This window comes from Bombyx mandarina, chromosome 23 (assembly GCF_030267445.1).
Source record: "Bombyx mandarina strain Sakado chromosome 23, ASM3026744v2".
Taxonomy (NCBI): domain Eukaryota; kingdom Metazoa; phylum Arthropoda; class Insecta; order Lepidoptera; family Bombycidae; genus Bombyx; species Bombyx mandarina.
In genome coordinates, this window is record NC_143229.1 from 16,985,757 (window position 1) to 17,116,650 (window position 130,894).

General features: G+C 40.0%; 3 protein-coding genes across 8 annotated transcripts; 2 read left to right on the forward strand and 1 right to left on the reverse strand.

Moving 5' to 3' along the window:
• The first annotated feature begins 2,675 nt into the window (after positions 1-2,675).
• On the forward strand, positions 2,676-70,699 carry hoe1 (OCA2 melanosomal transmembrane protein hoepel1). Of its 4 annotated transcripts, XM_089737791.1 has the most exons (18): positions 2,676-3,153; positions 5,745-5,956; positions 47,025-47,179; positions 54,668-54,836; positions 55,686-55,722; positions 56,183-56,318; positions 57,570-57,733; positions 57,996-58,250; positions 59,621-59,824; positions 59,984-60,099; positions 60,972-61,110; positions 61,520-61,655; positions 64,062-64,264; positions 65,208-65,301; positions 65,583-65,725; positions 66,107-66,217; positions 67,705-67,852; positions 68,434-70,699. In XM_089737791.1, the coding sequence occupies exons 2-18, from the start codon at positions 5,754-5,756 to the stop codon at positions 68,610-68,612; spliced, it is 2,592 nt and encodes an 863-aa protein (XP_089593917.1). In that variant the 5' UTR covers positions 2,676-3,153; positions 5,745-5,753; the 3' UTR covers positions 68,613-70,699. The 4 variants fall into 4 exon arrangements, with proteins under 4 accessions (XP_089593917.1, XP_089593919.1, XP_089593918.1 ...); XM_089737793.1 differs by lacking the exons at positions 2,676-3,153; positions 5,745-5,956 and adding an exon at positions 21,521-21,847 and having other exon boundaries at positions 46,925-47,179; XM_089737792.1 differs by lacking the exons at positions 2,676-3,153; positions 5,745-5,956 and adding an exon at positions 21,521-21,843 and having other exon boundaries at positions 46,925-47,179.
• Positions 70,700-78,749: 8,050 nt separating this feature from the next.
• On the forward strand, positions 78,750-121,808 carry LOC114244172 (P protein). 2 transcript variants are annotated; one of them, XM_089737795.1, is made up of 17 exons: positions 78,750-78,918; positions 94,225-94,436; positions 96,811-96,964; positions 97,969-98,011; positions 98,486-98,621; positions 105,416-105,591; positions 106,890-107,147; positions 108,828-109,031; positions 109,705-109,820; positions 110,834-110,972; positions 112,291-112,426; positions 114,450-114,652; positions 115,494-115,587; positions 116,385-116,527; positions 116,958-117,068; positions 117,613-117,760; positions 118,942-121,808. In XM_089737795.1, exons 2-17 carry the CDS (start codon positions 94,241-94,243, stop codon positions 119,118-119,120), a joined length of 2,436 nt encoding a protein of 811 aa, XP_089593921.1. In that variant the 5' UTR covers positions 78,750-78,918; positions 94,225-94,240; the 3' UTR covers positions 119,121-121,808. The 2 variants fall into 2 exon arrangements, with proteins under 2 accessions (XP_089593921.1, XP_089593922.1); XM_089737796.1 differs by having other exon boundaries at positions 78,767-78,918; positions 96,820-96,964.
• A 335-nt stretch (positions 121,809-122,143) lies between these two features.
• On the reverse strand, positions 122,144-126,155 carry LOC114245939 (uncharacterized). 2 transcript variants are annotated; one of them, XM_028178262.2, is made up of 2 exons: positions 125,249-126,155; positions 122,144-125,143 (listed from the first exon to the last, which is right to left on the reverse strand). In XM_028178262.2, the coding sequence occupies exon 2, from the start codon at positions 123,638-123,640 to the stop codon at positions 122,456-122,458; it is 1,185 nt and encodes a 394-aa protein (XP_028034063.2). In that variant the 5' UTR covers positions 123,641-125,143; positions 125,249-126,155; the 3' UTR covers positions 122,144-122,455. The 2 variants fall into 2 exon arrangements, with proteins under 2 accessions (XP_028034063.2, XP_089593935.1); XM_089737809.1 differs by having other exon boundaries at positions 122,144-123,045; positions 123,433-126,155.
• Between the last annotated feature and the right edge of the window lie 4,739 nt (positions 126,156-130,894).

A 130,894-nucleotide genomic window follows, 5' to 3' on the forward strand; every position in this document is an offset into this window, starting at 1 on the left:
CTTTTTTTAAAAAAATTTAATTATTTTTTTTGGTTTCATGTGTGTTTTAATGTTTCCGAAGCGAAGCGAGGGCGGGTCGCTAGTAATAATATTATAAAGAGGAAAGATTTGTTTGTTTGTTTGTTTCGAATAGGCTCCGAAACTACTGGACCGATTTGAAAAATTCTTTTTTCATTAGAAGCCGACATTGTCCCTGATGAACATAGGCTACTTTTTTAATTTTTTTTTTATTATTTTTTTTTGGTTTCATGTGTGTTTTAATGTTTCCGAAGCGAAGCGAGGGCGGGTCGCTAGTACTAAATATATGCGGTTTCGGTTTGAAGGGTGGGGCAACCGTTGTAACTATACTGAGACCTTAGAACTCGTATCTCAAGGTGGATGGCGGCATTTACGTTATAGATGTCTATGGACTCCAGTGACCACTTCACACCAGGTGGGCTGTGAGCTCGTCCACCCATCTAAGCAATAAAAAAAATGTCGCATATAAATCGAAATGTTGCTTAAGCCAAGTAGCCTTTTACCCCTCTATTTTTAGTTAATGATATCATTTTTTTAAACCTACATGTCTTTAAGCATTCTTGTTTGTTACATTCTCGCTCGATGTATAGAGAATGTCTTTGGCATGAAGTCCGCCATAGTTTGCTAATTCACAAGAAGTGACATAAAAACAAATTTTATTATTTGAGTTTTAAAATTTAATGAGCCGAAATTACGTAAAAAAAAAACTAGAGAAATAATTAAACTTGTATAAATTGTGTATAAATAGAATTAAACTGTAAAATGAATAGTTTTTTTTGCGTCTAAAATATACTGTGCTAAAGTTGCAGCGTCAAAGTGCCAAAACTATAAATCCTCCCTCAATACTGCTCCAGACATGACAAAATTATTCTGCTCCATGATAATGCTCGTCCGCATGTAGTGGTACCGGTGAAAAATTATTTAAAAACACTTAATTGGGAAGTACTACCTCACCCGCCGTATTCACCAGACATTGCCCCATCTGACTATCATCTGTTCCGGTCAATGGCACATGCTCTGTCGGAGCAGCGGTTTACATCATATGAAGATACCAAAAATTGGGTTGATTCGTGGATAGCCTCAAAAGACGAGGAGTTCTTCAGACGTGGAATCCGAACTCTGCCTGAGAGACGGGAAAAAGTAGCTGCTAATGATGGACAATACTGCGATTAAATTTAAATTACCGTTCTTTCATAATAAATATTTTTTCCGACAAAAAACGGCGGAAACTTATTTGTACTCCTAATATAAAGTCAATGATGGTGACAACATATCCTTAACGACTCTATTACGTATTGAATTGACTCTAATGTTTAAAGATTTGAAACCAGTTATTTCTGAAATTGCCTTTTGGCTTTCTATTAAATTAAGAACATCCAAAATTTGTAACACAAAAGACGACAGTCGCGAACAGGAAGTGTGATTTTTAACTTTAAAAGAAGTAACTACGTCTCAAAGCGCAGATAACAAATGATATTATGTCTTTAGGAATTTTTCCCGCCGTTTTTTGACATCTGACATCCTTCAAAAGCACAATTGAAGACAAATTATAGCAACTAGTGCTAGTTATTATAGCAATTATAGAAACTAGTCCCCCGGTAGTCAAAATTCGACTTTATTTAATTCAAATTATACGTTTGTACACTATTATAATTCTACTTTCAAATTCTGTAATCACAGATTTCGCCAAGACTACATACACTTTAGGCAAATATTAAAATAATAAAGACAAACAATGTTTATTCTGTTTATTTTTTTTAAGAGATTTTATGACCTGGTAACTAAGACCTTTAAGTCAATGTTTATTCTGTTCTCAATTTGACCACAGACTATTAGCAATATAAAAATTGACAATTAATAAATAATATGCATTCGTGTTGTGTCAAATGTATGGTAGGGTGTGTAATGTATTTTTATTGATTCATTGTGTATTTTATACATAATTTAAAACAATATTAGCATTCTGCACTCCTTCTCTATATTCTCTATAAGTGTGGGAAATTTCATACTCCTGTGTCCGCGCAATTTTCGTAAAAAGGTGTACAAAGTTTTTGCCGATCTGTTAAATACGAAGTAAACATCGAAATTAATCCAATTTTTAGATGAATAATTAATTGGAAAAGTAAATTTTTAATTGGTACACTCAGACTTAGTTGCAGCTTTCTCTTTCGTTCGCATACGAGCAGAAAAGAGACAGGGCTAGAACCATTAAAACCTAGTATTTTCAGTGGTTTTAAGGTACAATTAAAATTACTTTTACGTGACTTAATCTTATGTTTTTATTGTCATTAAACTATTTCGGGGGACTTTTTGGCGGGAACGCGAGCAGTGAAGTTGTGTGATTTGTTTTATTTTATCTATTTAGTGTTTCTTCAGGTTTAAATGTGTAATAACGGTTGTTAAAATGTTTATTAACAGTTTAGTATCTGTGAAAGTGCACAAATGTGGGACAATCAAACAAAGCCGCTGAACGTAACTTCTCGGGATGCTCCAAAAAGTCCACTGAAAAAGTCTCAGTAAATGACCACCATTTTACTGAGATTATATATTATTTCATACTATATCATCTATCTCATTTCATTTCATAAATAAAGATAAGAATATAACTTAAAATAAGACTTGACCTAAAGGTCTTAGTTACCTGGTCATAAAATCTCATTTAAAAAAAAATAAACTATTTCGTATTCACGTTGTATTTTTTGTCCGCGAAAACTATAAGACTATTCGATATTAATTCTGTTAAATACCATTCAATATGTTTTCTTTTGTTTTCCGAAATTGCTTTTGTGTCTTTGAAATAAATAAAATTAGTTCTAAACACTTTCGTGCGCAGCGTTCTCTTACACGTGTGTGTGTCGTCTACCTATGAACGTTTGCACGGACGCACGTGTGATGATATTATCGAAAATGTATAGCATAGTGATATTTTTTGAGAATTTCAACATTACACATTCCGACTTCATCTGTTTAAGTCGCGAGAATGGCATTGTGTTTGACGCTAACGGGACTAATTTATTAGTTTTTTTTTTAAATAATAATTAGTCCTTTAATTGTAGTGTTGAACAGAATAAGTATAGTTACTAAATTAGTGTATGAATTTGAACCTTTTGTGCTAGTTCGTTGACATTTTATCGGGTATGTACTTATACCTAAGTGTTTTTCTTTTCATCTTTTAAACTAAGATTTTATTAGGGTCGCTTGCACGTTTCTTCATATTAATGTAACGGAATCTTATATTTAGATATTTTTTTATTTTATTACTTAGATGGGTGGACGAGCTCACTCACAGCCCACCTGATGTTGAGTGGTTACTGGAGCCCATAGACATCTAAAACGTAAATGCGCCACCCACTCTAAGTTCTAAGGTCTCAGTATAGTTACAACGGCTACCCCAGCCTTCAAACCGAAACGCGTTACTGCTTTACGACAGAAATAGACGGGGTGGTTGTACCTACCCGTGCGGACTCACAAGAGGTCCTACCAACAGTAATTACGCAAATTATAATTTTGCGGGTTTGTTTTTTATTACACGATGTTATTCCTTCACCGTGGAAGTCAATCGTGAACATTTGCTGAGTACGTATTTCATTAGAAAAATTGGTACCCGCCTGCGGGATTCGAACACCATTGCGTTGTTAGATACAAATGCACCGGACGTCTTATCCTTTAGGCCACGACGACTTACTATACAGTACAGTGTGAACGTGTCCATAACAATGTATGGTGCGCTATCTTGTTGTGCTATGAGCTATATACTGGCCGTTTTCCAATTACAGCACAAGAGCGCATTATGCGGCATAATTCAGTTATTATATAATATAGCATTACTTAATGGTAGTTTTCCAATTACAGAGCATAATGCGACTCAGTGACGCACAATGCCGAATTATGCTGAAGCTTAGTTGAGCATTATACCGCATAATGCGCTCTTGTGCTGTAATTGGAAAACGGACACTATATGCTATTATATTATAGCGTAGTCTGAAATCGGCTTGAATCTACCGCAGGATCGAAAACGCGACCCACTGAGAAGATCCAGCGAGAAACTCAGTGGGCTTACAGTACAGATGACGATACAATAACTTTGTAACTCCTATAATATCGGTACGGTAATAACGAGATGAAAGAACAATTGAAATTCATTGTTAGTTCGATTTGATGTTTAAGCGTGGTATTTTAGTTGATAAGCTCCATATATTGTGTGAATAAGATTCCATTAACTACATTGTTAGGAGGCTACGATAGTAAAATGAGAAATTTATATCTTTTTTCCTATCTAATCGTTTGTAGTCTAAGAGGCTATTCCAATAACGCCCCAACGGGTTGGTGAGCTCACGCGCTCAACTGAGAGAATTTGCTAACACTAGCTTATTTGCTTTTCGGTAGGCAGCGACTTGGCTCGGTAGGCAGCGGTTTGACTCTGCCCTTGGCATTGCTGAAGTCCATGGGCGACGGTAACTACTCACCATCAGGAGGGCCGTATGCTCGTCTGCCTACAAGGGCAATAAAAAAACATTAGCCCTAGCAAGAGCAGTGCTCCGTTGAATCTACCATCGGAATCGCGACCCATTGAGAAGATCCGACTGTGTCTATGGGTTAGTTCGCTCGTTCGAACGGTGACCGGTGCTTGAGGGTCCTAAAAGCACCGAGAGTGAATACGGAGGATCCGATAAGATATGTTTCGGGAGACGATGGCTTTACATTGCCTGTCGCTGTTGGATAAGGGTAGCAACGAAATCAAAGACAGCTCCTTGTAATTATGTCAACCTGGTACTTTAAAATATATTTAGATGCGTTACTTCACTCTATTTAGACTAGCAGACAACTCATCTGATGAAAAGTAAACTAATTATGGATGAGAGCGCGGACCTGATGGTAAATCGCACTCTGACCTCAAATTAAATTCCGCTTTGAGACACGAGATCAAAATTTGACTGACAATAGTAGCAGAATCGTGATACTCAGAGTTTGTAAGATTATGATTATAGTACAAGAGTTGACAATGTCATTGTGTTGTCAATACACAAGTTTCTACAGATCTATCGCCTTTTAACTGATTATATTGCTTAGAGGTGTGGACGAGCCCACGGCGCACCGGATGTTAAGTGGTTATCGCAGCCCATGGACATCTAGGTACAACGTAAATGCCGCCATCCACCTTGAGATACGAGTTCTAAGGTCTCAGTATAGTCACAACGGCTGCCCCGCCCTTTAAGCCGAAAAGCATTATCACGGCAGAAATAGGCAGAGCGCTGATACCTACCCGTGCTTACTCACAAGCTTCCTACCACCAGTGACAATGAAGTTTCACTACAAAATGGAAGATGCATCGTAAGTAATGAAGAAATTTTCATCTGCAAATCTAAGGCAGTTATATTTATTCATTGCCCGCAGAGTGTTTCAAAAAGTACTACAACCTCTAATCTATGAAGGGTAGAAGTAAGAAGCAATATCTCAGTATATTAAAAAGTTTCCGCTGAAAGGGAGCCAATTAAGGTGGCGCCACAGTAGCAAGTGGAAAGATTTTAAAAACCACGCCATAAGCTACCACACTTCACTCCGTTTAAAACTGCTATATCCATATCATTTCCTCTTGCTACACTAGCGCCATTTAAGTGAGTCGTCTAACAAAAACTTGCTGTTTACAGGTGGACACTTTTCATGTCCCCTATACAAGATAGTGCTCCTTACCTCTACCTCTAACCTCCATACTCTAATCTTCACAGATCACCAAAATGGCGACCGGCATCGTCAACGAAGGTTTTGAACACGAGAACACCGAGAGAATTCACTCCAACACCTACCGCAGTATCGAGGGTGATCTGGACTCCGTCAAGGGCAGTGGAAGTTCAGCGCTAAATAAACATCCTAGTGTCAGAGAGAGAAATGAAAAATGTCGAGAAGCGATAAACGATTTCGACAAGGACTTTTATAATCTGTGAGTAATGTTACTAGGCTACTTCTTTTTTTAAGTATGACAATTGTCTTCTTATTAATGTTGCCAGGGTCAAGTGTACAAAAATAATCAATTACTAAATAAATACAAATATGTGTACATCATGTATCTGTTATATAAAAAATTATATCGAACGAAATGAGATGAATTTGGTTAATTTAAGACTTTAATCAATCGGGATGAAATTAAATGAAACTAAATGGGACAGTCACAGTAAAATGGTGGTTATTGGATGATTTTTTTCTCTGCAACGCTTTTATAGCCGATACCACATCCCTAGAATTATCAAGATTATTCTACAAGAATCGAGTATTGTGTTTCCGCTATCTGACAACAGATGGCGTTGTACGTCTCGAGCGTTCTAGATACTACTAGATCCTTTGATATTCGTTAGACTATTCGGCTATAGATGACATTACTCTTACCGGCGTAACACATTTAACAAACCACTGTCATTAGACGTATGAACTTGAAAAAATACTTAATCTATACTTCTATACTAATATTATAAAGAGGAAAGATTTATTTGTTTGTTTGTATTGAATAGGCTCCGAAATTACTGAACCGATTTTAAAAATGCTTTCACTGTTTGGAAGCTACACTATTCCCGACTGACATAGGCTATAATTTTTTTTTGTAATTAGGTATCCTTACTAAAACTCCAATAATGTAACGCAAGGTGTAAAAAAATTACCTAAAATTTTCTTTACATCGCGTGCGCTGCGAAAACTATTGACAATAGAATAAAGTAATCTATACATCTATGCATATAAATAAAATTAGAATGTCTATTTTTATTATTGAAATAACCGCTTTTTACTACATGCATATGAATATATACACGGTACATACACCAAAATAACATTTTTTACAATTTTTGTCTGTCTGTCTGTCTGTTTGTTCCGGCTAATCTCTGGAATGGCTTAACCGATTTTGATAAAACTTTCACTAATAGGTAGCTGATCATATAAGGAGTAACTTAGACCTATTCTTAACCGTAACCGTAAGCTTTTTTTAGACTAGCTTCGCCCCGCGGCGTCACCCGCAGTTATTGTCGTACCGCGCGCAACATGGCGGGCCTCGCCTATCAATAATAAAATTTAATGTTTCCGAAGCGAAGCGAGGGCGGGTCGCTAGTTAAAAAAATAAAAGATATTCACACAAAATTGTTCGATTTTGGTCTTGCAATATCGTTCGTAAATTGTTTTCGTTGATCTTCTAACAAAGACACAAGGTTATTATTTTAAACAATGAATTTACTTGGCTATGGCCTTGGAATTCAAGGATTATTTAAGACACACAGAAAACAAATTTTCTACTTGCAAATTTTAATTGCTGCTTTTTGCTTTTGATGTTATAGTTAGTAGTTATGCAGTATCAATTTACCAATAACTTACTAAAATGTAAGTCGTAAAACCACATGATATAGTAACCGGCAAACTTCTTGAGCAAATGACCTTGACTGCGCAGAACCGAATTTTAGATCACTTTGGTGGTGAGGGTGAGGCGCGACGGCAGGGGAAATCGTATCGAGCGCTTTATTGGTAGATCAGTCGAACCTTGCGTCCCGCACCGCGCCCTCATTCCGCTTGCTCCCAAAAGTACGCTTGCGTACAGTGGAAAGTCTATCGTTATTAATCGTTAAGTTATTTGTTATAATTACTTGTGGACTTTGTTGCCATTGCTATTTGTTGAGTGTTTGTTGATTTTTTATAAAACATACACTATGCCGCGACAAACCGGTGTAGTATTCAAAAGAAAGGGTAGAAAAATTGTGTACGACGTATATTGCTTCATTATAAAACAGGGGAAGAATGATATGGAAAAATTAAAACAGACTTCGGAAGTAACAAAACCATCAGTGAGTACTGTTAGGTGCATTATTAAGGAAGCTAAAGGCTCTGGCTTGCTCGCCGTGTTTCGGACTCCGGGTAAGAAAAGATCAGGGAAGAAGAAAGTTACCGGAATGGATAGTTTCGTTCAATCTGTAATAAAAAGATGTAATCATAATAACTACATAACAAGCAGCGAAACTCCGTACCGTAGAAAGGCTTCGAAAAATTTAAAGAAGATATAAATTTTAATGGCTCGGAATGAAGCTTACGACGTATTATGAAAGAGCTAGGCTTTAGATGGAAAAAAAGAACAGAAAATAATCGGAAGCTGGTAATTGAAAAAAGTAGCATTCGATTACTACGAATCGAATATCTTCAAAAAATAATTAATTATAGACAAAAAAGAAGACCGAATCGACCGAGTTGTAAACTACACCGATGAGCCCTATGTCGACTAATCACGATGATAGCGACTCGGGTGATGAAAACAGTGATGATGATGATGGTCAAGATTATGATAACGAAAAAAAAATTACAAATACCAGCTTTGCTTCAACTGAACCAAGACCTGGCAACAGCTCTAGTTTTGACTTAATAGAAGGAATATCTATTTTACCCCAAGATTAAATTATTACAATTATTAACCTATATGTTTTGTTGATGTTCTAATAATTATATAAATAAATACATACGTTGATTTTAATAATTTAATAGCATTATGACGCAGAGTAAGTAATGTTTTTGCACGTGAGTGTACCATGCGCGAACTTACCCCCACTACGTCAACAAATGCTCAAGAAGTTTGCCGGCTATTATACTTATATTTGTACAACTGTTTGATAATTGAATTCATATCGTGAGGTGAAAAGATGTAAAACTCGATATTTACCCTTGTAATTAAAGGTTATTTTTATTTGAAATTAGTACCAACAATTCGATGTTTTTAACTTAAATTAAGCTTAGCCCATTCTTAAATTTTAAATAGCTCTCATGTAAAGTTGTCTTATAAAAATGTCGCTAAAACCACATAATCTTTCATCCCTCGACATATATGTATATCTATATATGAGTCGTCTATTATCAAAGGTGGCAATCTGTGCATTTGGACAAAAAAAATTATTGATATGTCAATACAGATTGATTTGAATATAATAGTCTCCTTCAAAGAATACAGTTCCAAAACCTGCATTAAATAAAGGTTAATAGTTAACCTGTTATTTATCTAAGATGTCGTTCAGAAGAGTTTTGTTATTGCCAATGGAATACAAAGTCAATAATTCGTTTTTCTGATTTACCAATAATTGTCCAAAAGTCACATTGCCGGCTTTGATAATAGTCGACTCATATATAAAAATGAATAGCTGTTCGTTAGTCTCGCTAAAACTCGAGAGCGGCTAGGCCGATTTGGCCAATTTTGGCTTTTAATTATTTGTGGAAGTCCAGAGAAGGTTTAAAATGAAAATGCTGGGAATGAAATAAAAATAACAATTTTGTTTTTCCTTTGATGTGTCCCCCGTCGGGCGGATTCCTTTTATTTGTTTCAAGTTTATTAATACGCTTTTATTAGCTTCAGACGTATGTATGTTTGTAACGGAATCTTTGAACATGATTTTAACCCCCTTCAAAACGTCGGATTAACTCGAAATTTGGTATACTTATTAAGGGCCGATGACAAATCCTTATTTTAAAAAAATTTAAAGTTTTAAATTCAACTAAAAAATGAAAAATAAATAATAATTTAAAAAAACTAACAAAATAGGCTTTTATAAAACAGCAAACTAAAAAGAAATAGCAAACAAATTTTAATAAATCTGAATTTTTTTTTATTGCTTAGATGGGTGGACGAGCTCACAGCCCACCTGGTGTTAAGTGGTTACTGGAGCCCATAGACATCTACAATGTGAATGCGCCACCCACCTTGAGATATAATTCTAAGGTCTCAGTATAGTTACAACGCCTACCCCACCCTTCAAACCGAAACGCATTACTGCTTCACGGCAGAAATAGGCGAGGCATTTTAAAAATAGTGTAAGAAAAAATGATTTTATTGTAAAAAAAGCGTGGGGTGCTTTTCAGGATATTATCAATATTACCCTTCTACTCATATCGGATCATAAAATATTTATACCTACTAATACCATGCACCCCACGCTTTTTTACAATAAAATAATTTTTTCTTACACTATTTTTAATTCAAATTTATTAAGGTTTATTTTCTATTTTTTAGTTGGTTTTTCTATAAAAGCCTGTTTTGTTAGTTTTTTAAACTATTATTTATTTGATATAAATGTTTAGGTCTTTTATTTATTGATTGAGGCACTGCGAAGTCTGCCGGGTCAATTAGTATGTATATATTTCTTCTGTGCGTGTATTTGTTTGAGCTCCTCCTAAACGGCTGGATCAATTTGAATGATTTTTTTGTATGCGTTTGGGTGACGCCCTGGATGGTTTAGATTCACAAATCAGCTCGGCAGAGGGCGCTGCAATCGGTATCTAGGTTATTTATCTTTTCTAGAAATAATTTATATGGAAAAACAACGCTTGCCGGGACAGCTAGTATACGAGGCCGTCAGCGCAAAAAAACAATTCATATTCTTATGTATTGTAATTTATTTAAAACATAATAAATTTTGATGCAAAGTCGGCCTTCATCCATTGGTAGCAGATGACTTTGTAAGCATCATTTTAGCGCGTAATTTTTTTGCCTACGAAGTATTGTAAAGGTAAATTCGAACTCCATTATCTCCTTACTAACTGTGGTAAGCTTAGGCCACTTTTGCGCTGACGGCCTCGTATGTATATATTGCTATAGTAATAAAGACACATAAAATTTGACGGCTTATATTGAAGATGGATAGATAATGTACATAAGGACGGCTTAAGGTCGAGTAACTAATGCTGGTGGTAGGACCATTTGTGAGTCCGCGCGGGTAGGTAACACCACTCCGCCTATTTCTGCCGTGAAGCAGTAATGCGTTTCGGTTTGAAGGGTGGGGCAGCCGTTGTAACTATACATGAGACCTTAGAACTTATATCTCAAGGTGGGTGGCGCATTTACGTTGTAGATGTCTATGGGCTTCAGTAACCACTTAACACCAGGTGGGCTGTGAGCTCGTCCACCTATCTAAGCAATAAAAAATAAAAACTTAAATTGCCAATGACTCCCCATCAATCCAAAGATCATTAGCGAGTGAAGGAGTTCGCTACGTTAGCATTTAAAATTATATTTAATTATTGAATGAAGGAGTACTGGTGGGCGAAGGCCTTTCCAGTTTAACCAGGACAGGTAGGGCAAGGGCTCAGCCAGGAGGGATGGGATATGCTAACAGCTGCTCGAGCGCCTCCAAAGAAAACCTAATCTCAATCTTAATCTCAAACTTTTAATCTCAAACTTGGCCACCGCCAAATAGAGTTCGTCAGATAAAATATTTTTTTATAACATAGGTCATTTTAAAATTTTGAAAAAATTCTAGTATCTTCTTAACATTTAAAAGATTCGAGCCCCGTTGGAAAAAAAGTTTTATCCTCATTTTTCAAAAAGTTATTCAATTGTTAACTAACATTTTTTTTTTCTAATCTCCGTTGGCATAAATAATGGGATGAAAGGTATAAATAATTGGCCTATAAATTTGAAACTTCGTGTAGCCCTTTTCATATACGAAGAGACTTCATATCCTGCGATAAATGTTTATAAAAGTTTATTAATTTGTTAATTATGATTTTTATCGCGATGAAGTAGGTGCTACAATTACCGTATCGTTACCGTTACCGTAATTAAAAAGTACTAACTGTACCCGTCCGCTTCGCTGGGCATTTAAAATTAACATTATTATTTCTCACCCCCACAAAGATTCTCATCATTAACGACCCCGCAACTGGTGTAGGAAGTCCAACACTCATATAAATATTAGCCTATTAAGTACATGTATTTTCTACATGGATACCAAGTTTCAAGCCAATCGGATGCATGGTTCAGTAGTTATAACGGAACATCCGTAAAAACCACTGTAGGTTTATATAGGTATATTAATATAGATATGACATCCCTAGAATTATCGAGAATATTCCACACATCTCTAATATTCTGTTTCCGCTATCTGACAATAGATGGCGTTGTACTTATCGAGCGTTCTAGATACTACTAGATCCTTCGATATTCGTTCGACTATTCGGCGATAGATGGCGTTACTCTAACCAGCGTAGCAATACCATATTTTCAAAAAGACTATTAAAAGGTAATAAAAGCACGATCCAGTCACGTGTCCGGCTGACGGTTGATTCTCTGAAGTATATGCGTATAGACTCAGAAAATTAATCGCCCGATGAAGGCGTGCGAATTTACGAATTCAACTATCAAAATTAGCGGTCCTATCGTAAAAAAAACATAAGGACTACGTGATTGTTCGGCGCATCCGAACTTCGTAGTCATTAGTTCTTGGAAACATTTAACACACTATACACTTACTATACTATTTACTGGTGGTAGGACCTCTTGTGAGTCCGCACAGGTAGGTACCACCACCTATTTTTGCCGTGAAGCAGCAATGCGTTTCGGCTTAAAGGGTGGGGCAGCCGTTGTAACTGTACTTGAACCTTAGAACTTATATCTCAAGCACTGGCCGTGAGCTCGTCCATCCATCTAAGCAAAAAATCGACAAAACATATTTACATATTTGTCACTATGTATTCGTTTTTTTTCTACCTAAGTTGGTAGTTTTAAAAGGTTATGCCAGCGTAAACGAGCAAGTAGGTGAGCTCACGGGGCTCAAACTGGGAGTGTTACCAACACTTACCCTAGCAAGAGCAGTGTTTCGCAGAATCTACCACCGGATCGGAATCTCGACCCACTGAGAAAATCCGGCGAGAAACTCAGAGGGCTGTGTCTATGGGTCAGTTTGCTCGCTTGAACTCTTCGTCGCGAGAGACGCGTAGACGGTTTCGCCGAGAAATATTACTATTTTTTTTTTTTTTTTGCTACCTAAGCTGATAGCCTTGAGAGGCTATGTCAGCGTAACCCTAACTTTAGTAGGTGAGCTCACGGGGCTCAACCTGACGATGTTGCTAACACGAACCCTAGCAAGAGCCGTGCTTCGCAGAATCTACCATCGGATCGGAAACGCGACCCACTGAGAAGATCCGGCGAGAAACTCAGTGGGCTGTGTCTGAGAGTTAATTTACTCGTCGAGCCCTTCGTCGCAAGCGACGGGTTCGACGAGAACGGTGACCGGTGCTTGAAGTATCTAAAAGCACCGTTAGTGGATCGGGAGGATCCGAGATGACGTGTTTTGGGCGACGTCGACTGCTTTCCATTCTGTCCGCAGGATCGGGAATGTAGTTACCGGCGGCCACGATGAGAGGGTTCTCGTGTCGTGCCGCTTTATCGAAGTGGCGCATGGACGCCGACTGAAGATACTTACTGATGGACTCTAAGTCCAGGTCGTCATGGAGGTCGACGTTCCTGACGAACCACGGGGCTCCGACGGCTATCCTGCAAAAACGGGATTGAATGATTTGGAATGATTTTAAGTGTATGCGGGCCGCGTGAGCGAACCCTACACTTGCATAGGTCATGACGGGGCGTGCATGCAAGTTTTGTAGAGTGTCACCTTATTTCTAAGGGACATTTTACTTCTCCTACATATCATCGGATAGAGACGTCCTAGAATGAAGGCGGCACGGTCGCGTACCGTCTTGATGTGGGGGCGGAATGTCATCCTACTGTCGAGGGTGACGCCTAAATATTTGACTTTCGGGGCCCACAGTATGGGCTGGTCAAACATCGTGATTGGGCGAACGGCGGGGGCGGAGGTGTTGACGCGCCTAGTCGGGAGGGGGATGCTCAGCGTGGTGTTCGGAGGGCGACCCCTTTTGAAGAGCACCGCTGTGCTTTTCGTGGGGTTGATGTCGATGCGCCACTTCCGGAACCACTGTCCCATGGTGGTAGCTGCGGTCTGAAGTCGTCGATGAAGCAACGCCTTCTTCCTACACGAGTAGTAGATGGCGGTGTCATCGGCGAAGAGCGCCAGATGGGTCTCCGGAGACCGGGGTATATCATTGATATACAAACTAAATAGTAACGGGGAGAGGGCGGAGCCTTGCGGGACTCCGGCTGTGACGTGACGGGGCCGGGAACACGTTCCCTCGACTCGATATCGGAACGAACGGTTCGACAAGTAGTCTCGTATGATGAGAATATTACTAAATAACGATGTTACCGCAAGGTTTATTGGAACATATTAAATCTCCTGATAGATTTAGCATAGCAACATGTAAATTTAAAACTCCTGACTGATTTTCAATAGCAATATTTTTCGATGAAAATTGAGATGTACCCACGGAAGCAACGTTATGTCTAAGCATTATATACTTCACTGTAGATTCAGCGAAGCACTGTTCCTGCTAGGGCTAGTGTTAGCAAATTCTCTCAGGTTGAGCCCGTGAACTCATCTACACGTCCGCGCGTTATTGGAATAGCCCCTTAGGCTGCCAACGATTAGGTAGGGAAAAAAATTAAACTTTTGCCAATTACATGTTTCAGACTAGTTTATTAAGAAAGCTGTCTGTTGTAATAATAAATGAAACTCAATTCGTATAGGCACGCTGCATTAAAATGTACCTATTCATGTTGGAAAGATGCCCGATGTGACGCTCTAAAAATAATATTAAAATTTTCATACTCTTACCGTATTTTTCGACTTTGTTTAAAAGTTTATTTATTTATTGCTTAGATAGGTGGACGAGCTTACAGCCCACCTGTGGTTAATTGATTACCGGAGCCCATAGACATCCATAACGTAAATGCCACCACCCACCTTGAGATATGAGTTCTAAGGTCTTAGTATAGTTACAACGGCTGCCCCACCCTTCAAACCGAAACGCATTACTGCTTCACGGCAGAAATAGGCAGGGTGATGGTACCTACACGTGCAGTAGGTACCATCCACGGCCTGGTCGGAGAAAAAATAGTATGTGCACCGCGGGAAAAAAGTAGGACATGTCAATGTACTACTATTGTTTTTCCTTTGAGAAAGAACCCGTCAGACGGATTCCTTTTGTTTGTTTTAAGTTTATTTTATAAAAAAAATTTGGTATTTTATTTATCGATTGAGGCACTAAGAACTCTGCCGGGTCAGCTAGTAAAAAATAAAAACAATTCACTCCTATGAAGACCGTGAAAACTAATTCCTATTTATAAACGATCAAATTCTAATAATAGCAACTAAAATCGATTGACTAGCTCTAGGCTACAGATACTACGTACAACTCGACCAAGCTAAGTTTGCACCTCGCTGGAATGCGGCGCTCCGCCCTCTTCCCCGCTCACCTTCCCGCGATCACCCTGCCGCGTCAGTACCATAGATTATACACTTAATATATTCGAGTCAGGAGTCAGTACGGTTAGCATCTTTGTCGCCGACACGCGTCATAAGAGTTTTCGTCTCCCTATACGTTGAATTTAAAATTTTTTAACTATTTTTTTTAGGTTTTTTGTTGAAGTTTAGTTATATTATTGGATTATTTTTGTTAAGTTTTTGTTGAACTGTTGTTACTGAACGCTTAACGTTCATTTTTTTTAACTTCGAGAGGATTGTTGTGGGCAACAAAATGAAAGGAAAGGAAAATTATTACTGAGGAATTGGGATACAAATTTAAAAAGTGCAAGAACGCCCGGGTGGTCTTAATGCAAAAACCCGATATCGCTATATTCTAATGTACCTATGTATAATATATTGTTAAAAACAATAAATGCAAAGTAAAATCTATCAGACATTTGTTTAAATTTTTATAGTCATAGCGAATCCTTTTTTCAGACCATACCTAAGCGGCAGTGTGACGTAATCGATGCGAGGTGCAAGCTTAGCTTGGTCGAGTTGTATTTATAGTTACATATTAAAATGACAATGTCATCGTCGAGATAACGTTTGATAAAGCAACATTTTGTATTTCGTCGTTGTCAAACTTCGATCAATAATAGTTGTCAAACCAAAATCTGCTATGGACACTATTTTGAGATTTTAACTTTTTGACCTTTTCGTATATTTCACAGCCCTATCTACCGTTTAAAAAAAACTGTTATGTGTCTATAGCTTTAATATTTATCAATAGCTTTCATTTCATATACATTCTTTTAAAGTTCTTGTAAATTCACCTTCATGTAATTTTTTTAAATGTTTTTACTCTTTAATTCATAATATAGTTTTTGCACATAGCAAATTTTGGTTAATTCTTGTTTTTTTGTAAAGGCCAAAAATAATATAATCAAAGAATTGTGTTTGGAATGGTTTTCCGATTTTAATACTTTATGGTATGCGCTGGATTTAAAAGATACGGATACTAGTACGTTTGTCATTTTCTAGTCTAAAAGTGACTGTTTATAATCTATTTTTTAATTTATAAACTGACAGAAGAATACATGTATAATATTATCATGTCGTTGAAAGTTTCAAATATAGGTTGTTCGGAAAGTTATTTCGTTTTTTCCCTACAGAGGATTTAATTGTATTTATTTGCACCCAACTTCACGTTTAAGCCGTATAATTTTTTTATGCTTTGAGAGCTCATATAGCAAGGCTTGTGTGTGAAAAATTCCAATTAATTCTACGCAGTAGTTTTTCATTAGTGCCCTTTTAAATATGGAGAGCGTTAGGCAGCATTTTCGACATATTTTACTGTTTTACTACAGAAAGGGTAAAAATGCCGTTCAAGCCAGAAAGAAATCGACCGATGTGTATGGAGAAGGTGTGCTGACAGTACGCCAGTGCCAGAACTGGTTCGCTAAATTTCGATCCGGCAATTTTGATGTGCAAGATGCACCACGTTCGGAAAGGCCGGTCGGTTGAAGCTGATAAAGGCGCGATAAAGGCATTAGTCGTTGCGAACAGGCGAATAACACGCGAGATCGGATTGAGATTAAATTTATCAAATTGAACAATTTATGACCACTTGAAAAGCCCGGGATTTTCCTCGAAGGTTGATGTATGAGTTCATTTCCACAAAAAAAAAACGAAATTATTTTCCGAACTAGGTAGGTACATTTTCATAAAATTCTTAGTTAATTCCACTTCAAGTCAAAAGGTGTGATATAAATGATATAGTCTATGGCATGACAGTAAACATGCCCAAAACAGTACTTGCTCTATGAAGTAATGTCATATGACACGTAATGGGCTTAGGTCGGCGGGAATTTTATAATACGTCACTTTACACTAACTTGTATTTATTTCCACTTTTCACTTATGGAGTAATCTATAGCGATCGTGTTTACACTTTCAACTCTCTGCGGAGAAGGAGTGCTGTTTTTTTTTTTGTTTCCTACCTAACCTGATAGGCTTGAGAGGCTATTTCAGCGTATCCTTAGTTAGTAGGTGAGCTCACAGGGCATAAACCGGAGCGATGCCAACACTGACCCTAGCAAGAGCAGTGCTTCACAGAATCTACCACCGGATCGAAAACGCGACCCACTGAGAAGATCCGGCGAGAAACTCAGTGGGCTGTGTCTATGGGTTAATTAACTCGTTGAGCCCTTCGTCGCAAACGACGGGTTCGACGAGAACGATGACCGGTGCTTGAGGTACCTAGAAGCACCGTTAGTGGATCGGGAGGATCCGAAATGACGTGTTTGGGGCGACATCGCCTGCTTTCCATTCTGTCCGCAGGATCGGGAATTAATTTTGGGCAGCCGTGGGGCAGCCGTTGTAACTATACTGAGACCTTAGAACTTATATCTCCAGGTGGGTGGCGCATTTACGTTGTAGAGCTCCGGTAACCACTTAACACCAGGTGGGCTGTGAGTTCGTCCGCCCATCTAAGCTATAAAAAAAGAAAGCATTTGGACAGAAGAAGAATCAGTCAGAAGAAGAGAAAAGAAGAATTAAAAGAATAAATGCAACGATAAAATTGATATTGTTGAGGGGCTGCTCATTGAGACGTGTGCATTTTCTAAGCCTTTTAAATTTATTTATTTATTTATACTTTATGCACAAAACAAAACTTGTACACAGGCGGACTTAATGCCATGGGCATTCTCTTCCGGTCGACCATAGGGTGGTGCAGAGATAATAAATATTATGAGTTTACGCTTAAACTTGAAATGCTACCGTCTAGACTACCACTAATGGTTCTATCAGGGCTTGGCATATATTCTGTACCATCCGGTGAAAAATTTCCGTCTCTTGACTCTCCTTCACTACATATCAAAGTATTTTTTATTTATTTATTTTTCGTAAATTAGACATTTTCGTTTAAATGTTATCACAGAAATGAATATATTATAACACAAAACATATATTTAAAATAGTTTTAATAGTAGAATAAAGTAAACTTACTTTCAAAGTCATCTGAATTATTCAACAAGAACATAATTCGTCTTGCACGAGATTTTTTTTGATTTTACTTTTATTGCTTAGATGTGTGGACGAGCTCACGGCCCACCTGGTGTTAAGTTGTTGCTGGAGCTCATAGACATCTACAACGTACAAATTCTCTAGGTTTTCTCGATTCCATCCTAAAATACTAATTCAAGTTGTGAATAACAGTATCCTATACAATTCTCATTCAATTTGCCGTCAAATTCAAATTGCAACTGTTTATCTTATCTTATATCTTTAAACGAGCAATTCTTGTATATAAATCTACCTCTATATATATACTAGAGATCCTGCAGTAGTCGAAATTCGACTATAATTAATTGGAATTGTAAGTTTGTGCACTATTATGATGGTATTTTATACTTCTATAATCACAAATTTCGCCAAAACTACACTATACAAAATATTAACAAAGACAAACAATAATTAATCTCAATTTGACAACAGACTTCAAAACAAAAGTTTGACAATAAATAGTATGCATGCGTGTTGCGTCAAATACATGGTATGTAGTGTGTGTAATGTTTTCTTTATTGATTTAATGTATCTTTTATGCATTATTTAAAAAAAATATTATCATTGTGCACTTCTTCTCTATATTCTCTATAAGTATGGAAAATTTTATACTCCTCCGTCTGCGAAATTTTCGTAAAAAGGGATACAAAGTTTTTGCTTCACGTATTATAATATATAGATGATGTTTTTCTCGTCATTAATGTACATATTTACAATTTTCCTTACAACAGATTGGCTGTTTCAAATATATCCGATAATGTAAGTAAGAAAATTATAACAGAAATTCACAATATTATTATGTATTACGACACATGGATTACGATTTTAACATAACAGCAAAATGTATATAACAGCACATTACCGACTTATTTATTGCACGGGGGCGTCGAGTTATTAAAATACGTACCCAGTCATAAAAACCGTTATCACCGATAAGCAGTTACGGTATTGCGAGAACCCTTATCAAACCCAGTGCTAGTAGACATGTTTCGCGACAATTTAGCTCCCAAGGCTCTCTCGCGTTGTTAACGTGCGACATGTTCTGGGCGAGAAATATTGCACAAATTGTCCTCTAGTGTATACGAGGCTTAATGTAATTATACTGAGACCTCAGAACTTATATCTCAAGGTGGGTGGCGCGTTTACGTTGTAGATGTCTATGGGCTCCAGTGACCACTTAACATCAGGTGGGCTGTGAGCTCGTTCATCCATCTAAGCAATAAAAAAAATGGGACGTGCTGAATCTTGCCGGGTAATAGATAATACCGGCTACAGACTCACGGCGAGAACTCTCGGCATTTTTTGTTCCTACCTATGCTGATAGCCTTGAGAAGTTATATCAGCTTCGCCCTAACGTGTAGGTGAGCTCACGGGGCTCAAACCGGAGTGGTGCTAACATTGGCCCTAGCCAGAGCAGTGCTTCGCAGAATCTACCGCCGGATCGGAAACGCGACCTACTGAGAAGATCCGGCGAGAAACTCAGTGGGCTGTCTGTGGGTTAATTCGCTCGTCTAGCCCTAAATCGCAAGGACGGACGGAGGACGGTGCTTGTGGTACCTAAAAGCACCGTTAATGGATCGGGAGGATCCGTAATGACGTGCTTTGTGCAAACACATAACGCAGTGTGGTTCCGGCACGACGTGTTGGATTGATTTCCACGGTGAAGGAATAACATCGTGTAATAAAAATCAAACCCGCAAAAATTCTAATTTGCATAATTACTGGTGGTAGGACCTCTTGTGAGTCCGCGCGGGTGGGTACCACCACCCTACCTATTTCTGCCGTGAAGCAGTAATGCGTTTCGGTTTGAAGGGTGGGGCAGCCGTTGTAACTTACTTGAGACCTTAGAACTTATATCTCAAGATGGGTGGCGCATTTACGTTGTGGATGTCTATGGGCTCCAGAAACCACTTAACACCAGGTGGGCTGTGAGCTCGTCCACCCATCCAAGCAATAAAAAAAAAAAAAAGAGTTGCCGCAATTTATTATTTCCTAAATGCTTCCTACCAGTACTTGTTGTACAAGTACAAAGTTACTAAAAGCACCGAAAAGAAAACGCTGGTGGATGATTGCAAGTCATAAGACACGTTCATACGAGACCGATGAAAGCGAGTTAATGACTCACCGAAGCGTGGACAGTCGATGCGCTTATTCGCCTTATTCGTGTCCTTTGAAGTGTGTCAAAAGACCAACAAGTCGACGGCTAAGCGCATTTGCTATTCGTGCTTTTTTTATTGGTTACATGTGTGGACGAGCTCACAGCCCACCTGGCGTTAAGTGGTTACTGGAGCCCATAGACATCTACAACGTAAATGCGCCACACACCTTGAGATATAAGTTCTAAAGTCTCAGTATAGTTACAACGGCTGCCCCACCCTTGAAACCGAAACGCTTTACTGCTTCACGGCAGAAATAGGCAGGGCGGTGGTACCTACCCGTGCGGACTCACAAGAGGTCCTACCACCAGTAATTACGAATTGAAGTAAGTACGTATTTCATTAAAAAAATTGGTACCCGTCTGCGGGATTCGAACACCGTTGCATCGCTACATACGAATGCACCGGACGTTTTATCTTGCAGGCCATGACGACTTCAGATGTTATGCGTACGGATAAAGCGAATATTGGCGAATTATAATTATATTAATTATAATGTCTTGTTTTGTCGTGCGCACATAACTTATGTTGCAAGCCAGATTTTGTTTCTTTTTATTTGTGTTTTTTATGTATCTTTAGCTTGTGATGTGTATTGTGAGCCTAATAAAATAAATAAATAAATAAATAAGACGTCCGGTGCATTCGTGTTGAAGCGATGCACCGGTGTTCGAATCCCGCAGGCGGGTACCAATTTTTCTAATGAAATACGTACTCAACGAATGTTCACGATTGACTTCCACAGTGAACTTCAGTGAAGGAATAACATCGTGTATCAAAAGTGAAACCCGCAAAATTATAATTTGCGTAATTACTGGTGGTAGGACCTGTTGAGTCCGCGCGGGAAGGTACCAATTCGAAGGTACCGCCCCGCCTATTTCTGCCGTGAAGCAGTGATGCGTTTCGGTTTGAAGGGTGAGGCAGCGGTTGTAACTATACTGAGACCTTACAACTTTTATCTCAAAGTGGGTGGCGCATTTACAATAAAATTATTGCAGAATTGCATTTAGCAACAAAAAAAGAAAAATATACTCTCCACATTTCGCCGTATGCGCGTGAATAGCCCGCTTAACGAATGGCGCATAACGCAGTGTGGTTCCGGCATTACTCGTACTGCATGGCACACAGACAACACACAGTACATAATACTTACAGCTACACAATACACATGTCTACCTACATGGCAGACGGCGGCAGTCAATGTACAAATGCGTCGCACGCCGGACGCATCGTTCAAGAACCGCGATTCGCGCCAACTAAAATCGAATTTTTTAATGAAGAACACAAACAGTTCTTACAATTGCTATTTCTCGCTTAAATGTTAACAAAATAATTTGTTTTTTAGTCGACTGTGAATTAATTTTAAAAACTATTTTTAAAATTTATCGATATATTATCATAACGCAAATGATAGTTGACTATTATACATAAGTTATACCTGTTTTCGTGGTTTGTTGATTGAAAATAAAATGTGTCAGTAAATGTCTGCTCGTGTGTTGGTTGGTAAATTAAAAAGTGCATTTTTTTGTTTGTTCATAAATTTACGTTTTTATTTAATCGATATTGTGGCCCGTGGTCTCCAAAGTTTAGATTGCATTTGACGGAAGTTTTTTGTCGATAGCTGATACATCAAACTGGCTTGGATCGCGTTATATCTGAACAGACGGATGCATGTATTTATATGTTTACGATAATCAATTGTTGTTATGAGGATAAAATTATTATCATTTGAATTGTATTTTCGACTCCTACCTCTCCACGGTCTAAATTGCAGAACCTTGCAATGTAGATTGATCAAAATGTAATCTAATATCAATAAATAAATAGAAGAATTAATTATTCTTTTGTTTTACACGTTTTTATTGACTCTGTACGTATGTTTGCAACGAAATCTTTGGATGTAATCTTCATTTACGACGAAACGATAATTTTGTAGTTTTGCTATAATCTATAATATCCTGTTCGGTATCAACGTGATAAAAAAAAAATGAAAGTATTCGTTAGCTCGGGTTGTTGTTTAGGCGCGTTTTTCGGCGCGCAATTCCTTATCGCACCGTTTCGGTCGCGGGCCGAGAACCTAGAGACCAGTGCTTCCCAACCTTTTTTGTGCCGTGCCCCCCACTGTGACATTTCTAAAATATTTATGCTGCCCATAAATTATTTTGAACAATAAAAAAATGAACTGTTCACTTAAAAAACATAAATGTTAGGTTTTAGGAAGAAATCACTACTTGTATGAAATTGTTATCAAAACACAGTAAGTAATATTTCAAAACATATCATAAAAATCTGTTCAATCTGTTCAAAAATTAAAATTCAAAATAATTTTAATACAGATTTTCTATATTAATTTAGTGCGTTTGTTCATCTTAATTATCAAATTGCCCCCTTGTGGGGCGTCGGACCCGCGTTGAGAAACATCGGCCTAGACCGTAAAAAATTGTAACAATGAGAAACGACATGAAAAACGGATGTTTTTGTAGTGAATTTTTGAGACACTTCCCGATGACCCAGAAAACTGTAACAGTTTTTTCTACCGAAACAACTTGACGTCAACTTTTATAGAATACTAGCGACCCGCCCTCGCTTCGCTTCGGAAACATTAAAACACACATGAAACCAAAAAAATAAAATATTTTTTTTTTTTTAAAAAGTAGCCTATGTTCATCAGGGACAATGTCGGCTTCTAATGGAAAAAGAATTTTTCAAATTGGTCCAGTAGTTTCGGAGCCTATTCGAAACAAACAAACAAACAAATCTTTCCTCTTTATAATATTAGTATAGATAAGTATAGAAGTATAGACTAGCTGTACCCGTCCGCTTCTCTGGGCATTTAAAATTAACAATAATAAAAACCACTATAGATTTATATATTAATATAGATACATAGTGTTTGTTATACATACGGTTATTAATTATTAATCCAGGGGTGAACGGCTATTTAGTTTGAGCAACATTTTTGCAACTTTACAGGTGAGCCATTCAATCCTTAGAATTTAGAAAAAATGTCATTACAAAAAACTTCTTCAGCTGTGGAGTAAACTTCAATTAAAACTCAATTAAAAACATCGAACTGTTGTAGCTAATCTATGCATACAAATAAAATTCTAGTTTCCGTTTGTAATATTGAGATAACCGCAAATTACTACATGCATATGAATAGGTACATACACAAAAATATATTTTTTTACAATTTTTGACTGTCTGTCTGTTTGTTCCGGCTAATCTCTGGAACGGCTGGACCGATTTTGACGGGACTTTCACTGATAGGTAGCTCATGTTATAAGGAGTAGCTTAGGCTCCTTTTTTTAGACTAGCTTTGCCACGCGACGTCACCCGCGGTACGAAAATAACCGCAGGTAACAACGCGGGACTCAACTAGTCAATAATAAAATTTAATGTTTCCCAAGCGAAGCCAGTAAGCGAAATGTCGCAATCAAATAGCCTTACACCTATCGAAATAATTTAATAACGTTACTTTTTCTCTCTCATTGACATTAAAAAAAAAAATTCTGCATTCGCTTCCAGACAGACACTGCGCGTTTTTGTCTAAATCTAAATCCAATTGAATTGCCTTAACATTTGAAAATACAGCTTATTGACTATGCTTTTAAGACTGATTTACCTTAGCTCCTGTTGACAGAAAGCATGTTCTGCCCGTTGTTCCGTGGTCCAGAACTAATAAAACACGAATGCCCTTGTGAGAGATACGAGAGCGAATCCTCAATTGTTTTCAACTATCAGAACACTTTTTACCGGTGGTAGGACCTCTTGTGGGTCCGCACGGGTAAGTACCACCGCCCTGCTTATTTCTGCCGTGAAGCAGTAATGCGTTTCGGCTTGAAGTGTAGGGCAGCCGTTGTAACTATACTGAGAAATTATAACTTATATCTCAAGGTGGGTGGCGGCATTTACGTTGTAGATGTCGGATTACGCAAATTATAATTTTGCGGGTTTGATTTTTATTATACGATGTTATTCCTTCACCGTGGAAGTCAATCGTGAACATTTGTCGAGTACGTATTTCATTAGAAAAATCGGTACCCCCCTGCGGGATTCGAACACCGGTGCATCGCTACACACGAATGCGCCGGACGTCTTATCCTTTAGGCCACGACGACTTCATATACGGTAGTTAGCAAGGTGTTTACGTGTCGACGAGTAACAAACAGCTCAGTGGCTCGCGATGACGAAAACGAAGCCGCAATGTATTCGGAACCTTCAGGCATGAGAGGCAGTCTCAGTTTTAACGGTACAACGTTCAAATAACTGAATTTAGTCAGGAAAAGAATTAGGTATATGCAATTTAAATTCCTGTAGTATTGTCGTGTTGTTGTTGTAATATCGTATACATAATATCCATTGCTTGTGATGTTGCACGCAATGCATTCTAAATAAACCCATGATCGTATTAAAATATTCCGCGATTGCCCTCCGAACAGATCTCTTGTATAGATAAGATAGCTATTGTTCTGTTATATTCTAATCGCGTTTGATATCGTTTTTATATCTCTCGTTTTGCCGCAAATATATTGAAACGTCATCGGTTCGATCGATCAGAGGGGCGACATCGAAAAAGTATTCATATCGCTATCACGAAAAGTTTATAGGATACTAGCGACCCGCCCTCGCTTCGTTTCGGAAACATTAAATAATTATTATTAATAGCCGAGTCTCGCGACGTTACCCACGGTTATTGTCGTACCGAGAGTGACGCCGCGGGGCGAAGCTAGTCTAAAAAAAGTAGCCTAAGTTACTCCTTATATAATCGGCTACCTATGAGTGAAAGCCTCGTCAAAATCGGTCTAGCCGTTCCAGAGATTAGCCGGAACAAACAGACAGACAGACAGATAGACAGAGAAAAATTGAAATAAAATGTTATTTTGTCATGTACCGTATATATAGGTATATTCATATGTATGTAGTAAAAAGCGGTTATTTCAATATTATAAACAGACACTACAATTTTATTTATATTATGTATAGATAAACAGCGCCCATACCGTCCGTCAAAAGAATTAATTTCACCAACACGAATGAATTTACTTACTTTCGCTTCCCAATCGAGTCGTCACGTTATCGAAACTCGAAACTTATACTCATAATCGAGAGAACGACAATTGTTTTAATATAAGATATAAGGTAACATAAATCTCGAAGGCTGGCTATCGAGTACTACCGTCTGTCTAATTAACGATCCGTTTTCGTATCGAGACGACTCGATACATTTACATTGCGATTTCGATAGATTTTAGTGCTTGACGTAGAGATACGACGACCATACGATTCCGCTTTCATTCGCAGGTTGGGGAATGCAGCGATTTCTCCATGCCCAATCAGACGATTTTAAGTAGCTTCCTTCGCGAGTTTGGCGTGTTCGGCGATATGAATAATTCCGTAGCTCACGAATTACATCCAAGCGAAGCATAACGTGTATTCCCCACCTAATGGTTAATGGTTGGTAGCCTAAGGGCCATTCCAACTATGCACAGACTGGGCTCGACCTGAGAGGATTGCTAACACCAGACCTAGTCAAAGCAGTGCTTTGCTCTGAGCTTCGCTGATTAGACCACCGTTTTGGAATCGAATTTCTTAAAAAGAAGCTTTTACAAAACGAACGAAATGTAATTAGAGCTTTATTTCGCCTAGATCCACGTGATAGGATTAGATGAGGAGTTTCCATTACTTTTTTTTTTATTCAAAATGATTTTTTTTTATTTTATTGCTTAGATAGGTGGACGAGCTCACAACCTACCTGGTGTTAAGTGGTTACTGGAGCCCATAGACATCCACAACGTAAATGCGCTACCCACCTTGAGATATAAGTTCTAAGGTCTCAGGTATAGTTACAACGGCTGCCCCACCCTTCAAACCGAAACGCATTACTGCTTCACGGCAGAAATAGGTAGGGTGGTGGTACCCACCCGCGCGGACTCACAAGAGGTCCTACCACCAGTAGACCTTTGCCTTACCTACTTAAAAATTTTGCGTCAATGTACGTCCGATTCGCATACTGATTATCATTTGAGTTGCATTTTATTGTTAATAAAATAAAAATAAATAATACACTTTTAATATAATTTAATGTACCGAATCGAAATAAAATTTGACACGCAATTCTCAACTTTATTTCAAGTAGAACAAGTGCAAATCGCATTTCAAATTATGGCTGGAAGCACGTTAGGGTGCAATCAATGAGAGTCCTTAACCAATCGGAAAATGACAAAAAATAGAACACGGGGAATCCCCGCGTGCACGTATTGAGACGTGGTTTTTTTTTTCTAAAAAAATAAACTATCTCTGTGGAACTTGTGAAACAGAAATTCATTCGTCCTATTCCCGTGCTTATTACAGGTAATAAATACGTTTAAAAAAATATTTAAACTACATAACTAACTTTGGTTTTAACGTTTCAAAATAATAGGTTGTGGAAAAAGTTTCTTCGCATTTTTAAGAAAATTCACTACATTTTTTAATATAGTTTATTCACATTTAAATACAGTATGTCGGTACCATTTTGTTCGATAACTTTTTGCCATCTTGTGGGTAGGGACATGATCCCATTGCTATAGAAATTTTGGAGCTTCTGATCAAAATACCGCGACAATTGGTTTTGGCAGTCCTCTCGTGATTTTAATCTGACACCGCCTAAAGAATTCCGAAGAGACTGAAACAGGTGGAAATCTGAAGGTGCAAGGTCAAGACTATACGACGGATGCATTAACACCTCCCAGCCAAGCGCTCTTAATTTTTGCTAAGTGGCTAAAGATGTGTGAGGTCTAGCGTTATCATGATAAAAAACTACACCCATTCTGTTGATTAATTCCGGCCGCTTTTTCACAACTTCTTGCTTTAATCTCATCAGTTGTTCGCAGTAGATTTTATAATCAATAGTCCTGCGTGGTGATAACAGCTCATAATGAAAAATGCCCTTCCAATACCACCACACACACAGCATCACCTTGTGGCGAGTTAACCCGGGCTTTGCCACAGTCTGTGGAGCCTGACCAGCCTTTGACCACGACCTTTTTCGCACGTTCTTGTCGTACGTGATCCACTTTTAATCACCGGTTATCAGCTTCTTCAAAAATGGTTCGATTTCATTGCGTCGTAATAAAGAATCACAAATGACTACACGGTTCATTAGGTTTCTTTCAATGAGCTCGTGAGGCACCCAAATATCGAGCTTTTTTGTGTACCCAGTTTTTTTCAAATGCGCTAAAACTGTTTTGTGGTCAATTCCCAGCTCTTCAGCTACGTCGTAACTACTGATAAGCCGATTTTTGCTCCACTTTTTCAAAAATGGCATCCATTTTATTCGTAATAGGGCGATCAGAGCGATGTGCATCTTTGACATCAAAATTTCCGGATTGAAAACGCTTAAACCAAATTTGTGCTACTCTCACAGACACTGCACTAGGTCCATAAACATCGCAAATTTTTTTCACGGCTTGCATTACAGTTTTACCTTTTTGTAGAAAAATTTTAAAATGTATCGAATTTCTTCATTAGATTCACTCATCTTTACAGTACGAAAAGTAAATAAAAGTCCCACATTTTCCTAAATTGAATTTGGAATTATCTTGTTTAAAGGACAATGCCCAAAAGTGGGCCAACTTCATGACAAAACTATTTGTACTTGAAAAACTATGCCTTATTTTTTCATGTTGTTTAGTTTATGTATCAACATTTCTTTTCATTGTTCATTCATTGTTTTACAAAAAAATAAATTACTTATTTGATAACATCCCAAAACTGAGTGCCATAGTTTTTAAATTCGCCAATAGACAAAGGGAAAATTAGCCCATACAGCCTTATAGTAAACCTATATGCTGACAAACGAAAGAGTTGTCTGTGACTTGAACAACACATTAAAAAAATTGCTAATGGTTATAATTCACAGACATTTTAGTTTATTGTTGTTCAATTCAATATTTATGTATTGTAATAATAATTATTACTTAAAACCATGAATTATTTAATATTTTTAGATATTAATGATTCCATTAGTAAAAATCTCAATGGCCTACCATTACTCTATTCTTATATATATTATCATTCCGATTTGAGCAACCGACGCGCGTGGACGTGCTCATTGTTTTGTCGGAAGTGACTACCGGTAATAATAGATCATTGTTCGTGGCACATCTGTGGCCCAAGTGTTTCTCGGAATTTGTACCTGCGCCTAATTGCAAGGCATTGCCGCCCGGGAACTGTGCAGTGGTTCTATTCACTCTAATTCTATTCTATTTATTCTATTCACTAAAATTTCTAAAATTCCTAGAATCGCTTCGGCCAATTTAGTGTTACCGACGCAGGGGCCTCGCCGCAAGGCGAGCACGTGTTTAAGTCCCGGGGCCGCCCCCCCCGGGCGAAAATCACGTAAAGATGGAGGAAAAACTTTTCATCGACTTCATTCGGGAAAAATATCCGTCAATCGCGCCCGAATTCGAAGCCTATAGGGCTTCATTTGGTAAATATTCTCCCCCCGCATCTCTCGCCGCCGTCACCAAACATGCCTCGCAGGCATGCCTCGCGTGCCCCGCCGCCGGTCCGTGTTCAAGCGCACGTACGCACGCCGCCGCCGTAGCGTCTAACGCCCCCGCCCCCGCTACCCCCGCGCCCGCGTCAATCACGTCAGTTTCGTCCGTCGCGACCTCAATAGCGTCTAGTTCAGGCTCCGATACCGAATCGGAGATGGACTTCGAGTCCGCGACTAGCCCTCAACCCGGAACCTCGGATGGGTTCCAAACTGTAACGCGCGGTAAAAAGCGTACTCGCGTCGTGGAGTCCCGGAGCTCCGTGACGAAGCAAACCAAGTCCGCGACCGCCTCCCGACCACAGGTAGTCGTGACGCCGGAGTCGGACTCCGCCCGCCGCGTAACCCCACCGCCGCGCCCAAAAACCGCGCCCGCGCCTAAAACAGTTGTCCCGCCCCCGCTGATACTCCAGGAGAAGTCAGCGTGGAATCGCGTATCCCAGGCCCTTCAGGCCAACAAAATTAATTATACCCATGCGCGTAACGTCGCGCATGGGATTCAGATTAAGGTCGCAACGCCGGGCGACCATAGGGCCCTCTCTGCTTACCTCCGAAAGGAGAACATAGGTTATCACACCTATGCTCTTCAGGAGGACCGCGAACTCCGCGTAGTGATACGCGGAGTCCCCAAGGAACTCGACATAGACTACGTAAAGGAGGATCTGATCGGTCAGTCCCTCCCAATAGTTAGTGTGCACCGGATGCACAGCGGACGCGGCAGACAGCCGTACAATATGATTCTCGTCGCGCTAGAATCAACCCCGGAGGCAAAGAAAAGAATCTCATGTCTCAAAACGATATGCGGCCTCTCCGGGGTCACCATCGAAGCCCCCCATAAACGTGGTACTCCCGGGCAGTGCCACAGGTGCCAGCTCTATGGCCACTCAGCGCGTAATTGCCACGCGCGCCCCCGCTGCGTGAAATGCCTCGGCGATCACGCAACCACAGAATGTTCGCGTGTTAGGGAAACCGCGACGGAACCCCCAAGCTGTGTCCTATGCCTTAAGCAAGGGCACCCGGCAAACTACCGCGGATGTCCTAGGGCTCCGCGTAAACGCCCGAACCACCCAGCCCCCCGAACCGTCGACTCAAAGACTTCGGCGCCTTCAGTGCCGAAACCAGCCTTCGTACCGGCTGCGGTTCCCACCGTCTCGGCGTGGAAAAAACCGCTGCCGTATACGAAGGAGGGAACACAAAACGTACCCCAGCCCCCGCCTGCGACACGTCCCGCGCCTCAGCCCCTGCTCGCACCTCGCCCCGCGCCCGCGTACCGCCCCCCGCAACCCTCTGCCGTCAACGACTTCGCGCTCGTGCGCGACTTCGTCACCGCGGTAAACTTTGACCGTCTGCGATCGTTCGCAGATGCTATCCGTAGGTCGGTAACTCCCGAACAGCGGCTTGCGGCCGCTTTCGATCACATGGACGTCTATGAGTCCGTATCCCGTACGCTTTAAATCTTTACCGGTTATCAATGGCGCGAAACGGTAGAGAAAAACTTTATTCCCTTAAGTTGGCATTCTACAATGCTAACGGACTCGTGCGGCAACGCGATCAAATATACGAATTCCTCCGCGACAACCTAATAGATATTCTGTTAGTGCAGGAGACCTGCCTGAAGCCCTCGCGTCGTGACCCGAAAGTCGCGAATTACGTCATGGTTAGGAATGACAGACTCACCGCCTCCAAAGGCGGGACTGCCATTTACTATAGGCGGGCCCTGCACGTTGTCCCTCTCGATACTCCCTCGCTCTCACATATCGAGGCGTCAGTGTGCCGTATCTCGCTGACGGGACACCAGCCGATCGTCATCGCATCCGTTTATCTCCCCCCGGACAAGCCCCTCCTGAGCAGTGACATCGAGTCACTGTTCGGCATGGGAGAGTCTGTCATCCTGGCAGGCGATTTAAATTGCCACCACACTAGGTGGAACTGCCATCGTACTAACGTCAACGGTAGGCGTCTCGACGCGTTTATAGACGACCTCACCTTCGAAGTAGTCGGCCCCCCAACTCCAACATGTTATCCGTATAACATCGCGCTCCGTCCGAGCACTATAGACCTGGCATTGCTTAGGAACGTAACTCTGCGCTTGCATTCCATCGAAGCACTGTCAGAGCTCGACTCAGACCACCGACCTGTCGTTATGCAGCTCGGTCGCCCCCACAACCCAGTTACTGTTACGAGGACCATGGTGGATTGGAATAAGCTGGGCACGTGCTTAGCCGAAGCCGCTCCGCCAATCCTCCCTTACGGCCCGGATTCGAATCTATCCCCCGAGGACACCGTCGAATCCATAAACATCATTACCGATCACATCTCTTCCGCGATCATTAGATCTTCTAAAGAAGTCGATGTGGAGGATAGCTTCCACCGCATTAGACTTTCCCCCGAACTTAGGAATCTCTTAAGAGTTAGGAACGCGGCAATCCGGGCCTACGATCGTCTTCCCACGCATTCAAACCGGATTCGGATGCGTCGTCTACAACGCGAAGTCCACTCCCGCCTAAGCGACGCCCGTAACGAAAATTGGCATAGTTATTTAGAACAACTCGCGCCCTCCCACCAAGCATACTGGCGACTAGCTAGGACTCTCAAATCCGAAACTACCGCTACTATGCCTCCCCTCGTACGCCCTTCAGGCCAACCACCGGCTTTCGATGACGATGACAAGGCTGAGCTGCTGGCCGATGCACTGCAAGAGCAGTGCACCACCAGCACTCAATACGCGGACCCCGAACACACCGAGTTAGTCGACAGGGAGGTCGAGCGCAGAGCTTCCCTACCGCCCTCGGACGCGTTACCCCCCATTACCACTGACGAAGTTAGAGAAGCGATCCACAACCTCCAACCTAAGAAGGCACCCGGCTCCGACGGCATCCGTAACCGCGCGCTTAAACTCTTACCAGTCCAACTGATAGCAATGTTGGCTACCATTTTAAATGCCGCTATGACGCACTGCATCTTTCCCGCGGTGTGGAAAGAAGCGGACGTTATCGGTATACATAAGCCGGGCAAACCGAAAAACGAAACCGCTAGTTACCGTCCGATTAGTCTCCTCCCGACGATAGGCAAAATTTACGAACGGCTCCTTCGGAAACGCCTCTGGGACTTCGTTACCGCGAATAAAATTCTAATAGACGAGCAGTTTGGATTCCGCGCTAAGCACTCGTGCGTACAACAAGTGCACCGCCTCACGGAGCACATCTTAATAGGGCTAAATAGGCGTAAACAAATCCCGACCGGCGCCCTCTTCTTCGATATCGCGAAGGCGTTCGACAAAGTCTGGCACAACGGTTTGATCTACAAACTGTACAACATGGGAGTGCCAGACAGACTCGTGCTCATCATACGAGACTTCTTGTCGAACCGTTTGTTTCGATATCGAGTAGAGGGAACTCGCTCTCGCCCCCGTCATCTGACTGCCGGAGTCCCGCAAGGCTCCGCGCTCTCCCCGTTATTATTTAGTTTGTATATCAATGATATACCCCGGTCTCCGGAGACCCATCTAGCGCTCTTCGCCGATGACACGGCTATCTACTTCTCGTGTAGGAAGATGTCGTTGCTACATCGGCAACTCCAGATCGCAGTAGCCACCATGGGACAGTGGCTCCGGAAGTGGCGCATCGACATCAACCCCACGAAAAGCACAGCGGTGCTCTTCAAAAGGGGTCGCCCTCCGAATACCACTTCGAGCATCCCACTCCCTAATAGGCGCGCAAACACCTCCGCCGTTAGCCCCGTTACTCTCTTTGGCCAGCCCATACCGTGGGCCTCGCAGGTCAAATACCTAGGCGTCACCCTCGACAGAGGGATGACATTCCGTCCCCATATTAAAACGGTACGCGACCGTGCCGCCTTCATATTAGGACGTCTCTACCCTATGCTTTGCAAGCGAAGCAAACTGTCCCTCCGTAATAAGGTAACTCTCTACAAAACTTGCATACGCCCCGTTAAGACGTATGCAAGCGTAGTGTTCGCTCACGCAGCCCGCACCAACTTGAAGCCCCTTCAGGTTATTCAATCCCGATTCTGCAGGATAGCCGTCGGAGCACCATGGTTCCTGAGGAACGTGGATCTACACGATGACCTGGAGCTCGACTCTGTCAGTAAGTATCTACAGTCGGCATCATTGCGCCATTTCGAGAAGGCGGCACGACATGAGAACCCTCTTGTCGTGGCCGCTGGAAACTACATACCCGATCCTGTAGATCGAATGGTAAACAGTCGACGTCGCCCAAAGCACGTCATTACGGATCTTCCCGATCCATTAACGGTGCTTTTAGGCACCACAAGCACCGGTCACCGTCCTCGTCGAACCCGTCGCTTGCGACGAAGGGCTCGACGAGCGAATTAACCCCTAGACACAGCCCACTGAGTTTCTCGCCGGATCTTCTCAGTGGGTCGCGTTTCCGATCCGGTGGTAGATTCTGCGAAGCACTGCTCTTGCTAGGGTCAGTGTTAGCAACTCTCCGGTTTGAGCCCCGTGAGCTCACCTGCACACGTTAGGGTGAAGCTGAAATAGCCTCTCAAGGCTATCAGCATAGGAAGGGAAAAAAAAAAAAAAAAAAAAAATATATATATATATATTATGATCAGAGAGTTTTGGCAGCAACCGGAGTGAAGCGTCACTTGAAGTTTTATTTTAATGTTTTTTTAATAGCTTATTGTGATGTATAATATACAAATTGGGTGTTGTTTTGTGTATTAAATGTCAATAATCGTTGTTCACGATTATTGAGACATTGGAATAAAACTGTGGCTAACATAGCAGTGACTGGTTTTTTTTTCAAGATAAAAGGTCTGTGGAAGTTCACGCTCACTCAATGTGCTATTCATCAAGTTGACGTCAAAACTCCCAAAAAGCAATAAAAATAAATACACCGGATTTTTATTAACATAAAAAACATATAAAAAATATAACTATGACAGACTAGGCTGTATAGGCTACGCTCTTTGCCTGCTTGTTGGCGAATTTAAAAACAACAACAACAATATCGTTGCCGGCTTCCGGATTTCATTTCATTTTATTATTATTATGAGGATATAATAATAATAAAATGTACGTAAGGGCCTATTTCTAGCAACATTAACCACAATTAACTTATTTAATACTGTAAATAATGATGAGAGCGATTATTGATTTCGAAGAAAACAATTATTAACAACTTAATTTTAGCTGCAGAAAAAAACAGATTTCTCTTAAACCTGGGTGAGAATATAAAAATCGTTTTCTGAATATGAAACGATATTTCTTTGTCTATCAAATTAAGTCATCATCACCCGACAACTTTTTTTAGGGGCCCAAACGCCCATAGAAAATGGGCATTGTCCTTTAAACTTTTAATGATACCAAAACAAGCTAGATACAAATAGTATAGCCAAAGAGATTTTACTACAAGTTCATACATTGTTATACTATAATACGAATAGACTTTTTCCCCAACCTATTATTTATATATAGACAACATACAATGATGTTGACAAATAACATTTTTAAATTTGACCGCTAAACCGCAATCCGAATTACACAGAATTTTATAAAATTATTTCTATTCTGTTACTATGAATCATTTATTTGTGAGTTCAAAAATAAAAACTCGTTTGCATATAAATAAATATGTATAAGGAAAATAGACTCAATTGTACAATTTAAATGCAGGATAATAAATGCTTCAATGCTTCGTTAGGGTATACTCTTATCTCGTCGCCTAGTTGGCGTGTAGGTGAGCTCACGGGGCTCAAACCGGGAGTGTTACTAACACTGGCCCTAGCAAGAGCAGTGCTTCGCTGAATCTACCACCGGATTGGAATCGCGACCCACTGAGAAAATCCAGCGAGACATTCAGTGCGTTGCGGCTATGGATTAGTTGCACTTACGCTGTCGAGAGGATACGCGATTTTCCTGATAACTCCAGTTACCAATCAACAATGCCAGTAAACAATGAGTTCCCCTGAGTAACTACTAAAAAAAAACTGCATTTATGTAGCGAAATACACCCACATAATCCGCTCGGTCGAAGATAATATTGAGATACTATAATTAAAACATATTTAAATGCGACCGTGTTAATAAGAGATAAGAATGTTTATTATAAACGGTTTCTCTAATTTGAACGAATTCTGTTGATAACCGAACCGCATTTTTGTCGCCTTCATTCGATTTAAAACTTCGATATAATTTTTCTTCTGTGTCCACTAAGATGTCTTGTTTGATGGTCAATCAGTTGGTTCGACTTGATTCCGGGGCCTTTATATGGGAAGGTAATGTCCCGGGATCATCACATATGAACATACCCTCTAAAATTTAGAAAAAAGTGATAAGATATGTATTTGTCCTCTATACACTCCGAGACGGCTTGACCGATTTTGATGAAATTTGCATTAAGTCATCAATCAGATTGGCCCAGCCTGTGCTCCCGCAAAGCTTGGTAGCGATCGGGAAGTGAAGATAAGATGTGTATTTGTCCTCTATACACTCCGAAACGGCTGGACCGATCTCGATGGAATTTGCATTAAATCTTTAGATTGGCCCAACCTGTGCTCCCGCGAGGCTTGGTAACGATCGGGCCAAAGTTAATTCGAAGTTCGGCCAGCAAAGCGGATTTGACTATGCTCACTAATGGAGACCATAAAGCATAAACAAACTGGCTTAGAACAGAAGATGGCTTGCCTCCAGCTCTGATGAAGACACCTTTTCAGTCACACTTCTGTCGAGCTTCATGATCAAGCGCTGGATCTCGCCAAAAAGACCACTCTTGGTTATTAATTACGGTGTTGTTAAAATCACTTTCTCAGAATCGTGTCCTAATCCGTCTGGGTCTATATTTTCATACATTTTTTCCCAAAATACAGCTGACTCAGCCATAGCCAACCTCAAAGCGCCATTGAAGCCGGATAATAGCCAAGTTGGAAACCACTGAGTACTTGCCAAAAGCTTCTATTGAGATTTATGTGAACTTTCCGCCGCCAATTTCGCTAAAAGTTTGCAAAACATGGTTTTTCCCACTGAGTATCTCGCCGGATCTTCTCAAAGGGCTGCGATTCCGATCCGATGGTAGATTCAGTGAAGCACTGCTCTCGCTAGGGCTAGTGTTAGCAAATCTCTCAGGTTGAGCCCAGGAGCTCACCTACCCGTCCGGGCGTAGCTGAAATAGCCTCTTAGGACACCATCGAATAGGCGGCGAAAAATACTTCTCTACGGTGAATTCGCTCACAGTTTATCGGGGCATCGACAATTATGACATATATAAGTATAAGTACTAACTAACATGCAAAGTTTCAGTTTTAACGAATAAAAGTATTCGTAATATGAATCACGTTTGATAGTAAAATGTTGTTTATGGTACGAACAAACTCTCAGACACAGCTCACTGAGTTTCTCGCCGGATCTTCTCAGTGTGTCGCGTTTCCGATCAGAATTCGAAGCACGGCTCTTGCTAGGGTTCGTGTTAGCATCGTCGTCAGGTTTGAGCCCCGTGAGCTCACCTACTAGCCACGGTTACGCTGAAATAGCCTCTCAAGGCTATCAGCATAGGTAGAAAAAAAAAAAAAGTTACGAACACGTGGCGAATGTGTAATGCGACGTGAAAGTGATATAACAGATTAGCGTGTTGGTTCTTCGACTACATATATACACGTTTTTATTTTTGTGTCATTTTCATCGACGTCGTTTGATTAAGAATTGAATTACGTTCGAGAAGTATTATTGTTGGATAGTCGACTGGTTTCGCCAGGACTCGGCTGTGTTTCTCTAAATTACAGAGCTTTTACGTAGCGTCTTATAACTCCTAAGCATCACAGACAAACAAACAAATGTTTGTTGGTATACGGATAAATTAAATGTGGAAACGTGTTTTTGTTATTTAAATATTCATTCATAAGTCGTTATCAATTCGTTAATTATGCTTTAAACTCTATAATACTTTGATAAGCATTTGTACTAAAGCGGAGGTGATTGAAGCGATCTTATATTAAGAAGCAATTGTCCTGAGTTCAGTTAATAAATTCGAGATTATTCGTAAAAAAATAGTTTACGTTAGAACTACAATTAGCGAAAATCGATTAAAATAATGGTACGTATTAACGCCAACGCAGCAAAAATTCATTCTTGTACTACTAAAAATTGGGCCAGAAAGCAGCAAATAACAAGACAATCAGGACACTAAAGATCTCTTCTTGCGTTTACAAACAACAAGGCGACTATAGATAAAAAACAAGGTTGCTTTTTATTAGTTCATTATTTTTAATTGTTGCTGCGGTGGCGTTAATACGTAAGTACCAAAATATTATACCAAAGTAGGATATACTAAACTATAAGCAACGAGTATCAAGAAAGTCAATGATAAGCTAGAGGCGAACATAGATTTCACTGTTCTATAAAAACAAGCAGACTTCAATTCAGTTATGGATTAAATTCTACGTCAATAAATTAGACAAATGACACTAATGACAACAGGCTGGGTAAACTTCACATACAGAAGTCACCAGAAACATTAGTTCCGTTTCAAGAGTCTCGCAGACCAAAGCTCACCACAGCCACACGCTACCAGCTTTACCAGAGTATTTTTTAAAACCCACATGTAAAGTCGATAGAACAATAATAAAATAATACCTTATGGTAAATACTTCACTGGTGGTAGGACCTCTTGTGAGTCCGCGCGGGTAGGTACCACCCCCCTGCCTATTTCTGCCGTGAAGCAGTAATGCGTTTCGGCTTGAAGGGTGGGGCAGCCGTTGTAACTATACTCGAGACCTTAGAACTTATATCTCAAGGTGGGTGGCGCATTTACGTCGTAGATGTATATGGGCTCCAGTAACCACTTAACAGCAGGTGGGCTGTGAGCTCGTCCACCCATCTAAGCAATAAAAAAAAAGTATGTACTGTAACCATCACTATACCCCCATTGAGTTTTTTTCCGGATTTCGCCGGATCTTCTCAGTCGGTCGCGATTCATATTCAGACTCAGCGAAGCCCGTTGCTGGTCCTAGCAAGAGCCAAGGCCAGTGTTAGCAACTTATCTCAGGTTGAGCCCCGTGACCTCATCTACCAATTCGGGGAGTATTTGAAATACCCCCTTAGGGCTAACACTAGCCTTAGCCAGGATAGTGCTTCGCTAAATCTACTACTGGATCGGAATTGCGACCCACTGACAATATCCGACGAGAAAGTCAGTTACACAAGAGTCTGTGCATAGATTCAGTCTTTAGCTTTTGAAGCAGGATATTACATCACTTTTCAAGTGCTCACTCTTATGTCACTGGCCTTGTTTGGCCAATGACATCGTACGTTGTTGACTGCCTCAAGGTCCATCCGTCTCAACGGACGTTTTGAGTGACAATAAACTCCTCAAACAATAGTTTACGTATAAAAAAAATTAACTGCAGTCAATCGATAACGTGAAGCACGATTCGCAATTAGGCATGGCTCTCACTTCAAATCTTGTATTGCACTGTTGTGTGTTTGTGTGTTTATTATCAACAACATAAAATCAACATCGCTATTTAACTGAACTGATGAACGAACAACTTTGAATGCATGTTGTTGTATATAATGTAGGTATATTGGTAAGATGGCTTATGCGTGCGCGCGGGTAGGTAGGTGCCAACACCCTGTCTATTTCTGCCGTGAAGCAGTAATGAGTTTCAATCTGAAGGGCGGAGCAACCGTTGTGCTGTAAAACTGCGACTCAGCACTCATGTCTGAAGGTAGGGGGCCGAAAGTTAAGTTGTCGATGTCTATGGGCTCCGGTAACTACTTGAGGTCTATATGCCGGAGCTTTAAGAAAAAAACAATACATCTACAAAAAACTTGGTAATTGCATATACTCTTAATGAAAGCACAATAATATGGTTAGTTTTTTTTTTATTGCTTTGATGGGTGGACGAGCTCACAGCCCACCTAGTGTTAAGTGGATAATGGAGCCCATAAACATTCACAGCGTAAATGCGCCACCCACCTTGAGATATAAGTTCTAATATCTCAAGTATAGTTACAACGACTGCCCCACCCTTCAAACCGAAACGCATCACTGCTTCACGGCAGAAATAGGCAGAGTGGTAGTACCCACCCGGGCGGACTCACAAGAGGTCCTACCACCAGTAAAGAAGAGGTAAGATGGTAACCAGGTTTGAAGATGAAACTACAAAGAAGCCCTTTAATGATTTATTTATTGATCGTATGGCATTCGTTTACACTACGTGGTCATAATTTAAATTTACAGTTTGTGAAATAATCGATAGTTAGCTTCTTTTCTTACATTTTTGAGATCTTCCACTTGGCCTGCGAATCTCGTTAGTGGGCATTCCATGACAATGTCGCGCACAGTTTGCTCTGGGCCGTATAAAATATATATATCTTATAGCTTAGTATCATCAGATGTAGGTTCTACTGTTCACAATCAAACTAGTGGCGCTTTGAGTTAAGTGATTACCAGACCCAATAATAATATCGCGAATACCGCCACCTTGGGCCGTGGGACCGAAGTCTCATTCACAAACCCCTCAAGCTTCTAACCATACTACAACAGATATACCTACACAGGACGACGGCGTATTTTTTGTTTGCTCTACATTAAATTAATTACCTTGAACTTTCATTACCAAGCCCTTATTACGTGTTGAATGTCACGCATCAGTCGTTAGGATTATAATTTTATTCACGATAACTTTTTACAAGCCTTTTGCGTGGCTGCCGACATCATTAGTATTGATTTTCTTGTCTAAAATAATGCGCTAACGTTTGATGTTGATTCAGTTGTTCTTCGCCTTGTTGGTTGGGTGGTCGATGGAGATTTCTACAGTGGAGTTACAGTCAGTATTGTCGTTAAAATATTTGGCATTCTGGGCCTTAATATTCCTTATTCTCTAATTACTCTTGTCTTCATGTATAAAAGAAATCATAACTAACAGAAGGCCTTGTAGTTTGTCATTTCTCTGTTTTTCTTAATTAATTGACAAGGAAATTAGTTATGCAATGTAAAAAACTGGCGCTAGGGCATATTGTGAAGCCTTGCACGGGTAGGTCTCGCAACCCTGTCTATTTCTGCCGTGACGCAGAAAATGCGTTTCCAAAAATGCGAAAATGCGTGATCAAAACACCGCGATAATTGGTTTTGGCTGTCCTTTCGTGATGTTAACCTGACACTGCCTAAATAATTCTGAAGAGACCGAAACAGGTGGAAATCTGAAGGTGCAAGGTCAGACTATACGACGGATGCTTTAACAACTCCCAGCCAAGCTCTCTTAATTTTTGCTGAGTAGCTAAAGATGTGTGAGGTCTAGCGTTATCATGATGAAAAACCACACCCCTTCTGTTGATTAATTCCAGCCGCTTTCTCTCAACTTCTTGCTTTAATCTCATCAGTTGCTCGCAGTAGATTTTATAATCAATAGTCCTGCCTGGTGGTAACAGCTCATAATGAATAATGCCCTTCCAATCCCACCACACACTCAGCATCACCTTGTTGCAATTTAACCCGGGTTTCGCCAGTCTGTGAAGCCTGACCAGCCTTTGACTACGACCTTTTTCGCACGTTCTTGTTGTACGTGAGCCACTTTTCATCACTAGTTATCAGCTTCTTCAAAAATGGTTCGGTTTCATTACGTCGTAATAAAGAATCACAAATGAGTACACGGTTCACTAGGTTTCTTTCAGTGAGCTCGTGAGGTACCCAAATATCAAGCTTCTCACGTGTTCTCTCTGTTTTTCTCGATTGCAATTAATATTATGCATTAATGTGAGATTTATTTGAGTAAATTAAATTTTATATTATATCATACATACATATATTTCTTGACAGTATATTTATTGTATGCACCATTTGTTTAACCTCTGACAATGAGTAAAAATAAGAATTTCTGTACTTTGACAAGCTAGAAACTCAGGATGACGTGATACCCCCAAGATAAGCAAGAAAGGGAATGCGGTCTTTAAAGTCTCAAAATTTACATCCCATACTAATTAATAATACTTAATTAAATTTGAATCAAGACAACATCAACATCTGAGACAGAAAAAAGCAAGCAGGCAACTATATACTTATATTTTGAATAACAGAAAAAAAAACCAAAACGTATTCTATGGATTTTGCCAGATAAATGTGATGCGTCTATAAATAGCTAATGTAGCGTATTGTTTGTCTATTACGTGTGAGTACGACAGTAATCGTGACAAAATACTTCGACGATATGGAATATTTTTTGTAAACGCTAAAAGTAAGCAAATTTAACTTGCTTGGTATTGAGGATGAGTAGCCAGTTTCGTTACAGCCCACATTAATAAAAAATAAATAAACAGAAAGAAAACCTTAATTATCACACATAATTAGTAAATAAAACACACTGCCAAAGTTTTCGTGGGTGATTAAATCTTTTAATAATCTCAAAAATAATGCTATCGGATTCATAATAGATTGGAAAAAGTCTTTTCGCATTATAATATACATGAACTTGTAATAAAATCTCTTTGGTTATACTATCTATTTTGTATCTGGCTGGTTTTGGTATCATTAAAAGTTTAAATTTTAGACAAGATAATTCCAAATTCATATTAGAAAAATGTATGATATTTATTTATTTTTCGTACTGTTAAGATGAGTAAATCTAATAAAGAAATTCGACTTATTTATAATTTTTCTACAAAAAGGTAAATCTGTAATGCAAGCCGTGAAAAAAATTTGCGATGTTTATGGACCTAGTGCAGTGTCTGTGAGAGTAGCACAAATTTGGTTTAAGCGTTTTCAATCCGGAAAATTTGATGTCAAAGTCGTCGATGCACGTCGCTCTGGTTGACCTATTACGGATAAAATGGATGCTATTTTTGAAAAAAGTGGAGCAAGATCGGCATATCAGTAGTTACGACGTAGCTGAAGAACTGGGAATTGACCACAAAACAGTTTTGGCGTATTTGAAAGAAACTGGGTACACAAAAAATCTCGATATTTGGGTACCTCACGAGCTCACCGAAAGAAACATAATGAATCGTGTACTCATTTGTGATTCTTTGACGACGTAATGAAACCGAACCATTTTTGAAGAAACTGATAACCGGTGATGAAAAGTGGATCACGTACGACAAGAACGTGCGAAAAAGGTCGTGGTCAAAGGCTTCACAGACTGTAGTGAAACCCGGGTGAACTCGCAACAAGGTGATGCTGTGTGTGTGGTGGGATTGGAAGGGCATTATTCATTATGAGCTATTACCACCAGGCAGGACCATCGATTCTGAGCCCTACTACGAACAACTGATGAGATTAAAGCAAGAAGTTGTGAGAAAGCGGCCGGAATTAATCAACAGAAGGGGTGTAGTTTTTCATCATCATAACATTAGACCTCACACATCTTTAGCCACTCATCAAAAATTAAGAGAGCTTGGCTGGGAGGTGTTAATGCATCCGCCGTATAGTCCTGACCTGGCACCTTCAGACTTCCACCTGTTTCAGTCTCTTCAGAATTCTTTAGGCAGTGTCAGGTTAACATCACGAGAGGACTGCCAAAACCAATTGTCACGGTATTTTGATCAGAAGCCCCAAAATTTCAATAGCAATGGGATCATGTCCCTACCTACAAGACGGCAAAAAGTTATCGAACAAAATGATACCTACATACTTTAGTTAAATGAAAATAAACTATATTACTGGTGGTTGGACCTCTTGTGAGTCCGTGCGGGTAGGAACCACCACCCTGCCTATTTCTGCCGTGAAGCAGTAATGCGTTTCCGTTTGAAGGTTGGGGCAGCATATACTGAGATCTTAGAACTTATATCTCAAGGTGGGTGGCGCATGTATGTTGTAGATGTCTATGGGCTCCAGTAACCACTTAACACCAGGTAGGCTGTGAGCTAGTCCACCCACCAAAGCAATAATTTTTTTTTTGTGAATTTTCTTAAAAGTGCAAAGAAACTTTTTCCCCAAGCTATTAGATAACAAACACCCAGACAGAGAGCAAACAAATCTGTTCATGACGTGAATATTTTCTCGGTGTGGGAATCGAACGTGCAACCCACGCCACAACAGTCAGAAGCGCTTACTTATGCACCGAGCCTTATGGTGATTTGTTTTTTTATGGCTCAGGTAGGTAGATGAGCTCCCGGCCCGCCTGACGTTAAGCGGTTACCGAAACCCATAGACATCTACAACGTAAATGCCGCCATCTACCTTGAGTTGTGAGATAATGTACTGTTACTAGGCGATTCGTCTCAAACTGCTGCCTCTGACGTATTTCTTGTGGACAATTATGATCATAATCTTGTCAGTCACCTTCATCGCGATGACTACCCGATAAAACGATTTCCTTGTCGTAAACATTCGCATGTGTGGCCCACACGTTCCTTATCTAACACAAGTACGTGTTTGTAAACAGCGGATGTGTGTCATATTAACAGTCGACCATTGAATAGCATTCTTATACAATATAACGATAACGACCTGAATCGCGTTTAAATTGAGCTCGGTAATTGTGCTATTTACATAACGCCATAAAATCTTATTATATTCTTCACAGACACGTGCTAAAGTTATTGTCAAGTACTAGTCCTATACTACTATGAGCCGACTGAGTTTCTCGCCGGATATTCTCAGTGGGTCGCGCTTCTGATCCGGTGGTAGATTCTACGAAGCACTGCTCTTGTTAGGGCCAGTGTTAGCAACACTCTGGTTTGAGCCCCTGTTGGGGCGAAGCTGAAATAGCCTCTCAAGGCTATCAGCATAGGTAGAAAAAAAAAACTGCTATGAACAAATTCCTCTGCAGCTCTGTACTTCTCGTACACAAACAGACACAGATCCGACCTACATCTAGCTTCTAGTTCTATACTACACTACTATAGACACAGTCCTCTGCAGCTCTGTACTGATCCCGAGCTCTTCTCGTACACAAACAGACACATATCCGACCTACGTCTAGCCTCTAGTCCTATACAACACTACTATAGACACAGTCCTCTGCAGCTCTGTACTGATCCTGAGCTTTTCTCGTACACAAGCAGACTCAGATCCGACCCACTTCACATTCTATGATACTTTTTTAGATAATCTCCTAAATATTTAATTTAATTACTTCCTTCAATATATAGAAACATCGGATTCGACTGTTTCATTGTACTTATTGGTTTGAAAATTTATACTGCTCAAATTAAAAACCTAATATTTGAAGTCGTTGCGAAATAGTTAACACATTGCTTTGAATTTTCGCGGCTACCTATGCTACCTCCTCGTTCTTGGTTCGTGTTCTTCAGTACTGAGGGTCCTGACCTTTTCCAATGCCGTCTTAATTTGATAGGACCAAGCACATGGAATTAGGAATAGGAATTCAGAAGTCGTCGTGGCCTAAAGGATAAGATGGCCGGTGCATTCGTGTTGAGCGATACACCGGTGTTCGAATCTCGCAGGCGGGTACCAATTTTTCTAATTAAATATGTACTTAAGAAATGTTCACGATTGACTTTCACGGTGAAGGAATAACATCGTGTAATAAAAATCAAACCCGCAAAATTATAATTTGCGTAATTACTGGTGGTAGGACCTCTTGTGAGTCCGCGCGGGTAGGTATCACCACCCCGCTTATTTCTGCCGTGAAGCAGTAATGCGTTTCGGTTTGAAGGGTGGGGCAGCCGTTGTAACTATACTTGAGACCTTAGAACTTTATATCTCAAGGTGGGTGGCGCATTTACGCTGTAGATGTCTATGGGCTCCAGTAACCACTTAACACCAGGTGGGCTGTGAGTTCGTCCACCCATCTAAGCAATAACAAAAAAAAAATTAGGCCCCTCTGGCCTCTTTCCTTCGACTTATCGGTTCGTATCAAAATTTTCAGGTGAGTTATATTTCTCCGGGCACACTGCGGTCAATATGGCGTTTTCAATGGCCTTAATTAACGGTATTTGTAAAAGTCGATATCCCTATTCTATTCAGACGTTCCGTTAGACGACATAAAATATCTGTCAGCGGTGTGCCACGTGAGATTATTTGGCACAATTTCACGCCGCATTCATAGACTTTTGACACATTGACACTAGTATCACGTATTGGGTTGTTAGGAAAGATTTTTTTTTTGGAAATGAGCTCATAAATCGAGCTTATCCCGGGCCTTTCAAATGGTTATAAATTGTTCAATTTGATAAATTTAACCTCAATCCGATCTCACGTGTTGTTATTCGCCGGTTCGCAACGACTAACGCCTTTATCAGCTTCAACCGGCCTTCCCGAGCGTGGTGCATCTTCAACATCAAAATTGCCGGATCGTACTCAACAAATGTTCACGATTGACTTCCACGGTGAAGGAATAACATCGTGTAATAAAAATGAAACCCGCAAAATTATAATTTGCGTAATTACTGGTGGTAGGACCTCTTGTGAGTCCGCACGGGTAGGTACCACCGCCCCGCCTATTTCTGCCGTGAAGCAGTAATGCGTTTCGGTTTGAAGGGTGGGGCAGCCGTTGTGACTATACTGAGACCTTAGAACTATATCTCAAGGTGTGTGGCGCATTTACGTTGTAGATGTCTATGGGCTCCAGTAACCACTTAACATCAGGTGGGCTGTGAGCTCGTCCACACAGCTAAGCAATAAAAAAAAAAAAAAAAAAAAAAAATCGAAATTTAGCGAACCAGTTCTGGCACTGGCGTACTGTCAGCACACCTTCTCCGTGCACATTGGTCAATTTCTTTCCGGCTTGAACATCATTTTTACCCTTTCTGTAGTAAAACAGTAAAATATGTCGAAAATGCTGCCTAACGCTCTCCATATTTAAAAGGGCACCAACCAAAAACTACTGCTTATAATTATAATTAATTGGGATTTTCCAAACACAAGCCTTGCTATATGGGCTCTTAAAGCATATAAAAATTATACGGCTTAAATGTGAAGTTGGGTGCAAAAAAATATAATGAAATCCTCTGTAGGGAAAAAACGAAATTACTTTCCGAACAATCTATTACGACATTACTTTCTCCAGTATCGCTACACGCCTCGCGGTTACAGGCGACTGGCACAGTTATTTTTAATCAGTTAAGGCCCTATTACAACATAGCGATTTATTTTTATTTATTAACAATTTGCAATTTGGTGCACGTGAAAGAAGTGAAACTTCTTTTGCGGTGTGTAGTATTGTGGTTTTCTTCATTTTTCATCCTTAAATCAGATTTCTCTCGTCATAGGGAATACTGTATATAAGAGAAACGTCTCTTTCTATGGTCGAGTGGTTGGTGAGACGCTCTGTCTATTTTCTCCATTCTTGATCCTGCGGACCGAATGGTAAACAGTCGACGTCGCCCATAACACGTCAATACTGATCCTCCCAATCCATTAACGGCGCTTTTAAGTACCACAAACACCGGTCATCGTTCTCGTCGAACCCGTCGCTTGCGACGAAGGGCTCGCCGAGTAAATTAACTCACAGGCACAACCCACTGAGTTTCTCGGCGGATCTTCTCAGTGGGTCGCGATTCCGATCTGGTGGTAGATTCTGCGAAACACTGCTCTTGCTAGGGTTAGTGTTAGCAACGTCGTCAGGTTTGAGCCCCGTGAGCTACCTACTACCTACTTGTTAAGGCTACGCTAAAATGGTCTCTCAAGCACATTACCTTAGGTAGGAAAAAAAAACTATTTCCTCGCTCTCTCTCTTCCTTAATTTTAATGAATCTGTCGCGAGTTAAATTTTACTCACAACGCATCTAAAGAAGTTTAACTTAAAAAATCGATTAACAAACAAAACGAATTGCAACATGTCATTTTGTCATTCACAAACACCACTATCGCTTCTACAATATTACGATGCTTCAAACACTAATTAATCGTGTCAGTGTTTAGATTCTCAAATCTTAAGTAAACGCAAGATTAGACCGTACTGTTAATCGAAATATCGTCAACGAATCAAAAAGCTTAGCTTCGACTGGCTTGAATTGAAAACCAATATTTATAGACGAGATCCGGGCCACAATAGTTCACGCAAAACACCATAGATCCGTACGTAGTCTATGACTGAAAAACACAGAGCCGAAAACTTTATCGTAAACTTCAAAGATTTCAATTAACTTCATTTCTCTCAAGCCTGTCAAAAAAGAATTCTAGTTTCGTAAAACGATAAGAATAATTGTGAAAACAGAATGGACAAAATCTTGCGGAATGTCAAAGACTGGAGTGCTTCCAGGAATGGAAGTTCGGAGATCAGTAAGAGTCAGTACTCTCTGGTTTCCTCCGGCGACCTGACCGCTGGAGCTGTGCAGCTATGGTTGGGATTACCAGAAGAAGTGAAATATGACCCAGCGCTGGCTGCGTTCCGGCGCTACTATGAAAGTGAATATGGTATGTTTTTTATCTTATATCTTTAAACGAGCAATTCTTGTATATAAATATATATAATCTGAATCTTTTTTTTTATTGCCCTTGTAGGCAGACGAGCATACAGCCCGCCTGATGCTGAGTGGTTACCGTCGCCCATGGACTTCAGTAATGCCAGGGGCAGAGCCAAGCCGCTGCCTAAAAACGGAACGGAAATGGCTCCAACGATTTTCATAAAATTTAGTACACAGCGGATTTCGGGGGCGATAAATCGATCTAGCTACGATTTGTTGTACACAAACAGACACAGATCCGACCTACGTCTAGCCTCTCTAGTCCATACATTTGTCTTTAACTTTATCAAATCAAAGCATCATAGATATGTTCATAAGAAATTCCATTATATACATAACTAGATTTCGAAAAAATAATTCAATTAACTGTACGAATGAACAAATTAATAATCAATTAACTCATTGAAAAAAAAAAAGAAGTGCTATAATAAAAAATCTTGTACATAGTAATTGTCATTGTAAATTCCACGAAACCGATTCTTGAATTCCACATAACGTTTTCACTTTAATAAAATTATTTAATTATTTACTAGCTTTTGCCCGCGACTCCGCGTCCGCGTGGAATAGTTACTTTGGCATAACGCTAAATTTTACCCGCCTCTTCATTTACGTAGAAAGAAAATATTTTTGAATTATAGAATGCTAAGGAGCTGTTTAAATCTCGATTTTGAAACATTCTTTATTGGTGCTCTTATCTTAGCGTGATGTTATATAGCCTATAGCCATCCTAAATAAATGGGCTATCTAACACTGAAAGAATTTTTCAAATCGAACCAGTAGTTCCTGAGATTAGCGCGTTCAAACAAACTCTTCAGCTTTATAATATTATTATTATTATTTTATTGCTTAGATGGATGGACGAGCTCACAGCCCACCTGGTGTTAAGTGATTACTGCAGCCCATAGACATCTACAACGTAAATGCGCCACCCACCTCGAGATACAAGTTCTAAGGTCTCAGTAAAGTTACGACGGCTACCCCACCCTTCGAACCGAAACGCGTTGCTGCTTCACGGCGGAAATAGGCGGGGTGGTGGTACCTACCCGTGTGGACTCCCACGAGGTCCTACCACCAGTGATTACTTTTGTTTTTTAGTTTTTTTTTTATTACACGATGTTATTTCTTCACCGTGGAAGCCAATCGTGAACAATTTGTTGAGTACGTATTTCATTAGTGTAAATAATTTTAAGTTTTACTATGGTGGAACATTTATTTATCCTGAAACCCAGCGCGTAACAATATTATATTTTGTACACTTACACCGAATAAGTTTTCCAAAAAATATTCCCGTTTTTTTGGATCAAATTATTATTTTGTTACAGGCTTTTATTTCGTTTCCCTCATAAAATACGTGAGGCAAAAACTTTGTATCCCTTTTTACGAAAATTGCGCGGACGGAGGAGTATGAAATTTTCCACACTTATAGAGAATATAGAGAAGAAGTGCACAATGCTAATATTTTTTTAAAATAATGCATAAAAGATACATTAAATCAATAAATAAAACGTTATACACACTACCTACCATGTATTTGACGCACACACGCATGCATACTATTTACTGTCAAACTTTTGTTCTTGACGTCTGTTGTCAAATTGAGAATAGATTAAATATTGTTTGTCTTTGTTAATATTTTTTTATAGCGTAGCCTTGGCGAAATTTGTGATTATAGAAGTATAAAATACAATCATAATGGTGTACAAACTTACAATTTCAATTAATTATAGTCGAATTTCGACTACTGCGGGATCTCTAGTAAATACAATTTGGTGACGGTATTTTAATGATTAAAATGATAATTATAAAAATGACTTACCTCGAGTTTAGTACTAAACGGTAAATATAGATCGTATGGCTTAAACATTTTTATTTCTTTGTTATTATAATTTTTTATTCCTTAGGTGGGTGGACGAGTTCACGGCCCACTTCTAGTAAAGTGGCTACCGGGACCCATAGACAACTACAAAGTAAATGCTGCCACCTACCTTGAGACATGAGTTTTAAGGTTTTTACAATACAACGGCTGCCCCGCTCTTCAAACCGGAACGCATTACTGCTTCACGGCAGAAATAGGCAGGGCCGTGGTACCTACCTGTGCGGAATCACAATGCCTCCTACCACCAGCAATTACGCAAATTATAATTTTGCGGGTTTGATTTTTGTTACACGACGCTATTCCTTCACAGGTTAGGTACATCGGCCGTCTGTGCGTATGTCTGTGTGTAACATGGCTTGTATGGAGCGACCGTGATTTGATTAGGGAAAATCAAGCCATAGTTCAAATGAATAACTTCACGAGTCATGTTAATCCAGATAATTCACACAATACGAAGCCGTTCAAACAAACATTTACGTTTTTATTTCGTTTATAATATTAAGCAATAAAAAAAAGGCGATATCTTGAAGCCTTGAAACAAGATTAGAATATAATTTATCCACCTAGTCTTGCCATAAATACTGTTACAAAGGAAAACAAAAAAAAATCTATGGCAAATAACATTTATTACTTTTACAGTGTGTTAGTTTAATACATAAATATAAAACAATTTAAAGTATAAAAAGCTTATTCGAAGTGGTCTTCATTGGCTGAAATACAGTCCTTTAAACGTTGAGGCCAGTTATCAGTAGAAGCACGCACTCTTTCCATGGGAAAAATTTTCACTGCCAATCGTACGGATTGTTTTAGGGACTCCAAATTATCATGGCGTTTAGACCAAGCCGTACTCTCTAAAACTGACCATAAATCATAATCCAGCGGATTAAGATCGGGACTAGACGACGGCCAGTCTTCAGCTCTGATGAAGTCCGAAACGTTCGTTTCCAACCAAGACAGCGTAGACCGAGCTTTATGACCTGGCGCCGAGTCTTGCTGGAAGGACCATTCTTGATTATTGAACATGTTGTTGTTAAGGGGCTTCACTACTCTCTCAAGAATGGTATCTTGATACACTTGTGCCGATGTTTTGATATCTTTTTCACAAAAGTATGGCTCAGTCACTCCTTCATAGCTAATACCCCACCAAACTATCACTGAAGTCGGAGTGCCCACGTTGCACTCTGTCGACTAATTGGGAAGCTTCCTTAGAGCCTTGAGCATAAATACGGTCATTTTGTTTGTTAAAATGTTGCTCAATTGTAAAAAATTTCTCATCCGTAAACAAAATTTTTCTATGATCTACTTTTTCTTTTTTTTTTTTCCTACCTAAGCTGATAGCCCTAGCGGCTATGTCAGCGTAACCCTAACGAGCCGTGCTTCGCAGAATCTACCACCGGATCGGAAACGCGACCCACTGAGAAGATCCGGCGAGAAACTCAGTGGGCTGTGTCTGAGAGTTAATTTACTCGTCGAGCCCTTCGTCGCAAGCGACGGGTTCGACGAGAACGGTGACCGGTGCTTGAAGTACCTAAAAGCACCGTTAGTGGATCAGGAGGATCCGAGATGACGTGTTTTGGGCGACGTCGACTGCTTTCCATTCTGTCCGCAGGATCGGGAATGTAGTTACCGGCGGCCACGATGAGAGGGTTCTCGTGTCGTGCCGCTTTATCGAAGTGGCGCATGGACGCCGACTGCAGATACTTACTGATGGACTCTAAGTCCAGGTCGTCATGGAGGTCGACATTCCTGACGAACCACGGGGCTCCGACGGCTATCCTGCAAAAACGGGATTGAATGATTTGGAATGATTTTAAGTGTATGCGGGCCGCGTGAGCGAACACTACACTTGCATAGGTCATGACGGGGCGTATGCAAGTTTTGTAGAGTGTCACCTTATTTCTAAGGGACATTTTACTTCGCCTACATATCATCGGGTAGAGATGATCTCCCTTTGCGTACCGCTTCAGTAGTTGTTTCGATTTTACCACTCTATTCTCTTTTAAATTATCAGTTAAGAAATGACCGGTACTTCTCTTATAGGCTGCAAGTCCTAAGTCATCTTTTAAAATACGCGACATGGTTCTAGGTGCTATCTTCATCTCCCGAGATAAAATCTTTTGCTTTCGGACGGGATTTCTTCGAATTCTTTCCCTTACTGCTTTGACCACCTTTTTCGTACGAACACTACGTGGACGGACAGATCTTTTTCTGTCACAAACAGAGGAGGTTTCATTGCACCTATTAATAGCCCGATACACAAACATTTTACGAATACCAAGCGTATGGAGAGTTTTAAAAATTGCATTTGGCTTCATACCTACTTTGTGTAATGCAATCACAGCGATTCGGTTTTCTTTATCACCCCACTCCATTTTAATATCGCAAAATATTATAGAATGTATTGGCGCCAAAATGAGAAAACTCAATGAGCAATCATATAAAAATGACAGATTCCAAATTCAAATATAATATTTTGTTTATTTTTAATTGTAGCAGTATTTATGGTCAGACTAAGTATACTAATACTAATACTAATATACTAATACTAATATACTAATACTAATATACTAATACTAATATACTAATACTAATACTAATATACTAATACTAATAATATTATAAAGAGGAAAGATTTGTTTGATTGTTTGTATTGAATAGGCTTCGAAACTACTGAACCGATTTGAAAAATTCTTTCACTGTTTGGAAGCTACACTATTCCCGAGTGACATAGGCTACACTCTTTTTTGAAAAAAAATAAGGATCCTTACTAAAACTCCAATAATGTAAACCAAGGTGTAAAAAAATTACCTAAAATATTATTTACATCGCGTGACCTGCGAAAACTATTGATGATAGAATAAAATAATGTACTACGACTTTGTAGAACACATTATTATTTACAAAAAGTGCCGCGACAGCATATGTCTAGCTATTATAGTCATGCCGCAATAAGTGTTCTTTTATTTTTAAAACTAAAACAACCTCAAATATCGTACAAATTTTTGTTAAAGAACCGAGCGGAGCCGGAGCGGGCCGCTAGTGATGTAATATAATGTATAAGATGGTTTTTTTTATGACTCAGTTATCTAAGGATTTTTGTTTTGTAATATGGTCATTATGCGAAAATCCTTTTTTTCCCCTTTAAATAAATATGTTCTCATTATAATTTCAAACAACGTAAAACACATTTTGATTACCTTAATAATGACATTATTTATATTATAGTTTGTTTTTTTGTCCATGTCAAATGCCTCCGCGCTATAATCATGTAATGGACGCTGATTTGAATCACCGATGACGAGGACACAGACTATGGTTGGCGCTCATAAAAAAATCATGCAAAAAACGTTTTTATCAGGCCGGTGTGTTTGGATGTAAAGGAATCTTTGAACATCAACTTAACCAACTTCAAACCGGTTCGATTAACTCGAAAATTCGCACAAGGATCAAGGATCGAAGATGCTACAATAGTTTTATAAACGATGACGATGCAATAAGATAATATCTTGACCTACCTACCTATACAGGATAAAGTTTAATTGTAAATTCGCTTTGCTATTCCGGAGTTTTTTTTTTGTCGAGACACTTAATATTTATTGCTTAGACTCGTGAACGAAGTCTCGGCTTGCCCAACGTTGAGTGATTACGTTTTTGTTCCTCCGTAGGCCGTATTCAGTTTATTAGAATGAAATATAAAAAAATTGAGGCTTTGAAATTTCAGAAAAAAGGTTTTATTTGGTGGTGTAGTTTTATGTGGCTACGCTTAAGGTAGCTGACACTGCCGTATTGCTTCTGGAAGGTATACTTTTCATACATCTAGATACCGGTGTTTCTTCTTAGGTACTATTAAATTCAATCTTATCTATCGATGGAAAATTGCTCCAATTACCGTTGGCAGTGCTTTCGGACTCCGATTAATCGGTGTCACGTTAGCGGTGACGCGTTGCACATATCGCTCTCCCTATGAACCGCGAAGCGAATACACATAAAGGTCTGAAGAGTGGTACAAACTGAGAAACCTGGGAAATAAAACCTTAACGGTATCTGGAGACAGCACGGCAGCATCTAAACTCATACCTAACGACCAGGTAACACACAGCCGCCGTCGCCCTAAGCACGTCATTTCCAAACCTACCAATCCACTCTCGGTGCTTTTAGGTATTCCAAACAGAAGTCATTGCCCTCGCTGATCTGGAAAGATTCGACAAGCAACTACTTAAACCCATAGACACAGCGCACTGAGTTTTTCGCCAGATCATCTCAGTTGGTCGCGATTTCCACCTGGTGGTAGATTCAGCAAAGCTCTGCTCTTGCTGTCTACTAGGTAGGGAAAATAATCGAAGCTTATAGGCCTCGGCTACGGAAAGAAAAACTTTCATTTTTAGACGGTGAAGGCCAAACAAATAACCAGAATCAATATGAAGCCATAAATATTTCTCACCTTACAGAGAACATGCAACATAAACAAGATCACGCAACCTTTACCGAACATTTAGGGACCATTAACCATTATTATACCAATAATACCTATATTATACCGATGGTTAAGACAAAAGCTACAAACAATATATAAAAAATCGTGATTTCGTTTATCTGTCCGTCGAATTTTCGCGGCGATTTCGTGGGCAAAGGTGTGCTTGTCGATTTTTAGCGCGCGAACTCTCGAGACGTCTGTCTGGAACGTTCGATAGCGCAGCCCAGCGGCGGCTAAATTTAGAACGAGCCGGCTCGAACCGGTCCGAAGCGGTTCGAGGAAAACAAATGTACAGTTACACTAGAGATTTACATCTCTCGGCCAGGTTTCGTTGTGACTTACGCGAAACACCTTATGGAATATTCTTTATTCAACGGTCCACACACCAACACTCCTACATTATTTTGGTTTAGTTTATGATGATCCTTCTCTAAAATCTCTTCTGTATCATTGTCAATTGATCATAAAGCATCTAGCGGCTTTGCTCACGACCACTATAGACTAAATATCTTAGTCTGGTATCTCTTGTACAGCAATAAGTCAATCTCTCGGAATGGTGATACCATACCTTTTGCAGAATTTCCCTAGATGAAAACGATTCTATCGAAGAGATCGCTTTTAGTGACAAGAGCACCTATTGTATAAATTATACCTGTCTATTGACTGATTTTCAATGTTAATTTCGTTTTGTTTTGAAATAAAGTATACTACCTCTCTAAACCATAATACAATAAGCCGAATTTAAAAGGTAAAAAAAATTAAGTGTAACGTAATACATGTATGTACTTGTCGTTTCATTATGTTGAGTTTTAGTCCAGCCGCAACGAATACGATATTGCTGTACTACTTCTTCTTCTTATCAACCCAGAGACGTCCACTGCTGGACATAGATAGGCCTTCCCAAGCCTCGCCACAAAGACCGGTCCTGCGCTGCCTGCATCCAACAGATCGCCGCGAACCTCAATAGGTCGTCGGTCTATCTTGTGGGAGGCCTACCTATTCCTGTACATTACGTGCAATTTTTTTCAGCGTCCCTACACTCCGTTCTTTATTTACGGGATCGTTATTAACATGATCATCATTTGTAGAAAACGTTGAGGAGATAGCGCTGAAACCGAGGAGCTCCCTCCCAAGGTTACGATTACCGACCGTCAAATCGGCGCCGCATCTCAACAATAACGTTCTGCCAAATCCCAAGGATGAAGCCACCGACGGCTTCAAGAGTTCGACCTGCGAAGAGAAGAATCAGGAGAAAATGTAAGTTATGTGTCATCTTTTTTTTGCCTATCTATTGCTGGTAAGCTCGAGGGGTTATGCTAGCTTTACTGGACGTGTAACCAGCTTACGGTGCTCAGCCTGGGACTTAACCAAAATTTGCCCTAGTAAGAGTAGCACTTCGCTGAATCTACCACCGGATCAGAATCGCGACCTACTGAGAAGATCTGGTGAGAAACTCACTGAGCTGTGTCTGTGGTTTAATTTTTTCACGACGAATTCGTCGCATTTGACGGGTGTATCGATAATGTACGCTCTGGGACTGAAGACATCTTAAAGTGTCTGTCGCGATCTGTACAATCGATCTTCAAACCAGGCAATCTACCAGACCTAACAGCTCATACAGGCTTTTGTCAGAAGCCACCGAATATTGAAGTTCAAGTATCAACTTCCAAGTATAATTTAGGTCCTCCGTGATCACCGAGACTATTAATTATTCGAAACATCAGACGTTTTATTCTGTACAGGCGGTTAATGCGTGGTTATAAATATTATACGTGGTGAATATTATATGATGGCGAACTGGAAACGAGAGGTGTACCAGCGAAATATCTCTATGGCCTACTAAAAGGCCTTGTCGAGAACCTCCTTATGTTATGTATTGGAACGAACGCCTAAAGCGGCATTAGTAGGTCCTTGTCGTCTTTGACTAGAAAGGCAGATGGAGAATGAAGGTCAGCGTAATCCGCCGTGATAAGGGTCCCTTAAACCTACACCAGCGTCGTAAGTCCACTGACACTCTTCGTGTATTTTCCACTCTTTGCAATACGATGGTTCCAGCACGCTGAATCCACGGTTTACCAATTACATAACGAATTTTTTTGTTGGCAGACAAGAAGAGGAGGCGAACATCCACAAAACGAGCACTGTAAGTATGAAAAATTACATCCTATTTAGATGGTCGCGAAAGCTTAGAACAGCTTAAAAGAATGGAAACTAGTGCCATTTACATTAAGAGATACTTGTATCGAATTTCGAAATAATGATTGGATAGATTTTTTTTTTAAATCCCTATATATATTTGGAACTAATATTTCTATGATTAAGTATAATAGATTAAAACTGATTATAAGTCGAGCTACCATCCTAATCGGTTTTAAGTGGTTACTGGAGCCCATGGACATCTACAACGTAAATGCGCCACCCACCTTGAGATATAAGTTCTAAGATCTCAGTATAGTTACAACGGCTGTCCAACCCTTCAAACCGAAACGCATTACTGCTTCACGGCAGAAATAGGCAGGGCGGTGGTACCTACCCGCGCGGACTCACAAGAGGTCCTACCCCCAGTAAAAAACTACCTAACTTCATTCTCTTTGTTATTATAGTCTACCCACGTAAAGCACTTGATAAAAATCTCTATACTCGTCGCCTGCTGGATGTTCTTCACGGTCGTCTTCATGATGTACAATGAGAAGGCGGAAGTGTTCATGAGCTCGTCCGTGACTCCGGGAGAGATCAAGAGTGAGTACAATGGAACTTGCAATATTTTGCAGCTTTATAACGAATAGTAGACCTCAAAGATAATAATATTATGGTAACGAGAAGTGAAAGGCTGTTTGGGTTAAGCAATATTTTTGTAATTTTACGGGAAAGCTTAAAATTAGTAAAAAATATCTTAACAAAAAAAACTTTTTCAGCTATTAGAACGGGGTAAACATAATTGAAATTCAATTAAAAACATCGAACTGTTGATGCTAATCTATATATATATATATATATAAATAAAATTGGAGTGTCCGTTTGTAATATTGAAATAACCGCTTTTTACTACATGCATATGAATATATATACATACAGTACATGCACCAAAATAATATTTTTTACAATTTTTGTCTGTCTCTCTGTTTGTTCCGGCTAATCTCTGGAACGGCTGGACCGATTTTGACGTGACTTTCACTCAGGAGTAACTTAGGCTTTACTTTTTTAGACTAGCTTCGCCCCGCGGCGTCACCCGCGGTACGACAATAACCACGGGTAGCATCGCGGGACTCCGCTATCAATAATAAAATTTCATGTTTCCGAAGCGAAGCGAGGGCGGGTCGCTAGTGCTAAATAAAACAGACCTTTAAGTACATAGGCAAATGTCACGTGTTAAGCGAAGTGTCGCTTAAGCAAAAGAACCTTTCGTCTCTCGATGTAGTCACCAGGGGTACGCAAATTCGTTGAAAATTCTTGAACACACAACAAAAGTGTGTATTGTATAATAGCTAAAAATAAATATTAGTTTAAAAAAACTATTATAATAATACGCGTTTATAGAAAATCTTTTTTACAGTAAAATATTTTTTTCTTATACTATTTTTAACTTAATTTATTTTCAATTTTTTTGTTGGACTTTCTATAAAAGCATATTTTGTTAGTTTTTTTAAACTATTATTTATTTTTCATTGTATAGTTGAATTTCAATTTTTTCAATTTTTATTTTTTTTAATATTGAAATCATCGGTCGGTTTGAATTCATCGGTCCTTAATAATTTCGGGTTAATCCCGGTCATCGTCCTCGTCGAACCCGTCGCTTGCGACGAAGGGCTCGACGAGTAAATTTACCCTCAGACACAGCCCACTGAGTTTCTCACCGGATCTTCTCAGTGGGTCGCGTTAATCCGACGTTTTCAAGGTGGCCAAAATCATGTTCAAAGAAAGAAATCAATCAATAACATACAATACAATAAAAACATAACAATTTCCTTAGCAAGTATGTTTTTTTCTCAGGCTACATCATAAACTTAAAAGAGGACAAGCTATCATTGTCCCTGAGTCTTTCTGGGCCGTTCCTCTCAGAGCAGTGGCAGGCCAAGTTGAACTCCACGAAGGGAGTAAAGAAGATGGAGGTTTGGCTTGAAAGGCTGCCCGCTGATGACAGCAAATCGGTTGAGGTATGATGATTCGGCCCGAAAACGTTGCTAAGCGTAGGGGGTTTTCATATTAATGGTACAGCGAATGTGTTTATGTCGCTTGATATATCTTCTTCTCTTTCTTTCCTATTACCCTCTGCTGAGGTGTAGGGCTCAAAGTCTTTTATTTGCATCGGTCTTGGGCAGTCTGCTTTATCTCCTCCCAGGTAATGCCCAAAACACCTAGTTCCAGCTCTACTTCGCTTGATATAACAACTTGAATTTGCTCATTTCGAATTCGCAGATATCAAAGACATGGGAAATAGTATTGCTAGAGAACGAAACGGATTTCTTTGAGGGCGAACTGAGGTCGAACGTTCTAGAATTGAAGACGTTGAACGCAACCAATAATGGGTCTTACGCTGTCGCGATAAGAACTAACGCGAACGAGACGATACCGTTCCAAATGAGCTACAAGATTGGGCCGCTGGATCAGACTTCAGGAGTAATTTACGCTTCAATTTTACTGCTGGGATTGTATGTACTGATAATATTTGAGGTGAGGATTAAGACATAACAATAACGATAAATAAAATTCGATCTTTTTAATTGGAATTCAATTAAGTTTGCTTCATTCAAACAGCTGAAGAAGATTTTTGTAATGGAATTTTGTCTCCAAATTTTTTACTTTAAATGGCTCTCCTTTAATGTACCAAAGTGCTGCCTAAACCCAATAGCTTTTCATGTCGCGATGTGTAGTTTAGTTTAGTTGGGCTGAATCGGTCATGCAGTGATTGGGCGCTCCAGACTGCTGGGCCGAAGGTCGTGGGTTCGATTCCTACGTCGGGTAAAAGTTGGTGTCATGAAAGGTTGGTTTTTGCTCTTTGTCTGGGTGTATATTATAAGTACGCATATCAGTCTCTTGTTCTTACAGTACAGGGAATTTGTGGTCGGAAGACCGGACGAGACTTGTTCAGGATATTTGTTAAATTAGTAAGTTATTTACTGGTGGTAGAACGACTTGCGAGTCCGCATGGGTAGGTACCACCACCCTGGCTATTTCTGCCGTGAAGCAGTAATGCGTTTCGGTTTGAAGGGTGGGGCAGCCGTTGTACAGTTAAAACTGGACCTTAGAACTCATGTCTCAAGGTGGATGGCGGCATTTACGTTGTAGATGTGTATGGGCTTCGGTCACCTCTTAATACCAGGTGGGCTGTGGGCTCGTCCAACCATCTAAGCTATAAAAAAAAACGCCTGAATAGCAAACCAATGTAAGGTTGGATTAATTTCATATTTTTTATTACGCCCCAATACCGGTAAGGTTATTAGAGCGAAGTTATAAAGCTATTGTAGCGTTTTCGATCGTTGGTGTGCGAGTTTTCAAGTTAATAGAACATCGTGAATTCGTTCAAAATCACGTTTAAAGGTTCCGTTACGCTACATACATGCATACCAAGCTAATAAAGGGATGTTTAAAAATATACCAAATTTGTGGTTACCGGAGCCCATAGACATCTACAACGTAAATACCGCCGCCCCCCTTGAGATATAAATTCTAAGTTCTCATTATAGTTACAAAAACTGCCCCACTCATCAAACCGAAACGCATTACTGCTTCACGGCAGAAATAGGATGGTACCTGCCCGTGCGGACTCACAAGAGGTCCTACCAGTAAATTAGCCCGTTAACCCTTGTGAGACGAGTTCGTAGTCTAGGTTACAATCGCTGAATCGAACTTACTAGGAACGACACGAAACTAAAAATAACCAAATAAATAAAAGTTGAACAATGATATACAAAAAAGAGCAGATTTTTTGTATATTAAATGCTTATAATCTTCGAACGAAGTATCCAATGTATAGCTTTAAGCTGCTTATATGAGGATAATCTTCGCTTGGCCTACCCGGTGATCTATGTTTTCAATTGCAGATCATAAACCGAACCATGGCAGCAGTTATCCTGTCAACAACGGCTTTGGCCGTCCTCTCGTTACTAGGCGAAAGGCCTTCCTTGCCAGAATTGATCTCTTGGCTGGATATGGAGACCTTACTACTGCTCTTCAGCATGATGCTGCTTGTAGCGATCATGGCTGAGACGGGACTGTTCGACTATCTCGCCGTTTACACGTTTGAGGTACGTCTTCCGAGTCAAATGACGAACTAACGAACGATAAGTTTGCAGGAGGAATCTCGCCTGGGAATTTGGAAGAACTCATTGAACCAAGGACTAAAATGTGGGGGGTCTTATTAAAAGCAAAATCCTGACTGATTATGACCGTCATTTCGATCACAGGTTACAAGAGGGAAGATCTGGCCTCTGATCTCCGTTCTGTGCGGGATAACGGCGATACTATCAACATTTTTAGACAACGTTACAACTGTATTACTAATGACGCCGGTCACAATAAGGTAATTTATTTATATTTCGGGGCGGTTGACAGTATTATCGATTGCGGCTGCTCAATGCGGGCTTGATGTAGGGATCCGGGCGAGAAAGTTCTTGATATTAAGAGCTTCACAATCAGTAACACATAACACAGTTTTTGGACTACGATAAACTTAACAATAAGGCTGAGCGCAGTCTGCCCGTCACTTCTACTTTGTTCTACCCACATAGGCGCTGTTGTAAAATATTTGTGTCGCCGTGAACTATATATACTACTCATGACTCGGATTTGCATGGTGACCCGAATTAAGAATGTGATTGATTAACAAAAAAGCGTTTATTCTGGAGATTAATTATCACGTTAATTAATGGTTCTGTAAAACGATTACGGGAGACAATAGACGAGAGGACGTGAATACCGCCACCGACCTTGAGATCTGAAGTGTCAAATGTATTAACTGCTGACTATAAAGGATGCTTAAACTAGAACTCGTGACTGCTTCGCGGTAAGTTAGTGGGAAGTCCCACTAAGTTACCCATGCGGATTTACAACATCCCCTACGTAGAAATAATGAAAAATATTAAAATAACGAATTTAAAGCAACGGTAAAAAGCAAATGACGCCCAAAAGAAAAACAAAATACGGTTTTTAGTTTACTTCGATGTCATACTTGTTCTAGCTAAGACAAATGTTGAACATCCCTTTGTCGCAATGATCACCAATTTTCAACATTTTACAATGAGGTGCGCCTATTGTTCAGACATGAGGTCTAATGACGAATGAGCGCCTTGAGACTTGAGGTTGAAGCTGAGGTGATAGCTAAATAAACACGGCAGAAATTGACAGGATTATTGTAAATTAGTTATCCATGTTACGATGTTTTATTTTTTTTAGGTTATGTGAAGTGATGGATATGGATCCTATTCCTGTACTGATGTCCATGGTCATATACAGTAATATTGGCGGGACTGCTACTCCTGTGGGCGATCCGCCCAACGTTATAATAGCTTCGAATAAAGCTGTTAGTCAAGCTGTGAGTGCTAGCAAGCTAAAGATGATTTTAATTTTTTTAGTTAGTGTTTCCCATTTACACAACCATGTGAATATCGCCCGTGCAACCCTGCAACACGATATTAATATCTCAGTCGTATAGTAACGGGTGCTTCACCCCTCAAAGTGAAACACATTGGTGATTCGCACCAGAAATAGCAGCGCCGTGGTATTTACCCCTACGGGGTTACAATACGCTCTACCACCGGTAATTACGCAAATTATATTACGGGTTTGGTTTTTACTACACGGCGTAATGTCTTAATAGTAGAAATCATTCTTGAACATCAGCTAAGCTCGTATTTTACTAGCAAAAATTGGTGCCGGCCAGCGGGATTCCAACACCGGCCATCCTCTCCTTCAGGGTCTGTAAGTAAATTTCACTATTCCAGGGGATAAACTTCACGAACTTCACATTGCACATGGCACTGGGAATCGTCTTCGTGTGTCTGCAGTCCTACGTTCAGTTAAGATTCATTTATCGAGACACGAACAGGCTACGTTTAAACGAACCGAGAGAGATACAAGGTAATTAATGCTTTCTCATAAATCCAACCAAACTGACCACCACCACCCCGCCTATTTCTGCCGTTAAGCAGTAATGCGTTTCGGTTTGAAGGGTGGTGCAGCCGTTGTAACTAAGTTTGAGACCTTAGAACTTATATCTCAAGGTGGGTGGTGCATTTACGTTGTGGATGTCCATGGGCTCCAGTAACCACTCAACACCAGGTGGGTTGTGAGCTCGTCCACTCATCTAAGCTCGAACTATATGACATTTCGCTGTGGCTGTAACTAGTATCATTAGCAATAGCCTACAGACGTCCACTGCTGATATAGGCCTACCCCAAGGCTCACCACAATGCCCAGACGTAGGCTGCCGGCACCCATCGAATTGCCCGACAATGATGAGGTCCTACACCTCGTGGAAGGCCTATCCGGTACGCGGTTGCTACTCGAGAACTTTAAGGCACCAGCGTCCAATCTACGAGCTATTTGCCCTGTCAATTGCCAATCCCACCTTGCAATCCTTTGGGTTATATTGGCTACCGTGGCTTTCCAGCGATTCTCCTCATTCCAAATTCGATTTTGCTATGGAAATTTAAGTGGAAACTTCCGCGAATTCTCCGTATAATCGCCATATCAGTCCTAACAGTTACGAACCAAATAGAAATCGGTAACAATTCGTTAGATTGCGATATATCTTCACTTTCCGGGGTCGTAGTTATCACTGTATCCAATAGATTGGTATTTAGATTTAAAAACCTATATGTGTTTTGTTTCATTCACAATTTCATACATGAATGTGGGCCGCGGCTACATAGTTAAATACGTTACTCAGTAAGAGTAAGAACACTTTGCTATTTGGCCTACGTACATCTGGTGTATATGCTATGCATCAATTTTACCCGTGTTACCTCAAATACCAAAATAAAATGTTTCCCATGTGCTAAATCAGGTTACCATATGCGAATGTTCGCGTAACAAAAAAATAGTCTATACTATTTGGTTTAAGGGTCATTTTTGAAACTTTACTGAGAAGCCATTTAAAGATTCAAATTTGAAAAAAATATCATGAAAAAAAAATACTTCTTCAGCTATTTGAATAATGTAAACATTAATTAATTATTGAAGTTCGATTAAAAACATCGATTGTTGATGTTGATCTATACTAATACTAGCTGACCTGGCGAACTTTGTTCCGCCTTAGAGGCAATAAATGAGCAGACTTTTGATTTTATCATGGTCATTGTTTTTGGGATAATTAATGTATTTTAAAAAAGCAAGTATTTTAATGATACTTTATTGGCCATGTATTTTAGTTGTTATTATTATATTTTCTTGTTCTTCTTCAGTCCTCGCAATGTTTCGAATCCTAGTTACATTACGGCTTCGTCGGTAAAAATTTTATCGTGTTGATCGTGGCATGGCTTTCTTCTGGTAATGATTACCTATCTCGGCACAATAAGCTAATAGAAACTCGAAACAAACACATCAACCGGTCAACTTCAAAATTTTACTTTAATTAACCATAGACTACATTACGTTTAGCTGTCACTTGTGTATTGTTATTCCATATCAGTTGCGTTTTGTTATACCACGTTCTATGTCACGACCCACGGGAACGTGATAAAAAATTACCCTATGTCTTTCTCCTGGTTCTAAGCTACCTCCCAACCAATTTTCAGCCAAATCAGTTCAGCCCTTCTTGAGTTATAAATAGTGTAACTAACACGACTTTCTTTTAAATATATAGATATAAATCTACAGTGGTTTTTACGGATGTTCGTTATAACTACTGAACCATGCATCCGATTGACTTGAAACTTGATATCCATGTAAAAACTACATGTATTTAATGGATAAGCTAATATTTATATGAGTGTTGGACTCCCTAATAATAATGACAATAAATAATAATGTTCATTTTAAATGCCCAGCGTAGCCGGCGAGTACGGCTACTACTGTCGAGTAAATGTGCCCCTCGATATAAGCTATCATATTTTTATATAATAATAACAGGATCCAAACAAAATACTCTTAGAAACAGCATCATGAATATTCATATTTAAACTAGTGCGTTCTCCAACCCATTCGTCTATTACTGACAATTATATTAAACTGTTTACGCCATTGGACATAATTAAAATGTTTGTTAATGAATGTCGCTTGTTTATCGCAATTATAATGGGCTTCTCAATTATGCATGTAATGTGTACAGCTTATGATAGCACTGCCATGTGTGCGGGGTGTGTGTAAAGGAACTACTGATTAATGTGGAACAGTATAGAATTTCCTAACCTAATATAATAACCTTCTCCTGGCAGTAACAAACCCAACAAAAAAAAAATTAGCGCAGTCGGTCTAGCCGTTCGAGCGTGATGCCGTGATCAAGGGAAATAGGGATTTATTTATATATATATATATTTCACTCAGATCTCCGCCAGCAAATCTCGATATGGCGTCGCGCCGCCGACTCCCTCCCGCATCTCAGTAGAGACGAACAGGTGGTCAGAGAGAGGCTGGACAAGAAGATACGCAAGTTGACTTCCCAGTTGGAGCTTCTTGTTAGGGAGAGTAAAAAGAGAGCCTGCCCAAAGACCACTTTCAGGAGCACCTTGGCCGAAATGAAAGAGAAGGTGGGTTCATTAATTTACGTGTATAAGCAGATAGTTCATCACTGATATGAAGTAATCAAACGTTTACCTATGAACACAGATGAGATTACAAGTTGTTTGTCGGATCTGGGTTTATGGAGGGGTCTCAGTTCCTACTGTGCTTTGTACAGTATGTGAATTGTTTGAAATGATAGCGTCATCTCGTGATACCATCGCCCCGCCAGCCACCGGAGCAGAGTTCATATATTCTAGATGAAGCCGCTGCTGTCATACACAGTGCAGTTGCAAAGATACTTCTGACTACGTACCAAGCGGCTCTGGAATTAACTTCCATCCAGGCTTCCTGAGCGCTATGACATGTCTTTATTCAAACGGTTACTCAGCGGTAAGCTGCCAATTGGCTATGCCCCCGGCGTGTCTGGCGTCCATTACCGACGGTGACCACTGACTATCAGATGGACCATATACTCTACCTATAAAGGCAATAAAACCTCAAAAATATGATTCAAAGTGGTATACGTTGCCCATGGACGCTGGTAACGACCTTTGACGAGCTGTGAAGTCGTTCATCCAAAACAGAAGATAGACGGTATAGCGATGCCTATAACATCCTAAAACGTGTACATTCAAAGGCAATTTAATTAAAATCAGCTAATTTGTGAGATCAGCGTTGGGAAATCTTGGTACCAACATTCAACAATATGACTTTGGGTTTTTGAAATCTGTTACGGCCCATTTGGTTTCAAGTGGTTATCGGAGCCAATAGAAATCAGCAACTTAAATCAAGCTGTACCTAGTAGGACATACGTCATAGTCCTGTAGCATTGGACTACATTATTGGCAAAGGACACAATGATCACTGGAGATGCTATCTTGAGGATACTCGCAAGCGCGTTTAATCGTTTGGCTTTGAAGCACGAAAACATTATGGCATTCGATTCCACGTGCCTACTCTTGTTCGCAGTACATGATACGCAATAGACCCCTATTGGTGAAATGTTCAGTGGCCATCGGTTTCGTCGTGCTGGTGTTCTTCTTGCACTCCATACCTGAATTCAGTGAGTAAGCGTTTTTATCTAACCAATTTAAGGGTAGTACAGGACTATCTTTCTTTTCTTAGAGAGTGGAAGGTTTGCGAAACGTGACAGGTCTACTAAATCTTCGAATGACATGTCTTTAACGAAGCTACCGATGAGGTCGTATCAGGGGGCTCTATATCCCTAGTTACGGATCTCATCAGAGTTGAATCTGAACAGGAGGTAAGTTAGGCAAGGTTTCTCTACGGTAACCCAAAAGGAGGTACTTAAAAGCATTTTTGCAAAAGTCTGGTATTTCCCAGACCGCGTGTCCCTGGGATGGACGGCGCTGCTGGGTGCGATCCTGCTCCTAATCCTGGCGGACCGCGAGGACCTGGAGCCGGTGCTGCACCGAGTCGAGTGGTCCACACTGCTGTTCTTCGCGGCACTCTTTGTTTTTATGGAGGTCAGTGTTCTCGCGCAACTCGAGTGTCGTAGCAGCAATATGAAGCTACCGTTGCTCATGGACATCAACAATACCGGTGCTACAGCGAAGGCCCTAGAAACATTTTGGCGATATTAATTTTTGCTGTTTGGCATCATTATGTTTTCGACTTAAGGTTCCATATTCCACTCACTTTAAGAAATAAATTGGAAGTTTCAATGTTATAGAATACGAATCCTCATGGACAGACAAAGTCATCGGAAATCGGGCAATAAACATCACGAGACTAACGCGTAAAATTATTTTAAATAAGTCAAGTACGCATTTTCATTGGACCAATGTCCAATCTTCAAGGGCCAACTTTCAAAAGAACGAATGGAAGAATTAATTTGCTTATTCCAGGCCCTCTCGAAGTTGGGGTTCATCAGTTTCATAGGAGGCCTGACGGAGTCCATCATTCTGAAGGTCGATGAAAGTGCTAGACTGGCCGTGGCGATTCTGCTTATTTTGTGGGTAGGTAGTTTTACTTTAAGCAATTAGACTTAAAGCTGATAATCGTATACCATATTTGTACACGTCCTTACGGATCCATCAGATCCAATAACCTTAGCATTAGACGCCTTCAGCTCTAACACTAGGAGTAGGGACCCCGGTAACCGTACTCGTAGAACTCGGCAAAGAGTTTAACGTGCAACCTAACCTAAGCATCAGCCTGTTGAGTTTTTTGCCGGATCTTATCAGCGGATCGCGATTCCGAACCCATAGTAGATTCATTCGCAAAGCAGCTTCTCTTGAGCTGCTGGGGAGATCATCGGAAGCACTCGGGCTGTGTTAGCAAATCCCATCCCTCCTCACTGAACCTTTGCTCGTCCACCTTTCTTGGTGAAACTGGAAAAGCCTCCGGCCCATCAGTAATTCTTGCGTCATAAAACAAATTTGTCGGTGCGTAGTCCAGTAAAGCTATTTTAAGAAATATAAGTACTTGTCTCAATTCTTTGAAGAAATTTTGTTTTTGATCAAATCTTACGCTACTACTGTCATCTTATTGTTGGGTTTAATTGGTCAGCTTGACCCGTTGACGTCACAACGCAAATGTTGCCATATTACAGACATGGCCAGAAATTTCAATTAGACTACAGTTGGAAAGCTGGAGGGCGTACCCACCCTTGCCAGCTTACATACCCTAATGATTAGCCTAATGCTCTATTATCAATCTGCCGTTTGACCTCAAACATTGCGAAAAAATCCTCTTCAAGATATCGATCGGTTCGAGACCCTACTAATCGACCACCGGCTGGCGAACCCAACCCTTGACCGTTACGAATCCACCCAATCCACTCCAAGTTCCGTTGGACGCTACTAGCAGAACGCTAGCACAACTCACGACGTTAAAGAGGCTGACGTGACACTTTACCCACATCATCAGGCCACTGGATTTCTCACAGGATCTTCTAAGCGGGTCACAAGTCCGATCCGCCGGTGAAAATAGAACCTTAGAGTGGTTAAGAATCCATTCATTCGAACATTATTGCATGATGCATGGGCAAATGATGTGATCAAGGCTTTATGTTGCCCACATAATATGTTAGAGGAAATCTAAAAGTGGCACCTGTGATAGAGAAGTTGAGAAGTGGGCGTTTGGGATGGTATGGACATGAGAAAAGACGAAATGAGAATGAGGTTGGTAAGAGAGATTTAACTGTGTGGAAGGCCTTAGCGAAAGAGGTAGACCTAAGAAAAAATGGGTGGATTGCGTGAAAGACTATATTATTATGTGTAAGAGGGGAGTAAGCGAAAAAACGGTATATGATAGAGGAATTTGGAAGGAGAAAACATGTTACGCTAACCCCAGGTGACTGGGAGAAGGGCAGGAGAATGATGATGATGTTGGCCTCATGAGACCTGTATGGTCGACTCCTATCGTTGGGCCAATAATGCGATTAAGGCTTTATGTTGGCCACACGACAGGCTCCCCAAAAGGTCTACAATAAAAATTTCAGGTGTCAGGTTTGACGTCGGCCTTCGTAGACAACATCCCGCTGACGACCATGATGATCAGAGTGGTGACCTCGCTCGGGTCAAACCCGAGCCTCAATCTTCCGGTGCAACCGCTGATCTGGGCACTTTGCTATGGAGCTTGTCTGGGAGGTGAGTACGGCTGATCTAATATATAACTCGATTTACTGTTACAGTACCCGTCGTTAAATACCACGCATCGTGACATGTTACCTACGTGACGTCTGTCAGTGGTTTAAGTGCTAATGTCACGTGCGGCAGAGATAACGCTCTACAAAGCCAAAAGTAACCGTCTGTCTCTTTCCAAAGGACGGTGTGTTTTCTTAATTACCCATAAGATCGAAGTCTTAATACAGACTGCTGCTTTTTTTTTATTGCCCTTGTAGGCAGACGAGCATACGGCCACCTGATGGCGAGTGGTTACCGTCGCCCGTGGACGTCAGAAATGCCAGGGGCAAAACCAAGCTGCTGCCTAAGTACTCTCCACAAGCCTCGTTTGAAGAAGGACATGTCATAGCGCTCGAGAAACACCGTAGAGGGTAGCTCATTCCAAAGCCGGATGGTACGTGGCAAAATGTGGTAGAAACCTCCACAGTATTTCCTAGACGCCATGTCGTGACCATTTTTAAAGTTCCAGAAAAGTCTTGTCGATGTCGAGATAGGCAGTGCCTATCATTGAAGCTGTATAGATCTAACCGGGCCCTCGTTAACAGGTAACGGTACCCTGATAGGCGCGAGCGCCAACGTGGTGTGCGCCGGCGTGGCTGAGCAACACGGCTACAAGTTCACCTTCATGAGCTTCTTCAAGATAGGCTTCCCGATCATGATAGGCCACTTGGTCGTGGCCTCACTGTACCTGATTATATGCCACTGCGTGTTTGCCTGGCATTGATCTGCTCTCTGACAGCGTCAAGACTTAACTGCTGGAAGTGGATCTACAGACTCACTTCCAGGTCATCCGTCCGCATATGTTACCCCACCTTAGTTATAAACTAAGTGTCTATATAAAGGGTCTTTCAACAAGGACGGATCGATGTTGAAATTAAATAAAACAAGCTGCGTGTGAGATATTAAAGAAATTATTTTTTTATTTGAAAGGCCCATTTATGTCATTATGTCTGAAATATGACACCATTTAAATATCCACCAATGTTTAATTACTCTACTGCATAGATTCGGCTGAATCTGAGCGATGGCCTGCGTTATGTTGACTTTGAGAGTATCGGTTGATGGTGCATTATAGGCAGACCTGCAGCTTAGGAAAACTCCACCAGAAAAAGTCTAACGGGGTCAAATCGCATGATCTTGGTGGCCAATTCACGTCACCTCTGCGAGATATCACCCTACCCTCAAACCGTTCATGCAGATAGTCCATTGTGTCGCTTGTGTGTTGTGTGGCACGTAGCGTCGTCTTGTTGGAACCACATGTTGTCTAAGTCTATATCGTTCAATTCAGGCCTTTTTTTTTCTACCTATGCTGATAGCCTTGAGAGGGTATCTCAGCTTCACCCTAGAGTGTGTAGGTGAGCTCACGGGCTCAAACCGGCGTGTTGCTAACACTGACCCTAGCAAGAGCAGTGTTTCGCAGAATCTATCACCGGATCGGAAACGCGACCCACTGCGAAGATCCGGCAATGCTTGCACTAACGAACACTCATTTTTATAATAAAGTTTTATCATTTATACGCGCTGCTCAATCGTGTAACTTGCCATGGTGATTAGGCATCAGTAACTGAAGAAATAACAACACATTTGACAGATGCCGCCAAAACAGCATGGCCGCCACAAACTGTCAACATCGACCCGTCCTATTTGAAAGACCCTTTATTAATACGTGAGGCAAAAACTTTGTAGCCCTTTTTACGAAAAATGCGCTGGCGTAGGAGTATGAAATTTCCCACACTTATAGAGAATATAGAGGGGTAGTGCAGCATGCTATATTTTTTTTAATTATGCATTAAAAATACTTTAAATCAATAAAAAAACATTACACACACTACCATATTTGGACACACATATTATACTCTTTGTTTTTTGTCAAACCTTATATTATTGCTTAGTCTGTGGTCAAATTAAGAATAGGTTATTAATGTTTATCTTTAAGATTATTTGTCTATAGTGTAGTCTTGGCGAAATCTGTGATTATAGAAATATAAATAATCTTTGACAGTAGAACCATATTTATGTTGAAATTTATAATTTCAATTAATTATAGTCGAATTTGACTACTGCGGGACCACTAGTTCTATATAATATAGTAATGTTAACGTCCACGGCTCGCAAAAGTCGATCGGTAAGATCAAAGAGATGTGTGGTAGTAAAGCAGTAATGAACTGCGAAATCATTAGGGATTAATGGAAACTGATCAGTGTTTATAGCGCGAGTTTTTTAACGTTCTCGATAGCGTAAAAGTTAATCCAACTTTATATGCAGAGTGAACAGCGCCCTTAGCGGCAAACGTAGGCAAACGATCTCATTCCATACAAATATGAGCTAACTTTTACGCTATCGAGAACGATAAGAAACTCGCACTAGGCACAGACTACTTTTTCGTGCTCACTGTGTCGAGTAGAGATAAGGAACAGATTGCATATATGCAAGTGGTCGTCGTAAAGCGACTGAGAAGGGGGCGCCACTGTTGCATGCGTTACAATCAAAGATGGCGCCAAAAGTAATTACATCAAAACTGCTACATTAATATCATACTACTTACACGTGATTTGGTGCCTAAAGCCGGACACTATTTCAACTTATTCTTACTTCTACCCTCTATATGGAGGTATTCACTATTAGTAAGATTTAAAAAAATGTAGAGTAAATTCACAAGGCCCTTTCAAAGCCCGGTGTGATCGCAACTTTGCCGTCGTTAGATTAGGTATATTATAAAATGAACGACTTAAATATTAAATCATTCAGTGAATTCGTAAAAGAAAATTTTGTTACCATTAACTATTGTTAATAAACTACTGAAAACTTTAGTACTTATTGCGTATTATTTATTCATCATCTCACCCAATATGCCTGTTACAAATTATTCTGTCTCTTTTACTCTAATCATATTTGTGCTACGTACGAAAGAGACATAGCACTTTGCAAAATATTCTGTGGTTTTGTCTTGGATGAAATTTTCCATAATACATATTATTGCTAAACTTAGCTTTTAAGAGATAACAGTTCTTGCCAGAACTTCCGAAAGTATTTTTACGATGTTAATAAATATTTCTCTGTACATGAATAGTTTAAGAGCTTAATTAAATTATAATATTAAAACACATAAATAAAGAATGAGTATAGCGCTGATAACTGATCTAGTAAAAAGCCTGACACGCAATGAAATACAAAATCTAAACTAGGCGCGCACGGTGTCAATGAACTTTTGTTCTTGCACAGCGCGCGATGAACTACAAAGTACGCAATAAGCGTGTGTGTCAATGACCCGAGAAGAGTTTTTGGCGGGAACGCGAGGAGTGAAGTTGTGTGATTTGTTTTATTTTGCCTATTTAGTGTTTCTGCAGGTTTAAATTTGTAATTACGGTGGTTCATTAACTGTTTAGTATCTGTGAAAGTGCTCAAATGTAGAAAAATGAAACAAAGCCGCTGAACGTAACTTCTTCGGGATCCTGCAAAAAGTCTACTGAAAAATTCTCATTAAATGACCACCATTTTACTGAGATTATATTTCATACCATATCATATCTCGTCTCATTTCATTTCATTTCATAATATAATTTTTCATTAAAATTAAAATAAGACTTGACCTAATAAAGGTCTTAGTTTAACGTCCCTTAAAAAAAAAACAATGACCTGAGTAACTTAACTATGGAGGTCTGAGGTAGGTATGAGTTCTATTTGAAAAGTGGATCTCCCGTTCAAAGTACTTTGAGGATCTCCTGGTTTGGAGAATGATTTTCTGAATGTGATTTAGATAGATAGACTAGTTATATAGTTAGATTTATAATTCATGAAAGGATATTTGGTTTAAGCGTCATTTCGCTTAACATTTCGCGACATTTATATTTGTAATTAAAGGTCCGGTTTATTTGGTATCAGCATCAACAATACGACGTTTTTAATTATTTTTTTATTCTAATAAGTTTACTCCACAGAAGTTTTTTTGTTATGACATTTTTTCCAAATTTTGACTGACTTTAAATGGCTCTCTTGGAAAGTTGCAAAAATGTCGCTTAAACCAAATACCTTTTTTTTATCCTGCCTATCTGCCTATGCTGATAGCCTTGAGAGGCTACTTCAGCTTTGTAGATGAGCTCACGGGGCTCAAACCGGAGTGTTGCTAACACTGGCCCTGGCAAGAGCAGTGCTTCGCAGAATCTACCACCGGATCGGAAACGCGACCCACTGAGAAGATCCGGGGGTTAATTCGCTCGTCGAGCCCTTCGTCGCAAGCGACGGGTTCGGCGAGAACGGTGACCGGTGTTTGTGGTACTTAAAAGCACCCTCAATGGATCGGGAGGATCCGTAATGACGTGTTTGCATCCTTCGAGTTCGATATATATTTATTTTATTTATTTACTTATTATGTGTACACACAAAAAAGAAGACATAGTACAGAGTAATAGGAAAATTATGTTCAAAGGCACTGCTTATTTCTTTAAGAAATCTCTTCCAGCAGACCTGCGAGAGGATTATGAGAATAATAATTAAAAGTGATGAGTGTGTGTAGATGAGCTAAAATAATAAATACAACACGAGAATTATAGTAATGCACATACACATAGCAAATATTATTAAACTTGAATACAAAATATTATATTCGAATATACTGTTGACAGAGTTATTATATTTAATTAATTGAACGTGTTACAATTTTTTTTTTAAGTTCATTTGAATGTTTTATAAGCAATCTTAAAATCGAAAGACGAATTATGCATAAATGAATTTACATAGTAATTAATTAATTTTATTAATTACGTTTCAAGGTTTAATTTAGATCGATTTTTTGTTTATGTCAATGTGTTTTTGTTTGTACATTTCTATGAAATAAATGAATTTAAGCTGTAATGGGTTTTTCATTTGTGCCATTCTTCTTCTTAGTCGAATACTTCATTGCTGAAGGTCGTGTCCTTGAAAGCCCTTCGTGGCTCTTTGTACCCTCAGCTTCCATTTGCTTCGGTTTTCGGCTTCTCTCGGGGCGTTCGTAACAGAGTCCAGTGAGCGCAGTTATCTGATCCGACCAACGGTTTGGTGGCCATAAGGACACCTATTTCTATATCCGGTATCTAAGCGTTAAGAAGTCCTGTATTCGGTAATTTTCTTGACGCTCAAACTAGGTCGCGGTAGTTTATTCCTTTTTATTGCTTAGGTTGGTGCACGAGCTCACAACCCACCTGATGTTAAGTGGTTACCGGAGCACATGGACATCTAGAAAGTAAATGCGCCACCCACCTTGAGATATAAGTTCTAAGGTCTCAAGTATAGTTACAACGGCTATCTCACCCTTCAAACCGAAACGCATTACTGCTTCACGGCAGAAATAGGCAGGTTGGTGGTACCTACCCGAGTGGACTCGCAAGAGGTCCTACCACCAGTAAAAGTGTAAAAAGTTTTGTTTTGTACCGTTGGTTTCCTATATTAATAAATAAATGATGTTGTCTGAATCGATATAGGTTTTTATCGATTTTCTTCTATTCGATGTTCGAAATCACTTTAAAATCATACTCTAAGTCTCATTTTTAACAGTACAACGGCTGTTAAGTTATGACTTTTATCTACTTATTCTTTTTTTTTAAGAGATTTTATGAACTGGTAACTAAGACATTTAAGAAATGTCTTCTTTTAATTTATATTTTTCTTTTTATGAAAAATGATAATATGGAGTTAAATGAAATGAAGATGATTAATTTGAGGCTTTAATTAACTGGGATGAAATTAAATGAGATGAGATGAAATGATAAGGGATGAAATATACCTAATCTCAGTAAAATGGTGGTCATTTACTGAGATTTTTTTAGTGGACTTTTTGGAGGATCCCGAGAAGTTACGTCCAGCGGCTTTGTTACATTTTCCCACATTTGTGCTCTTTCACAGATATTAAGCAGTTAATAAACCACCGTTATTACACATTTAAACCTGAAGAAACACTAAATAGACAAAATAAAACAAATCACACAACTTCACTCCTCGCGTTCCCGCCAAAAAGTTCATCTACTTATTCCAATCTGAAACATACATAGATGTATTACAATAAAAATACTCCGAAATTTAAATAATACTAGTTACACTGGTAAGAGTAACGCCATCTGTAATTGAATAGCAGAAACGAATATCAAAAAAACTAGTCAAACCGAGAACGCTCGCGAATTGCAACGCCATCTATTATCAAATAGCGAAAACAAGTCGAAACTACTCGACTTGTCGAGAATGTTCTTGTTAATTCCAGAGATGTTGTATCGACTATAGAAGCGTTGCAATGATGACACGATGGCAGTTAGTAGTAATCTGTTCCACTCGAAGCGAAACAGCGAACTGATCACCTGAAGCGAAACGGAAGAAGTGAATTGAGAATTTTAAAGTGTTCTGTAAGCGTTCTAAGTGTTGAATAGAGTTTTAATTTGTACTTCGGTTGAAGTTTTATTTATTCCGAACCCCAGCGCGTAACAGTAGGTACGTACCAAATTCCCGAGTTAAATTAGTTTATTTTGTGTGTCCGTATTTGGAAAATCTTTCGTATAGACGAAAACAATTTTTCTCTAGCCATAGTTGAATCATCATCGTCGAAGACTTTGGTACAGCCTACTTCTCTCAATGGCACCTGGACGCTATTTATGTTACAATTAACGTGTTTATAAATAGCCATGCCATGCCATATCTAAAGAACTCTTTGTAGACAACAAAGAGTTCTTATAACGTTGGTGTGAAGTCGCACAGTATGTACTACGTAGAAATATAGACGTCATCGCTATAAATTAAAAAAAAAACAGTTTATTCACATTTTTTTTAATTGTCGTCACGGATTTCGACTAGCAAACTAACTCATAGACACAGCCCACTGAGCTTCTCGGCGGATCTTCTCAGTGTATCGCGATTCCGATCCGGTGGTAGATTCAGCGAAGCACAGCTCCTGCTAGAGCTAGTGTTAGCAATTTTCTCAGGTTGAGTTCGTGAGCTCACCTACCCGCCCGGGCGTAGCTTGAATAGTCTCTTAGACCACCAGCGGATAGGTAGGGGAAAAATAACTTTATTTCTAATACTTTACATTTATCAGTTATTGTAAACGCGAGATTAAAAACCGTTGTTTTTAAAGTCTTTGACACCTAGTTAAAACTTTGCATTATTATTGTTGTTACGTGGTTCGCTAACAATAGATAATAACAGAGCGAATTTCGCCGCCCGCCTTGAAGTTTGAGGTCCAAGTCCGTGCTGCGTCAACCTTAGAATTGGAATGCAGACTGACTGCATCGCTGCATCAGCAGACAGGACTGTGGGATTTACCCTAGCGGGCTTCCTATAACCCTGCCCCACGAGTAAATACCGTACATTGCACAGACTACGCTGCCAACATACCCGATGCTGCGGACCGAATGGTAAACAGTCGACGTCGCCCAAAGTACGTCATTTCGGATCCTCCCGATCCACTAATGATGCTTTTAGGTACCGCAAGCACTGATCACCGTTCTCGTCGAACCCGTCGCTTGCGACGAAGGTCTCGGCGAGTGAATTAACCCACAGAATTTCTTGCCCGATCTTCTCAGTGGGTCCCGTTTCCGATCCGGTGGTAGATTCTGCGAAGCACGGCTCTTGCTAGGGTTCGTGTTAGCAACGTCGTCAGGTTTGAGCCCCGTGAGCTCACCTACTAGTTAGGGTTACGCTGAAATGGCATCTCAAGGCCATCAGCTTAGGTAGGAAAAAAAATACTGCCGTCCAGTCTCTAGTGAATCCCTTGGTCCCTCAAAACACCAGTATGCTTAGGGCAAGTTTTTTAACGTTCTCGATAGCGTAAAAGTTAACTCAAACTTGTATGCAGTTGGAAAGTTTGCCTGCGTTTGCCGCTAGAGGCGCTGTTCCAATCTCGCAAACTAGCACTTAGCACACGGGCCCAAGAGACTCCAAAGAGAGAATAGTGCTGTGCTAGCCCACAGTCGATGTTTATCCTTGAAGACATCCCTATTATTAGAATTTAATTATATGCATCTTTGGTATCATGCCAATTACAATGAACACGTTTGATGACATATTTATATATCTAAATATATGTATGTAATATGTAAATACACAATGTTTTAATCGATGATATTTAAATGGTTATTTTAACGATTCTATGTTTACATAATATGTATGAACTGGTTTCTGAAATAAATGATGCTAATTTTAATTTTAATTTAATGATAAAACAGTTGAGTATAATTTTCTCGGGTGTTTCCCAAACGATTTTATTTTTATTTCTTACTCGATACCCATTTACGAGTTTTTGTGTTATCAAGAGTACTTTATTTTAGTAGTATTTTAGGAGTATACAAAAAAAGGAAAGTCTTCCACGGAGCGGGTGATATTGCTCGTTAGACCGACGCGACGCTCCGAATGTTGTTGTTCGGAACTCGTTTAATAATATGTCGCAGCCAACACGTGATAAACCAAGCGCCATCTGTCGGCGTTCTATGGAGTCAACTATTCACCAGCCAAGCGAAGCACACGACCAACATTAATCGCGTGGCAGTCGTCGCTACGGCTCTCTTGACCTACGAATAAAATCGGTAATCCCATAGGTACCGAGATGGATTTTTCATTGACGCGTCACGCACGATAAATCTGTGTGATTAGTGCGAGATTTTTAACGTTCTCGATGGCAAACGCAAACGTAGACAAACGTTGGGCAAAACGTAAGGAGTTGGAACGTTTGCCGCTAGGGGCGCTGTTCCAACTGCATACTAATTTGAGTTAACTTTTACGCTATCGAGAACGTTAAAAAACTCGCACTAATGCAGTGTGCATTGAAAGAAGTTCCAAAGCTTTATTTTGCATGACAATAAAACGACGCGTAAAAATAACACAGCTTAGTCATCGCAAGACATCTTACTGTCCGTCCTTGTTCGCATTTAACTGGAATTCCGCTGCAAAGCGCTCGGTAATTAACTGTGTACCTATGTAGGTTACAAAACTTCAAAAATATATAAAAAAGAAATAAATATTATAAACCGAACTAACAATTGATTTCATCTTTTTTTAATCAGTTCATACTGATATTAGAGCGAGATTATAAAATTATTGTATTGTCTTTTCTTTTTCCTACCTAGGCTGATAGCCTTGAGAGGCTATTTCAGCTTCTCCTTGACGTGTAGGTGAACTCACGGGGCCCAAACCGGGAGTGTTGCTAACACTGGCCCTAGCAAGAGCTGTGCTTCGGAGAATCTACCACCGGATCGGAAACGCGACCCACTGAAGATCCGGTGAGAAACTCAGTGGGCTGTGTCTTAGGCTTAATTTGCTCGTCGAGCCCTTCGTCGCTAGCGACTGGTTCGGCGAGGACGGTGACCGGTGCTTGGGGTACCTAAAAGCACCGTCAATGGATCGGAAGGATCCGTAATGACGTGTTTAGGGCAACGTCGACTGTTTTCCATTCGGTCTACAGGATCGGATATGATTTTGTATTGTCATCTCCTCTATTCGCCCGCATATTTTCAAAGTAATCCGATGTCATTAAGTCCATGAACGATGTTCAAAGATTGACGAACATACATACATAGTTAATAAATTTAATATTCTACATCGATAATACATATAATATCCATATTGAGCTAATAAAAGCGTGCTAAATTACTTCAGGGTCTAAACCAAATAGCCGATTATAAACCGCGCCATAGCCTATATTTAGATTAAGGGCCTGTCCGCACAGCGATATTTCACCGCGAGGTTTTTATTCGCGCGTATTAAATTCCGCGATCGGAATTACACCTAGTACGCACTGCGAATAAAATTTCGTACTATTTTCGTCAGTTTAATTCAGCTCTCGGCTGGAACGCACGTGTGAAATGGACAACCGAACAAAAATTTTAATTATTTATCTAATGCTAAGGCGGCGTAACAGACGTATCAAAAGATGTCATGAGCATTGGATTCACCCACTTAAGGCATTGAGACCCGTTCCATCGTGGTATGCTTTATGAAATTTGTCCCACAAGGGAGGTCCCTGTACATCAGCGAGATTAGTTGCTCCACATCAATCTCATCGTTTTCTTGCACGGCGACCGATCGGGCGGGAGAAGAAGCGCGCGACATCTTTTCAATAGCGACGTTGCACGACTGAGCGAAACGCGCGAATTTTATTCCACAGTGCGAACATAGCCATACTTACTTTATAGGTACAAAATATTCGCGCGGAAATAAATCGCACCGCTTCGCGTTCAATTTGTATCAAGTCACAGATTTTTCCCGCGCGATTTTTTTACCGCCAGTGCGGATACTCCTATCTATATATTAATACGTGAAGCAAAAACTTTGTATCCCTTTTTACGAAAATTGTGCGGACTGAGGAGAATGAAATTTTCCACACTTATAGAGAATATAGAGAAGAAGTGCACAATGCTAATATTTTTTTTAAATAATGCATTAAAGATACATTAAATCAATAAAGAAAACATTACACACACTACATACCATGTATTTGACGCACACACGCATGCATAGTATTTATTGTCAAACTTTTGTTCTTGACGTCTATGGTCAAATTGAGAATAGATTAAATATTGTTAGTCTTTATTAAAAAAAAATTATAGTATAGCCTTGGCGAAATTTGTGATTATAGAAGTATAAATTATAATCATAATAGTGTACAAACTTACAATTCCAATTAATTATAGTCGAATTTCGACTACTGCGGGGCCACTAGTAATATTAAATGTGTTACAGAATTACGAGAAAAAAATCGCGCGGTGATATTACGCTGTGCGGACAAGGCCTAATTGTCGTCTGTGAAGTCGCAGCCTTATATGTAGGCGTCTACCACAATAAAGGCGAAATTTACTTAAAAAAAAAGCGACAAAAACATTAGCCAATATCAGTTGTGACGTTTTAAATCCAGTTGTGTAACAGACTTTGAGTGTGTCGCACGCGCATTGAACGATAATAATATTTAAGATCGAAATACGATTTTTAAACAAAAAAATGGCTTCGTTGTGTTAAAAGTGATTTAATTTGAGAACTAAAAGTGCACAGTGAACCCATTAACAAATTGATCATTGTTAAATGTAAGTTTTTTTTCGTTTTAATATATCGTCATGATCGTAGAATAATGTCGGATTTGAAAAAAATCCAAAATCCACTTTTTACCATATTTGGATAATACATTGTCTAAATATTATTGCTACATTAAAAAAAAAATTACATGTATTTTAGATTTCAAATTAAGCAGTCGGTATAATGACGGATTTGATAGACGCTCATAGTAAAATGACGCTTGTGCTTAATCGTCTCTGCACGACGCGCGCCCGGCCCTCCCACTCCCGACGTATCCACGCAACCGACATTGTTCCTCGAAGTTGCCCACGCGTTGTATTTAGATTCAATTTTTCTTAAACATTTACACTAGATTACCTCAGTTACCTTTTTATTAATTATTACGTATCTAGTCTTACGTACCGTGTTAAAAGGTGTGTCACAATGAAACCAGGACGATCAAAGCTTATGTTAAAACTGGTGGAAGAAAGAAGCAAAAATGCACAAATTACGAATTTTACTCATGAAGAGTGCACTGATGAGGAGGACTGTATACCAGGGACTCCAGGTAGGTTAATTAATTATGTATTAACTTTTGGTATTATTTAATTTTTGTATTAAAACCATATTTATTAAAGTAAATGAATAAAGTATCGGTTCTGACTATCTGTCGGTTTTCTACGGAAAATTAAAAATCATTTAAAAAAATTATTTACATAAAAAGAATGTTGAATATCGGATTATACATTATTCTGAAGAGTTTGTGTTATATTTTAAAAAAAATTTAATTTTAAAATTGTATGTAACTATATTACATTTTTCTATGGATATAATAGTGACGGGTGATCACAACCGACGTTATTCAATGAACATGTTTTTTTAACTAATAGTCGTATCTGACCATCCGACTTTGTTCTTTGCACTAAATTCAGATCCAGCTTTATTCTACTTAAAAAAATGATTATTTGTATATATTTAATATATTTTTCTATAAAAAAATAATCCTATGTCAGTAATATTTTACCCGTATAAATAAAAAGAAGTAAATTGTTTTATTTCTGTACTTCCGAATCTCTTTGTTCTGAATCAATTTAAGGGTGTAAAACCTCACCTTAGGCGTAAACGTTAACTTGTGTTATTAAGAATTTATTTATTTTTTACATACTGATATGTTTTCAGAATGCCATTCACCTTTACCTCCAGGAGTACGCCATGCAATAGTAAAATGAACGACGTTTATGAGAATGTCTTTGCAGACGATGTACACCGAGCAAACGAAAGTATTACAGATGAAAATAGGAATCAAAACATACCATCCTCTACTTGTTTTCTTAGAGAAAATCACTTTATAGTTGGATATCAAAATGCTTCCACACCAGATTTACTCTCGTCAGAAAATCAACATACCGTGTCCCTAAATATCAGCCCAGCTTTAAGCCCTTTAAATACCTCTATCTTGATATCAGATATATCACCTTTCCCACAACCGATTAACCGATTGCCATTACCAGCAAAAGGCCATGGCGAAGTCTGTAACGATTTTTGTTGTTGCACTCATGATGAAGCGGACTATAGCAACTGTCCTTTAATCAACACAGTTGTGTCCTCATGCCAGTCGTGTCCTCCAGTGCTTCGTATTCGATGTAGAGGTAAAAAACGATCCTAAATTACGATGATTGAAAAGAAGTTACTAGAAAGCGCTTAAAAATGCCGGGAAATAAACTCCTCCAAAAAGGGCCTTTTTGTTCCTTCAAAAACTATGGGTGCCTACCCAGTACTTGCGCGTGTAAAAGTAAATGTTACACTATGTTGACCCTTGAAGAAAGACAGGGTGCATTTGATAAGTTTTGAGAATTAGGTGATTGTGAGAAACAATGGTTGTATGTTGCGAATTATACTACAAAACAGCAGAAGAAAAGGGGTCTTCAAAGAGCTTTAAAGCATAACCGTCAATTCACTAACAATTATTTTTTGCCAAAAGAATCATCAACAATAGAGGATTGTAAAATCATGTTTTTAAGTAAATATTCGATTAGCGAAAGGTTGGTTCGGACAGCTTGGGATAAGTATGACGGAAGTACTTTGATTGAAGAAGACATGAGGGGGAAACATAAAAATCATAATCGGATTGTTGACGATGAAATGGTAATGTGGGTTTGCACCCACGTTGAATCATTTGTACCAGTAGAGTCGCATTATAGAGCAGCGTCCAAATGGCTGTATTTAGGTGACTTCGGTGACTTCAGCATCGGTCGGATGTTCAATTTATACAAAGAATTGTCTGAACTCCAGCCTTAAAGAAAGCTTATGTAGGTCTAATTCCAATCAGTAATGATAAATATAACAATCTTATTAGTCTTTGCAATTCCTCAATAATACCCACGAAATATCATAAATTTTTCAGAAGTTTAACTCATGGACGTAATGTTACTGAAGCTGGTAATGAATCCGACTGAATAATTGTGCACTAGGGTTTTTTTTTATAATTTTAGTTATTTTATTGTTATTATTTTGATCTCTGAAGTTGTGATTGTTAAGATTTTTTTCATTTTAATAAATGTTTTTTTCTTTTCTTTATAATTAAATTCTATATAATGATTAGTATTTAAATTTTTAGGTTAGTAATTTACCAAGAAAGCAGTAATCATATCCAAATAGAGTCAACATTATAGTCTGCTTAGTCTATATAGTAATAAAAGAATACCTACTATTGATAATAAATACTTAATTTAAGCATGTATATCATGTTGATTAAAAAAGAGTAAGACCAATTAGTCTGTGTTTTATTTAAGACATCCTAATCTGGTTACTTACTGACCACTTGCCGACCTATAATACTTACCTGCGGTTAAAATTTAAAATAATATAATATGACAAATAACATATCCGCCAAAATATTACTCTGTAAGTTAATAGAACATGATCGTAAAGTAACTTCCGTCATTCCTTCAACAGTAACTTTCCGAGGAACAATGTCGGATAATAACTATGTGACTGTATCAACTCCAAAGTAAAATGAAGCATGTGATTTTTCTAGAAAACTGTGTAATTTTAAGTTATTATTTTTATTTTATTTTAAAACGAATCCTTTTGTTTGCTTGTATGCCAATTTTCATAATTACAGAATTTGAATCTAAAAAGTTATGACCAAAAATCTAACATGACTATTTGAAATGGCTGCCCTGTGAAGTTTAATATTTGTCAGATCCGTCACTATTCTACGACTATGACGATATATTATAAAATCATTTATTTGTGTTTATTGTTTGCTATCTCGCGTGCCTTGAATGCTATTTTCTGTCTTCGATGTCTTTCCTGTCCGTCAGCTGATAATATTAATATTATTGTCATGCCGACGGCATTATTACAGACAGCATTTATATTTGTTATTAAATATTGTTGATACAATTTTCAGCTAAACAACCATAAAGTCCTTTTCAATGCGTCACTTCGGAATGTGACAAATGAATTCGGAGACTACCTACAATAGCTTTGAAATAAAACTGTATTATACTAACGATTTCAATACAAAAACGGCAAAAACGATTCTTTATTGAAATGTATGGCTGCTTTAGATTATTTATAGGAATGAATCTGTCTCCGGTTCGTTAATGAAGGTTATTTAACTTGCTCGTTTTGTGTGTTTGTTTTCGAAGGTTTGTTTAACTAGGTTGATCCGTGAATCAGCTGAGCTAATTCGTATGATTTTTATTTCCTTTTTTTCTTACCTATTCTGGTGACCTCGAGGGGTCATTCTATATTCACCTAACGAGTAGATCAGCTCACGAGGCTCTAACCTGGTGACGTTGCTAACACTAGCCTTATTAAGAGCAGTGCTTCGCAGAATCTATCAACGGATGGAAAACGCGATCCACTGAAAAGATCCGGTGTGGAGCTCAGTGGGCTGTGTCTGTGGGTTAATTTGCTCGCCGAACCCTTCGTCGCAAGCGACGGGTTGGACGTAACACTGATCACTCACATGCGCACGAATACGCAAACCCGCAAGTGTAGGACGACATTTGCGAACGATTATGCAAAGTTTTCGCTGCATTCGTGGTTTTCCAAGCTGTGTCGGTTTTTTAACAGACATCAAAGCGCGCGAACCTCGAACCTTCGCGTAGTCTCCCACACATTCGCTTGCCCAGTTGCGCCGACGATTGCGAAGGTAACGGACGTATCGCCATTTTCATAGTTCGTGACGTCTACTGTGTAGCGTATCTTCATCAAAAGAAATCCCATAAAAACAGCATGGCTGTTAATTATGTCTGGGAAAGAATTCAAAACTCTTTTTCTTTTCAATGTTCTATTGACGAATTAAAAAGGAGGAGAAATTCGTGAGACATTCGTAAACAAGTGTAGGAGGAAGCGCAAACGGGTTCGCAAATTGAGTATGCGAACCCATTTGCACAGCCGCTGGGTTTGCGAATGAATGTTTGACGGCCTACGAATATTTGCGCGCATGTCAGTGGCCGGCATAAAAGTCGCACGTAACATTCGTTTGAAGGTAGGTAGTAAAACCCCCAGAAGTCAGCCCCGCACCGGTACTCAGCCTTTATAGGTTTTATTTTGGTATAAATAGTGTTGAAATGGACTTACACCATTGAAATAACGTTTAATCAAATCTATGCTCTCTTGTTGGTTACTGTGCACATCTAAGAACCGATAGCGTGACAGGTTGATCCTCTGTACTCGTTCATTTCCACTGCCGCCAACGAAAGGACAGGATGTGTCACTTTTGCTATTTTTTTCGTAAGGAAACGTGTTCGAGGTTTTGGTAAGTTTTTCTATGAATTTGTTGTAATTGCTGGTAGATTTTTATGTTATGTTGTTGTATAATGTTTTTTCTACGATAACATTAAGCATTAGAGGCATTTTATATGTTTATTTCGTTTCAATTTAGGGGGCCGACTTCTGGGTTACGATTTGTTAAGGTTGATCCAGAAGTCAGCAGCAAGGGGCTGACTACTGGTTTTTTACGATTTTCTTAGAATTCGTCGAAATTAACACAGAGAATAGTCCTTGTTATTTGCTTTGGATTGAATATAACTCTTAGATGACCAAAATATTATTTTACCAGTAGTCAGCCGTGTATAAAAGTAAAATATATGCTGAGGGCTGACTAATGGACTATTAACTCCTATAGTCGGCCGTTAATTCTATTATGTAATATTGAACTTTAATGCATTTTAATAAGGATCAAGTTAAAATCTTATATTCTAGAGTTTCATAATGTCGAAACGACCAATCCACCAGTACAAAGAAGAGCAGTTGTCATAGGCTATGGCCGCGATCAGAAACGGGATGAAGATTAGAGAAGCTAGTCGAGTTTTTAGCGTACCACGAGGGACTCTACAAGATCGCCTGTATATAAGAGTCCCAGAAGCACCTCGTAAAATGGGATCAGACTTAGTACTTACCAAAGACGAAGAAACTGCCTTGAAAGACTGGTGCATTGCTTTGGCAGAATGTGGCTTCCCTTTAAATGTGATGATCCTTTATACCGTCCATAATATTATTTCCCAAGAAAACAGACCTAACCCATTTGTAAATAATAGGCCAGGGAAGAAATGGAACTCATTTCTTAAACGAAATCCGGAGTTAAGAGAATCAAAATCGCTATCGATGTTTTAAACAGAGCAAAGAAGATGGTCGGTACTGAAAGCCTAAATTCTACAGTAAATTCAATTAGCCAGGCCGTCCAAATCGATACCTCAAGTTCTATTGATTCTAAAAATAGCGTCAGAATCAGTTGAAATTCTTCATGTTAGTTTGCCAATTATAGGGGATTGCACATTGGACAATAATTTCATTAATTTAACCGAAAGTGAAGTACCCTTAAATGACTTCGAATTCATAACAGACTTTGAAGTCTTGCAACAAAGTCATGAAGTCCAGGAAACAGGAGCATCTGAATTGAATACGCAAGAAGATATAAACTGCGTCGAAGCATGTTCATGAACAGAAAAAGAACGAAATTTTAATATTGATTAAAAAGCAGAAAAGAATGAAAGCTAAAAAAAGACTGTAGAAGAAAGACAAAAGAAGGAAGAAGAATTACAAAAAAGGAAAGCTCAAAAGTTTTTGATGTCCAAAAAAGTATAAGTAAGAAGAAAAGTACGACATGCACAGTAAACAGAATAAGATGCGATTCGTGTGAAGAGGAATTGACTAATGACACAGATATAAACGACTTAAAATATATTGGTTGTGACAATTGTCCTGCGTGGTATCATTTAAAATGTACGATATTTGCAGGTGAAGACTGAAAATGTCTATAATAAAGAATTTGTATGTCCAACGTGCAATAATAAGTAAAAGGCTGACTATAGGGTAAGACATGGCTGACTTGTGGAGAAATGAGGCTGACTACCGGTAAAAAGTGCCATATTTTGTTTAATATTGATTTTTTATATAATTCTAACAAAATTAAAAAAAATTGTATCTCTTTAGTAAAAATAATAAACAAACTTTCTGTAAAAAAATTCTTTTTCGTTTAAAGTCTTTTATTTTTAAAAATACAGGTGAATCAAGTTAAGAATCCCACTAAAAGGCTGACTACTGGGTGTTTTACCCTATATAACCAATTACTCGAAGAACATTTCATCTTACCGTAAATAATATAACCCGTAATTTTCATTTGTGCTTTGCAACAAATACCTAGGTACATCTATGTTGTTATTTTCTGAATCAACTTCGGTTGATTCGTACATAATGCCTTAGGAATTAATTCCGCTAATCTAAATTGATGTGAATGAAGTGAAATAAATAAATTAAAAAAGAAGAAGAAAAAACGGAGGTTTTACAACGACAAGTACGTTAATAGAATGATATTCTTTACACGTAACTTTCTTAATTTACTTTTATTTTCATTCTAAATCAAGAATTAAACAAAAGCGAATGTAAATGTATTATATGGACCTTCTAGGATGGTCCTTCTAGGATTATTAGGGTGGCGGTGACACTTTACATCCACACGAAATAATTATTCTCTTTAATAACACGTTAGGACGGGTAGAATATGAATGATTCAGAAATATGCTAACCGCCGGTATTTATACAATCATCTTTATCTATTTTAATACAAACTTAATAGGTAATATTAAGCATTGTTTATGTTAATTTTTCTGTTGATTATTTACGTGCAATTATTATTTAATAATATCGAATTATATAACATAAATAACATTAAAGGCTTATTGCGCCGGAAGCTGTCAAGCGGAAGGTCCCAGTAAAATATTCTATATAGGTATTAATACGTGAAGCAAAAACTTTGTATCCCTTTTTACGAAAATTGCGCGGACGGAGGTGTATGAAATTTTCCACACTTATAGAGAATATAGAGAAGAAGTGCACAATGCTAATATTTTTTTAAAATAATGCATAAAAGATACTTTAAATCAATAAAGAAAACATTACACACACTACATACCATGTATTTGACGCACACACGCATGCATACTATTTATTGTCAAACTTTTGTTCTTGACGTCTGTTGTCAAATTGAGAATAGATCAAATATTGTTTGTCTTTGTTAATATTTTTTATAGTGTAGTCTTGGCGAAATTTGTGATTATAAAAGAATAAAATACAATCATAATAGTGTACAAACTTACAATTCCAATTAATTATAGTCGAATTTCGACTACTGCGGGAACTCTAATTATAAGAGCATTTCTCAAAATTATTGCACAATAGACTTTAGCCTCTGTCCCATTTTTTTAATATTTTGTTCCGGCTAATATATTAGATCATTACTACTTTTTATAAATTGTGTAAGCAGTAAAACTACCCTACTTATTAGAAAGGAAAAAAACACACATAAATACAATGAGATTTTTTCATTAAAAATGTATATCATAAATCAGCTTCAACCAGTTGTATGAAAAGTGCAGTGTCCTAATCTCAATATCTTACCAAACCATCGATTTTTAGTTGAATGGACATGGGCATTGCATAAATATAAAATATTATTTATTTATAGCCATAAGTCTCAATTCATCCTAAAACATCCTTTTTAGCATTCCTTTATAATTAAATTTCTAATTAATGATTTTAACTTGTCCCGTAAAAAGTTCCACCTAGAAATTCCAGTTTTTGTTACCATCATTTTGAAGAAATATGAGAATCGATTAATGCAATTATATTTTAGAATAATGGTAGCACTAGCCGGCTTGGCATCCGTCTTGTTTTAATTTCGACTAGTTCTTTCTGGTGCCGGTACGAACGGTAAAAGTCAATATTTAAGCTAGCGGTCAGAAAAACAATTCCACCTTTGTTACTCAAAAAACATAGGTAAGTGCAGATTTTATTGTTATTTCACTTAACCTACTATTAAAGCTCCCATTCTTGATTTCGTTAATAAAATCGAAATAAGAGTAATCGTGTGAGTTGCATGTGTTTAAAAATAAAATAACATGTTGTACTTGATTTGTTACTTCTTTTTTTGTTACTTTTGTGTGGTAACGTATAAATGGAAAAGAGAGTAACAAAATAGGAAATCATTAGGCTGAGTATATATAATATATTATTTAACTTTCTGTTTAAAATAATTATAAAATAATTATTACAACTATGTACAACGGCGTCGATTTCTTTGTTTTGTTGTTGTACTATTACAGATTTGTACTATGAAATAGATTGGGAGTTTTTTGTTAGTATTTTTCTATCAGTTTTATTAGTTTATTTAAAAACAAATGCGGCTTTTAAATATCTGCTTGTCTAAAAGTGCGATCATGGTAAAGAGAGAACTACTGCATGATATTCCTTCTGATGTGGTGGGCTAAATTTCAAAATATCTGTTGTTCTGGGTAACATAAAAAAGAGTTCTTTTACACTAACACTATTGCTGTTGATTAAAAATACAATGATATGCATATTGTTTGTAACCTACACCGGTTTTGGATTAAACAACAATTAGGATTGATAAAAAAGACCATCAACTGCTTGAGCATGGTTACGCTTAATTTTTTTACAGCTCTCAATAAAAATGCCTCTAACCTCTGCTGAAAAAATGAGGCGCTACCGCGAAAGACTTAAAGAAAATCCAGAAAAGATGGAGGAGCAGCGAATACGAAACATAGAAAGGATAAAAACTAAATATTTATATAAATCAGTAAATGAGATGTCAGAAGACGAAAAAAATAAACAAAGACAAAAGTGGCGTGCCTGTGCTTACACCTTGGCCTATCATGGCCTTTTTCTTCGACACATTTTATCAAGGCACCGATATGTTATTCCAGATTCGTCTAACAATCCGCTGCATTTTGTATCAAGTATGAACGCTGAAGAAATAAAAATATTATTACGTTGTCCATTTTTCTGGTGCCAAAGATGTGATTATGATTTATACGATCACTATCCAGCCGATGAATGTGATTATTGCTATTAAAGGATTTTACTGCATTAGAAACCGTTGGGCCTCCTTTTCATTAAGAATAAAAAAGAACTGAAACGATATTTTTGTTACCTACTCGTAAATGTTCCTAAATATTTGGATCGGGTATTTTTAAACGAAAAATGTTTAATTGTCATTTGACAGCAGTTCATACGATAATCTACATATATAAATATAATTATAATTATTTTTAACACGGGTCAAAGATTATTATAATTTGAACTACTTCGAAAACTAGCCTTATAAAATCCTAGTTTGTTACCAGTATTCCATTTTTGTTACTGTCCCATAACAGCGGACACGTATTTCTTTTAATTTTTTTTTATTTTTATCTTAAAACCTGCAATTTTTATGAAAAAAGCTTAAGAAGTGTATTGTTATTTCATTTGTGATCGTATTTAAAAATAAAACAACATCAAAACTTTTTTACTGTGATTTTAAAACAAAGTTGTGGGCAAATGGTCACGTAGAGGATATATTACAACTTATTTAAGTAACATTTTGCTGTAAATGTTAACAGTTTTTTATAGATACGTAAAATGATCGTTATGTCACCCTATTAAAATGCATAAAAATTGACGTAATTGATTTGGTGTTTGAATTAACGTAATTGATAGACGGTAACAAAATAAGAATATTTCTCCGCCCTTGGTATATTTCTACACATTTCTCTACTTTATTACATATTAAACCTCACAACAAACCTCATATTCAAAATCTTTAGACACCTATCTACAAATGAAAACAAAAAAATACTTTAGTTTAACATTTTTATTTTAATACATTATTCTATTGGTGGTGCAATTATTTTGAGAAATGCTCATAAGTAATACATGTAGTTTTGGATTTCGGAAAACATAGTTTATCGTCGCGTAAAAAACTACTTTTGAGATTTAATCTCGAAACATTCATAAGTAGTGACAAGGAGATCCTCTTCATCCTCTTTGCTATGTAGATCCTCAATGCCGAGGGTCATGACCTAGGTGGGATTTCAGGATCTTCTGGCGGACTATACCATACGTCCTTGGCCGGCGTGGACCGTCTCACATACGGTGTTGTCCAGTGCGGTACGGATTTGGTCTGACCAGGACCTGCCCTTCGGTCTTTTGCCCTTTGACACGGAAATAAACAAAGCGAAATTAAACCACCAAAGTATTATATTTTTGTAGCAGTATCTGTTTAAGATTTCAACAGTTTTCAAAGATTTCTAGCAAAAAAAATGAAATGACAGTATCATTAATGTAGATGAAAACAATTAAAAATGCATTATTATGGTTAACTAAAAAACTTCTGATCGGATCTTGATAAAATTTAAATGGAACCATGTCGGAAGCATCTGAAACACAAAATTAACCTCATTCGCGAAGCAACTGCTCTTGAGTTGTTAGGTCTCATTTGGAGGCGCTAGGGCAGCTGTTAGCAAATCCCACCCCTCCTGACTGAGCCCGTGCGCCTACCTGTTCTGGTGTAGGAAAGGCTTCCGGGCCACCTTGTCATTCAATCATAAAGAAAAAAAAACTAAATAAAAAAAATAAAAACATACCACGCTTTCCCGCCAAAAAGTCCAAGAGCACAAACCACGCTGTTATATTTACGCTATCTGTGGCACAGTATGGGAAAATGGCAAAAAACCGCCGGTCGTGGCCTCTCAGGTTCCAACCAATTAAAAAGTTAATTGAACTCCCAGCAAATTAAGACGCGCTGTAGCCTTATTTTGTGTCATTCAATTACAAATTGCATTCCGTGTCCTTTGCGATAAAATATTTGGCTGTATGACCACGTATCCTTTACCGGTCCAATGGACAAATCAAACGAGAAACGCGCTATCTCACGTCACCGTATTTTTCCAATTAACAGAGCGCTAACTTACGTGACCATTTATTGTGTTGTTTTACGTTACCTATCGTTAATTTATACGGTCGTTATGCTAATGAATGAACCTTGAAATGAGTTTTCGTAGTACGAAGAGAATCCAATTATTTTTGTGTGACGACAGTTTTTTTTTTTAAACCATAAGGCACTTATTTTTGACAGCGGTGGCTGTATGGCGACTGTCAAACCTTGACATTCCATGACAGATCTTAGCGTTGAATCTGTATTGAGATTTGTGTTAATTTTAAACCGCTTTTATTAGCTTGGTAGTTAATAAATGTTTGTTTGTATGTGACGAAATGTTTGAACGTCATTTCGAACGATTTTATGAAGTCGGAATTATATTGATAATATTATCCATGCGCGTCAAGTTGACCGATAACTATACAATAATTTTGTAACTTCGCTCTAATATCCTGACCCGTACCGACAGGATAGAAAAAAAAATGAAATTAAATGTTAGTTCGGTTTTTTTCGGGCCGGGGACCCCCCTACGAGGTCCCCGAGGTCTACGAAGGACAGGTCCTCAGATGTAGGGAGCGAACCGCGGGCCATGGGGATGGAATTTAGGGCCTTACCTACTAAACGACTCCCCTGCACTCTCGCTTAAGCGTCCGATCCCCCCGAGGTCAGAACCCGCGTGAGTCAAGGGAGTCACCGCGGTCAACACTTCAACAAGACAGCGCAGCGAATCTAAAGCTCTGCAACGTCAGCCGTCTCGGTGCAGTAGCCCGTCAGGTGTCCCGGAATATCCCGCTGGACCAGAAACAGCCTGCCGGGTCGGGAGACGCGATAAACCGCCAATCGTTTGCTCTTTTTGACGTTGATAGTGTTTCTCCTTGGCAGCGCACTAGTATACTGGTAGCGCGGTTCCCCCTAGTTCGGATTGCTGTTTAAGCGAGTTTTATTTATTTATTTCAAACTATAATTTATATGCTATTAAAATAGCTGTAAGTTTTTCAAACACTCAACAATTCTCATGTCGGTAATGTCATGAGGTCTTCTCAATGGGTCCACGATTAGCGAAGACCTTGAAAAGTATCCACTGATTACGTACGACTCAACTTCTGGTACCCGTTTAATATCATTAAAATTTGAATGCCATTGTGGTTTCCGTTTTAATGTCATTATTGTTATTAGACAGAGATGGATATAGTCATTACGACATATTTTTTTTATTATATAAAATACGAAAATAATGATGTGTAATTTATCCCTGACCATTCAACATCCTGGATGCGGCAAGTAAAAAACTACATATTTGATGCGATGGCAGGTCAGAATTGCGTCCCCGATGATATTTCCACCAGTGCGTAGTAGACCTTTCGCGACCCACCAGTACTAAGGTAGATCATGGATGGATGAAATGAGGTTGTCGTTTTGAAGTCGTCGTGGCCTAAGGGTTAAGACGTCCGGTGTATTCTTGTTGAGCGATGCACCGGTGTTCGAATCCCAGGCGGGTACAAATTTTTCTAATGAAATACTTACTCAGCAAATGTTCACGATTAACTTCCACGGTGAAGGAATAGCATCGTGTAATAAAAATGAAACCCGTAAAGTTATAATTTGCGTAATTACTGGTGGTAGGACCTCTTGAGAGTCCGCGTGGGTAGGTACCACCACCCTGCCTATTTCTGCCGTGAAGCAGTGATGCGTTTCGGTTTGAAGGGTGGGGCAGCCGTTGTAACTATATTTGAGACCTTAGAACTTATATCTCAAGGTGGGTGGCGCATTTACGTCGTATTACTTGGTTACCGGAGCCCATAGATATCTACAACGTAATTACCACCACCCACCTTGAGATATGACTTCTATGGTCTCAGTTTTAACAGTATAACGGCCGCCCTACCCTTCCGAAACGCATTACTGCTTCAAGGCAGAAATAAGCAGGGTGGTGGTACCTAATCACACAACGACTCACAAGACGTCCTACCACCAGTGAAATTGATGATTGAAATGAAATTGAAAGCGAACACGAATTAATTCAAATAAGTAAGATTTAATGAAAAATACGGATATTTTCACCTGGCTTATTGGACGATTCAGTTTATTATTAGCATCAAAGGAAAATAGAATTCCATTATTTCATAGCAATAAGAGAAACAAACCACCCAAAAATAGAATAGATAACAACACGTCTACGGTAATTAAGACTTAATTAACATTCCAATTGTCTTTAAATATACGTAGGCAGGTACGTGAAAAAGTTAAAATTAGCGACCTAACAAAAATATCTCTCAACTAGCGACCCACCCTCGCTTCGCTTCGGAAACATTACAACACACATGAAACCAAAAAAAAAAAATAAAAAAAAAATTAAAAAAAGTAGCCTATGTTCATCAGGGACAATGTCGGCTTCTAATGGAATATATGGAAATAATGGAAATAATTTTTCAAATCGGCCCAGTAGTTTCGGAGCCTATTCGAAACAAACAAACAAACAAATCTTTCCTCTTTTATAATATTATATTATCTCTCAATTATAACAATGAAGTTTTTGTGTTCGCTTAATATTAGAATGTGATTGAATTCTCGGTTAAATAAGTTTTGCACGGGCCGTAACAACAAAAATTTCCTTAATTAAAAACTCAATAAAAAAATTCCCGCCATAAATGCTTCTAAAAAAAGGCACAGGGAATGTTAACAAACGAACAGTCAAACTACAATTCGTTCTTCGAATACATATACACTAAATTGTCTGAAATTTTATACAAAAATCACCAATTTCAGTGGAAGGACTGCGTTCTGTGTCAAATTGAAGAGCAAACCAGTCAGCAACTTATTTTTAACGTTTCTCTTGTGGTCGTTTGAATTTACAAAAATAATTGTAATTTATAAATTAAGCGCTTGTCGTTTTAGCTCTGTCTGTTTAGGTTGTCTTGAAGAGATCGCTTTTAGCGATAAGACCGCCTATTTTACAAATGTATCGTGTTTTTTTAAAAATGTAAATTGTGTGTTGGTGTGCAATAAAGTGTACTCTCGCTCTCTCTCTCTCTTGTGTCTGCTCGAAGAGTCATCCTCAATAATATGTATCTGTGTAAGTTTATCTCGTTTTTACACGAGTTTACCGCTTTTCAAATGGTTCAGTGATAAACGCCTTTAAATTGATAACGTTATTTAGCCTTGTGCGCAAACCGTCGATAGATCGATTCTCTACTAATGCGTATAAAATAGGAAGCGTCGCCGCGTCGGAGTACCGAATTTTTCGCAGTGTGATCATAGGTATTGAACTGTACGGACGTGTTAGCGCATTCACATATAAAGGTTTCAGTAAGCTAATAACATTTATATGTCGTGGTTAACGACTTTTAGTAATATTAAGACGTTGTTTTGACTATTATTTTAAATGATGAAATGTTGTTTTGATAAATATCACAAAATGTAGGGTAGACTCCGTAACGCCACAGTATAAAATGGCGGTACGTGGACAGAGTCGTGGCATTCGTGTCAGGCAGTGATTCCGTCCGTCTCAGCAGTGAGTCTCTGACAGTCAGTCAGTCAGTCAGTCGGTCTGTCGGTATGTGCAACGAAACTGTCGGTTTACCCTGTCATTGTGAAAGCTGTGTGTGTTGAGTTTCAATAATTATTATTGAAAAGTTTTATTGACTAAACTGAGTTCAATCGAATACGAGTGATGACGGAAACTACCGCTTAGCCATCCCTGGCGCGCCCCGACATTAAATAACCATTTAATTTTATTTTGCTCTGAATTCAAGCATATCACTTTTTATTTTTTTTTAATAAAGTTATTTATGAAGTACCTACCTTTTTTCAAAAATCCCTTAACAGTTTCCGCAAAATATGTGATAACAATTTTAGTATTAAAAGCGTTAACGTTATTATTTTTAAGCGTTTTAAATTAAAAGATTCATACTTTCTGACTATATACGTGGTATATTGTATACGTTGTTTGTCGTATACCCCTACCCTGCTATATCCTAGGTCGGCAATTGACAGTTGACGCGCATAATTAAGACACAATAAAAACTTATCTCGCGATAAGATATAATCATCATTGCGCTTACGAATATCATATACGATGCAGCTAATAACACCAAACCTTGTTCCTTAGGTGATGCCAAGTGAAAATGGCTGGCTGGAAGAGCTTCAGAGAATGGATAGGTCTTTCGAAGCCACCCAAACGGGAGTTGGACAAGAGCCAGTATTCTCTAGTATCTTGCGGGGAACTCACCACGGACAACATTCAGCTATGGCTGGCTCTGCCTGACGAGGTGAAGAATGATCCTTCGTTGGCGTCCCTACGGCAGATGTACGAAAGAGACGGTAAGTTAACCAGACTTCTCTGCGGAATGGTCTTCAAATCTACCCCGCGATTGATGGCAATAAATCATTTTAGATTATAGACCAAGATAAACCTTTCTAGACGCAAGGTTTCCTTTTAATCCGTAAGCCTGAAGACTAGGAACGTTGTCTGTCTAAACGAGAAGCCACTTCTGGTTTCACTCTGACAGTTTCATGTGTTACGGGTGTCAGGAACGCACGAGACATGAGCGGATACATCTACGTGCATGTGGTGGGGTATTTTCTAAGACCGCGCGCCGAGTTTCGCCACCATCTTGCCTATTTCTGCCTTGGAACACTCATTCCGGTTTTAAGGGTGGGGCAAGCGTTGTACAATGTAAAATCACGCGGTGATGTCTGAGTTTGGTGACTTAGCAGCAAGTGATCCATGGCACGCAGGAGTACTGACCATCGAATGGTAAACGGTCTACTTAACAACAGCGACGATCGAGTTTTAACCGAGGAATCGTATGGAGAAATCGTGGTACAGCCTCCTACACACTTGGCCAAATAACTCTTTCAGTCGTATGACATTATTTTCACAAGATTTGTGTTTTACAATTACCAAAATCTTCCATGAGGTAAGAACTAGTATTAACACATTCATAAAAATATTTATGTGTATCTATGTGTGATATATCTAAGTAAACATTTACTTATTTGGTGTGCTAAATCAGCCGTTTCCAGTATCAATGGAAATTTTCGTTTGCATTATCCGATGAGCGAAGAAAATGGGTGATGCGTGCCACTTCTTGACCTGTCATCTACACTAGAGTCTTCATTGTATCGTTTGATGGTACGATAAACGAATCTTTTGGTTATATTCAAAATTTTCAGTATGTTAAAAATTTGAATTGGCGCGTAACCGCAACGATGCAGCGCAATAACTGCAACACGGTCTTCTTTAAGCGTCCACTCCATATTTAAAAATGAGTAAAATTCTAAAAGTATACATTTTTATTTTCATGAACAATTCGAAATTCGAATTCAATAAACTTTTTTGTGGCCAGCATTCTAAAAGAAAAGTTTTTACTGTGTGACAATACTTATGACCTGACTAGTTAGATATCTATGGGCTCCAGTAACCACTTAACACCAGGTGGGCTGTGAGCTCGTCCACCAATCTAAACAAAAAAAAAGATGTTGCTGAAAAGTTCTCTGGGGGAAAGACCGCGTGGGAAGCCTCCCACAAGGTGGTCCAACGACCTGTTCAAGGTCACCGGAATGGCTGGATGTAGACCGCGCAGAACCGGTTGTTTTGGCAAAGGTTAGATAGGGCCTATGTCCCGCAGTGGCTGATAGATAATACTAGAATTATTACGCCGGTAATAGTAACGCCATCTATCGCCGAATAGCCGAAACGAATATCAAAGGATCTAGTCACATCTAGAACGCTCGAGAAGTACAACACTATCAGATAGCGGAAACACACATCGAAAATACTCTACTTGTGAAAATTTTTCTCGATAATTTTAGAGATGTCGTATAGACTATAAAAGCGTTGCAGAGATGACACGAAGCAGTTAGTAATCAAATCAAATCAAATCAATTTTTTTTTTTTTTATTCAACGTAAATGAAAGTACATACTTGTTGAACGTCAAAAGAACTACCGCCAATTCACAAGAACTAGCCTCCGTCCTGAGAAAAATTGGCAAGAATCTCAGCGGGCATGTCTTTTTTTTTTTAAATATGAAATTATTATTTATTTATTTTTTAATATTAGATTTTTTTTTAATATGAATTTTTTACAATGAGTATTATAACGTAACAATTATTACAATATTGAAATGCCCGGAGCGAGCAACTCATTCCCACTTTGTGCAATCTTCTAGATAATCATTGACTTTATAGTAAGCGTTATTGCACAGATGTTCTTTAATAGTTTTCTTAAACCTATGTATATGTAGGTTCTGAACATCTTGTGGGATTTTGTTGTACAGGCGCACAGACAAACACCCGAATGAATTTCGTATCTTATGTAACCTACTCATCGGCACAACAAGCTTGTGTTTGTTCCTAGTATTTCTATTATGTATGTCCGACTTTTTAGGAACTACTCGAAGCGAAACAGCGAACGGATCACCTGAAGCGAAGCAGAAGAAGTGAATTAAGAATTTTAAAGTGTTTTGTGAGTTTTCTAAGTGACAATACAGTGTTAACTTGTAATTCGGTAGAGTTTTTATTTATCCCTAACCCCAACGCGTAACTGTATTGTTAATTTCGCCCAATCTCAATTCAGATAGTCAAGAAGCCAAGCCACTGCGCTAAAGCGACATCTTCAGTTCGCCCTTTGCGTATAATGACGTCACACTCTTCACAATCACCACAGACGACTCTGTACCAATTTCCTTTTAGGTGCTGTAGAAGCTACACCGTTAGCCACAAAATCGGGGAATCAAATCAAAGTACTGTCTTTGGTCGATCCTTCGCCCACAACAGTAGGAGATACTGAAGTCTGCAGCGCGAAGAAAGACTCTAATGAGACTCCCACGATCACAGAAATTAAAGGGTACGCTTAAAATTTATTTTTATTTTTTATTGCTTAGATGTGTGGACGACCTCGCAGACCACCTGTTTTTAAGTGGTTAATGGAGCCCATTAGACATCCACAACTTTATTGCGGCACCCACCTTGAGATATAAGTCATAAGGACTCAGTATAGTTACAACGGCTACCCTACCCTTCAAACCGCATTACTGCTTCACGGTAGAAATAAGCAGGGTGGTGGTACCTACCCGCGCGGACCTACAAGAGGTCCTACCACCAGTATTTTACTATCTTATTGCACTAGATCATCTGTAAATGAGTTGATTGTCTATCGGATGTTAGCCGGTGCCTATAGACGATAGACCAATGATCGAATCGATCCAGAAACACCTGAAGTCAGCGTCGGAACGGTACTTCGATAAGGCTATGCGTCCTGATAATCGCCTTATTGTTGCCATCGCTGACTACACAGGAGCCGGTTACCGTCGACGCCCTAGACACGTCCTTACGGATCCACCAGATCCAATAACCCTTGCATTAGACACCTTCATCTCTAACACTAGGAGCAGGCTTAGGGACTCTGGTAACTTTTCTCCTAGTTCTACGTGCAAACTAATCCATATATCAGCCCGCTGAGTTTCTCGCCGGTTCTTCTCAGCGGGTCGCGATTCCGCTCCGGTAGTAGATTCATTCGCGAAGCAGCTGCTCTTGAGTTGTTAAGTCTCTTTTGCAGGCGCTTGGGCAGCTGTTAGCAAGTTTCACCCCTCCTGACAGAGCGTTTGCTCGCCCACCTGTCCGGTTAAGACTAGAAAGGCCTCCGGGCTACCTGTAATCCTTCCTTCATACAAAAAAAACATCAAAGTCTTAATGTTGCCACCGTGGACGACGGTTAATTCACACTTCAACTTGTCTTAGTGCTGCTACTCCGAAAAGTATCGCTGCAACATTCCGAGGATATTAAAATTCTTGGGTCGAAATTACGTCTTTCGTTTTTATAATAAAAAAGTATATTATGATTGTTTTCAGAGCGGACAATGTACCAACAAACGAACATAAGAAGACGGAAAAGGTATAGTAGCGCTTACACGTAAATCTATTAAATAGTTATAGAAATTTGACGCATATGAGTGTTGTTAGCAATGAATTTATTTGTTTTTTGGAAAGTATGAAATATCAATTTAGAATTATTATTATTTTTTTTTTTATTGCCTTTGTAGGCAGACGGGCATACGGCCCACCTGATGGTGAGTGGTTACCGTCGCCCATGGACTTCAGCAATGCCAGGGGCAGAGCCAAGCCGCTGCCTACCGCTTAATACTCTCCACAAGCCTCGTTTGAAGAAGGACATGTCATAGCGCTCGGGAAACACCGTGGAGGGGAGCTCAGTAACAGAATGAAAGAAGTTTATAAGACTTGGCTTAAAGGTCTCGTTACTAGGCCGTAAAATCTTTTAAAAAAAACACTACCCGCACTAACAAATTGGGTCTGAACGCGCTTATTTGAAATACATTGCGCGCTGCAAAACTGATATTGGTTTTAACAGAAAACGAAACCAGCCTACTATATCAAGATGACAGTTCTGCTGGCGTGCTGGATTTTCTTCACAGTCATCTTCCTGACGCACGACGTTAAGAAGGAAACGAGGAGCGTCGCGTCCGTAGCGCCCGACGAAGTGAAAAGTGAGTATTGTTAATGGCAAAATCGGCCATTTTAATAAGCAAGTAATAAGCAAGTTTTGACGCCGTCGTGGCCTAACGGATAAGACGTCCGGTGCATTTGTGTTGAGCGATGCACCGGTGTTCGAATCTCAGGCGGGTACCAATTTTTCTAATGAAATACGTACTCAACAAATGTTCACGATTGATTTCCACGGTGAAGGAATAACATCGTGTAATAAAAATTAAACCCGCAAAATTATAATTTGCGTAATTACTGGTGGTAAGACCTCTTGTGAGTCCGCGCGGGTGGGTTTTTTTTTTTTTTTTTTTTTTTTTATGATTGAAAGTTTACTGGTGGCCCGAAGGCCTTTCCAGTTTCACCAGGACACGTGGGCGAGCAAAGGCTCAGCCAGGAGAGGTGGGATTTGCTAACAGCTACCCGAGCGCCTCCGAAGGAAACCTAACAGCTCAAGAGTAGCTGCTTCGCGAATGAATCTACTACCGGATCGGAATCGCGACCCGCTGAGAAGATCCGGCGAGAAACTCAGCGGGCTGATGCATGGGTTAGGTTGCACGTCGACCTCTTTGTCGAGTTCGACGAGTACGGTTACCGGGGTCCCTAAGCCTGCCCCTAGTATTAGAGCTGAAGGCATCTAATGCAAAGGTTATTGGATCTGATGGATCCGTAAGGACGTGTCTAGGGCGTCGACGGTGACTGGCTCCTGCATGATCAGGATTCGGGGAGTAGTCAGCGGCGGCAACGATAAGGCGATTATCATGACGCATAGCCTTATCGAAGTATCGTTCCGACGCTGACTTCATGTATTTCCGAATTGATTCGAGGCCCAGGTCGTCGTGTAGGTCAACGTTCCTCACGAACCACGGAGCCCCGACAGCTAACCTGCAAAAGCGGGATTGTAGGGATTGGAGGGTGTCTATGTGTGTGCGGGCCGCGTGAGCGAACACCACACTCGCGTAAGTCATGACGGGCCTTATGCAAGTTTTGTAAAGTGTCACCTTGTTCCGAAGGGACATTTTACTCCGCTTACAGATCATGGGGTAGAGTCTACCGAGAATAAACGCGGCACGGTCACGGACTGATTTTATATGCGGGCGGAATGTCATCGATGCATCCAGGGTAACGCCCAGGTACTTGACCTTCCTGGCCCAGGGTATGGGTTGTCTAAAGAGAGTAATCGGGGGTGTGAGATTCTTCCTCCTAATCCGGGAGGAAATCCGTGTGGAGCTTCCCCTCTGAAATAGCACCGCAGTACTTTTCGCTGGGTTGATGTCTATGCGCCATTTTCGGAACCACTGTCCTAGGGCTAGGGCTGCGCTCTGAAGCTTCTTCGCGATTAGGGACTTATTTCTACTAGAATAGTAAATAGTCGTGTCGTCGGCGAATAAAGCTAAATGGGTCGGCGGCGACCGGGGAATATCGTTGACGAATAAGCTAAATAGGAGGGGTGAGAGGACAGAGCCTTGCGGGACTCCAGCTGTGCGAGGTCGTGGGGAGGAGCGGGTTCCCTCGACTCGATATCGAAAAGAGCGGTTCGACAAGAAGTCTCGTATGATGAGCACGAGACTATCCGGCACGCCCATGTTGAATAGTTTGAAAATCAAACCATTGTGCCAGACTTTGTCGAACGCTTTTGCGACGTCGAAGAAGAGAGTAGACATGTGTAAGTAATGCGAGTGATATTACTCCGGTAATATTACTCTACGATGTAATGCAACATCACACATTACGCGAAGGAAACAAACATCACACTATCACCCAACATGTTTCTTTCTTTGTCGTGTAATGTTGCTTAGTACACGAACGGAACCGAGCGAGCGAGACAGACCGATCGACCAAAATAAATGAGCAAGCGACACGGAATTATTCCTAGTGATTTTGAACCGTATGCCCTGGCCGCTAGGTACATTTTTATACCTATGGTACGTCTGAATTTTAATATAGGTATTTGTGTTTATATTTTTCATGCGGCCAGCCAGTAGTTCCCCGCAAGTAGTTACTTAATTTTTAATTCGCAACTTTTGTAAAATCGCTAGTCGCTCGTAATTGTTTAGTAATATTTCATATTAATTTTTGTGTTTGAATTACTTCAGCACTTGTTTGAAAATAGTTTTATTATTTGTTTTAATGCGTGTTTAATAAGTGAAAGAAAGAACGGCGTCTAAATGAAAGTACAGTCCTCTTTGGATGCATTTTGAGGAGACCACGCCGAAACAATGCATCTACTGCTCTCGTATATTAACATTATTGTCGAGCTCAATTTGCAGTCCAAGTCGCCATATGAAATCCGTTCATCCCGCAATAAATTATATTAAGTAAAAAATAAAATTATTATATTATTAAGTAAGTCAATCTCTATCAAGTAATATAACAGTGTATTACAATACAAAGTTCATACTTTGTATTGTAATACACTACTGTAATGACACACCCGAATCATTACCTAAGTGATGTGTATGAACACATCACTTAAGTAATGATGCGGGTGTATAGATACAATGTATTCGTCGTCACAGTATCTATTGAACGCACCGAGTAATGTTAAGAGTGATGTGTAATGTTTTCGAGTAATATCACCTGTCTGTAAAAGTGATGTCATATCACATTACATTGGCAAGTGATGTTTTGCGCAAGTCTAGAAGAGAGCTCCCGTGTATAGCGGTTTTGGTCGATTAAGCCCCACAAGAATGTGCTCCGTGAGGCGGTGCACCTGTTGAACGCATGAGTGATTTGTACGGAATCCGAATTGTTCATCGATGAGAATGCCCTTGGATGAGACGAAATCTCTGAGGCGCTTGTAGAGCAGACGCTCATACAGCTTGCCTAGAGACATGAGGAGGCTAATCGGGCGGTAGCTCGTCGGATGATTTTTTGGTTTACCGGGTTTATGTATGCCGATAACGTCCGCTTCTTTCCACACCGCGGGAAAGATACAGTTCGCCATAGCGGCATTGAAAATAGATGCCAACATCACGATGAGTTGGACGGGTAGAAGTTTAATAACGCGGTTAGATATACCGTCGGAACCGGGAGCCTTGCGAGGACGTAGGTCTTTGATCAAGTCTTTAACTTCCATCGGGGTGACGGGTGGTAACGCATCCGAGGGTGGCAAGGAGGCTCTGCGTTCTACCTCACTGTCTACTAATTCTACATGAACAGGGTCCACGGATTGAGTGCTGGGCGTGCACTGGGTTTGCAATGTATCGGCCAGCAGCTCTGCTTTTTCGTCATCATCAAAGGCCGCGAGTCGGCCTGAGGGGCCTACGAGAGGGGGCATAGTTACTACCGTATCCGATTTGAGAGTACGAGCTAAGCGGTAGTAAGACCTTTGGGAGGGCGCGAGTCCTTCTAAGAAATCAGACCATCTGGCATCTCGGACTTCGGCGATGCGAGACTTTACGTCGCGTTGTAGGGCACGCATTCGAGTACGATTATCCGCGGTAGGATACCTGTCGTAGGCCCGTATCGAGGCGTTCTTAGCTCTAAGGAGTTCCCTAATATCGTCGGACAATTTGAAGCGGTGAAGGAAGTCCTCCGCTACAACTTGTTTCGATGACCTATCTAATGTCGAGGTGATGTGTGATGTTAAGATGTCTATGGCTTCAGCGGTATCCTGAGGAGACGGGGTAGAGTCCGGGTTAAACGGGAGCGATGGTGGATCAGATTCAGCCAGGCTGATGCCCAGCGTGTGCCAATCCACCACAGTCCTCGTGACGGGAACGGAATCGGGAGCGCGACCGAGCTTCATAACGACGGGACGGTGGTCTGAATCTAACTCTGAAACTACTTCGATCGAGTGTAAGCGCAGAGTTACGTTTTTAATAACGCTATGTCGAGTATATCCGGGCGATGTGCGATATTTAGCGGGTAGTGAGTCGGGGTTAACGGAGCGACGATATCGAAGGCGAGATCATCGACTAACGCGTCAAGCCGCCTGCCATTCGGGGTTGTGGTGTGTGAGTTCCACCTGATGTGTTTACAATTTAGGTCGCCCGCCAGAATGACAGAGCTCCCCATACCGAGCAGCGCCTCGATATCACTGCTTAGAACGATCTTATCCGGTGGAAGATAAACGGACGCGATAACGATCGGCGCGTGTCCCGTCAGTGAGATTCGGCACACTAATGCTTCGATATTAGCGAGCGCGGGAGGATCGAGCGGGACGCAATGCAGGGCTCTTCTATAGTAAATGACGGTACCACCACCACGGGCAGAGAGCCTGTCGTTCCTGACCATGTTATAGTTCGCGATTTTAGGGTCACGGCGCGCGGGCTTAAGTAGGGTCTCCTGCACTAAAAAGATATCAATTTGATGGTCACGCAAAAAGTCAGAAACCTGATCACGTTGATTTGCGAGACCGTAAGCGTTAAAAAATCCTATCGTTACGGATAGGGGCTTTATTCTACTTATATACGCCATTGATTACCGGCGGAGTGAGGGGAGGACGTACGTATTTAATGACGCGTATACGTCGGCGTATTCTTGCACAACGGCGATAAAGTGTTGTGCAGTGGAGGCAGCGCGAATGGCGTCGCCCAAAGCGTTAACGCGCTCAAAGTTGATCGACTGAAAGAAGTCGATCGCTAAAGCGAGATTGTCGGACGCGGTCGGAGAGCAAGTCGCGGGAGAGGGACGAGTTGCGGGGGCGGGACGAATCGCGGAGGAGGGAGTTGTAACCGTGTTCGTGTACGGCAGCGGTTTCGCCCAAGCCGAGACACTGGGCACCGGCGCCGGAACGAACGCTGGCTTAGCCTGCGACACAGAGGGTGCCGAGGCTATGATGTCTGGGCCGGAAGCTCGGAGGCGGTTTTGGCGGGCGACGCGGCGATTTATTTTCGGGGCTCGGGGGCATCCGCGGTAATTTGCGGGGTGACCCTGTGTACGACACAGGACGCAGCTAGGCGGTTCCGTCGCGGTTTTTTGATCGCGAGTGCAGAGGGCCGTGGCGTGATCTCCTAAACACTTGACGCATCGGGGGCGCGCGTGACAGTTACGGGAAGAATGCCCGTATAATTGGCAGTTATGGCACTGGCTAGGTGTGCCTTTCTTGTGTGGGGTTTCGACGGCGATTCCGGAAAGGCTACAGACCGTTCGGATGTTGAATATTTGCTTACCCTCGGGGGTAGGCTGGAGGGCGACGAGAACCATGTTATATGGCTCCCTTCCGCGACCTGTGTGCATGCGGTGTACGGAGTTAACCGGTAGGCCTTGTTCGAGAAGGTCGGCCTTGACTAGCTCGGCATCCAACTCTTTAGGGATGCCACGTATGACGGCACGGAGTTCGCGCTCCTCCTGGAGCGTATACGTGTGGAAACTTATACGCTCCTTACGGAGGTAAGAAGAGAGGGCCCTATGGTCGTCGGGTGTTCGAACCTTAATTTGAATGCCGTTCGCGAGGTTACGGGCATTCGTGAAGTTGATATTTTTGGCCTTAAGGGCCAGGGAAACTCGATCCCAAGCTGCCTTCTCTTGGAGGATTACCGGGGGAGGGGTCGGGGTTTTATTTTGTGCCACCGGACGCGGCGACGGAGTGGCACGCGCTGGAGGCGCAACGGGAGTCTGAGGGCGGGGGCGCGACGCGTTCGCGGCTTTGCTAATTTTAGCGGCCGCGGGAGCTCGAGACTCCGCGGCACGCTTCTTACCCTTTTGTACCAGGGTGAATCCATCCGTCGATGAGACGGGAGCGAGGTCGACCTCCATCTCCGAGTCAGAGTCGGAGGACGAGGAGGCGGGCGCAGGTGACCTACGAGCAGGTGTTTTGGAGGGCACGACGGAGGCTGCGGATGATCGCGCTGCTGGAACGGTGGCCACGGCGGACGACGCAGCAGTTTTACTCGCCAGTATAGGCGACGCGGGAACGGCAGGCACGACGGAGGCTGCGGTGCTCGATGCAGAAGCTTTGCACGCAGGTACAGGCGACGCAGGAGCAGCGAGCTCGGCGGAGTCCACGAGAGGGCTCGCGGTGTGATCGGCCTTGAAGGCCAGAAACTCTGAGGCGAGCTGTGGGTGGCGAAGTCGGAGGAATTCCGCGAATACAGCGTCCATGATCGCTGAGTGCCCAGGTGGGGCGGCCCCGGGTCTTGAAAACACTCGCCTTGCGGCGAGGCCCCAACTTCTCGGACCTGAGTGGTTCTATTGAACACAGGTGGCGATGCGGCACGATTACTACAGGACAAAGAAAAAACACAACAAAACGGAAATAACAAAAAGAAACAGAACAATTAAACACTTCCAGGAAAACAGTTTGTCGGCAGATGTACCACGAACACAGAAACAACAAAAGGAAACAAAACAAATAAAAACTTCCAGGAAGAGCACTTAGTCGGCAGATGTACCACAAACACAGGCCGCGCGAACAATGGCCGGGCTAACAAAAGCCAGGCGAACAAAGATCGGGCGATCGAGTGGTCGATGAGCACGTCCGCACGTGACGGGTGCCTCTATCGGAATGCGCGGGTGGGTACCACCACCCTGCCTATTTCTGCCGTGAAGCAGTAATGCGTTTCGGTTTGAAGGGTGGGGCAGCCGTTGTTACTATACTTCAGATCTTAGAACTTATATCTCAAGGTGGGTGGCGCATTTACGTTGTGGGTGTCTATGGGCTCCAGTAACCCCTTTATACCAAGTGGGTTGAGAGCTCGTCCACCCATCTAAGCAATAAAAACTTTTTTTCAGTGTTGCATTATTGGGCAATCCAAATCCATCCGCTAAAATAATAACTACACGGGGAAAAAAGCGAGATTATACCGTAAAAGTATTTTTTGATTAGAAAAACATGCTGAACTCTTTGTTTCAGCTATGAAGTCTGCATCTCTAGAAGCGTCGCGCCCACACAGCATCTTAATCAGTGTGTCGGGACCGTTCTTGGCGGAGAACGACGAAATCAAGCTCAATGATACCATAAAAGAGAGAAGCAAAAGCGTCACAATGTGGCTTGAAAGCTCTCGGACGAATGCTATGAATTTGAAAGAGGTCCGATGCTGCAATGTATCAATAGATCACTTGTAGCTGTTTTGTCTTCACAGAACTTGAGGGTTTTCGGTAAATCTTGGTGGCGTCACAAGCGAAAAGCACCAATGCGCTTTCCGTGGATGGCATGCCTACTAAGATATTTTCTGTTATGATGGCCAAACGGCATTACGTATTATAAGGCACGTGTAGGAATTGCCTCCCAAGTTTAAGGTTTGAAGGGAGACTTATGCAATCGAGTCTTTGACATCGAATCTTGGGATGGACAGCATTTGCGATGCAGCTACGGACCCCAGTAGCTAGTTACAATCCGAGACCTCCATCCATTTAGTGCAATAGCAATATGAGGTTTTTCATTAGATGAAAATTTACTGGTGTCTGGTGTAAAATTTACGTTCTGTGTGGTCGGCGCAGCATGTCCTCTTATCGTGCTGCCTATCTGAGGTCAATCTTGGGTCATGTCTCCAGTATTATATCCAATCGTGCCACACGGAGCGACTTTTCCTCTTCTTTTTTCTGTTTTTTTTTTTTTTATTACTTAGATGGGTGGACGAGCTCACAGCCCACCTGATATTAAGTGGTTACTGGAGCCCACAGACATCTACAACGTAAATGCGCAACCCACCTTGAGATATAAGTTCTAAGGTCTCAGTATAGTTACAACGGCTGCCCCACCCTTCAAACCGAAACGCATTACTGCTTCACGGCAGAAATAGGCGAGGCGGTGGTACCTACCCGTGCGGACTCACAAGAGGTCCTACCACCAGTAATTACGCAAATTATAATTTTGCGGGTTTTATTTTTATTACACGATGTTATTCCTTCACGTGGAAGTCAATCGTGAACAATAGTTAAGTACGTATTTCATTAGAAAAATTGGTACCCGCCTGCGGGATTCGAACACCGGTGCATCGCTAGATACGAATGCACCGGACGTCTTATCCTTTAGGCCACGACGACGACAACATCTTCTTTTATCTCATCCATTTTTTACACTAAAATTTCAACAATGTTATGATACCTTTAAGCCATGTCGTAGCTTTTTTAATGCCCGTATAGGCAGACGAGCATACGGCCCACCTGATGGTGAGTAATTATCGTCGCCCATGGACTTCAGCAATGCCCGGGGCAAAGCCAAGCCGTTGACAGCCGTTAAGTACTCTCCACAGGCCTCGTTTAAAGAAGGGCATGTCATAGCGCTCGGGAAACACCGTGGAGGGGAGCTCAACTTAGCTCCCCCATAGGTTATTACGTGTTCCGATCTTTTGACGACAAACGTGAAGCTTTTTTTTATGGTCCAGAAATCCGAGAACTGGACAATTTATTTAGATGAAGACGACACGTTGCCGGATTTCGGTGGAGCCGAGACGAGATCTGCGATCTTGAAATTGAGGCCAGGGATATCTGCGAACCGGAACTGCTCCCTAAAAATTGTGACGACCTCAAGGGCTTTTGTAGCTTTTAGCGTGGCATATAAGCTAGATCCAGTGGACGAAAATGTGGGGGTCATATACGCCTGCGTCCTCCTCGTCGGACTGTACGTCTTAATTATCTTTGAGGTGATTAATGTTTATGTCAGATTCGCAAGTAAAACGAGCTTACTGGTGTTAGAACCACTTGTGAGTCCGCACGGGTAGGTACCACCACCCTGCCCATTTCTGCCGTGAAGCAGTAACGAGTTACGGTTCGAAGGGCGCGGCAACCGTTGTACTGTAAAAACTGAGACCTTACAACTCATGTCTCGATGTGGGTGGCGGCATTTACGTTATAAATGTCTATGGGCCGTGAGTTCGTCCACCATCTAAGCAATAAAAAAATTGCTTTAGAATATCTTTTGCATGGAATAACCTTTTTATTGGTGTGTGCAGCGCGTGCTTACTACCAGTCTGATGTTCAACGATCAGCGGAGCCCATAGACATAGTCAACGTAAACGTCGCCCTTAAAACTTGGGCTACATGCCTCAATCGCGTAGTATAACTGTTTCAAGTCTTATTTTCAATCGCGGCTTCACTAGGCGCGGCGGTGGTACCTACCCGTGCGGACTCACAAGTCGTCCTACCACCAGTAATTACGCAAATCATAACTTATGACGGGTTTGATTTTAATGACACAATGCTATTCGCTCATAGTCATTCGTGAGTACCTGTTAAGTACGTGTTTAATTAGATGTTAGCGGGATTCGAAGATCGGCACAGTCGCGTCTTATCGTTCAGGCCTCGACAACTGCTAGCCAAGATTGATGTAGACAGACCATATGGTATCTCCCGGTCATCATACCAGGTGGTGGTAGGATGCCACCCTGCCTATTTCTGCCGTGAAGCAGTAATGCGTTTCAGTTTGAAGGGTGGGGCAGCCGTTGTAACTATACTTGAGACCTTAGAACTTATATCTCAAGGTGGGCGGCGCATTTACGTTGTAGATGTCTATGGGCTCCAGAACCACTTAACACCAGGTGGGTGGTGAGCTCGTCCACCCATCTAAGCAATAAATAAATAAAAGGTTCGATGCGACAGCAGTTACAATAATTGTGTCCGATCTTATGTCTCGAGGTATAAGACTGCCAATAGACCCCAGTAATTACTTAGCAGCAAATGTGTTGCGAACTCGTCCTCTGATCTGTCTCAGTTGCAAAAGTACATATCGAGGGGCGAAAAGCTCTTCGGTTTAAGCGACATTTCGCTTAACACGCGCCATTTTTCTTTGTAATTAAAAATGCGTTTTGTTTGGTATTAACTAGCATCAACAGTTCGATATTTTTAATTGAACTTCAATTAAGCTTACTCCGTTGAAACTGCTAAAGAAGTATTTTTTTAAACTTTAAATGGCTCTCTCTCCTGTAAAGTTGCAAAAATGTCCCAATCTATTATATTATGTGTCGGAGACGGTCTTTAGTTTGGTAGCTAAACGAAACGCAGCATGATTCCCGAGAGATGGCAGCACGATTTCGGTATCGTCGGAACTCGGCCAACTTCGTGCTACGACAGAGCCTAGCCGATGGAGGCGCGTAGACGCCATCACACTTACCAACCAGCCTTCTTGAAGAGCGGCGCCACCGTCCTAAGAACTGTCATTCGTTTTCATTTGCTGACGTCAAGAGAAGATTTCTAAATTGTTCTAAGTTAACAAACGTGATTGGTCTACTGAGTATTTCTCTTAGCTCGATCACCTTATTCGCCCCTGCGATGTCTGGCGATGGTGTTAATAATTGTAGCTTCTTCGACATATATATATTTTTCAGATCATCAACCGTACGCTTGCGGCCGTAACGATGTCCACAATGTCCCTCGCAGCTTTAGCTTTGGCTGGAGATCGGCCCGCCCTGTCCGAAGTCATAACCTGGTTGAACGAGGAAACCTTGATCCTCCTCTTCAGTATGATGCTACTTGTTGCTATTATGGCTGAAACGGGAATCTTCGACTTCTTGGCTGTGTTCACATTCCAGGTATTGTCATTACTTATAGGTACCGCCATCCTGCATTGTTTAGTGGAACAACGCAAAGCGCTATCTAGTGCGGAGTAGACGAACGAAAGTAAAGTATTGAATGTCAATACTTCGAATTCGAATAGTAATTCCGCTGTATGTTTTATATATGTTATAGCGGTAGGACGTATTTTTATCGCGCACAATTTTTATTTGGCACCATTATCGAGTCTTTTAGGCACAAACAGCCAAGCATATTAATTCCCAGGGTAGGACTGATTCAGACTAAATCCTTACAAGGAGGAGGAGTATTGACTGCTCACTATTTTAATTATACAGACGGTTAAATTACTAGAACAATTCCGGATTACAATGATAATAAGTGATTTAGAGCCGAAGGATTTTTATATGGCCACCACGTGCGAACGCCGTCAACAATAGAATAAACGACTTATCATTCGCCCGCCATTACGAAGCTATTACCATTCGGTGTTGCCAGCTCATAATTAAAGTTACCATTTAGTAAAATACTAACAGATTAAACGTTATCAAAATAACAGAACGATTGACCAATTACTAATATGATAATAAAATAAATTGTTATTAAATAAATATTAACTGATTTTTCATTATTTAATAATGTCTCTTGTCGCGTTATGTAGATACAGATACAATGTCGTATTTATGGTTTTAGGTGACCAAAGGTAAACTATGGCCGCTGATTCTGCTGCTATGCGCCATCACTGCAACGGTATCCTCCATACTGGATAATGTTACCACCATTCTCCTCATGTCTCCAATCACCATACGGTAAGTCTTGTCAAACATAACACAGGTAGACTTGATAAGACAATCTGTTCAAGATCTCACAGCGCGGAACGAAACTCATATTATTATGCTACTTTTTTTTAAAATACTATCTGTGCATTTTTCACTCAATCTCGACTGAGGCTTTTTGGCGGGAACACGAGGAGTGAAGTTGTGTGATTTGTTTTATTTAGTATATTTAGTGTTTCTTCAGGTTTAAATGTGTAATAACGGTGGTTTATTAACTGTTTCATATCTGTGAAAGTGCACAAATGTGGGAAAATGAAACGAAGCCGCTGGACTTAACTTCTTGGGATCCTCCAAAAAGTCCACTAAAAAATCGCAGTAAATGACCATTATTTTACTGAGATTATATTTCATCCCATATCATCTCGTCTCATTTCATTTCATTTCACCCCAGTTGATTAATGTATCAAATTAATCATTTTAGATCAAGAGCCCGTCGAACGACAGTTTGTCTAGACCACACAAAAAGTCTCCATTTAAGTTATATCAAGACCTGACTAGTTGTCTCTCAGTTCACTGAGTTCCTCGACTGATCTTCTTAGTCGCGATTCCGATCCGGTGGTAAATTCTGCGAAGCACTGCTCTTGCTAGGGCTAGTGTTAGCAAATTCTCTCAGGTTGAGCCCGTGAGCTCACTTACCCGTCCGGGCGTAGCTGCAATAGCCTCTTAAACTACCAGCGAATCATCATCATCAGCCTATAGCAGTCCACTGCTGGACATAGGCCTCTCCAATTGTTCGCCACTGTGCACGGCCCTCGGCTTCTCTCATCCAGTTCCTGCCAGCCGCACTGCACAGATCATCACTCCACCGAGCCTGAGGGCGTCCTGCACTGCGTTTTCCAGTTCGCGATCTCCACTCAAGAACGTGTTTACCCCAACGGCTATCGGTTGTCCGGTTAATATGGCCAGCCCATTGCCACTTCAATATTAACGAATAGGTAGGAAAAAAAACCAATTCGTCTATTCCTATACGTATGTTTCGCTTTCAGATTATGCGAAGTCATGGAGCTAGATCCGGTGCCGATCCTCATGTTCATGGCGATATTCAGCAACATTGGAGGCACGGCGACCCCTGTCGGCGACCCGCCCAACGTGATTGTGGCTTCGAACAGAGCTGTCATCGATTCTGTAAATACCAACCAATCCCATCCCAGCTCTGACAGTCCACTGGACTCGTGAGCGGGGACGCGAGGAGCGAAGCTGTGCGAATTGTTCTGTTATCAATTCAATGTTTCGTCATGTTCAAACGGCTGTGGGAAAATGGAACAAAGTCGCTGAACGTGGCTTCTTGGTTTCTTCCAAAGATCCCGCTGAAATGAAAAGTGTGGGTATTTAACGAAATAAAAAGTGTGAGTATTTAACGAAATACCCACACTTTTCATTTAAAATGTCGTTTCATTTTTAATTTCAACAGATGACAGTCCCAAATATATCAACATCGTTTTCCATTACAAAGAATTTTTAAATTTAAGAAAAAAAAATATGATAGATTAAAAAGAAACTGGACACTAGCAGCAACAATGGCAATGCGTTTAACCCTTTGCTGTACCGGAAAAAAAAAAAGCAGCCCACCTAGCTTTAAATGAGTCTTGGCGCTTATAGGGAAGGGAAACACAATCTAAATGCAGTCACTTCACTAGGGAATGCTATGAGGAATTATTCGAGATGACCCCCACATATTTTTTTCATCGCACCTCCCGCCATCAGAGCAGAGTTCATCTATATTATCTGGAACCGCAGCGTCATCGACAGTGCGTTTCCGAAGATCTCTTCTGCCACGTACCATCCGGCTTTGGAATGAGCTCCCTTCCACGGTGTTTCCCGAGCGCTATGGCATGTCCTTCTTCTAATGAGGTTTGCGGAGTGTACTTAATGGTAGGCAGCGGCTTGGCTCTGCCTCTGGCATTGCTGACGTCCATGAGCGACGGTAACCACTTACCATCAGATAAGCCATATGCTCGTCTGCCTACATAGGCAATAAAAAAAACTTCAAAGACATGACATCAAAGTCTGCTCCACTGGCTGGCCTACCCTCCAGCCCAGAGCGTATTACCGCCTCACTTAGAGACCTACGTTTAAATGCCTTGGCCTTGATGTGTTCAGCATCGCTCATGAAGCCACATCAGAGACGCAACCAAGCTGAATCATAAGAAGCACTCTCTTGAATCCTTATTCGAATAGCTTGGCATAGCGTGATCTATTATATACTGCATAATATGCTATGTGGATACGAGTAACAAGATTCAAATAGCAGAAACGGATAGGGGAAAAAACTGGAACATGTTCTGGAACGTTCTGGAGATGTTCCACTTATAGCAGTTCTACTTATATCAAGAGTGTTCTGATGACCCCGAAAATGATATCGGCATAAGCAAAACTAGTCCAGAACATTCTCAAATGTTCCAGGATAGTTACCGGTATTTACATTATATTGTTTTCGTTTCAGGGTATTAATTTCGCCAATTTCACAGCGCACATGGCTCTGGGAATAATATTAGTGTTCTGTCAGACGGCCATGCAGATAAGATACGTCTTCCGTGATTCGAATAAACTTAGACTGACAGTGCCCAAGGAGATCAGAGGTGAATATGCCCTAGACACGTCCTTACCAATCCATCAGATCCAATAACCATTGCATTAGACGCCTTTAGATCTAACACTAGGAGCAGGGTTAGGAACCCCGGTAACGGTACTCGTCGAACTCTGCAAAGAGTTCGACGTGCAACCTAACCTAAGCATCAACCCGCTGAGTTTCTCGCCGGATCTTCTCAGCGGGTCGCGATTCCGATCCGGTAGTAGATTCATTCGCGAAGCAGCTGCTCTTGAGTTGTTAGGTCTCCTTCGGAGGCGCTCGGGCAGGTGTAAAAAAATCCCACCCCTCCTGGCTGAGCCTTTGCTCGTCCACCTGTCCTGGTGAAACTGGAAAGGCCTAAGGGTCACCAGTTCTCACTTTCAGAACCTGGTCCCTCGTTTGTTGGGGGTGGCCGGCGCGTTAAGCCGGCTTCTGCCCAACGTCGGGGGGCCTGACCAGGTGACGCGCCGTCTCTATACGGGGGTGGTGCGATCAATGGCCCTATACGGGGCGCCCGTGTGGGGCCAGTCCCTGGCCGTGGGGGTGGCGAAGCTGCTGCAACGGCCGCAACGCACCATCGCGGTCAGGGTCATCCGTGGTTATCGCACCATCTCCTTTGAGGCGGCGTGTGTACTGGCTGGGACGCCGCCCTGGGTTCTGGAAGCGGAGGCGCTCGCCGCTGACTATAAGTGGCGGGCTGACTTTCGTGCCCGGGGCGTGGCGCGTCCCAGCCCCAGTGTGGTCAGAGCGCGGAGGGGCCAATCTCGGCGGTCCGTGCTGGAGTCATGGTCCAGACGGCTGGCTGATCCTTCGGCTGGTCGTAGGACCGTCGAGGCGATTCGCCCGGTCCTTGTGGATTGGGTGAATCGTGACAGAGGACGCCTCACTTTCCGGCTCACGCAGGTGCTCACTGGGCATGGTTGTTTCGGTGAGTTCCTGCACCGGATCACAGCCGAGCCGACGGCAGAGTGCCACCATTGTGGTTGCGACTTGGACACGGCAGAGCATACGCTCGTCGCCTGCCCCGCATGGGAGGGGTGGCGCCGTGTCCTCGTCGCAAAAATAAGAACCGACTTGTCGTTGCCGAGTGTTGTGGCATCGATGCTCGGCGACGACGAGTCGTGGAAGGCGATGCTCGACTTCTGCGAGTGCACCATCTCGCAGAAGGAGGCGGCGAGGCGCGTGAGAGACGCACAATCCCGCCGCCGTCGAGCGGGGGCCAGGGAGGCGGATCTCGCCCAAGCTCTGGCCCTCTAAGTGTTTCGGGTCCCCTCACATGTCGGTTTGGGGACCGGCGAGGGGGCCTAAGAAGACGACGTGCAAGCTGCTCTGCACGCGTTTTACGCAAGAGCATCCGGGTGATGGAAGGCCGGCTATCCTCGACCCACGCTGGTTCTGGCCCAGCGGGGTATTCCGTAGGGTAACCCACTCTAACCGGCGCCATCTAGGCGGGCTTCGGACAGTCTGCCGACCGAGAGGGCTGGTGGTCGTGGCGCCGACGACCGCCAGTCCGACGTCCCGAGGGGGAGGGTGATGGGAGAGATGTGCTCCGCACTAAACGCTTCACTTTCCCCCCTTTGCCTTGTCATGAGTTCTGTCTCATGCGAGGTTTGGACGTTGGTTGTTGAGCGACAGGAGGTTTTAGTCAGTTCGACTCTGACATACCCCGCCCAGTATCCCCAGAAAAGGGCGGAAGTCCGGCGATTTCCTCCTGACCAAAAAAAAAAAAAAAAAGGGTCACCAGTTAATCCTTCCTTCATAAATAAATTTAAAAAAAGATGATTATCTAGGAACTACTCGCAACAAACCAACTTAACTGAGCAAGCCTATATACAAAAATTGATTTAATATAACAAAATACCATTACTTAACTTGCAAATAAGAATCGATAATAATAAATGGAGGTTTGAGAAATCCAAAATGGATTCATTGTGGAACATTCTCGGTACAGAGTTGCGGGTAGTTAGTTCTTAAGTTATTTTGTTTCATCGAAACGGTGGCCGTATTAATTTTCGCTCCATTACTTGTTCAAGGCCTTAGCCATCAGATCTCGATATGGCGGCGGGCGGCGGATTCCCTCCCGCACCTCAGCAAAGATGTGCAAGTCGTCAGAGAGAGGCTTGAGAGGAAGATACGGAAGCTGACCGTGGAATTGGACGTCTTAATCAAGAAGAGCAACAGCCGCGCATGCCCGGAAGAGACATTCCAAACTACACTCAAAGAAATGAAAGAAAAGGTAACGGGTATCTTAACGGTTTCAGGGCGTTTTTAGCAGCACCAGTTTGTTCACTCATGTGTGGTTGACAACACGCAGTAAATTCCACCACCATCAGCCTTGAGGTCTATCATTTCCCGAATACAACAGCTTCCGCACCCTTTAAATCAAAACGCATGACTGCTTCACGGCAGAAACAGAGAGTCGTGATACCTATCCGTGCAAACTCATAAGACACGAGTGAAAATAATGGGCAGCTATTGATAGAGATGATTCCGTCATCGCTTTTTTATCACTACCAGCTTTCGGAGTAGAGTCTAGCCATATTACCCGGAGCCTCTCTGTTCAGATATACCGCTTTTTTTGATAGCCAAACTGTCTTGTTCTTTGAGGTGTGAGACACCTGCTTCGGGACTCGAGATAGGGTTCAAATTATTGTTATTTGCACCTTGAGACGTTACGTGTAACTCTCAATTTTATATCAGAACGTATCAGTCTTGAAACTGGAAGGCATCTATATACCCGTGCGAGCTCCAAAGATCCATACGAACCATTAATTAAGTGACCCGAACCGAAACCGAAACGCATTACTGCTTCACGGCAGGAATAGGCAGGTTCTTGGTACCTACCCGTGCGGACTCACAAGAGGTCCTAGCGCCAGTAATTACGCAAATTATAATTTTGCGAGTTTGATTTTTATTACACGATGTTATTCCTTCACCGCGGAAGTCAATCGTGAACATTTGTTAAGTACGTATTTCATTAGAAAAACTGGTACCCGCCGGCGGGATTCGAAACCTAGCACAGTTGCGCCGTTCGATACGAACGCACCGGCCGTCATAACGAAACAATTAAATTTCAGTACAAGATAAGAGATAAAGCTCTGCTGATCAAAGCTTCAGTGGCCGTCTGCTTTGTGGTCGTGGTATTCTTCTTGCACTCAATGCCGGCTCTAGGTGAGTAATCAATTTACATGACGTAGAGGTGCTGGAAGGCCTATGGCATGGTGGACCAATGTCAGAGTCGGGTCGGCGGGGTGGATCTGGATGGGAAAGGAGGTCGATCGAGTATTATGGCTCAAAAAAGGGAGGGCTGTGGCCAACAGTGGGTCGAAGGCAACAAGTTATGAGACGTTTTGAGAACTCTTTATACGCGTATCCATTCAAGGTGGTCTCGTTCTGCGAATCGACTATAACCCATCGGAGCTACTAGAGTGGGTAGGACAAAAAAATCAAAATGGCGGCTGCGAGAAAAACACGGCAAACGTATTTTAAGATATCTTAACAGCATGTCCATGTTTTAGTGTATTTAGAAACGATTAAATGACCTATAGACATAGTTTCACGCCAGATCTTCTCGGTAGATCGCGATTCTGATCTGATGGTAGATTCAGCACTGCTCTTGCTAGGTTCAGTGTTCGCAATTCTCTCGGGTTGAGCCCGTGAGCTCACCTACCAGACATAGCGTAGTTGGAATAGTCTCTTAGGGTACCAACGAATAGGTAGGCAAAAACCAATCTAGCCCAGGTTGTATACTACAGTTCAACTGATGAAAGGATAAATAATCATCACAATTAGCACGAGTATTTAAGAGAGTTGGAGCGTACCAGAAATATCTTGCTGTCCCTTTCACACATTTACAGTGACGTTTTGTGCCAATTATGTTTTTTCTTCTTCTAAAAAGCAACGGACTCATTAGCTACTGTGGTGTTACAAATTTTGGGTTTATTGTATGAGATGGTATAACTTCGTAGACAGCGTGTCCTTGGGCTGGACGGCGTTGCTGGGCGCGATCCTGCTGCTGATCTTGGCGGACCGCGAGGACCTGGAGCCGGTGCTGCACAGAGTCGAGTGGTCCACGCTGCTGTTCTTCGCGGCCTTGTTCGTACTCATGGAGGTATTCCGATTTTTCAAATACAACGTAGCCAGCGGCTTGGCTCTGCACCTGGCTTTACTTACGTCCATGAGTGACGGTGATCACTTACCATCACCACGTATGCTCCTCTGCCTACAAAGGCAATAAAAAAAAAGCGTTAAAATGTCATGATGAGAATATGGAACATAGGGTATTCAAGGTGAAAGGAAATGGAAAATGATGGTGCTTTGAAGAATCACAATATTCGGTTTCAGCTAGAGCTCATTCCAGCATGAGCTATGTTCGTTCCATCGCTGGTTCACAAATCACGAAATTCCTCTTTCTGTGAAGGTTCAGGTCAACCTTGACAGATTCGATCGAAGATTACACCCTCGCAACGGGATCTTCGCCACAGAAATGATAAGGCAACAACTATTCGCGAGCAAACTATAAAACACAAACTATTCAACAGGCGTTGTCGAAACTGGGCTTAATATCGTACATCGGAGGTATCATGGAACTGCTGATTCTGAGGGTAGACGAGAGCTCCAGACTAGCAGTCGCCATCTTGCTAACCTTGTGGGTGAGTTTTTCAAATAACAGATGGCGTTGTTTTCAATAAAACGTGTGCACAGATTAATTAAGGTTATTTTTTTTTATGATTATGCATATTTTGACTTTACGAGATATTTCTTTATGTAGAGTCCTTTGTCAAATTGTTAGGATAAATCTATAAACGATTTATATATTACTATATACATATACATAGGTATTTTTTTTTTCGTCACCTCTTTTCCCGATAAATAGATTCAAGTCGTTCGACGTACAAGTTGGGGTGGATTTTGTCGCCGGTCTTTAAAAAAAACCATTCTTTTTCCCTACCTATTCGCTGGTAGCGAGGCTATTCCTGCTACGCCCGGACGGGTAGGTGAGCTCACGTGCTGAACCTCAAAGTATTTACCTACACTAGCCCTAGCAAGAGCAGTGCTTCCCTGAATCTTTCACCGGATCGGAATCAAGAAGATCCGGCGAGAAACTCAGTGGACTCTTTTGCCACTTCAATCTCTTGTATCCGAAATTGTTTATAAACGCCTCTAGATATTCATATTCGCGCGTTTCGCTTCAAGGTTTCCGGTGTGATATCGGCTTTCGTAGACAACATACCGCTGACAACCATGATGGTCCGCGTCGTGGTCTCCATGGGATCGAACTTAAAGCTCGACCTGCCTATGCAGCCATTGATCTGGGCTTTATTGTTCGGCGTCTGTTTGGGAGGTAAGACTATAAATCATACTCTAATTTGCGAAAGCTAATCTGAGCGTCATTGTTCTTCAATATTTTTTTTTTAATTTGGCAATTGGTTTCGTGTCTTTGTTACCAGTATCAAAATACAAAATGGACCGAATTAAAATTGAAGTTCTTCGTTTGTTTGTTATAGTTAAATCATCGGGATGAATTTGAATAAAACCTGCAGAATAGCTAAATTAACAAAACCAAACATGATATAAGAATTCGCTCCTCGTGTTCCCGCCAAAAAGTAGATTTTACAAAATAGATTATAAACATATATTGACTTTTCAATTCAAAATAACGAATGGAATGCGAATGACCTCTGTCATCAGATGCGTCACTATTCGGTCTGTGTTTAGAACGACCACAGAGTACACTAATTAATAACAGCCAAAAGAGAGATGACAGAATTTTCCTTTTTTTAAGTATGGCAATTGCATTGCGATGTCAATGTTGCCAGTGTCAAATTTATAAAAATCTTCAATTTTAATAAATAGGTACATTTTTAAACTATCAAATAACAAATTATATGAAGCGAAATAAGATGAAGTACATTTATTTGAGAATTTCATCTATTGGGTTGAAATTAAACAAAACTAGAGATGAGATAACATAAAGCTTCAGTGAAATAGTGGTAATTGTTAAATAGAGCTCAGTGGAATATTTGACTAATGAGCCCGAGAAGCTACATACATCCAGCGTCCTCATATACCCACGCACTTTAACAGACGCTGAATAACAAAACTACCCACTGAATTAACAAAATAGAACACTTCAAACGTATTCGTTACAATTCTCACCAAACAGCTAGAGATATGATTAAGATACTACTTCACTAGCTGTAGGCAGCGGCTTGGCTCGGCCCCTGGCATTTGCTGAAGTCCATGAGCGACGGTAACCACCCACCATCAGGTGAACCGTATGCTCGTCTGCATACAAGGGCAATACAAAATAAAAAAAAACTGTTCTGACGATGAATCGGCAGTACCTGTTGGCATTACCTTTCAACCCCTGGTGTTAAGTGGTCGTATGTGGCCAACGTATATGCCGGCACCTACCTTGAGCTGTGAGTTCTAAGGTCTCAGTTTTACAGTACAACGGCTGCAGGGCAGTGGTACCCGTGCGGACTCACAAGACCTACTACCACCAGTAACTTGATTTTCCAGGTAACGGCACACTGATTGGAGCCAGCGCGAATGTGGTCTGCGCCGGTGTTGCGGAACAGCACGGCTACAAGTTCACGTTCGCCAGATTCTTCAGGGTCGGATTCCCGCTCATGATCGGGCATTTTGTTGTAGCTTCCATCTACTTACTGATGTGCCATTGCGTTTTCAGTTGGCATTGAAGTTTGGCTTCCACTGATTGGCGAGTCGCTATGCCTTTCGTGAGCTAAATTTTGCTGAGGGCATTACCTCAAAGGCGCCTCCAGCATCGCTCACAGATGAGAGGTAGCCTCTCCTCTCATATATCAATATCACTATATCTGGTCAAACACGTATCAACAATATTAATTTTGACAACGATATTAGTATTAATAAGTAAGATGTGGATTTAGAAATTGATTCGTTTAAATAATAAATAGTTTGTAGACAGCGGCTTGGCTCTGTCCCTGGAATTGTTGAAGTCCACGGGCGACGGGAACCACTCACCATCAGCTGGACCGTATGCTCGTCTTTTTAAATAGCAATTAAATCGAAAAAGTAATTAACCCTTTTAGTGCTGAGCTTATTTTAACATATGTATTTTGCTTAAAGGATTATTGAAGAAAAGTACCTTAATTAGCTTTTTAAAAAAGTTATACGTGTGTGCGTTAAGACACGTCCTTACAGGTCAATACCTAATACCCTGTCATCAAACTGCGCAATAGTCTGTATTCCGACGCTCCGCACTTTATACGAATTAATATAGAGTCGATCTGTCGATGGTTCGCGCTTAGAGGTTTGAGAGCTACCCGACAAAAATTTAAAAAACATTAATCAATAGCCACAGATTACATCAGCTAGTATTCATTTACAACGCTGCAGATTAGATTAGTTCACTAGTATTATATTTTATATAGTGTTAAATCGAGCTGTGATGTCGTAAATGGCCAAATCCTTCCAGTTTTTTTCTTTAAAGTAAGTAGAAGTTAGAAATTTTTTAGAGAAGTACTAGTGGTGAATTTATTTTGAAAGTGTCCAATAGATGGCGTTAGTTTTAAAATTAAATTTTACTATCGATGTTTGTGACCAAGACTTATTTAAGGTTGATAATATTTTCCCCGGTCATCGTCCTCGTCGAACCCGTCGCTTGCGACGAAGGGCTCGACGAGTAAATTAACCCTCAGACACAGCCCACTGAGTTTCTCGCCGGATTTTCGCAGTGGGTCTGGTGATCCGGTGGTAGATTCTGCGAAGCACGGCTCTTGTTAGGATTCGTGTTAGGAACGTCATCAGGTTTGAGCCCAGAGAGCTCACCTGCTAGTTAAGGCGACGCTGATATAGCCTCTCAAGGCTTATCAGCTTAGGTAGAAAAAAAAGTCACAATCCATCCGCCAGGCTATACCTACGGGCACAGCCCTTTATGTTAACAGATTAGGTAGAAAAAAAAACCCGGAATCCATTTTGTCAAACAATCAAGTGCTTCAGGAAACATAGTTAGCTGTGACCTGTAATGAAAAATTATTCTTTCAATTCGTTTTGTGTCATTATATACTATCGTCATAACAGTATTTCCGCTAATATGAAAGACAAAAATTATTAGCTTGAATACATAATAATAAATATATTAGCTATTAAATTATGTACTTATATATAGCTATTATAGGTAACTTTCACGGCATTAGCCAGTAAGTAAAAAATGATCTGCTTCTAGAGCAGATTATTATTGTCAACCAAAATACACACACAGCTTTATAATAAATTAAGTTTAATACATACATAAATTATAGATGGATAATGTTGTCGGATTCTTCGATGCTACTCATTTTTTTTATGGCATAGATGGATGGACGCGCCCACAGCCCATAGACATCTACAACGCAATTAACGCATTACTGCTTCACGGCAGAAATAGGCAGGATCGTGGTCCTACCTACGTCCTACCAGCAGTAATTACGCAAATTATAATTTTGCGGGTTTGATTTTTATTACACAATGTTATTCCTTCGCCGTAGAAGTCAATCATGAACATTTGTTAAGTACGCATTTCATTGGTACCTGCCTGCCGGATTCGAATACAGTTACATCGCTTGATACGACTGCTTCGGGCGTTTTATCCTTTAGGCCACGACGACAAATATTATTCTAATGTCTACGAATAACGCCTGAGTCGTCTACGGAAACATCAGAAATAGTAGATTAAGACATGTATAGTGACAAGTCTTAATTAATATGCGTATTATCTATGGTGACAAGTCTTTGGCGCGAACGCAAGGTTTGACGTCAGAATAATAATAATGAAAATAAAATATGTATGTACGTGTGATTGAATCGTAAAAATGTTAATATTCATAGTAAATTTGAATAAACCCAATGTTATGATTACGAACTGAGAAATATCGAAACTACTGGTGGTAGGTAGGACCTCTTGTGAGTCCACACGGGTAGGTACCACCGCCTCGCCTATTTCTGCCGTGTAGCAGTAATGCGTTTCGGTTCGAAGGGCGGGGCAGGCATTGTAACTTTATACTTAAGGCCTTAGTGCTTATATCTCAAGGTGGGTGGCGCATTTACGTTGTAGATGTCTATGGGCTCCGGTAACCACTTAACACCAGGTGGGCTATAAGCTCGTCACCCATCTAAGCAATAAAAGAAACTAATTTGGTTGAAAAATGTTTTATATGTGTTTAATGTACTTAAGTATTCCTTACTCTATAAGATTTGTGATGGTATCTGTAATGTGTTAAGATTTTTTTTCTAAGAAAAACACAAGAACTTTATCTGTTATAAATAATTATATTGCAATGTTGCATTTTTTTATTCATAGCTTCTTATTTTGAAGGATGCAACGTGGAACATTAGATTTGAAAAAAATAAACTTTACTTAAGTAAAATCATCTTGTTTTTCTTGAACAAATCCAAACTGATATGTTTATATATCGATATCGCTGTTTAGTCATCGGTGAGCATGACACATATAAATTTTAATGACACCTATGAAGGGTGGGGCAGCCGTTGTAACTGTACTTGAGACCTTAGAACTTATATCTCAAGGTGGGTGGCGCATTTACGTTGTGGATGTCTATGGTCTCCACTAACCACTTAACACCAGGTGGGCTGTGAGCTCGTCCACCCCTCTAAGCTAAACAGTTCTTACATCGATGAGTGATGGATAATGATCATATGGGACCTAAGCTTGATTGTCTTCGATGGCAAAAAATACAAAACATTTACTCATTTTTTAAACACACTCCTTTTATTTACTGTCATAATCGCCAATTTCATTGAAACAAAAACTCCACAAATTTAATATGAACAAAAATATTCTACAAGTCATTTACTATAATAGTCAATTACATTTTTACATTATGTTATTATATTACATTTTTACATTATTTTATTATATTACATTTCTATATTTTTTATTATATTACATTTTTATTATATTACTGCGTTTTAAAAATATATCCTTTTGCACATTTACAACTTAGAACACGAATCCAATTTAGTCAGCATTAAATCTGACTATATTCAATTTTTTTTAAGCAATCAATTCCTCTAATAAAGTTTTAAATTCGTTCCACGGGCAGTAACCATCTTTGTCTACGGTGCAAGCCTTCAATTCTAAAGTAGTAAATTCAGGGGGCTCATCAAGAGACAATTTCACTCCGTTCCTCATTTTATCTGCAGTTTGATATACATATTCTATTTTCATATGATAGCTCCCGTTGAGCATGTTGAACCATTTCTGAAACACAATCTTCCCTCCAGCCGGTACGGCTTCATACTGACCATGTAAAACATGAGGCCTAAAGTCCATTGCGCTTAGAACTGTGTAAATGTTCGCATCGTGACCCATAAGTAATACAACTTTAGGGCTATTATCGTTCAATAAAAAACTTGATAGGTAACTTAATAGAGGTTTCGATAAATCTAGAGATATTAATTTAATAGTGAAAATAGCATTGAGATAAGCTCTGCTCAAATTTAATATTGTACTCCATTCATCTTCGGATTTTATTTGTCCCCATGCCACTTCGTTCGGTGGAAACCCCTCATAATATTCCATAATGAAGGAATCCACCACAGATTTGCTTAATTTCAACGGACCTGATATGAACGGCTTCTTTCCTGTATTAACCATTGGACGGTTCACATCTGTCAGCATATCACAGAGACCCTCTTGTTTACAAAGTGGCGAATTCTTGTAATCTAAAATATTTTCTATAGTAGTGTAAGAAGTATTCAAATGTAAAGAATTCAAATAATCCTTCATTTGGTTCAAAGCTTCCTGTCGAAACTTAAATGTGGAGTTATGAATAAACGGACTGAATATTGGATCTGCTCGATCGGAATGGTGCACAGTGATGTTGCAGTCGGAATAACCTTTTGTGACAAATGCTTCCGCAGATGCTACCGTTCTCTGAGCTGTGTTTGCATAAACATATAGTGTGTCATCGCTCGGACACTTGTTCTGTATCAAACCTTTTTGTTGTAGCCATTCAGAGAAAAACTCACCCATGTATCCCTCCAGAAGCCTTCCTTTCGATGTTAAGTAACCACTTTTTTCTCTCCAGGAAGGCCATTGTCTTGGGGAAGTTTGCGGTAATGATTTAGACAATGGAGTCCTCACATTATGCCTACTAAGCAACAAAACGTTTTCCAGTATCAGTTCAGAATTCGAATACGAAATCAAAATGATGAAACATGTTAAAAACTTTAACATATTTTACAAAATATAGTGCTATAAAGTTAATGCGGTCTGCCTTCGGAACACAACATGAATAATTCGTATTTGGAAAGGCAAATTATATAATACGATTGGAATCGACCGACCGGTTGCAACGATTCACAATGAAAACCTAAATTTATATTTAATGCTCTTACGACGGTTGAAAGGTATTTGCGAACTAGTTCCATTACTGCAAAAAAAAAGTGGCTACGTAATTCCGCTAATGACATTGGATGTTATCCAAATAGCATACCTATATTTATGAAGTTCAACACATAATTTTCTATTCAAAAGTTAAAAAAAACTACAAAAAAAGGACAAACATAAAATAACATAATTGACATACAAACAGACTTCCAAGTTCCAAGTAGACATGTGTAAGTAATGCGAGTGATATTACTCGGGTAATATTACTCTACGATGTAATGCAACATCACACATTACGCGAAGGAAACAAACATCACACCATCACCCAACATGTTTCTTTCTTTGTCGTGTAATGTTGCTTAATACACGAACGGAACCGAGCGAGCGAGACAGACCGATCGACGCAAAATAAATGAGCAAGCGACACGGAATTATTCCTAGTGATTTGGAACCGTATGTCCCGGCCGCTAGGTACATTTTTATACCTATGGTACGTCTGAATTTTAATATAGGTATTTGTGTTTATATTTTTCATGCGGCCAGCCGGTAGTTTCCCGCAAGTACTTACTTAATTTTTTATTCGCAACTTTTGTAAAATCGCTAGTCGCTCGTAATTGTTTAGTAATATTTCATATTAATTTTTGTGTTTGATTTGAATTACTTAAGCACTTGTTTGAAGATAGTTTTATTATTTGTTTTAATGCGTGTTTAATAAGTGAAAGAAATAACGGCGTCTAAATGAAAGTACAGTCCTCCTTGGATGCACTTTGAGGATATCGCGCCGAAACAATGCATCTACTGCTCTCGTATATTAACATTATTGTCGAGCTCAATTTGCAGTCTAATGCCCGGTTCCAAAAAATAACGAATCGTCATTGTATTATAACAACTAATCGTAATCATGCTACCAATACGTAGGCGTATATTAGCGTTCCACAACTATTTTACTTGCCGCGTTACCTACGAGCATCCGTCGGCGCGCTGCTTACTAACGAATCCCTCTGCGTTTCGTTAATGCAAATGATTGTGTCACAAAGATCCTTTAGAAATAAAACTCTTTTCAAAATACATAAGTTTTTATTAGTATTTTTACATAAATATTTTAAAATAATATAAATTAATTATAATTCATCACATATGTAATTTTATTTGAACATTCACAATTTAAAAACAGTTACTTTAGTTTTAACTGTAAAGTGAACAAAACGCCATGAAGAGACAAAGGAAACGCCAGATGTCGGCCGAACCGCGCCAAAATACCAAAAAATTTGTGTTAGCGTCGTACTTTGTTGTTCGTTTATTTCATTACAAACTGATAAATTGTAATGTAAGGGAGATATTCCATGATTCCTAGAATTAAAATAAACTAGTAAATACTATTTTCATGTAATCACGTGTTAAATAGTTAACTACTTCATAAAATACCAATTAACAGCTGGCATTAAAAATACGAACCTGGTTCCTTTTACCTTTAAAAAAGGATAAATTTCACCTAACAGTAATTGCACAGACTGCTTGTCGAGCCGAAATCTTAGTTGAAACTCCTGATTATCGAGCTCTGAATAATAATTGATTCTTGTTTTATACACTCTATTACTTCGCGTATCATCACTTGAATCGTCGCTTGAATTCAGTAACATTAAAACTTCGTTATCACTTTCTGAACTCGACATTTTAAAAGAAAAAACACAAACACAAAAATTCCAAAGCACAACCGAACAAAATCGGTAGGTTAAAAAATGCTCTACGCGTGGTAGTTCTGACAGCTCACTGACATTTCTAAAATAATATAGGAACACTACAGACAACAGTCTCCATACAAAACGCAGTACGAACCGTTATATAGCCCTCCCATCCGTTAGTAGCAAGTCATCAGTAATTTTAAAAACGAGTCGTTTTTATAGGAACTATTTTGTCCTACGATTCGTAGATATTGTAACGGATCGTAATATAAAACGATTCGTTTTTTGGATATTGGAACCGGGCGTAAGTCGCCATATGAAATCCGTTCATCCCACAATAAATTATATTAAGTAAAAAATAAAATTATTATATTATTAAGTAAGTCAATCTCTGTCAAGTAATATAACAGTGTATTACAATACAAAGTTCATACTTTGTATTGTAATACACTACTGTAATGACACACCCGAATCATTACCTAAGTGATGTGTTGATACACATCACTTAGGTAATGATTCGGGTGTATAGATACAATGTATTCGTCGTCACAGTATCTATTGAACGCACCGAGTAATGTTAAGAGTGATGTGTAATGTTTTCGAGTAATATCACCTGTCTGTAAAAGTGATGTCATATCACATTACATTGGGAAGTGATGTTTTGCGCAAGTCTAGTTCCAAGCATAGATAATAAATACCATGACATGGGGTAAATTGGGATCCTGGGGTAAATTGGGACAAACCTGCGGAAGATTCTCAAAGTACTTGTAGCACGGAATCTACCTAATTTTCTTTAAGGTAATATTTATCAATGTATAGAAGAAAAACCAAGTTAACTATGGAAGTACTAAACATGAGTTAAGTTGGTCCCAAAAATTCGTCAAATTAAATTTAAAATAGTGGTTGAAAAGTGCGTTTTAAAACAGCTTAAAGAACTTTTAAAAAAAGTGATATTATCGTTGTTTTTTCAATAAGATCACAGTTTATATAAGTTTTTAATACACCTGGAAATACCACAACAAACGGTAATTTGCAATATTCTTATTTTAAATACAATATTTCGACAAAATAAAAAATCTATATTTTTTCCTTTCTTTTTGGGGAAAATTGGGACGTATGTAGGGTAATTTGGAACGAGACTGGAAAAATTAGGGACGAGAAAACACAAAATTGGAACGCCAAAAGACAAAATAGGGATGGCCTGTTAGGGTTGTCACTGATATCTTATAATAGATTTTTTAGCCTATACTATCACTTAATTGCGTGATGTAAAGAAGGTTAATGTGTTTATCAGTTAGTTTATGTAAGTATTATAGGTAAAAGAAAAGTATATATATAAGTACTTTTTTTCGCGACATTTACCTTGTAATATCTGGCCGGTCGTATGTTCTTTATAGCAATAAAAAAAATTAAAAGTTAAAAGAACTCAAACGAATCAAAACTTTTGTTATTTCAGAATCTATTCACGCATCGAATCATGATTTTGTTAACATTCACAACGAACACACACAAATAAAAACAGGCCTCAGATTTTAAATGTAACATTAATTAAAAATCCGAGATATCCAATTATGAGTGAGTGAATTAATTGAGTTTAGTTATTTCGCTTAGAAAGAATTTCTTTTATTTTTGTTATTATTGGCAGTAATCAGATAAAGCTGTTTTTTTATCTTATTCACCTGATATCTTACTCTTGCTCAAAGATTATTTTGAAAATGTTGATTAAATAAAATTGTATTATTGCATTTCCAGTCCTTTTGTTTTCTATTTTTTATTCTATTTTATGATTTTGTTTGAGAGTTGTGATTTTTAAGGAAATTAAATAATAATTTTCTAAAATATAACATGCACATACTTTTTTTGATCATTGTATTGTTGATTATCATTCATGTCACATCGCTTCGGAATAGAAACCAGCTTAATTTACACTATGTTGTGTATTGTGCTTAAATTATGGATTGTATTCATCATTTCGGTCCATATAAATAATTATATGGCACCTACCTATATATCGCAGTACTGCGAGTTGACAACCCTTACAAATATCCCAATTTAACCCTTAACCGTGTCAATTTACCCCGGACGCTGGGTAAATTGGGACGGCCATTATTTTACCGATTATTTCTTTAAAATGAATAATTAAAATAATGTAACGGTTTTTATCACCTAGGTACGTTCAAGACTCAACTTATTTCTTTGGTTGAGCAGTGACTATTTAATTGGAACTATTTTAAAATTCAATCTGAAGGTCGATTTTGTCCCTATTTACCCCATTGTACGGTACACTTATCATGATGTTAACCACAGAACACTATTACTTCTTGATGTTAACATGCACTTAACTCCTAAGCGATGTTGTCAAACAATAAATACCTACCTAATGTCTTTGTTTTGACAATTGACACAAATTGTAAAGTATGATTTGAAAAACATTTAGCCTATGAATTTATTACTTGTAAAATTCATTTAGTTTTCAGGAAAGAACACAACCATGAAACTTATCAGTTTTTTAATTCTTTCCTATACTATAGTATAGGAAAGAATCTACTAAACGAAGAAGAAAGAAATTAAGCTACTAAACGAAATCGTCATTTCCCACATGATAATAAGCACAGTGTGTGTACTCGTATCGATCAGATTATGCTGGTGCTTAAATCCAGTTAGTAATTAACTATTTTTGCCGTTGAAATACCTACTTAACAAAATAAATGTTAAATTCGCAAACATTTAAATTTGCATAAAATTGCTTATAGGCAGTCTTGTGAGTCCGCGTGTCACACTACCCTGCCTATTTCTCCCACGAAGCAATAATATGTGCCGGTTTAAAGAGCGGGATGCTACATAAGATATATAAAAATTTGTTAGACCTTAAGAAGGTGGTTGCATTTGCATTGTCTATAAAAAAAATCTCTTCATGACTACGCACGAATAAAGTACCGTATATATTATGTACATAATAACGGTATAATACTTTTATTGTATGCATATTTAGTAATAAGCCCGCTTAAAAAGTAATGTGTTCAGTTGCGTGTCGGAGCTTACAAGCTGCTTCTTTATTTATCGCTATTGTTAATTATAAAAACCCTACATTGTCTTCAAATACGATCGGCACCTTATATTCAATATTAACTAAGCCTATTGACATCAAGCACGAGTTTTATCGCTCTCAATTTGCTAGTTAGAGTCAAATAAATTACACCGGCCGACAAATGAAAATTTTTTGAAAGTTGTTTGTATTTGAGCCACAAATATCACCAATTTATACTATTTTAAACACAAAAACACCTACATATTTGCCCTATCACATCAGATTTTTTTAAAAGAAGGAAAAAGCATTTTTTTTCAAAATTTAAAGAAAAAATCAATAATCATATTACAAAAACATATATTTGAACATTTACAAAGAAAACATTGAGTCTAAACAATGCTACAGGACTATTTAGAGTGACATCTTTTACGTTTCGCGACAAAATTATGTCTGGGTGTAGTTTTTTTGTGAGTATCTTCAGTAATATCACGTGTCAGTGACCAGCAGTAATCAGCCATCATATTCACATTCCATCGACCTTGGTACCTTGTCTCCATAGTTTTTATGTCCTGATGAAACCTTTCTCCCTGCTCTTCACTGTAATCACCAATATTATCAGGAAAAAAGTCCACATGTGAATGTAGAAAGTGGAGTTTTATGCCCATATCACACCCCAATTTTTGATACTTATCCAATAAGTTTGCAACCTTATTTTTATAGTCGGGATGTTTATTATTTCCTAGAAAATTGTTGACAACATCTTTGAACGCCGGCCAAGCATCTCAGTGTTATTCATTGTGGCATCAAATTTTTCATCAACCATCAAAGATCTGATTTGCGGTCCATCGAACACCCCTTCTTTAATTTTTGCATCAGATAATCTTGAAATTTTTTTACACAGGTATTCAAAACTAGCATTATTTTTATCCAATGCTTTAACGAACTGTTTCATCATACCGAGTTTGATATGAAGCGGAGGTAGTAAAATTTTTTCAGGACTAATTAAATTTTTCCGTATAACGTTTTTTCCTCCTACTTTGAGATTTTTACGAGGATTCCATTGTTTTTGTACGTAGTGCTTGTCTCGTGCTCTACTGTCCCACTCGCACAAGAAGCATGGAAATTTTGTATATCCTGACTGCTGGCCTAATATTATGGTTATAATTTTTAGATATCCACAAAGCTGCCAACCGTGTTTTTCATATCCAATTTTATCTAACAATGTTTCTAAATTTTCATGAGTCTCTTTCAAATGAACAGAATGAGCGACTGGAACAGAAGCATACTGATTAGTGTTGCGTAAAAGAACACCTTTTAGACTCCGCTTCGAAGAATCTATAAGAAGTCTCCAATCTCCAGAATTATATTTTGCTCCTAACTTTTCAATAAGATCCTGATGATCCTAATAAAAACCTGATGTGATACGATAAAATGAGGTATAATTTCGTGATGAGCACTACCAAATTAGTGGAAAAAAATAATCAGAACTTGAACAAGGAAAATGATGTCGGCCGGTGTTATGAACCGGCCAGTATTTTCATATTAATTTTTAAAAACTCAATATCTTACTTTCCAAAGACTCACGATTAAGCACAAACACGAGTATGTGAAACCAGTAATACCTCTAGCAGTAATCTAAGCTCAGTGTGCTTAGTGCAAGTTTTTTAACGTTTTCGCTAGCGTACAAGTTAAATCAAATTTGTATGGTGTTGGAACATTCGCCTACGTTTGCCGCTAGGGGCGCTGTTTCAACTGCATACTTTGAGTTACTGTTACGCTATCGAGAACGTTAAAAAACTCACACTAAGCACACGGGTCACTATATTCTTTGAATTTCCGAAGGTTCCGAATATACTGCAGTACAGCAGAAACAATAATTATGCATAATTCACTTAAAATAATGTGTTTATTTCGTTTTATATACATACACATTAAGTATGAAATTAGTGATTAATGAAATTTTAATACTTATTTATTAATTTCATGAAATCATCCCACGGACATAGACCATTTTTATCGATCGCGCAATCTTTGATCCCCAGTGTTACTCGTAATGGCGGGTTTTGAAAATTGATTTTAACGCCATCTCTTATTTGATCCCAAGACAGATAAACGTATTCTACTTTCAAATAATAATCACCGGCCACGTCCTTCCATTTTTGAAATATAATCTTCCCGCCTACCGGGTACGGCTCGTACTGCTCCTTTAGCACAAACGGATTGAAACCTAAAGCGTTGGTTATTAAGTTCAAATTCACATCGTGGCCCACGAGCAAAGCAAATTTAATATTTTCATTCGTGAATATAGATCTTATATATCTGATCGTAGGTCGGGCAGTATCCTTGACAGCTGAGGGAATATTAAACCGTATTTGTTCATCCATAGCCGTT

What these genes read in the sequence shown, in the direction of transcription:
- hoe1 (XM_089737791.1), top strand. Translation starts at nt 5,754, where the DNA reads ATGGCGACCGGCATCGTCAACGAAGGTTTTGAACACGAGAACACCGAG. An exon ending in ATGTACTGATAATATTTGAG is followed by an intron (nt 58,251 to 59,620) that starts GTGAGGATTAAG and finishes TTTCAATTGCAG; the next exon opens with ATCATAAACCGAACCATGGC. An exon ending in GCACTCCATACCTGAATTCA is followed by an intron (nt 65,302 to 65,582) that starts GTGAGTAAGCGT and finishes GGTATTTCCCAG; the next exon opens with ACCGCGTGTCCCTGGGATGG.
- LOC114244172 (XM_089737795.1), top strand. Translation starts at nt 94,241, where the DNA reads ATGGCTGGCTGGAAGAGCTTCAGAGAATGGATAGGTCTTTCGAAGCCA. An exon ending in ATGCTATGAATTTGAAAGAG is followed by an intron (nt 105,592 to 106,889) that starts GTCCGATGCTGC and finishes TTTATGGTCCAG; the next exon opens with AAATCCGAGAACTGGACAAT. An exon ending in AGTGCCCAAGGAGATCAGAG is followed by an intron (nt 112,427 to 114,449) that starts GTGAATATGCCC and finishes TACTTGTTCAAG; the next exon opens with GCCTTAGCCATCAGATCTCG.
- LOC114245939 (XM_028178262.2), bottom strand. Translation starts at nt 123,640, where the DNA reads ATGTTAAAGTTTTTAACATGTTTCATCATTTTGATTTCGTATTCGAAT.